The sequence below is a fragment of the Saccoglossus kowalevskii genome, chromosome 13 (assembly GCF_978046115.1).
Source record: "Saccoglossus kowalevskii chromosome 13, keSacKowa6.1, whole genome shotgun sequence".
NCBI classification, from domain to species: Eukaryota; Metazoa; Hemichordata; class Enteropneusta; family Harrimaniidae; genus Saccoglossus; species Saccoglossus kowalevskii.
In genome coordinates this window covers 21,272,516-21,416,694 of record NC_140653.1, presented here as the reverse complement: position 1 = coordinate 21,416,694, position 144,179 = coordinate 21,272,516, and the positions used below count along the sequence as shown (strand labels likewise).

The 144,179-nt window shown below is 39.2% G+C and overlaps 5 protein-coding genes and 1 long non-coding RNA gene across 7 annotated transcripts; 3 read left to right on the top strand and 3 right to left on the bottom strand.

Moving 5' to 3' along the window:
• Window positions 1-36,555: 36,555 nt before the first annotated feature.
• On the bottom strand, window positions 36,556-72,013 carry LOC102804153 (tyrosine-protein kinase CSK-like). The gene is made up of 13 exons (XM_085507063.1): window positions 71,778-72,013; window positions 70,367-70,420; window positions 68,900-69,019; window positions 58,447-58,544; window positions 51,777-51,996; window positions 50,360-50,462; window positions 49,994-50,059; window positions 46,686-46,788; window positions 40,431-40,515; window positions 40,074-40,147; window positions 39,630-39,825; window positions 38,907-38,993; window positions 36,556-37,664 (listed from the first exon to the last, which is right to left on the bottom strand). Exons 2-13 carry the CDS (start codon window positions 70,373-70,375, stop codon window positions 37,488-37,490), a joined length of 1,338 nt encoding a protein of 445 aa, XP_085363189.1. The 5' UTR covers window positions 70,376-70,420; window positions 71,778-72,013; the 3' UTR covers window positions 36,556-37,487.
• Window positions 72,014-77,781: 5,768 nt separating this feature from the next.
• Window positions 77,782-95,524, top strand: LOC144345252 (putative peptidylglycine alpha-hydroxylating monooxygenase 1). Its single transcript, XM_085507059.1, has 11 exons — window positions 77,782-77,958; window positions 79,754-79,808; window positions 82,874-82,961; window positions 83,977-84,101; window positions 88,203-88,341; window positions 88,855-88,922; window positions 89,152-89,232; window positions 90,348-90,439; window positions 90,804-90,854; window positions 91,647-91,696; window positions 92,123-95,524. Exons 1-11 carry the CDS (start codon window positions 77,848-77,850, stop codon window positions 92,304-92,306), a joined length of 1,044 nt encoding a protein of 347 aa, XP_085363185.1. The 5' UTR covers window positions 77,782-77,847; the 3' UTR covers window positions 92,307-95,524.
• Window positions 95,525-95,981: 457 nt separating this feature from the next.
• Window positions 95,982-111,503, bottom strand: LOC100378702 (dynein axonemal assembly factor 4-like). Of its 2 annotated transcripts, none has more exons than XM_085507056.1 (11): window positions 111,281-111,503; window positions 106,193-106,343; window positions 105,191-105,324; window positions 104,900-105,041; window positions 104,325-104,423; window positions 103,686-103,810; window positions 102,765-102,865; window positions 102,163-102,243; window positions 100,200-100,272; window positions 98,332-98,437; window positions 95,982-97,708 (listed from the first exon to the last, which is right to left on the bottom strand). In XM_085507056.1, the coding sequence occupies exons 1-11, from the start codon at window positions 111,401-111,403 to the stop codon at window positions 97,572-97,574; spliced, it is 1,272 nt and encodes a 423-aa protein (XP_085363182.1). In that variant the 5' UTR covers window positions 111,404-111,503; the 3' UTR covers window positions 95,982-97,571. The 2 variants fall into 2 exon arrangements, with proteins under 2 accessions (XP_085363182.1, XP_085363183.1); XM_085507057.1 differs by having other exon boundaries at window positions 104,325-104,420.
• A 69-nt stretch (window positions 111,504-111,572) lies between these two features.
• LOC100377063 (stomatin-like protein stl-1) lies at window positions 111,573-126,850 on the top strand. The gene is made up of 9 exons (XM_085507058.1): window positions 111,573-111,725; window positions 112,485-112,622; window positions 113,530-113,629; window positions 114,988-115,046; window positions 121,296-121,428; window positions 122,089-122,238; window positions 123,266-123,444; window positions 124,634-124,762; window positions 125,043-126,850. Exons 1-9 carry the CDS (start codon window positions 111,690-111,692, stop codon window positions 125,235-125,237), a joined length of 1,119 nt encoding a protein of 372 aa, XP_085363184.1. The 5' UTR covers window positions 111,573-111,689; the 3' UTR covers window positions 125,238-126,850.
• Window positions 126,851-127,297: 447 nt separating this feature from the next.
• On the top strand, window positions 127,298-128,045 carry LOC146735075 (uncharacterized). The gene is made up of 2 exons (XR_014931320.1): window positions 127,298-127,393; window positions 127,878-128,045. It is a non-coding gene; the product is annotated as an uncharacterized LOC146735075 (long non-coding RNA).
• A 4,109-nt stretch (window positions 128,046-132,154) lies between these two features.
• On the bottom strand, window positions 132,155-136,477 carry LOC102803906 (peptidyl-glycine alpha-amidating monooxygenase B-like). The gene is made up of 8 exons (XM_085506756.1): window positions 136,265-136,477; window positions 135,461-135,584; window positions 134,661-134,731; window positions 134,469-134,549; window positions 134,276-134,352; window positions 132,974-133,024; window positions 132,718-132,770; window positions 132,155-132,380 (listed from the first exon to the last, which is right to left on the bottom strand). The coding sequence occupies exons 1-8, from the start codon at window positions 136,407-136,409 to the stop codon at window positions 132,248-132,250; spliced, it is 735 nt and encodes a 244-aa protein (XP_085362882.1). The 5' UTR covers window positions 136,410-136,477; the 3' UTR covers window positions 132,155-132,247.
• Window positions 136,478-144,179: the final 7,702 nt, after the last annotated feature.

The following is a 144,179-nucleotide window of genomic DNA, read 5'->3' as shown; positions in this document are numbered from 1 at the left end:
TCCCTGAGTTACTATCAATTGGAAGCAATGGGCGCCTGAGCTACTATCTATTGTGAACAATGGGTCCCTGAGCTACTATCAATTGGAAGCAATGGACCCCTGAGCTACTATCTATTGCAAGCATTGGGTCCCTGAGCTACTATCAATTGTGAGCAATGGGCACCTGAGCTACTATCAAATGTGAGCAATGGGCGCCTGAGCTACTATCAATTGTGAGAAATGGGTCCCTGATCTACTATCAATTAGGAGTAATAGGCGCCTGAGCTACTATCTATAGTGAGCAATGGGCGCCTGAGCTACTATCAATTGTGAGCAATGTGTCCCTGAGCTACTATCAATTAGGAGCAATGGGCGCCTGAGCTACTATCAATTGTGAGCAATGGGCGCCTGAGCTACTATCTATTGCAAGCAATGGGCCCCTGAACTACTATCAATTGCGAGCAATGGGCGCCTGAGCTACTATCTATTGCAAGCAATGGGCCCCTGAGCTACTATCAATTGCGAGCAATGGGCGCCTGAGCTACTATCTATTGCAAGCAATGGGCCCCTGAGCTACTATCAATTGTGAGCAATGGGCGCCTGAGCTACTATCTATTGCAATCAATGGGCGCCTGAGCTACTATCTATTGCAAGCAATGGGCCCCTGAGCTACTATCTATTGTGAGCAATGGCCCCTGAACTACTATCAATTGTGAGCAATGTGACCCTGAGCTACTATCAATTGGGAGCAATAGGCCCCTGAGCTACTATATTTTGGGAGCAATGGGCCCTGAGCTACTATCAATTAGGAGCAATGGGCCCCTGAGCTACTATCAATTGGAAGCAATGGACTCTGAGCTACTATCTATTGTGAGCAATGGGCCCCTGAGCTACTATCAATTGGAAGCAATGGACTCTGAGCTACTATCTATTGTGAGCAATGGGCCCCTGAGCTACTATCAATTGTGAGCAATGGGTCCCTGAGCTACCATCTATTGTGAGCAATGGGTCACTGAGCTACTATCAATTGGAAGCAATGGGCCCCTGAGCTACTATCTATTGTGAACAATGGGCGCCTGAGCTACTATCTATTGTGAGCAATGGGTCCCTGAGCTACTATCAATTGGAAGCAATGGGTCCCTGAGCTACTATCAATTGGAAGCAATGGGCCCTGAGCTACTATCAATTGGGAGCAATGGGTCCCTGAGCTACTATCTATTGCAAGCAATGGGTCCCTGAGCTACTATCAATTGTGAGCAATGGGTCCCTGAGCTACAATCTATTGTGAGCAATGGGTCCCTGAGCTAATATCAATTGGAAGCAATGGACTCTGAGCTACTATCTATTGTGAGCAATGGGCCCCTGAGCTACTATCAATTGTGAGCAATGGGTCTCTGAGCTACTATCTATTGTGAGCAATGGGTCCCTGAGCTACTATCAATTGGAAGCAATGGGCCCCTGAGCTACTATCTATTGTGAGCAATGGGCGCCTGAGCTACTATCTATTGTGAGCAATGGGTCCCTGAGCTACTATCTATAGTGCGCAATGGGTCCCTGAGCTACTATCAATTGCAAGCAATGGGCGCCTGAGCTACTATCTATTGTGAGCAATGGGTCCCTGAGCTACTATCAATTGGAAGCAATGGGCGCCTGAGCTACTATCCATTGTGGAGCAATGGGTCCCTGAGCTACTATCAATTGGAAGCAATGGGCGCCTGAGCTACTATCTATTGTGAGCAATGGGTCCCTGAGCTACTATCAATTGGAAGCAATGGGCGCCTGAGCTACTATCTATTGTGAGCAATGGGTCCCTGTGCTACTATCAATTGGAAGCAATGGGCGCCTGAGCTAATATCTATTGTGAACAATGGGTCCCTGAGCTACTATCAATTGGAAGCAATGGGCCCCTGAGCTACTATCCATTGCAAGCAATGGGTCCCTGAGCTACTATCAATTAGGAGCAATGGGCGCCTGAGCTACTATCAATTGGAAGCAATGGGTCCCTGAGCTACTATCAATTGGAAGCAATGGGCGCCTGAGCTGCTATCTATTGTGAGCAATGGGTCCCTGAGTTACTATCAATTGGAAGCAATGGGCGCCTGAGCTACTATCTATTGTGAACAATGGGTCCCTGAGCTACTATCAATTGGAAGCAATGGACCCCTGAGCTACTATCTATTGCAAGCAATGGGTCCCTGAGCTACTATCAATTGTGAGCAATGGGCACCTGAGCTACTATCAAATGTGAGCAATGGGCGCCTGAGCTACTATCAATTGTGAGCAATGGGTCCCTGAGCTACTATCAATTAGGAGCAATAGGCGCCTGAGCTACTATCTATAGTCAGCAATGGGCGCCTGAGCTACTATCAATTGTGAGCAATGTGTCCCTGAGCTACTATCAATTAGGAGCAATGGGCGCCTGTGCTACTATCTATTGTGAGCAATGGGTCCCTGAGCTACTATCAATTGGAAGCAATGGGCGCCTGAGCTACTATCTATTGTGAGCAATGGGTCCCTGAGCTACTATCAATTGGAAGCAATGGGCGCCTAAACTACTATCTATTGTGAGCAATGGGTCCCTGAGCTACTATCTATAGTGAGCAATGGGCCCCTGAGCTACTATCTATTGTGAGCAATGGGTCCCTGAGCTACTATCAATTGGAAGCAATGGGCGTCTGAGCTACTATCAATTGGAAGCAATGGGCGCCTGAGCTACTATCTATTGTGAGCAATGGGTCCCTGTGCTACTATCAATTGGAAGCAATGGGCGCCTGAGCTACTATCTATTGTGAACAATGGGTCCCTGAGCTACTATCAATTGGAAGCAATGGGCGCCTGAGCTACTATCTATTGTGAGCAATGGGTGCCTGAGCTACTATCAATTGGAAGCAATGGGCGCCTGAGCTACTATCTATTGTGCGCAATGGGTCCCTGAGCTACTATCAATTGCAAGCAATGGGCGCCTGAGCTACTATCTATTGTGAGCAATGGGTCCCTGAGCTACTATCAATTGGAAGCAATGGGCGCCTGAGCTACTATCCATTGTGGAGCAATGGGTCCCTGAGCTACTATCAATTGGAAGCAATGGGCGCCTGAGCTACTATCTATTGTGAGCAATGGGTCCCTGAGCTACTATCTATAGTGAGCAATGGGCCCCTGAGCTACTATCAATTGGAAGCAATGGGCGCCTGAGCTACTATCTATTGTGAACAATGGGTCCCTGAGCTACTATCAATTGGAAGCAATGGGCCCCTGAGCTACTATCTATAGTGAGCAATGGGCCCTCTGAGCTACTATCTATTGTGAGCAATGGGTCCCTGAGCTACTATCAATTGGAAGCAATGGGCGCCTGAGCTACTATCTATTGTGAGCAATGGGTCCCTGAGCTACTATCAATTGGAAGCAATGGGCGCCTGAGCTACTATCTATTGTGCGCAATGGATCCCTGAGCTACTATCAATTGCAAGCAATGGGCGCCTGAGCTACTATCTATTGTGAGCAATGGGTCCCTGAGCTACTATCAATTGGAAGCAATGGGCGCCTGAGCTACTATCCATTGTGGAGCAATGGTCCCTGAGCTACTATCAATTGGAAGCAATGGGCGCCTGAGCTACTATCTATTGTGAGCAATGGGTCCCTGAGCTACTATCTATAGTGAGCAATGGGCCCCTGAGCTACTATCTATTGTGAGCAATGGGTCCCTGAGCTACTATCAATTGGAAGCAATGGGCGTCTGAGCTACTATCAATTGGAAGCAATGGGCGCCTGAGCTACTATCTATTGTGAGCAATGGGTCCCTGTGCTACTATCAATTGGAAGCAATGGGCGCCTGAGCTACTATCTACTGTGAACAATGGGTCCCTGAGCTACTATCAATTGGAAGCAATGGGCCCCTGAGCTACTATCTATAGTGAGCAATGGGCCCTCTGAGCTACTATCTATTGTGAGCAATGGGTCCCTGAGCTACTATCAATTGGAAGCAATGGGCGCCTGAGCTACTATCTATTGTGAGCAATGGGTCCCTGAGCTACTATCAATTGGAAGCAATGGGCGCCTGAGCTACTAACTTTTGTGCGCAATGGGTCCCTGAGCTACTATCAATTGCAAGCAATGGGCGCCTGAGCTACTATCTATTGTGAGCAATGGGTCCCTGAGCTACTATCAATTGGAAGCAATGGGCGCCTGAGCTACTATCCATTGTGGAGCAATGGGTCCATGAGCTACTATCAATTGGAAGCAATGGGCGCCTGAGCTACTATCTATTGTGAGCAATGGGTCCCGGAGCTACTATCTATAGTGAGCAATGGGCCCCCTGAGCTACTATCTATTGTGATCAATGGGTCCCTGAGCTACTATCAATTGGAAGCAATGGGCGCCTGAGCTACTATCAATTGGAAGCAATGGGCGCCTGAGCTACTATCTATTGTGAGCAATGGGTCCCTGTGCTACTATCAATTGGAAGCAATGGGCGCCTGAGCTACTATCTATTGTGAACAATGGGTCCCTGAGCTACTATCAATTGGAAGCAATGGGCCCCTGAGCTACTATCAATTGGAAGCAATGGGTCCCTGAGCTACTATCAATTGGAAGCAATGGGCGCCTGAGCTGCTATCTATTGCAAGCATTGGGCGCCTGAGCTACTATCAATTGTGAGCAATGTGTCCCTGAGCTACTATCAATTAGGAGCAATAGGCGCCTGAGCTACTATCTATAGTCAGCAATGGGCGCCTGAGCTACTATCAATTGTGAGCAATGTGTCCCTGAGCTACTATCAATTAGGAGCAATGGGCGCCTGTGCTACTATCTATTGTGAGCAATGGGTCCCTGAGCTACTATCAATTGGAAGCAATGGGCGCCTGAGCTACTATCTATTGTGAGCAATGGGTCCCTGAGCTACTATCAATTGGAAGCAATGGGCGCCTAAGCTACTATCTATTGTGAGCAATGGGTCCCTGAGCTACTATCTATAGTGAGCAATGGGCCCCTGAGCTACTATCTATTGTGAGCAATGGGTCCCTGAGCTACTATCAATTGGAAGCAATGGGCGTCTGAGCTACTATCAATTGGAAGCAATGGGCGCCTGAGCTACTATCTATTGTGAGCAATGGGTCCCTGTGCTACTATCAATTGGAAGCAATGGGCGCCTGAGCTACTATCTATTGTGAACAATGGGTCCCTGAGCTACTATCAATTGGAAGCAATGGGCCACTGAGCTACTATCTATAGTGAGCAATGGGCCCTCTGAGCTACTATCTATTGTGAGCAATGGGTCCCTGAGCTACTATCAATTGGAAGCAATGGGCGCCTGAGCTACTATCTATTGTGAGCAATGGGTGCCTGAGCTACTATCAATTGGAAGCAATGGGCGCCTGAGCTACTATCTATTGTGCGCAATGGGTCCCTGAGCTACTATCAATTGGAAGCAATGGGCGCCTGAGCTACTATCTATTGTGAGCAATGGGTCCCTGAGCTACTATCAATTGGAAGCAATGGGCGCCTGAGCTACTATCCATTGTGGAGCAATGGGTCCCTGAGCTACTATCAATTGGAAGCAATGGGCGCCTGAGCTACTATCTATTGTGAGCAATGGGTCCCTGAGCTACTATCTATAGTGAGCAATGGGCCCCTGAGCTACTATCAATTGGAAGCAATGGGCGCCTGAGCTACTATCTATTGTGAACAATGGGTCCCTGAGCTACTATCAATTGGAAGCAATGGGCCCCTGAGCTACTATCTATAGTGAGCAATGGGCCCTCTGAGCTACTATCTATTGTGAGCAATGGGTCCCTGAGCTACTATCAATTGGAAGCAATGGGCGCCTGAGCTACTATCTATTGTGAGCAATGGGTCCCTGAGCTACTATCAATTGGAAGCAATGGGCGCCTGAGCTACTATCTATTGTGCGCAATGGATCCCTGAGCTACTATCAATTGCAAGCAATGGGCGCCTGAGCTACTATCTATTGTGAGCAATGGGTCCCTGAGCTACTATCAATTGGAAGCAATGGGCGCCTGAGCTACTATCCATTGTGGAGCAATGGTCCCTGAGCTACTATCAATTGGAAGCAATGGGCGCCTGAGCTACTATCTATTGTGAGCAATGGGTCCCTGAGCTACTATCTATAGTGAGCAATGGGCCCCTGAGCTACTATCTATTGTGAGCAATGGGTCCCTGAGCTACTATCAATTGGAAGCAATGGGCGTCTGAGCTACTATCAATTGGAAGCAATGGGCGCCTGAGCTACTATCTATTGTGAGCAATGGGTCCCTGTGCTACTATCAATTGGAAGCAATGGGCGCCTGAGCTACTATCTACTGTGAACAATGGGTCCCTGAGCTACTATCAATTGGAAGCAATGGGCCCCTGAGCTACTATCTATAGTGAGCAATGGGCCCTCTGAGCTACTATCTATTGTGAGCAATGGGTCCCTGAGCTACTATCAATTGGAAGCAATGGGCGCCTGAGCTACTATCTATTGTGAGCAATGGGTCCCTGAGCTACTATCAATTGGAAGCAATGGGCGCCTGAGCTACTAACTTTTGTGCGCAATGGGTCCCTGAGCTACTATCAATTGCAAGCAATGGGCGCCTGAGCTACTATCTATTGTGAGCAATGGGTCCCTGAGCTACTATCAATTGGAAGCAATGGGCGCCTGAGCTACTATCCATTGTGGAGCAATGGGTCCCTGAGCTACTATCAATTGGAAGCAATGGGCGCCTGAGCTACTATCTATTGTGAGCAATGGGTCCCGGAGCTACTATCTATAGTGAGCAATGGGCCCCCTGAGCTACTATCTATTGTGATCAATGGGTCCCTGAGCTACTATCAATTGGAAGCAATGGGCGCCTGAGCTACTATCAATTGGAAGCAATGAGCGCCTGAGCTACTATCTATTGTGAGCAATGGGTCCCTGTGCTACTATCAATTGGAAGCAATGGGCGCCTGAGCTACTATCTATTGTGAACAATGGGTCCCTGAGCTACTATCAATTGGAAGCAATGGGCCCCTGAGCTACTATCAATTGGAAGCAATGGGTCCCTGAGCTACTATCAATTGGAAGCAATGGGCGCCTGAGCTGCTATCTATTGTGAGCAATGGGTCCCTGAGTTACTATCAATTGGAAGCAATGGGCGCCTGAGCTACTATCTATTGTGAACAATGGGTCCCTGAGCTACTATCAATTGGAAGCAATGGACCCCTGAGCTACTATCTATTGCAAGCATTGGGTCCCTGAGCTACTATCAATTGTGAGCAATGGGCACCTGAGCTACTATCAAATGTGAGCAATGGGCGCCTGAGCTACTATCAATTGTGAGAAATGGGTCCCTGATCTACTATCAATTAGGAGTAATAGGCGCCTGAGCTACTATCTATAGTGAGCAATGGGCGCCTGAGCTACTATCAATTGTGAGCAATGTGTCCCTGAGCTACTATCAATTAGGAGCAATGGGCGCCTGAGCTACTATCAATTGTGAGCAATGGGCGCCTGAGCTACTATCTATTGCAAGCAATGGGCCCCTGAACTACTATCAATTGCGAGCAATGGGCGCCTGAGCTACTATCTATTGCAAGCAATGGGCCCCTGAGCTACTATCAATTGCGAGCAATGGGCGCCTGAGCTACTATCTATTGCAAGCAATGGGCCCCTGAGCTACTATCAATTGTGAGCAATGGGCGCCTGAGCTACTATCTATTGCAATCAATGGGCGCCTGAGCTACTATCTATTGCAAGCAATGGGCCCCTGAGCTACTATCTATTGTGAGCAATGGCCCCTGAACTACTATCAATTGTGAGCAATGTGACCCTGAGCTACTATCAATTGGGAGCAATAGGCCCCTGAGCTACTATCTATTGGGAGCAATGGGCCCTGAGCTACTATCAATTAGGAGCAATGGGCCCCTGAGCTACTATCAATTGGAAGCAATGGACTCTGAGCTACTATCTATTGTGAGCAATGGGCCCCTGAGCTACTATCAATTGGAAGCAATGGACTCTGAGCTACTATCTATTGTGAGCAATGGGCCCCTGAGCTACTATCAATTGTGAGCAATGGGTCCCTGAGCTACCATCTATTGTGAGCAATGGGTCCCTGAGCTACTATCAATTGGAAACAATGGGCCCCTGAGCTACTATCTATTGTGAACAATGGGCGCCTGAGCTACTATCTATTGTGAGCAATGGGTCCCTGAGCTACTATCAATTGGAAGCAATGGGTCCCTGAGCTACTATCAATTGGAAGCAATGGGCCCTGAGCTACTATCAATTGGGAGCAATGGGTCCCTGAGCTACTATCTATTGCAAGCAATGGGTCCCTGAGCTACTATCAATTGTGAGCAATGGGTCTCTGAGCTACAATCTATTGTGAGCAATGGGTCCCTGAGCTAATATCAATTGGAAGCAATGGACTCTGAGCTACTATCTATTGTGAGCAATGGGCCCCTGAGCTACTATCAATTGTGAGCAATGGGTCTCTGAGCTACTATCTATTGTGAGCAATGGGTCCCTGAGCTACTATCAATTGGAAGCAATGGGCCCCTGAGCTACTATCTATTGTGAGCAATGGGCGCCTGAGCTACTATCTATTGTGAGCAATGGGTCCCTGAGCTACTATCTATAGTGCGCAATGGGTCCCTGAGCTACTATCAATTGCAAGCAATGGGCGCCTGAGCTACTATCTATTGTGAGCAATGGGTCCCTGAGCTACTATCAATTGGAAGCAATGGGCGCCTGAGCTACTATCCATTGTGGAGCAATGGGTCCCTGAGCTACTATCAATTGGAAGCAATGGGCGCCTGAGCTACTATCTATTGTGAGCAATGGGTCCCTGAGCTACTATCAATTGGAAGCAATGGGCGCCTGAGCTACTATCTATTGTGAGCAATGGGTCCCTGTGCTACTATCAATTGGAAGCAATGGGCGCCTGAGCTAATATCTATTGTGAACAATGGGTCCCTGAGCTACTATCAATTGGAAGCAATGGGCCCCTGAGCTACTATCCATTGCAAGCAATGGGTCCCTGAGCTACTATCAATTAGGAGCAATGGGCGCCTGAGCTACTATCAATTGGAAGCAATGGGTCCCTGAGCTACTATCAATTGGAAGCAATGGGCGCCTGAGCTGCTATCTATTGTGAGCAATGGGTCCCTGAGTTACTATCAATTGGAAGCAATGGGCGCCTGAGCTACTATCTATTGTGAACAATGGGTCCCTGAGCTACTATCAATTGGAAGCAATGGACCCCTGAGCTACTATCTATTGCAAGCAATGGGTCCCTGAGCTACTATCAATTGTGAGCAATGGGCACCTGAGCTACTATCAAATGTGAGCAATGGGCGCCTGAGCTACTATCAATTGTGAGCAATGGGTCCCTGAGCTACTATCAATTAGGAGCAATAGGCGCCTGAGCTACTATCTATAGTCAGCAATGGGCGCCTGAGCTACTATCAATTGTGAGCAATGTGTCCCTGAGCTACTATCAATTAGGAGCAATGGGCGCCTGTGCTACTATCTATTGTGAGCAATGGGTCCCTGAGCTACTATCAATTGGAAGCAATGGGCGCCTGAGCTACTATCTATTGTGAGCAATGGGTCCCTGAGCTACTATCAATTGGAAGCAATGGGCGCCTAAGCTACTATCTATTGTGAGCAATGGGTCCCTGAGCTACTATCTATAGTGAGCAATGGGCCCCTGAGCTACTATCTATTGTGAGCAATGGGTCCCTGAGCTACTATCAATTGGAAGCAATGGGCGTCTGAGCTACTATCAATTGGAAGCAATGGGCGCCTGAGCTACTATCTATTGTGAGCAATGGGTCCCTGTGCTACTATCAATTGGAAGCAATGGGCGCCTGAGCTACTATCTATTGTGAACAATGGGTCCCTGAGCTACTATCAATTGGAAGCAATGGGCCACTGAGCTACTATCTATAGTGAGCAATGGGCCCTCTGAGCTACTATCTATTGTGAGCAATGGGTCCCTGAGCTACTATCAATTGGAAGCAATGGGCGCCTGAGCTACTATCTATTGTGAGCAATGGGTCCCTGAGCTACTATCAATTGGAAGCAATGGGCGCCTGAGCTACTATCTATTGTGCGCAATGGGTCCCTGAGCTACTATCAATTGCAAGCAATGGGCGCCTGAGCTACTATCTATTGTGAGCAATGGGTCCCTGAGCTACTATCAATTGGAAGCAATGGGCGCCTGAGCTACTATCCATTGTGGAGCAATGGGTCCCTGAGCTACTATCAATTGGAAGCAATGGGCGCCTGAGCTACTATCTATTGTGAGCAATGGGTCCCTGAGCTACTATCTATAGTGAGCAATGGGCCCCTGAGCTACTATCAATTGGAAGCAATGGGGGCCTGAGCTACTATCTATTGTGAACAATGGGTCCCTGAGCTACTATCAATTGGAAGCAATGGGCCCCTGAGCTACTATCTATAGTGAGCAATGGGCCCTCTGAGCTACTATCTATTGTGAGCAATGGGTCCCTGAGCTACTATCAATTGGAAGCAATGGGCGCCTGAGCTACTATCTATTGTGCGCAATGGGTCCCTGAGCTACTATCAATTGCAAGCAATGGGCGCCTGAGCTACTATCTATTGTGAGCAATGGGTCCCTGAGCTACTATCAATTGGAAGCAATGGGCGCCTGAGCTACTATCCATTGTGGAGCAATGGGTCCCTGAGCTACTATCAATTGGAAGCAATGGGCGCCTGAGCTACTATCTATTGTGAGCAATGGGTCCCTGAGCTACTATCTATAGTGAGCAATGGGCCCCTGAGCTACTATCTATTGTGAGCAATGGGTCCCTGAGCTACTATCAATTGGAAGGAATGGGCGTCTGAGCTACTATCAATTGGAAGCAATGGGCGCCTGAGCTACTATCTATTGTGAGCAATGGGTCCCTGTGCTACTATCAATTGGAAGCAATGGGCGCCTGAGCTACTATCTACTGTGAACAATGGGTCCCTGAGCTACTATCAATTGGAAGCAATGGGCCCCTGAGCTACTATCTATAGTGAGCAATGGGCCCTCTGAGCTACTATCTATTGTGAGCAATGGGTCCCTGAGCTACTATCAATTGGAAGCAATGGGCGCCTGAGCTACTATCTATTGTGAGCAATGGGTCCCTGAGCTACTATCAATTGGAAGCAATGGGCGCCTGAGCTACTATCTTTTGTGCGCAATGGGTCCCTGAGCTACTATCAATTGCAAGCAATGGGCGCCTGAGCTACTATCTATTGTGAGCAATGGGTCCCTGAGCTACTATCAATTGGAAGCAATGGGCGCCTGAGCTACTATCCATTGTGGAGCAATGGGTCCCTGAGCTACTATCAATTGGAAGCAATGGGCGCCTGAGCTACTATCTATTGTGAGCAATGGGTCCCTGAGCTACTATCAATTGGAAGCAATGGGCGCCTGAGCTACTATCTATTGTGAGCAATGGGTCCCTGAGCTACTATCAATTGGAAGCAATGGGCGCCTGAGCTACTATCAATTGTGAGCAATGGGTCCCGGAGCTACTATCTATAGTGAGCAATGGGCCCCCTGAGCTACTATCTATTGTGATCAATGGGTCCCTGAGCTACTATCAATTGGAAGCAATGGGCGCCTGAGCTACTATCAATTGGAAGCAATGGGCGCCTGAGCTACTATCTATTGTGAGCAATGGGTCCCTGTGCTACTATCAATTGGAAGCAATGGGCGCCTGAGCTACTATCTATTGTGAAAAATGGGTCCCTGAGCTACTATCAATTGGAAGCAATGGGCCCCTGAGCTACTATCCATTGCAAGCAATGGGTCCCTGAGCTACTATCAATTAGGAGCAATGGGCGCCTGAGCTACTATCAATTGGAAGCAATGGGTCCCTGAGCTACTATCAATTGGAAGCAATGGGCGCCTGAGCTGCTATCTATTGTGAGCAATGGGTCCCTGAGTTACTATCAATTGGAAGCAATGGGCGCCTGAGCTACTATCTATTGTGAACAATGGGTCCCTGAGCTACTATCAATTGGAAGCAATGGACCCCTGAGCTACTATCTATTGCAAGCATTGGGTCCCTGAGCTACTATCAATTGTGAGCAATGGGCACCTGAGCTACTATCAAATGTGAGCAATGGGCGCCTGAGCTACTATCAATTGTGAGAAATGGGTCCCTGATCTACTATCAATTAGGAGTAATAGGCGCCTGAGCTACTATCTATAGTGAGCAATGGGCGCCTGAGCTACTATCTATTGCAATCAATGGGCGCCTGAGCTACTATCTATTGCAAGCAATGGGCCCCTGAGCTACTATCTATTGGGAGCAATGGCCCCTGAACTACTATCAATTGTGAGCAATGTGACCCTGAGCTACTATCAATTGGGAGCAATGGGCCCCTGAGCTACTATCTATTGGGAGCAATGGGCCCTGAGCTACTATCAGTTAGGAGCAATGGGCCCCTGAGCTACTATCAATTGGAAGCAATGGACTCTGAGCTACTATCTATTGTGAGCAATGGGCCCCTGAGCTACTATCAATTGGAAGCAATGGACTCTGAGCTACTATCTATTGTGAGCAATGGGCCCCTGAGCTACTATCAATTGTGAGCAATGGGTCCCTGAGCTACCATCTATTGTGAGCAATGGGTCCCTGAGCTACTATCAATTGGAAGCAATGGGCCCCTGAGCTACTATCTATTGTGAACAATGGGCGCCTGAGCTACTATCTATTGTGAGCAATGGGTCCCTGAGCTACTATCAATTGGAAGCAATGGGTCCCTGAGCTACTATCAATTGGAAGCAATGGGCCCTGAGCTACTATCAATTGGGAGCAATGGGCCCCTGAGCTACTATCTATTGCAAGCAATGGGTCCCTGAGCTACTATCAATTGTGAGCAATGGGTCCCTGAGCTACAATCTATTGTGAGCAATGGGTCCCTGAGCTAATATCAATTGGAAGCAATGGACTCTGAGCTACTATCTATTGTGAGAAATGGGCCCCTGAGCTACTATCAATTGTGAACAATGGGTCTCTGAGCTACTATCTATTGTGAGCAATGGGTCCCTGAGCTACTATCAATTGGAAGCAATGGGCCCCTGAGCTACTATCTATTGTGAGCAATGGGCGCCTGAGCTACTATCTATTGTGAGCAATGGGTCCCTGAGCTACTATCTATAGTGAGCAATGGGCCCCCTGAGTTACTATCTATTGTGAGCAATGGGTCCCTGAGCTACTATCAATTGCAAGTAATGGGCGCCTGAGCTACTATCTATTGTGAGCAATGGGTCCCTGAGCTACTATCAATTGGAAGCAATGGGCGCCTGAGCTACTATCTATTGTGAACAATGGGTCCCTGAGCTACTATCAATTGGAAGCAATGGACCCCTGAGCTACTATCTATTGCAAGCATTGGGTCCCTGAGCTACTATCAATTGTGAGCAATGGGCACCTGAGCTACTATCAAATGTGAGCAATGGGCGCCTGAGCTACTATCAATTGTGAGAAATGGGTCCCTGATCTACTATCAATTAGGAGTAATAGGCGCCTGAGCTACTATCTATAGTGAGCAATGGGCGCCTGAGCTACTATCTATTGCAATCAATGGGCGCCTGAGCTACTATCTATTGCAAGCAATGGGCCCCTGAGCTACTATCTATTGGGAGCAATGGCCCCTGAACTACTATCAATTGTGAGCAATGTGACCCTGAGCTACTATCAATTGGGAGCAATGGGCCCCTGAGCTACTATCTATTGGGAGCAATGGGCCCTGAGCTACTATCAGTTAGGAGCAATGGGCCCCTGAGCTACTATCAATTGGAAGCAATGGACTCTGAGCTACTATCTATTGTGAGCAATGGGCCCCTGAGCTACTATCAATTGGAAGCAATGGACTCTGAGCTACTATCTATTGTGAGCAATGGGCCCCTGAGCTACTATCAATTGTGAGCAATGGGTCCCTGAGCTACCATCTATTGTGAGCAATGGGTCCCTGAGCTACTATCAATTGGAAGCAATGGGCCCCTGAGCTACTATCTATTGTGAGCAATGGGTCCCTGAGCTACTATCAATTGGAAGCAATGGGTCCCTGAGCTACTATCAATTGGAAGCAATGGGCCCTGAGCTACTATCAATTGGGAGCAATGGGCCCCTGAGCTACTATCTATTGCAAGCAATGGGTCCCTGAGCTACTATCAATTGTGAGCAATGGGTCCCTGAGCTACAATCTATTGTGAGCAATGGGTCCCTGAGCTAATATCAATTGGAAGCAATGGACTCTGAGCTACTATCTATTGTGAGAAATGGGCCCCTGAGCTACTATCAATTGTGAACAATGGGTCTCTGAGCTACTATCTATTGTGAGCAATGGGTCCCTGAGCTACTATCAATTGGAAGCAATGGGCCCCTGAGCTACTATCTATTGTGAGCAATGGGCGCCTGAGCTACTATCTATTGTGAGCAATGGGTCCCTGAGCTACTATCTATAGTGAGCAATGGGCCCCCTGAGTTACTATCTATTGTGAGCAATGGGTCCCTGAGCTACTATCAATTGCAAGTAATGGGCGCCTGAGCTACTATCTATTGTGAGCAATGGGTCCCTGAGCTACTATCAATTGGAAGCAATGGGCGCCTGAGCTACTATCTATTGCAAGCAATGGGCGCCTGAGCTACTATCTATTGCAAGCAATGAGCCCCTGAGCTACTATCAATTGCGAGCAATGGGCCCCTGAGCTACTATCAATTGCGAGCAATGGGCGCCTGAGCTACTATCTATTGTGAGCAATGTGCCCTTGAGCTACTATCTATTGCAAGCAATGGGTCCCTGAGCTACTATCAATTACGGGCAATGGGCCCCTGAGCTACTATCTATTGTGAGCAATGGGTCCCTGAGCTACTATCAATTAGGAGCAATGGGCGCCTGAGCTACTATCAATTGTGAGCAATGGGCGCCTAAGCTACTATCAATTACGAGCAATGGGTCCCTGAGCTACTATCAATTAGGAGCAATGGGCGCCTGAGCTACTATCTATTGCAAGCAATGGGCGCCTGAGCTACTATCTATTGCAAGCAATGGGCCCCTGAGCTGCTATATATTGCAAGCAATGGGCCCCTGAGCTACTATCAATTGTGAGCAATGGGCGCCTGAGCTACTATATATTGCAAGCAATGGGCGCCTGAGCTGCTATCTATTGCAAGCAATGGGCCCCTGAGCTACTATCTATTGCAAGCAATGGGCGCCTGAGCTACTATCTATTGCAAGAAATGGGCCCCTGAGCTACTATCTATTTCAAGCAATGGGCGCCTGAGCTACTATCTATTGCAAGCAATGGGCCCCTGAGCTACTATCTATTGCAAGCAATGGGCCCCTGAGCTACTATCTATTGCAAGCAATGGGCCCCTGAGCTACTATCTATTGCAAGCAATGGGCGCCTGAGCTACTATCTATTGCAAGCAATGGGCCCCTGAGCTACTATCTATTGCAAGCAATGGGCCCCTGAGCTGCTATCTATTGCAAGCAATGGGCGCCTGAGCTACTATCTATTGTGAGCAATGGGTCCCTGAGCTACTATCAATTGGAAGCAATGGGTCCCTGAGCTACTATCAATTGTGAGCAATGGGTCCCTGAGCTACTATCTGTTGTGAGCAATGGGTCCCTGAGCTACTATCAATTGGAAGCAATGGGCCCTGAGCTACTATCAATTGGGAGCAATGGGCCCCTGAGCTACTATCTATTGCAAGCAAAGGGTCCCTGAGCTACTATCAATTGTGAGCAATGGGTCCCTGAGCTACAATCTATTGTGAGCAATGGGTCCCTGAGCTACTATCAATTGGAAGCAATGGACTCTGAGCTAGTATCTATTGTGAGCAATGGGCCCCTGAGCTACTATCAATTGTGAGCAATGGGTCTCTGAGCTACTATCTATTGTGAGCAATGGGTCCCTGAACTACTATCAATTGGAAGCAATGGGCCCCTGAGCTACTATCTATTGTGAGCAATGGGCGCCTGAGCTACTATCTATTGTGAGCAATGGGTCCCTGAGCTACTATCTATAGTGAGCAATGGGCCCCCTGAGTTACTATCTATTGTGAGCAATGGGTCCCTGAGCTACTATTAATTGCAAGCAATGGGCGCCTGAGCTACTATCTATTGTGAGCAATGGGTCCCTGAGCTACTATCAATTGGAAGCAATGGGCGCCTAAGCTACTATCTATTGTGAGCAATGGGTCCCTGAGCTACTATCTATTGCAAGCAATGAGCCCCTGAGCTACTATCAATTGCGAGCAATGGGCCCCTGAGCTACTATCAATTGCGAGCAATGGGCGCCTGAGCTACTATCTATTGTGAGCAATGTGCCCCTGAGCTACTATCTATTGCAAGCAATGGGTCCCTGAGCTACTATCAATTAGGAGCAATGGGCGCCTGAGCTACTATCTATTGCAAGCAATGGGCGCCTGAGCTACTATCTATTGCAAGCAATGGGCCCCTGAGCTGCTATATATTGCAAGCAATGGGCCCCTGAGCTACTATCAATTGTGAGCAATGGGCGCCTGAGCTACTATATATTGCAAGCAATGGGCGCCTGAGCTGCTATCTATTGCAAGCAATGGGCCCCTGAGCTACTATCTATTGCAAGCAATGGGCGCCTGAGCTACTATCTATTGCAAGCAATGGGCCCCTGAGCTACTATCTATTTCAAGCAATGGGCGCCTGAGCTACTATCTATTGCAAGCAATGGGCCCCTGAGCTACTATCTATTGCAAGCAATGGGCCCCTGAGCTACTATCTATTGCAAGCATTGGGCCCCTGAGCTACTATCTATTGCAAGCAATGGGCGCCTGAGCTACTATCTATTGCAAGCAATGGGCCCCTGAGCTACTATCTATTGCAAGCAATGGGCCCCTGAGCTGCTATCTATTGCAAGCAATGGGCGCCTGAGTTGCTATCTATTGTGAGCAATGGGTCCCTGAGCTACTATCTATTGTGAGCAATGGGTCCCTGAGCTACTATCAATTGGAAGCTATGGGCCCCTGAGCTACTATCTATTGTGAGCAATGGGCGCCTGAGCTACTATCTATTGTGAGCAATGGGTCCCTGAGTTACTATCAATTGGAAGCAATGGGCGCCTGAGCTACTATCAATTGTGAGCAATGGGCGCCTGAGCTACTATCAATTGGAAGCAATGGACCCCTGAACTACTATCAATTGCGAGCAATGGGCGCCTGAGCTACTATCTATTGCAAGCAATGGGCCCCTGAGCTACTATCAATTGTGAGCAATGGGCGCCTGAGCTACTATCTATTGCAATCAATGGGCGCCTGAGCTACTATCTATTGGGAGCAATGGCCCCTGAGCTACTATCTATTGGGAGCAATGGCCCCTGAACTACTATCAATTGTGAGCAATGTGACCCTGAGCTACTATCAATTGGGAGCAATGGGCCCCTGAGCTACTATCTATTGGGAGCAATGGGCCCTGAGCTACTATCAATTAGGAGCAATGGGCCCCTGAGCTACTATCAATTGGAAGCAATGGACTCTGAGCTACTATCTATTGTGAGCAATGGGCCCCTGAGCTACTATCAATTGGAAGCAATGGACTCTGAGCTACTATCTATTGTGAGCAATGGGCCCCTGAGCTACTATCAATTGTGAGCAATGGGTCCCTGAGCTACCATCTATTGTGAGCAATGGGTCCCTGAGCTACTATCAATTGGAAGCAATGGGCCCCTGAGCTACTATCTATTGTGAACAATGGGCGCCTGAGCTACTATCTATTGTGAGCAATGGGTCCCTGAGCTACTATCAATTGGAAGCAATGGGTCGCTGAGCTACTATCAATTGGAAGCAATGGGCTCTGAGCTACTATCAATTGGGAGCAATGGGCCCCTGAGCTACTATCTATTGCAAGCAATGGGTCCCTGAGCTACTATCAATTGTGAGCAATGGGTCCCTGAGCTACAATCTATTGTGAGCAATGGGTCCCTGAGCTAATATCAATTGGAAGCAATGGACTCTGAGCTACTATCTATTGTGAGCAATGGGCCCCTGAGCTACTATCAATTGTGAGCAATGGGTCTCTGAGCTACTATCTATTGTGAGCAATGGGTCCCTGAGCTACTATCAATTGGAAGCAATGGGCCCCTGAGCTACTATCTATTGTGAGCAATGGGCGCCTGAGTAACTATCTATTGTGAGCAATGGGTCCCTGAGCTACTATCTATAGTGAGCAATGGGCCCCCTGAGTTACTATCTATTGTGAGCAATGGGTCCCTGAGCTACTATCAATTGCAAGCAATGGGCGCCTGAGCTACTATCTATTGTGAGCAATGGGTCCCTGAGCTACTATCAATTGGAAGCAATGGGCGCCTGAGCTACTATCTATTGCAAGCAATGGGCGCCTGAGCTACTATCTATTGCAAGCAATGAGCCCCTGAGCTACTATCAATTGCGAGCAATGGGCCCCTGAGCTACTATCAATTGCGAGCAATGGGCGCCTGAGCTACTATCTATTGTGAGCAATGTGCCCTTGAGCTACTATCTATTGCAAGCAATGGGTCCCTGAGCTACTATCAATTACGGGCAATGGGCCCCTGAGCTACTATCTATTGTGAGCAATGGGTCCCTGAGCTACTATCAATTAGGAGCAATGGGCGCCTGAGCTACTATCAATTGTGAGCAATGGGCGCCTAAGCTACTATCAATTACGAGCAATGGGTCCCTGAGCTACTATCAATTAGGAGCAATGGGCGCCTGAGCTACTATCTATTGCAAGCAATGGGCGCCTGAGCTACTATCTATTGCAAGCAATGGGCCCCTGAGCTGCTATATATTGCAAGCAATGGGCCCCTGAGCTACTATCAATTGTGAGCAATGGGCGCCTGAGCTACTATATATTGCAAGCAATGGGCGCCTGAGCTGCTATCTATTGCAAGCAATGGGCCCCTGAGCTACTATCTATTGCAAGCAATGGGCGCCTGAGCTACTATCTATTGCAAGAAATGGGCCCCTGAGCTACTATCTATTTCAAGCAATGGGCGCCTGAGCTACTATCTATTGCAAGCAATGGGCCCCTGAGCTACTATCTATTGCAAGCAATGGGCCCCTGAGCTACTATCTATTGCAAGCAATGGGCCCCTGAGCTACTATCTATTGCAAGCAATGGGCGCCTGAGCTACTATCTATTGCAAGCAATGGGCGCCTGAGCTACTATCTATTGCAAGCAATGGGCCCCTGAGCTGCTATCTATTGCAAGCAATGGGCGCCTGAGCTACTATCTATTGTGAGCAATGGGTCCCTGAGCTACTATCAATTGGAAGCAATGGGTCCCTGAGCTACTATCAATTGTGAGCAATGGGTCCCTGAGCTACTATCTGTTGTGAGCAATGGGTCCCTGAGCTACTATCAATTGGAAGCAATGGGCCCTGAGCTACTATCAATTGGGAGCAATGGGCCCCTGAGCTACTATCTATTGCAAGCAAAGGGTCCCTGAGCTACTATCAATTGTGAGCAATGGGTCCCTGAGCTACAATCTATTGTGAGCAATGGGTCCCTGAGCTACTATCAATTGGAAGCAATGGACTCTGAGCTACTATCTATTGTGAGCAATGGGCCCCTGAGCTACTATCAATTGTGAGCAATGGGTCTCTGAGCTACTATCTATTGTGAGCAATGGGTCCCTGAACTACTATCAATTGGAAGCAATGGGCCCCTGAGCTACTATCTATTGTGAGCAATGGGCGCCTAAGCTACTATCTATTGTGAGCAATGGGTCCCTGAGCTACTATCTATAGTGAGCAATGGGCCCCCTGAGTTACTATCTATTGTGAGCAATGGGTCCCTGAGCTACTATCAATTGCAAGCAATGGGCGCCTGAGCTACTATCTATTGTGAGCAATGGGTCCCTGAGCTACTATCAATTGGAAGCAATGGGCGCCTAAGCTACTATCTATTGTGAGCAATGGGTCCCTGAGCTACTATCTATTGCAAGCAATGAGCCCCTGAGCTACTATCAATTGCGAGCAATGGGCCCCTGAGCTACTATCAATTGCGAGCAATGGGCGCCTGAGCTACTATCTATTGTGAGCAATGTGCCCCTGAGCTACTATCTATTGCAAGCAATGGGTCACTGAGCTACTATCAATTAGGAGCAATGGGCGCCTGAGCTACTATCTATTGCAAGCAATGGGCGCCTGAGCTACTATCTATTGCAAGCAATGGGCCCCTGAGCTGCTATATATTGCAAGCAATGGGCCCCTGAGCTACTATCAATTGTGAGCAATGGGCGCCTGAGCTACTATATATTGCAAGCAATGGGCGCCTGAGCTACTATCTATTGCAAGCAATGGGCCCCTGAGCTACTATCTATTGCAAGCAATGGGCGCCTGAGCTACTATCTATTGCAAGCAATGGGCCCCTGAGCTACTATCTATTTCAAGCAATGGGCGCCTGAGCTACTATCTATTGCAAGCAATGGGCCCCTGAGCTACTATCTATTGCAAGCAATGGGCCCCTGAGCTACTATCTATTGCAAGCAATGGGCCCCTGAGCTACTATCTATTGCAAGCAATGGGCGCCTGAGCTACTATCTATTGCAAGCAATGGGCCCCTGAGCTACTATCTATTGCAAGCAATGGGCCCCTGAGCTGCTATCTATTGCAAGCAATGGGCGCCTGAGCTGCTATCTATTGTGAGCAATGGGTCCCTGAGCTACTATCTATTGTGAGCAATGGGTCCCTGAGCTACTATCAATTGGAAGCAATGGGCCCCTGAGCTACTATCTATTGTGAGCAATGGGCGCCTGAGCTACTATCTATTGTGAGCAATGGGTTCCTGAGCTACTATCTATAGTGAGCAATGGGCCCCCTGAGTTACTATCTATTGTGAGCAATGGGTCCCTGAGCTACTATCAATTGCAAGAAATGGGCGCCTGAGCTACTATCTTTTGTGAGCAATGGGTCCCTGAGCTACTATCAATTGGAAGCAATGGGCGCCTGAGCTACTATCTATTGCAAGCAATGGGCGCCTGAGCTACTATCTATTGCAAGCAATGAGCCCCTGAGCTACTATCAATTGCGAGCAATGGGCCCCTGAGCTACTATCAATTGCGAGCAATGGGCGCCTGAGCTACTATCTATTGTGAGCAATGTGCCCCTGAGCTACTATCTATTGCAAGCAATGGGTCACTGAGCTACTATCAATTACGGGCAATGGGCCCCTGAGCTACTATCTATTGTGAGCAATTGGTCCCTGAGCTACTATCAATTAGGAGCAATGGGCGCCTGAGCTACTATCAATTGTGAGCAATGGGCGCCTAAGCTACTATCAATTACGAGCAATGGGTCCCTGAGCTACTATCAATTAGGAGCAATGGGCGCCTGAGCTACTATCTATTGCAAGCAATGGGCGCCTGAGCTACTATCTATTGCAAGCAATGGGCCCCTGAGCTGCTATATATTGCAAGCAATGGGCCCCTGAGCTACTATCAATTGTGAGCAATGGGCGCCTGAGCTACTATATATTGCAAGCAATGGGCGCCTGAGCTGCTATCTATTGCAAGCAATGGGCCCCTGAGCTACTATCTATTGCAAGCAATGGGCGCCTGAGCTACTATCTATTGCAAGCAATGGGTCCCTGAGCTACTATCAATTACGGGCAATGGGCCCCTGAGCTACTATCTATTGTGAGCAATGTGCCCTTGAGCTACTATCTATTGCAAGCAATGGGTCCCTGAGCTACTATCAATTACGGGCAATGGGCCCCTGAGCTACTATCTATTGTGAGCAATGGGTCCCTGAGCTACTATCAATTAGGAGCAATGGGCGCCTGAGCTACTATCTATTGCAAGCAATGGGCGCCTGAGCTACTATCTATTGCAAGCAATGGGCCCCTGAGCTGCTATATATTGCAAGCAATGGGCCCCTGAGCTACTATCAATTGTGATCAATGGGCGCCTGAGCTACTATATATTGCAAGCAATGGGCGCCTGAGCTGCTATCTATTGCAAGCAATGGGCCCCTGAGCTACTATCTATTGCAAGCAATGGGCGCCTGAGCTACTATCTATTGCAAGAAATGGGCCCCTGAGCTACTATCTATTTCAAGCAATGGGCGCCTGAGCTACTATCTATTGCAAGCAATAGGCCCCTGAGCTACTATCTATTGCAAGCAATGGGCCCCTGAGCTACTATCTATTGCAAGCAATGGGCCCCTGAGCTACTATCTATTGCAAGCAATGGGCGCCTGAGCTACTATCTATTGCAAGCAATGGGCCCCTGAGCTACTATCTATTGCAAGCAATGGGCCCCTGAGCTGCTATCTATTGCAAGCAATGGGCGCCTGAGCTACTATCTATTGTGAGCAATGGGTCCCTGAGCTACTATCAATTGGAAGCAATGGGTCCCTGAGCTACTATCAATTGTGAGCAATGGGTCCCTGAGCTACTATCTGTTGTGAGCAATGGGTCCCTGAGCTACTATCAATTGGAAGCAATGGGCCCTGAGCTACTATCAATTGGGAGCAATGGGCCCCTGAGCTACTATCTATTGCAAGCAAAGGGTCCCTGAGCTACTATCAATTGTGAGCAATGGGTCCCTGAGCTACAATCTATTGTGAGCAATGGGTCCCTGAGCTACTATCAATTGGAAGCAATGGACTCTGAGCTACTATCTATTGTGAGCAATGGGCCCCTGAGCTACTATCAATTGTGAGCAATGGGTCTCTGAGCTACTATCTATTGTGAGCAATGGGTCCCTGAACTACTATCAATTGGAAGCAATGGGCCCCTGAGCTACTATCTATTGTGAGCAATGGGCGCCTGAGCTACTATCTATTGTGAGCAATGGGTCCCTGAGCTACTATCTATAGTGAGCAATGGGCCCCCTGAGTTACTATCTATTGTGAGCAATGGGTCCCTGAGCTACTATCAATTGCAAGCAATGGGCGCCTGAGCTACTATCTATTGTGAGCAATGGGTCCCTGAACTACTATCAATTGGAAGCAATGGGCGCCTAAGCTACTATCTATTGTGAGCAATGGGTCCCTGAGCTACTATCTATTGCAAGCAATGAGCCCCTGAGCTACTATCAATTGCGAGCAATGTGCCCCTGAGCTACTATCAATTGCGAGCAATGGGCGCCTGAGCTATTATCTATTGTGAGCAATGTGCCCCTGAGCTACTATCTATTGCAAGCAATGGGTCCCTGAGCTACTATCAATTAGGAGCAATGGGCGCCTGAGCTACTATCTATTGCAAGCAATGGGCGCCTGAGCTACTATCTATTGCAAGCAATGGGCCCCTGAGCTGCTATATATTGCAAGCAATGGGCCCCTGAGCTACTATCAATTGTGAGCAATGGGCGCCTGAGCTACTATATATTGCAAGCAATGGGCGCCTGAGCTGCTATCTATTGCAAGCAATGGGCCCCTGAGCTACTATCTATTGCAAGCAATGGGCGCCTGAGCTACTATCTATTGCAAGCAATGGGCCCCTGAGCTACTATCTATTTCAAGCAATGGGCGCCTGAGCTACTATCTATTGCAAGCAATGGGCCCCTGAGCTACTATCTATTGCAAGCAATGGGCCCCTGAGCTACTATCTATTGCAAGCAATGGGCCCCTGAGCTACTATCTATTGCAAGCAATGGGCGCCTGAGCTACTATCTATTGCAAGCAATGGGCCCCTGAGCTACTATCTATTGCAAGCAATGGGCCCCTGAGCTGCTATCTATTGCAAGCAATGGGCGCCTGAGCTGCTATCTATTGTGAGCAATGGGTCCCTGAGCTACTATCTATTGTGAGCAATGGGTCCCTGAGCTACTATCAATTGGAAGCAATGGGCCCCTGAGCTACTATCTATTGTGAGCAATGGGCGACTGAGCTACTATCTATTGTGAGCAATGGGTTCCTGAGCTACTATCTATAGTGAGCAATGGGCCCCCTGAGTTACTATCTATTGTGAGCAATGGGTCCCTGAGCTACTATCAATTGCAAGAAATGGGCGCCTGAGCTACTATCTTTTGTGAGCAATGGGTCCCTGAGCTACTATCAATTGGAAGCAATGGGCGCCTGAGCTACTATCTATTGCAAGCAATGGGCGCCTGAGCTACTATCTATTGCAAGCAATGAGCCCCTGAGCTACTATCAATTGCGAGCATTGGGCCCCTGAGCTACTATCAATTGCGAGCAATGGGCGCCTGAGCTACTATCTATTGTGAGCAATGTGCCCCTGAGCTACTATCTATTGCAAGCAATGGGTCACTGAGCTACTATCAATTACGGGCAATGGGCCCCTGAGCTACTATCTATTGTGAGCAATTGGTCCCTGAGCTACTATCAATTAGGAGCAATGGGCGCCTGAGCTACTATCAATTGTGAGCAATGGGCGCCTAAGCTACTATCAATTACGAGCAATGGGTCCCTGAGCTACTATCAATTAGGAGCAATGGGCGCCTGAGCTACTATCTATTGCAAGCAATGGGCGCCTGAGCTACTATCTATTGCAAGCAATGGGCCCCTGAGCTGCTATATATTGCAAGCAATGGGCCCCTGAGCTACTATCAATTGTGAGCAATGGGCGCCTGAGCTACTATATATTGCAAGCAATGGGCGCCTGAGCTGCTATCTATTGCAAGCAATGGGCCCCTGAGCTACTATCTATTGCAAGCAATGGGCGCCTGAGCTACTATCTATTGCAAGCAATGGGCCCCTGAGCTACTATCTATTTCAAGCAATGGGCGCCTGAGCTACTATCTATTGCAAGCAATGGGCCCCTGAGCTACTATCTATTGCAAGCAATGGGCCCCTGAGCTACTATCTATTGCAAGCAATGGGCCCCTGAGCTGCTATCTATTGCAAGCAATGGGCCCCTGAGCTACTATCTATTGCAAGCAATGGGCCCCTGAGCTACTATCTATTGCAAGCAATGGGCCCCTGAGCTACTATCTATTGCAAGCAATGGGCCCCTGAGCTACTATCTATTGCAAGCAATGGGCCCCTGAGCTACTATCTATTGCAAGCAATGGGCCCCTGATCTGCTATCTATTGCAAGCAATGGGCCCTGAGCTACTATCTATTGCAAGCAATGGGCCCCTGAGCTACTATCTATTGCAAGCAATGGGCCCCTGAGCTACTATCTATTGCAAGCAATGGGCCCCTGAGCTGCTATCTATTGCAAGCAATGGGCGCCTGAGCTGCTATCTATTGCAAGCAATGGGCGCCTGAGCTACTATCTATTGCAAGTAATGGGCCCCTGAGCTGCTATATATTGCAAGCAATGGGCCCCTGAGCTACTATATATTGCAAGCAATGGGCGCCTGAGCTACTATCTATTGCAAGCAATGGGCCCCTGAGCTGCTATCTATTGTAAGCAATGGGCCCCTGAGCTAGTATCTATTGTGAGCAATGGGTCCCTGAGCTACTATCAATTGGAAGCAATGGTCCCTGAGCTACTATCAATAGCGAGCAATGGGCCCCTGAGCTGCTATCTATTGCAAGCAATGGGCACCTGGGCTACTATATATTGCAAGCAATGGGCCCCTGAGCTGCTATCTATTGCAAGCAATGGGCCCCTGAGCTACTATCTATTGCAAGCAATGGGCCCCTGAGCTACTATCTATTGCAAGCAATGGGCCCCTGAGCTACTATCTATTGCAAGCAATGGGCCCCTGAGCTGCTATCTATTGCAAGCATTGGGCGCCTGAGCTGCTATCTATTGCAAGCAATGGGCGCCTGAGCTACTATCTATTGCAAGCAATGGGCCCCTGAGCTGCTATATATTGCAAGCAATGGGCCCCTGAGCTACTATATATTGCAAGCAATGGGCGCCTGAGCTACTATCTATTGCAAGCAATGGGCCCCTGAGCTGCTATCTATTGTAAGCAATGGGCCCCTGAGCTAGTATCTATTGTTAGCAATGGGTCCCTGAGCTACTATCAATTGGAAGCAATGGTCCCTGAGCTACTATCAATAGCGAGCAATGGGCCCATGAGCTGCTATCTATTGCAAGCAATGGGCACCTGAGCTACTATCTATTGCGAGCAATGGGTCCCTGAGCTACTATCAATTGGAAGCAATGGTCCCTGAGCTACTATCAATAGCGAGCAATGGGCCCCTGAGCTACTATCAATTGCGAGCAATGGGTCCCTGAGCTACTATCAATTGCGAGCAATGGGCGCCTGAGCTACTATCTATTGTAAGCAATGGGCTCCTGAGCTGCTATATATTGCAAGCAATGGGCGCCTGAGCTACTATCTATTGCGAGCAATGGGCGCCTGAGCTACTATCTATTGTGAGCAATGGACCCCCTGAGCTACTATAATTGCGAGCAATGGACCCCTGAGCTACTATCAATTGCGAGCAATGGGCGCCTGAGCTACTATCTATTGCAAGCAATGGGCCCTGAGCTACTATCTATTGCAAGCAATGGGCCCCTGAGCTACTATCTATTGCAAGCAATGGGCCCCTGAGCTACTATCTATTGCAAGCAATGGGCCCCTGAGCTACTATCTATTGCAAGCAATGGGCCCCTGAGCTACTATCTATTGCAAGCAATGGGCCCCTGAGCTACTATCTATTGCAAGCAATGGGCCCCTGAGCTACTATCTATTGCAAGCAATGGGCCCCTGCGCTGCTATCTATTGCAAGCAATGGGCCCCTGAGCTACTATCTATTGCAAGTAATGGGCGCCTGAGCTGCTATCTATTGCAAGCAATGGGCGCCTGAGCTACTATCTATTGCAAGCAATGGGCCCCTGAGCTGCTATATATTGCAAGCAATGGGCCCCTGAGCTACTATATATTGCAAGCAATGGGCGCCTGAGCTACTATCTATTGCAAGCAATGGGTGCCTGAGCTACTATCTATTGCAAGCAATGGGCCCCTGAGCTGCTATCTATTGCAAGCAATGGGCCCCTGAGCTAATATCTATTGCAAGCAATGGGCACCTGAGCTACTATCTATTGCGAGCAATGGGTCCCTGAGCTACTATCAATTGGAAGCAATGGTCCCTGAGCTACTATCAATAGCGAGCAATGGGCCCCTGAGCTACTGTCAATTGCGAGCAATGGGTCCCTGAGCTACTATCAATTGCGAGCAATGGGTGCCTGAGCTACTATCTATTGCCAGCAATGGGTCCCTGAGCTACTATCAATTGCGAGCAATGGGTGCCTGAGCTACTATCTATTGCGAGCAATGGGCGCCTGAGCTACTATCTATTGTGAGCAATGGACCCCCTGAGCTACTATAATTGCGAGCAATGGACCCCCTGAGCTACTATCTATTGCGAGCAATGGACCCCCTGAGCTACTATCTATTGCGAGCAATGGACCCCCTGAGCTACCCAATCCCAAATATTATATACAACTTTTTTAAATAAAACATGAATAAATCACTCCTCCCATAAAGTTATTTTCAAATATACATGAACAGAGACATGTTCATATCACATTGAACAAGCCATGCATGGCACAGTCCCCGTTAGTTATCAAATTTAAGACATAAAGTTTTGTTTATAGTAATATAGCTGGAATATAAACATGTCTGGAATATGATGATTGTTTAACATTTAAATGATTGACATTTGTATCTGATCGTCAAACAAGTATTGAGAGATATTGCTCTGGAACAGCATTAATTAAAACAAAATCAGCCATTATATATATGAATATATGAAATTTGAACATAGTCAGTCAAAGCATGTCAGAGATATGGCTCTAAAAGCCCATTCATTAAAACAAAATGGCCACGAGTCAGCCATTCAGAATCCGATCTAAAAACAAAAGTTTTTTAGCACAAAAATAGCCACCATTAGGCCACTTTGAAAAGGATCGTCAAACCAATATATCCGTATATCTGTGACATGATGTATAATGAATATTAAAAATTTGAACATAATCAGTCAAAACAAGTCAGACATATGGGTCTGAAAACCCATTCATTAAAATAAAATGGCCATTTTGAGTCTGATCTGAAAAATAAATTGACGTGCATCAGGAACCCGTAATGTCTAATGTATGTACCAAGTTTGAACGAAATCCATCCAGAAATGCTTGATATTTGATGATTTTTTAGCACAAAAATGACAACCATTCGGCCATTTTGAATAGGATCGTCAAACCAATATATCTGTCTATCTATGACATGATGTATAATGAATATTTAAAATTTGAACATAATCAGTCAAAACAAGTTGGAAATATGGGTCTAGAAGCCCATTCATTAAACAAAATGGCCGCCAGTCGGCCATTTTGAATGTTATCTGAAAAACAAAATTATTTGCATCAAGGTCGCATAATGTCTAATGTATATATAAGTTTGAACAAAATCCATCTGTAAACAGCTGGGAAATGCTTGATTTTGATGATTTTTAGTATAAAAATGGCCGCCATTCGGACATCTTGAATCAGATCGTGAAACAAATTGATGTGCATATGTATGATATCATGTATGATGTATGTGTGAAGTTTGATTGTGATTGGTCCAGGCATTTCTAAGATACAGGTCCGGACGAATGCACAGACGCACGCATGCACGCACACACACAAGTCCCCGTTTTCGGACTTCGTATGAACGGGGACTAATAAAGTATAAATTGAAATGTTGAGAATGGTAATATAATAAATGGAATACAATAAATCAATTATAGGGGGAGGGGGGAGGGGATGAAATCAATAGAAATCTTTATGTTAACAATTCAAGATGGCTACCCCCACTAATATACCGACAATTTCATGTATCTTACTACCATTTGTAAACCTGCTGACTGTGACAGAGTTAGCCAATGATGAACGGAAAACTCCCAGTTCAAAAATCAGTTGAGTGGTCGGTCGACTGTCTATTCATCAGACAATCGCCAAGTTTTAAATTCTGGTTATAGAAGACGTTACTACTAAAGAAAATCTACCGGTGAATATAGACTCAAATGACAGTAGGTGAATAAACATCCCTTCATGTGAGAAAATAAATATGCAAATTCCAAAGATTTTTGTTTTATTCAGAAACGTTTATTTTGAACCACACAGTTTTTAAATTTATAGCTGTTCTCAAAATTTGACACAAATGTCAGAATTTGACATTACTTAATGTTTTTGATGATAAAAGTTGAAAAATGTTAGTATATGTATTTGTAGATATTGATAATATTGACAAAAGTATAATTACAACTATAACCGCTCAGATGCATAGATTGTCGCTTAATTTCAAAAATCAACGATGACAAAAAAAAAACTAAAAAAACAAACAGTTATTGGTCATTTTTAATAGCAACACAACTAATCACAACAAGGTAAAACTAATTAACCTTTCTTTTGACTACTAGAAATCTATATACCAAATTTGTTCTATTAGAAGTGCATTTACGTAAACATGTGTGTTACCAATAGAACAAACATGGTACTTAGAATTGAACATCATACTCACAGACAGCTGGTGTACCTGTGATAATAAATGTGACCAATTTACCAATATTTACTATATGGGGCAGCCATCTTGAATACGACTAGAAAGTCTTTTTTTTTTAGTTTTAAGAAATATTTAAGATGACTGCACCATATAAGTAAATATCACCAGCTGACTGTGATCTTACTATCTAAAATCATATATAGCACCCTCAAACAGATTGCTTATTGAATTTCCCCTCTTTGTTTTTAATACATGAATAATTTGATAGCAGTATCACATAATCTGAGCTACTTTCGAGGGTTAACAAATAAATAATGGCTGAGAAAATGAAGATAACAAATCGTTGTAAAATGACATGACTTATAAACGTCAACAATGAGATATAATCAACATCATTCAGAGATAATCGCATGACGAAGAATCGCAAACTGATTAGTTCACACACAGTAATGAATGAATTGACACTAGAGCAGGAATAACAAAAAAAAAAAAAAAAATATTGTGAAAAAAAAACTACCCCAGTATGCTAAACACGCAAACGAAAAGAGAAATCTCAGAAATGTGTAGGAGATGCAAACTCAACAAAAGATTTATTCAAATGAATATATATATATATATACCAAAAGATAACAATTTAAACATATATGGGTCTATTAAATCAAAAGTTTGAAAAATATAAAGTAATATACGATGTTTATAAAGGATTCACATACTATTAGTTAGATCCAGCTAACGGTTCTGTAGGCATGTGTCAAAATCTAAGCTAAAATAATAACACATTATACACTGGTTATCAAGAATGTATTGTTACACAACAATCTCAGAAAAAAAAAAGTGTATAAAACTGATATCATTCCGGTAATAAGTCAATTCTTGACTGAAATGGCTTCCCCATTCCACAAAAAACTACTGCAATTCAAATCGTTTCATTTGAAAGAAGATACCAAGATAGGATTATCAATCCTAGCAACGTAAGTATACACGAAAAAAAAAATCCTGAACAAACAGTCTCGATCTCCATACATCATAATCTGTCTCAATCTTTTCTATGCAAGTTCCATGCAAATGAGCAGAAAGATGTAATCCTATTGGCTGTGACACATGCTTTATTTGCATAACAATGATATAGACCTGTATAAGTTTTATAGGTATTGTATAGAAAGTTGAATAAATGTAATCTGTTGCTATGCCAACCACACGACACATTTATTTTTATATTTGCATATTTTTATATTTGAATCTAAAAAGGAAGCAACAATCAAAAAGCCAATTCAAAGCGACTTAAAGATTGTACCTGATTGGCTACCCTAACACCTAACAGCCGGACCAATCAGAAAGCAGCTTGTCTTGTATATATACAGTACACATTTCGCCCAACCTCCCGCCCGCTTCCGGATTTCGATCGCTTTTTTTTTTCGCTCGCTTTGTTCAATTCGACCGCGCAATTTCCGCTTTTTTTTCGACCGCGCAAATCCGGAAGTATCCGCTCGCGCAATCGCTCGCTCGCTCGCTCGCCTGACAGCGCAACCGCCCGCATTTACAGTTCATTACCTACTGTTTCATGTACAAGTGTGTCATTTTTGTTTTTATGATGTTAATCAAAAATTTATAGAACGACCGTTGAAAAAATACGGTGGATCACACGGCCATATAAAATTGGTAATAATACATAAGCGTAGTAATAATGTCCACCATAAACAAGATCGAACCAAAGATGTGAAATCAAATACGACACTGACACAGACACAACTAATATGAAATAAAACCATTCAATTTTTGGTGGAGAGCGAAAATTGTCTACTGTAGAGTACGGTATTCATTGAGTAACCGTGTGTAGGGTGACGGTTGTCATGCACGCATGGTTTGGGTTTAACACGGGTCAAGTTGTAGTTATGTAAATCTATGGCACCTATAACAATTGAAGAATATCTGCAGGAATAGTAAGACTGTGAAAAAAACGACCAATCGATTGTTATAGAATGACAGTAGTGTACAATTTGTCAAACAAATACAATACTTGCAAATGTAATGTCGGCCAGCGCCCACCTTACTTGTCCGAAGTTGTCGAAGCCGACATCAATGGAGATCGCGTTTTTTAACTAGGCGGCTGGCAAGCGGACTAACACGTTACATAAACTTGTTGAATTACAATTATGGTTTTTATTTTTGCGCCCAATGTCTCGTTATAAAATAAAAGATTCAAATTTTGCAGGGTATTCCGTTTTTTGCGAACTCTGGGCGAAATACTTTCATGAGCTGTACGTAGTTCACTTACAGCCAAAACAAAGTCAGCTTGGACATTAAGTTGTGAGACGCGACAAAACAAACGCTGCCAGTGATAGATTACGTGAATAAAAAAACAAAATAAACGCAATCAAAGGCGCCGACCACACGCTTTGGAAATAAATAGAACGCGTTGCTAAGAGGAATCGCACCTGCGTCTCGACGACGTCTCCGGTCATGAGCAGGGTTTGCCGCGACTTAGAACAATTGAAAGTTAAAAAGGAATCAGTGTCGGGGAACCATTCATAATGTTTGCATGAAAAATCCCACGCGAAAGCGTTTTTTTTTCTGTTACAAACACTATGGTACCTGAATCCCGATTAATTCATAAATATGAATCGGTAAGGGTCAATTTCCTGCAATCCTTCAAGATTAAATTTGCCTCCGAAAATCTTTCTAACGATGACCTGGAAGATTGCCATGATTGAGTGCCACCAATTCTGTTCTAAGATTTATTCAGTATAATAATACAAATGTTCACCCCAACAGAGGTGGACAAACAGTTTTAGCAACCCGAAGAGCTCATTGTCAACCGAGGCGAAGCACTACGATAAAGACTTTCCGTTCCCAATAAATAATAAAAAAAACTTCTCGGTCCCGACATTATGAAATTCTTTCGTTTTGGGGGAAAAACCCTGGAAAAAAAACTGATTTTGACAAGATAATTTAGAAATTGATATTAGGAATATTTCATAACGAAATGTATTCCATATGTACCCATAATTTTTTTTCATAATTACTGATTACACACGAATATTACAAAAACAAAAGAATTTCACAATGTCTTTATTTATTATTAATTCGATCAAGCTGCCTCACCGACAAACCTAGATCGGTATCTTATCCAATTGCAACAATGCTCACTAGCTACATAGAGCACTTTAAATGCTGTTGAAATAGATACAAATTAACAACAGAATTAGTTGCTCTACAATGGAGTCTGCGGCTTGACAAACCCGATGAAAATTTCTTGAAAAATAAATAAAAATTGCCTTAACGAGGGGATGAACGCGAAAGTCATGTGACCGCGAAATCCCAATTGAATATTTAAAAACTATATTTAATATAAACAAATCTCGATCAGTAATACACCGTCAATGTAATATAAAGAATAACTCACTATTATCTATAGATAAACGTTCGCAACTAGTTTAAACGAAGTTTAGACTTTAGTTTACTATTGTTCAGTGGATGGCACTGGTGGCAACTGGGGTGCAACACTCGGGGCAATTGGTTTGGTCACCGGCTGGATTTCAGTTGCAAGTTATGGTGATGGAGATGTGTGGGCAACATTGGGCATTGGTGAACCCATCGGGTATGATGTGCCAGGCAACAATGGAAACGGCACTTGTGGATAAGTGAATTGTGATGCGTCAAAAATATTTCCGTATCCTGGTGAATATTGAAACTAGTCAGTGCCAGGTTGATAATAAGGAGCAGTGAGATAGCTGTATGGAGTGTTTATATGTGAAGGCGTAATGTCAGTCGTACATGTGTTTGGGGAGTTACGGCTCCAAGATACCACAGGTATTGGTAATGTACTGCATTCACCGGTGGTCACTGTGGCGGTTGGATGTCGAGTAGCTTTTATCGCTGGCGTCACATTGACATGTTCGAGTGGACGAGCGTCTCGGTGTGCGGTTTCAGGAAATACCACATTACGTTGTTTTACCGTCTCTCCGACTGGGTTGGAAACTTTTGCACCAGAACGGTATTTGTCAGCTCTGTTTTGTTTACGATTGAAATTGTCTATAATATTCACAAATGCCTTGCTCATGACATGACACTCTATTATTTTATCGCTCGTATTAAGTATTTACTCCGGTTTGCATTCACCAGCAAAGCGCAGCGTTTCTGTGTATCTTTCGCCATGATCGCAAGCTGATTGTTGAGAACGGAAAAGTCTTTTCGCGATGCTATCATTTCGTTGTTTGATGGCACTATGATCATCACTAGCGGATGGACGACTTGGCGACTGCGTTGATAACCATTCGTCTGTGCACTGAGCTTGTTCTGGTTTCAAATTTGTCGAAATCGCGTAGTTTGAAGAATTTGAGTGATGTCTCTCATGTAAAATCAAGCCTTTTAAATTCCGCATAATATTTCATGAGAGATGCATCTATAGATCTCAAAAAACATTCCAATGACTTTCATTGAGGTGTCCCAATAACGTCGATTTTGATTGAACTGGGGAAACACGCGGGGAAACGCCGAGGGGTCACCAAACGTGTGCGTCACGTCACGCATTGGCGGACGTTCACATAATTTACAACGCACCTTGGAGACCGACCTCATATGGGTACATGTAGGTTTGAGCAGTCTCGAATAAAAACAATGGTTATATTCTGCTGCAATGCATTATAATCGTTCTGAACAATGACATTTCTGGGAAAAGACAAAAACAAAAATGCACGAATGCGTTTCACATGATAGGATTCGTCGTTTTGAAATCAGTTGGACACGGAGCTAAATGTGTGAATGTGGGATAATATCGTGTGTTCTCTATACATTATTGTATCGACTTCGATGGCCACTAAGCTTTAATGTAACTAAATTAAGGTTGTTACAATTTAATAACGTAATGTCGCAGCTACTTGGGTGAGGCAGCTTGATCGAATTCTGTTGTATCATAGCGTTGTTGGTAATAGTTGAAAATGATACATCAACGTGAACCTGCTTATATGAGATCGAAGGAGTCTCTGTTTTCAACAGCCGTATACATCTAAAACTGCGTCATCGCTAAGTTTCCTTGGTGGACCACGAGATCTGTTCCTTGTTTGCACGTTATCATGTTCACACAATCGCAGACATTATTTGTAAGGGTGCCCTTTGAAATGGCACATTTTCTCGATGTTTTAGCGAGTACTCCGCGGGTATATGGCTTGTTCTCACATCAGCATAATTTTCCTCGAGTTCACTCATCGCTTTCCCACATGCACTTCTCGTTCTTTGCTGCTAACTTTTTTTGCACTCTAATATGTTGGTGTTTTTGTCTTTCTAAACATCGAGTTTATTTTTGACATTCAACGAGATCGCTTGAATTTTGAATTTGATGACGGTTCGAATTTATCCACTTTTACAGTGATCAACATTGCGTTCGAGTAGAGTTACTAGTAATTACAAGCCTGATTTACATTTATCTTGCGGTGTCGTCAATGTATTAAATATAAGTGCTTTGGGAAATAACATAATTATATTGCGCGAGTGAAAGAGTTTGGTGAGACTGTCACAACACGTTTTATTTATTTCCAACGCGCGTGGTCGGCGCCTCTGATTGCGTTTATTTTGTATTTTTTTGTTTTCAAAATGTATCACTGGCTGCGCTTGTTTTGTTTTCCTCAACAAATTAACTGTTCCGAGATCTTTTTCATTTTTCGTCCGGCTGCTGCCAATCCAATAATTCGTCGCCGCATGTACTCAGACAGGCGATTAATCGTCACAGTCATTATACTAGTAGTTTAAGTTCAATTGATTTGTAGAATTCAGCTATGCGATAATTATATGTGCAGTTTTGTTTTGCGCACCCAGACACGAACAAAAGTTAACCAATAGTTTTTCTGAACTACAGCATTCGTATTACTTATGCAAATTGAGTAAGCGTCATAGTGTGAGTTGCGTTCGCAAATAAAGTGTCAAATTATTTTGAGCGCCGCTCGGAATAAATTTAGTCATAATCACACACAGAAACATACACACAACACACAAATACTAGTACTCAATACATATCGCGATTGACCAGTTATATAGCTGCTTGAACTACACACACTAGGACGTAAATATGTAAATACAGGTCACAGTTCGACTTGCGTAGCAAACGTTACAATGTGTCAAGTGATTTGAAGGCGTCTTTGTTCCAAAACAGAGAAGCAATAGGCGTTGTGTTTTGAATCGTCATTAAAACCTAAATTTATTACGAATAAAAACTTAAGTTTATACATACAATGTACGATCATTGTTACTCCAGCGGTCGGTTGGCAAGCGGACGATGTTTCTGAAGCCAGCCATAGCAGGAGCGAGCGAGCGAGCGAACAAAAGCAAGCGAGCGAGCGAACAAAAGCGAACGCGAGCGAGCGGAAAAAAAGCGGTCGGTTACCGGTCGGAAAGCAGCGAGCGGTCGGAAATTAAGCGATAAGCGGTCGGAAAAAAAGCGATAAAAGCGGGAGGTTGGGCGGAATGAGTACTGTATACTTCAACTCAACATATTAGAATAAAAGATGGTCATGGGGACAATTGACTGATTTATGTTATCTTTTCTCTAATAGTCATCTCAATCCTAACTATGCTTGCTGTGTTCAACTGATTTAAAGCATGGTGGTCGTCGCGCAGCGCGTGTTCGAATTTCATGTAAATAAACAATGTATTTTACACGAGTTGTATACGTCGCTATGAGTCCATATCGAACAGGACGCGGCCGACGACTGTCGACCTTTAAACAGTAATACTGACATGAATTAGAATGTTAAAAACAAAACAAAAACAATTCTGATAGAAAAATATTCATCTGTTTTATATTGAATAAATGTGGTTACCATGGAAACATTCATTCAATGGTAAAAGTTAAAAAAGCCGACTAGAGACTACAAATTAGATTACTGTTATTTTGAGAAACAAGAGAAAACACATCTTAAGCTAATAATAAGACAAGGTGACATCTTCCTAGCAGCTGAGGTCTAACTGATTAGATTTATTTTCACTATTCCATTACTCCTAGTATCTTAAAATGTCAAAATTAATTTGACCTCAATGATCATAAGATGACATTTCAAAATGAATTTGATGCTAATTTCAATGTCAATCTTGGGCAAAACTGCTTTAGTATATTGGTGGCCATGGCAACACAGCAGCCCCCAAATCGCGTTCAAAATACAACAGAAATTCGTAGCCACGGCCAATGATTTGCTAACATCGTGCTAAAATTTGCGAGGAAAACCAGTATATATTAATTTTATTGTGAAATAGTGGCAAGAAAATGACAAAGGTGAAAAACACGTTGGAAAAGTGAATGCAAGGGTGCTATACACGTATACACACTGATGTGAGTTACTCGTAAAACATAGTGAAATATACTGTAGAATACTTTATTTTCGCTTGGAATTTATTTTCGCTATTTTCGCTGAAAGGATGATTCCGTGAAAATAAAATCCGGTGAATATACATTTTTTCCTATATTTTACATTAATCGCATCAAAAATCAGTGAAAATAAATTCCAGCAAAACGCCCAAAAAGCATTTTCAGCGAAAATAAATTCCAGCGAAAATAAAGTATTCCACAGTATGTAGCAAATTTAACTCAATGCAAGAATTGACCGAATCTTAATTTAGCTAAAGTGCCAACAATCACATTGTGTGAGTATACTTTAAATTAGTGACATCTTGTATTAGCGAAATTACAGATTAGCTAGATTTGCTAAAAAGACGTTTTACAGTATGTGCCTTACTTGTTTACACAGCTGCAATATTTGAAACTAATCGTGCGTACTGTCTTTTGAGTGTCCCTTCCCCTTATGTATTATACCGATGCAGAGTTCATTGTCATGACTATTCCAAATCATTTTTCTCTTTTTTTTCCATTTTTTTTATAACAAATGAAATGCAACACTCCCTTTTTTTCCACAGTCTACTCAAAAAAAATCTTTTTATACCATGTTCTGATCTAAAACACACTAATACAAAAAAGGATTTTATTGGATTTTGATTATTAGTACTGCGGCAGCCATCTTGGACTCAAAGGCAAGCTTTGAGTGATTTTTTTCATGATGTCGAGAATACTTTTCAAGCAAAAGTTCATTCCATCAACTACACATTTTTAACTGTAAATTTCATGAATATATCGTGACATAATTTTATCTTAAACTGTAACGGCACTGGAATTATCCAACATCCTTGATATCTCACTAAATGATGGCCTCTGCTTTGGATCTAAGTCCCAGCATTTCATCATGATTCTATAAATTTGGTCCGGACAGCCTTCCGGTGCCTCCATCCGGTAACCTCTTTCGACATGAGCCACTACATCCGTTAACGGCTGAAAGGAAGATGAAGTTTCTTAAAAAATTTATTATGCATGGCACAGTCCCAGTTAGTTATCAAATTTAAGATATATAGTTTTGTTTATAGTAATATAGATGGAATATAAACATGTCAGGAATATGATTATGATGATTGTTTAACATTTAAATGATTGTCATTTGTATCTGATCGTCAAACGAGTATTTAGAGATATTGCTCTGAAACAGCATTAATTATAAAAACAAAATCAGCCATTTTGAATACATGTATAATGAATATATAAAATTTGAACATAGTCAGTCAAAGCATGTCAGAAATATGGCTCTAGAAGCCCATTCTTAAAAACAAAATGGCCACTAGTCAGCCATTCTGAATCCGATCTGAAAAAAAATAATAATGTGCATCAGGAATCCGTAATGTCTAATGTATGTACCAAGTTTGAACAAGATCCATCCATAAATGCTTAATATTCGATGACTTTTTAGCACAAAAATGGCCACTATTCGGCCATTTTTAATAGGATCGTCAAACCAATATATCTGTATATCTATGACATGATGTATAATGAATATTTAAAATTTGAACATAATTAATCAAAGCAAGCCAGAGATATGGCACTTGGACCACATTCATTAAAACAAAATGGCCGCCAGTCAGCCATTTTGAATCTTATCTGAAAAACAAAATGATGTGCTTCAAGGTCCTACAATGTCCACATATATACCAAGTTTGAACAAAATCCATCTGTAAACAGCAGAGAAATGCTTGATTTTGATGATTTTTAGAACAAAAATGGCCGCAATTTGGCCATCTTGAATCAGATCGTGTAACAAATTAATGTGCATATGTATAATATCATGTATGATGTATGTGTGAAGTTTGATTGTGATTGGTCCAGGCATTTCTAAGATACAGGTCTGGACCCACGCACAGAAGCACAAACACGCAGGTCAAAACATAAGTCCCCGTTTTTGGACTGCGTCCGAACGAGGACTAAAAAAAACAAAACTAAAAATATGAGAGACATGATTATCCAAGTTGTGATGCAGGATTGAAACTTGTACTGCAAGAACACTTGGCATCCTGTGCATCCCCCAGACTAACTCGCAACCCATCAAAACATCAAAGTAAAAGCCTGCATCTATAATCTAGATAATTTACAACTTGTAATCCCCAGTGACTGGCAATATGAATTTGAATCAACAGGAAATAATGATGTCACATGACATGAAGTGACATCAGTGAGGGGAAAACTCACCACTCTGGGATATGGCACTCTTCCAAATGAATACAGCTCCCATAAAAGTATGCCATAACTCCAAACGTCAGATTTTGTTGAAAAATGCTAGAAATAACAAAGGAAGAAGAAAATAAAACAATTTGTAACAGAGATTAAATGTTAAAGGTCACTCTCAGAAGTGACTCCATGATTATCATCAGTCATACTAATTATACAGGAGCATGTCTGCATTCAACAGAATATCGCTAACATTAAAGAGCAATCGTCATACATTGAATATTTGCACATAAGTGGCTCAAATAATTTATAGGGTTCATAGTTTCAGCAATGAATGAATGGCTCAATAAAGTAATATTTCAATCAAGTAAAGATGCAATGAACAAATGAATCAATGAGTGACTTAATGAATGACAATGAATCACAAATTCGATGAATTACTCGGTGATGCGGTTGATTCAATGAATGGCGAAACAATGAAGATTCTTCAATTGAATCAATGAAGATTCTTCAATTGAATCAATGAAGATTCTTCAATTGAACCAATGAAGATTCTTCAATTGGATCAATGAAGATTCTTCAATTGGATCAATGAGTTAGCAGACCAGTGAGAGGGTGGATTAATGAAGGAACAATCAAATGAATGAATGATTCAATAGTAGAGCATCTCAATGAAGAAGGGTTTATGGAAGTTGTTACTGGTTGATAGCAAACACAAATGAATAATGTTAGGACATGACTTACTCCTTTTCTGAGTGCCTCAGGAGCAGTCCATTTGATTGGTACTTTGCCGCCATCCACAATATAAGACTCTTCATGGGCGAGGCCAAAATCAGAAACTTTAGCTAAACCAGCATCTGAGATTAGAACATTCCTTGCTGCCAAGTCACGATGGACCAATGACCTGCTTTCTAGAAATCCCATTCCATCACACACATTACTGAAATAGAAATACAATGAGTGACTATGAACTTCACACTAATAGCCTACTTAGGATGCACACATTGTTAATTACAATGAAATGAACCTAGAACAAGGTGGTCATTGCATCACAGCCAGCATCTTTGAACACAAAAACAGAAAACCTGCATAATTTACTTTTAGGATCTTAAAAACCCAGCCATTTTTTCTTGCAATTTACTATGAATATGAAACATCTCATCCAAAAATAGAAAAAAAAATACGTACCTGGAAAAGCGAAGTAATTCCTTAGTTTGTATAACAGCCCTACCTCTGGAACGTAAATAATCTACAAGACACCCCTGAATGAGAAAGACAAAATCCAAAGATTACTATCAACATGATGCATCGATTTATCGCAATGAAAATTCACAAATGACATCACCTTCACAACTAAAAGATGTGAAAACTCAACAGATGATGTCATTTATATAATGTACTTTGCCACGGTTCACGAGATAAGCATGATGACTCATACAACCTTTGAATGTTATTGAAAATACGCAGCACAACAAAATATTAGAATGCTGCTTGTATAGAAATATAGAAGTATCTCTAGTTTCTATTTTTTTCGGACATGATTACCTTTCCCATATATTCTAAGACAATATAAACTGGATCGCCTAGTGCTACTCCAAACAGCTGAACTAAGTGAGGATGTCTTAACGACCTACAAATTGAACAAATATAAGTATTATCAAGAGAGTCTGCAACAATTATACTATATTGGACAGATAAGCAACCTGTTGAGTGAGATATTCCCACTGTTGGCCATACAGGTATTGACAGCATGGCATAATTTAAATAATATTTGTTGTGTACCAGTCACCTGAACCCCCTAAGCCCAGGACTTTTCTGTACCCGTTATGTGATAAAGGCAATGTAAAAGTACATGGGACTGAAGATTACGATTAATCTACCAGGATAAGGATGCAATCAGAAATGTTTCTAGTACTGTCATAGATGGAACAATACAGTTTTCTACACTTCTGCAAAATGCAAAACAAATTAAGATCGAGTCTGTTCTTGGAAAAATTCCTAAAAACTTCAGGGCCAATGAAACATCTATGTAGTTGTTTTTTTCAGTCAGGGACAGGGAGCGGGGATTGTATGGGGAGCAGGGATTGTATGGGAAGCAGGGGCTGTATGGGGAACAGGGACTGTATGGGGAGTAGGGACTGTATGGGGAACAGGGACTGTATGGGAAGCAGGGACTGTACGGGGAGCAGGGACTGTACGGGGAGCAGGGACTGTACGGGGAGCAGGGACTGTACGGGGAGCAGGGACTGTACGGGGAGCAGGGACTGTACGGGGAGCAGGGACTGTACGGGGAGCAGGGGCTGTACGGGGAGCAGGGGCTGTATGGGGAGCAGGGGCTGTACCGGGAGCAGGGACTGTACGGGGAGCAGGGACTGTACGGGGAGCAGGGACTGTACGGGGAGCAGGGACTGTATGGGGAGCAGGGACTGTATGGGGAGCAGGGACTGTATGGGGAGCAGGGACTGTATGGGAAGCAGGGACTGTATGGGAAGCAGGGACTGTATGGGAAGCAGGGACTGTATGGGAAGCAGGGGCTGTATGGGGAGCAGGGGCTGTATGGGGAGCAGGGACTGTATGGGGAGCAGGGACTGTATGGGGAGCAGGGACTGCGTGGGGAGCAGGGACTGCGTGGGGAGCAGGGACTGCGTGGGGAGCAGGGACTGCATGGGGAGCAGGGACTGTATGGGGAGCAGGGGCTGTAATGGGAAGCAGGGACTGTATGGGAAGCAGGGACTGTATGGGGAGCAGGGACTGTATGGGGAGCAGGGGCTGTATGGGGAGCAGGGGCTGCGTGGGGAGCAGGGACTGCGTGGGGAGCAGGGACTGCGTGGGGAGCAGGGGCTGTACGGGGAGCAGGGGCTGTACGGGGAGCAGGGGCTGTATGGGGAGCAGGAACTGTATGGGGAGCAGGGGGCTGTATGGGGAGAGCAGGGACTGTACGGGGAGAGCAGGGACTGTACGGGGAGAGCAGGGACTGTACGGGGAGAGCAGGGACTGTACGGGGAGAGCAGGGACTGTACGGGGAGAGCAGGGACTGTACGGGGAGAGCAGGGACTGTACGGGGGGAGCAGGGACAGTATGGGGAGCAGGGACTGTATGGGGAGCAGGGACTGTATGGGGAGCAGGGACTGTATGGGGAGCAGGGCCAGTACGGGGAGCAGGGACTGTACGGGGAGCAGGGACTGTATGGGGAGCAGGGGCTGTACGGGGAGCAGGGGCTGTACGGGGAGTAGGGACTGTATGGGGAGCAGGGACTGTATGGGGAGCAGGGACTGTATGGGGAGCAGGGACTGTATGGGGAGCAGGGACTGTATGGGGAGCAGGGACTGTATGGGGAGCAGGGACTGTATGGGAAGCAGGGACTGTACGGGGAGCAGGGACTGTACGGGGAGCAGGGACTGTACGGGGAGCAGGGACTGTACGGGGAGCAGGGACTGTATGGGGAGCAGGGACTGTACGGGGAGCAGGGACTGTACGGGGAGCAGGGACTGTACGGGGAGCAGGGACTGTATGGGGAGCAGGGACTGTATGGGGAGCAGGGACTGTATGGGAAGCAGGGACTGTATGGGGAGCAGGGGCTGTGTGGGGAGCAGGGACTGCGTGGGGAGCAGGGACTGTATGGGGAGCAGGGACTGTGTGGGGAGCAGGGACTGCGTGGGGAGCAGGGACTGTATGGGGAGCAGGGACTGTATGGGGAGCAGGGACTGTAATGGGAAGCAGGGACTGTATGGGAAGCAGGGACTGTATGGGGAGCAGGGGCTGTATGGGGAGCAGGGGCTGTATGGGGAGCAGGGGCTGCGTGGGGAGCAGGGACTGTATGGGGAGCAGGGACTGTACGGGGAGCAGGGGCTGTATGGGGAGCAGGAACTGTACGGGGAGCAGGGACTGTACGGGGAGCAGGGGCTGTATGGGGAGCAGGAACTGTATGGGGAGCAGGGGGCTGTATGGGGAGCAGGGACTGTATGGGGAGCAGGGGACTGTATGGGGAGCAGGGACTGTATGGGGAGCAGGGGGCTGTAGGGGGTGCAGGGACTGTATGGGGGCAGGGGCTGCGTGGGGGAGCAGGGACTGTATGGGGGCAGGGGCTGCGTGGGGGGCAGGGGCTGCGTGGGGGAGCAGGGACTGTATGGGGCAGGGGCTGCGTGGGGGAGCAGGGACTGTACGGGGGCAGGGACTGTACGGGGACATGGACTGTACGGGGGCAGGGACTGTATGGGGGGGCAGGGACTGTATGGGGAGCAGGGACTGTACGGGGGCAGGGACTGTATGGGGAGCAGGGACTGTATGGGGGCAGGGGCTGTATGGGGGCAGGGGCTGTATGGGGAGCAGGAACTGTATGGGGAGCAGGGGGCTGTATGGGGGGAGCAGGGGGCTGTATGGGGGGAGCAGGGGGCTGTATGGGGAGAGCAGGGACTGTACGGGGACAGCAGGGACTGTACGGGGAGAGCAGGGACTGTACGGGGAGAGCAGGGACTGTACGGGGAGAGCAGGGACTGTACGGGGAGAGCAGGGACTGTACGGGGAGAGCAGGGACTGTACGGGGGGAGCAGGGACTGTATGGGGAGCAGGGACTGTATGGGGAGCAGGGACTGTATGGGGAGCAGGGACTGTATGGGGAGCAGGGCCAGTACGGGGAGCAGGGCCAGTACGGGGAGCAGGGACTGTACGGGGAGCAGGGATTGTACGGGGAGCAGGGGCTGTACGGGGAGTAGGGGCTGTACGGGGAGTAGGGACTGTATGGGGAGCAGGGACTGTATGGGGAGCAGGGACTGTATGGGGAGCAGGGACTGTATGGGGAGCAGGGACTGTATGGGGAGCAGGGACTGTATGGGGAGCAGGGACTGTACGGGGAGCAGGGACTTACGGGGAGCAGGGACTGTATGGGGAGCAGGGACTGTACGGGGAGCAGGGGCTGTACGGGGAGCAGGGACTGTATGGGGAGCAGGGACTGTATGGGGAGCAGGGACTGTACGGGGAGCAGGGACTGTACGGGGAGCAGGGACTTACGGGGAGCAGGGACTGTATGGGGAGCAGGGACTGTACGGGGAGCAGGGGCTGTACGGGGAGCAGGGACTGTATGGGGAGCAGGGACTGTATGGGGAGCAGGGACTGTATGGGGAGCAGGTACTGTATGGGGAGCAGGTACTGTATGGGAAGCAGGGACTGTATGGGAAGCAGGGACTGTATGGGGAGCAGGGACTGTATGGGGAGCAGGGGCTGTATGGGGAGCAGGGACTGCGTGGGGAGCAGGGACTGTATGGGGAGCAGGGACTGTATGGGGAGCAGGGACTGCATGGGGAGCAGGGACTGTATGGGGAGCAGGGACTGTATGGGGAGCAGGGACTGCATGGGGAGCAGGGACTGTATGGGGAGCAGGGACTGTATGGGGAGCAGGGACTGTATGGGGAGCAGGGACTGTAATGGGAAGCAGGGACTGTATGGGAAGCAGGGACTGTATGGGGAGCAGGGGCTGTATGGGGAGCAGGGGCTGCGTGGGGAGCAGGGACTGCATGGGGAGCAGGGGCTGTATGGGGAGCAGGGGCTGTACGGGGAGCAGGGACTGTACGGGGAGCAGGGGCTGTACGGGGAGCAGGAACTGTATGGGGAGCAGGGGGCTGTATGGGGAGCAGGAACTGTATGGGGAGCAGGGGGCTGTATGGGGAGCAGGGACTGTATGGGGAGCAGGGGACTGTATGGGGAGCAGGGACTGTATGGGGAGCAGGGGGCTGTAGGGGGTGCAGGGACTGTATGGGGGCAGGGGCTGCGTGGGGGAGCAGGGGGCTGCGTGGGGGAGCAGGGGGCTGTATGGGGAGCAGGGACTGTATGGGGGCAGGGGCTGCGTGGGGGAGCAGGGACTGTATGGGGGCAGGGGCTGCGTGGGGGGCAGGGGCTGCATGGGGGAGCAGGGACTGTATGGGGGCAGGGGCTGCGTGGGGGAGCAGGGACTGTACGGGGGCAGGGACTGTACGGGGACATGGACTGTACGGGGGCAGGGACTGTATGGGGGCAGGGACTGTATGGGGGCAGGGACTGTATGGGGAGCAGGGACTGTACGGGGGCAGGGACTGTATGGGGAGCAGGGACTGTATGGGGGCAGGGGCTGTGTGGGGGAGCAGGGGACTGTATGGAGAGCAGGGGACTGTACGGGGAGAGCAGGGACTGTACGGGGAGAGCAGGGACTGTACGGGGAGAGCAGGGACTGTACGGGGAGAGCAGGGACTGTACGGGGAGAGCAGGGACTGTACGGGGAGAGCAGGGACTGTACGGGGGGAGCAGGGACAGTATGGGGAGCAGGGACTGTATGGGGAGCAGGGACTGTATGGGGAGCAGGGACTGTATGGGGAGCAGGGACTGTATGGGGAGCAGGGACTGTATGGGGAGCAGGGCCAGTACGGGGAGCAGGGCCAGTACGGGGAGCAGGGACTGTACGGGGAGCAGGGACTGTACGGGGAGCAGGGACTGTACGGGGAGCAGGGGCTGTACGGGGAGCAGGGGCTGTACGGGGAGCAGGGACTGTACGGGGAGCAGGGACTGTATGGGGAGCAGGGACTGTATGGGGAGCAGGGACTGTATGGGAAGCAGGGGCTGTATGGGAAGCAGGGGCTGTACGGGGAGCAGGGGCTGTACGGGGAGCAGGGGCTGTACGGGGAGCAGGGACTGTACGGGGAGCAGGGACTGTACGGGGAGCAGGGACTGTACGGGGAGCAGGGACTGTACGGGGAGCAGGGACTGTATGGGGAGCAGGGACTGTATGGGGAGCAGGGACTGTATGGGGAGCAGGGGCTGTACGGGGAGCAGGGGCTGTACGGGGAGCAGGGACTGTACGGGGAGCAGGGACTGCATGGGGAGCAGGGACTGCATGGGGAGCAGGGACTGTATGGGGAGCAGGGACTGTATGGGGAAGCAGGGACTGTATGGGGAAGCAGGGACTGTACGGGGAGCAGGGACTGTATGGGGAGCAGGGACTGTATGGGGAGCAGGGACTGTATGGGGAGCAGGGACTGTACGGGGAGCAGGGACTGTACGGGGAGCAGGGACTGTATGGGGAGCAGGGACTGTATGGGGAGCAGGGACTGTATGGGGAGCAGGGACTGTATGGGGAGCAGGGACTGTATGGGGAGCAGGGACTGTACGGGGAGCAGGGACTGTACGGGGAGCAGGGACTGTATGGAGACTGTGCATTAGTTTTGTGTACTATACTACCAAGTCTCAGGGTAATGCAAATGATTGGTGCGTATGCTTATTTGCATAATATTGGGAAAACAACACATATTGATTTACCATGCATTGGTTTGAAAGGGCTGGTTTGAAAGGGCTGGTTTGAAAGGGCTGGTTTGAAAGGGCCGGTTTGAAAGGGCTGGTTTGAAAGGGCTGGTTTGAAAGGGCCGGTTTGAAAGGGCTGGTTTGAAAGGGTCGGTATGAAAGGGCCTGTTTAGAGGGTCAGTTTGAAAGGGCTGTTGGCAAACAATAGAAATTTATGTCAATGTATTACATATGATCCACACCCAATACTATTTTATAAACACAGATTTATGCCTCAAAAATCAACACGAGAACCAACCTTTTAAGAAGTTAAATTTCATTTTGATAATTTTATGCAAATTACCAATTTAATATGCATAGTTTTGTAAACATGATGTGCTCAGTAGATAGAACGTATAAGCCGATTGATCAATCAAGACTGAAGCAAACTAGAAAGTATCAGGCTTCTCTAAAAAAACAGAAACACTGAAAATCAAGAAGATATGAAACAAATAACTTCGATCGAAACAAAATGACAATAACTAGAATGCAACTTACGTCATAACTGAGGCTTCTGTTAAGAATTTATGCGTTGTGTTCGTGTTGTCTTTCAAGGATTTAACTGCTACTTTTTGACCTCGATAGTCACCTTCCAATACATCTGTAACAAATATTTCAAGATTATGTATCAAAGAGAAACACTCAATAAGTTTATTAAGAGAAACATATAACTATTACAACATTCATTATAAATCTAGATTAAACAAGTAATTGTTAATGTCATAGTCCCCGTTAGAATTAGGGGAAAAGTTATTCATTCAAAAAAAGAAAGAAATATGCATTAAAAGCATAGTTAGTAATTGAGAGTGAATAATTGGCTTGTCTAGTATCAACAGAAATTAGATCTATTAAATGATGCTTCCAGAAATGTAATATATGGTCAGAAATTAAACAGGATATGCTATTCATGCATTTTTCGTATCCGAACTGAATTATGTATGATGTAAGTACCAAATTTGAACAAAAACTGACAAAGCATACATAAGATACAACATTTTCAAAAAACAAAATGACTGCCAGTCAGCCATCTTTGATCCAGTCACAAAACGAATCATCATAGAATGTATCCAAACATGTATGATGTATGTACCATATTTGAACATAAACTGACGAGGCATGCATAAGTTACCACATTTTCAAACCAGCTGTTAGCAATGCAATGCACATTTCAATTAAAGAACAGAAGATATCATTAGAAAATGAACACTATGTATAGTATCAAAGCAATGGGACTTGCTGTTTTCAATAAGAATTCAAAAATATCATTTTTCACCAAAAATGACAAAAACAATCACCAAAAGTAGATAATTCAAAATATCACCACGAAATTAACAAATCTGAAAGAGATCCACATGTAGTACCTGTATATGTAATATAAAAACAATGGGACTCGCGATTTTCAACAAGAAGTCGAAAATATCACTTTTTACCAAAAATGACAAAAATATTCACCAAAATTAGAGAATTGAAGATATCATCATGAAATGAACAAATCTGAGAGAGGTCCACATGTAACCCTATATATGTAATATCAAAGCAATTGGACTTGTAGTTTTTAACAAGAAGTCGAAAATATCACTTTATACCAAAAATGACAAAAATATTCACCAAAATTAGAGAATTAAAGATACCATTACAAAATGAACAAATCTGAGAGAGGTCCACATGTAGTACAGTAGAACGTCGATTATCCGTACTGTTAGGGGGACATGCTTTTTGTTCGGTTATGCAAACAGTTCGGATATGCGATCTTGTGTAGGCGTGCTCAAATTTACAGGCTCACGTACACACAAATTCTAACGCACATAACTGTAATGAAATCAAACAATAGTACATGTAGAGTACGTCATTATAACATTTTTATTTAATCAGTAATACATTGTAATAAAAATGTTGCACGCTGGAATGTTAAAAAATGTTTCAAAATGTCCGTAAAATGTAGCGATAATAAAGTTCCTTTGCTTCTTTCTTGGGAAAATCAAGTCCCGGAACAAAGTGAAGACGGATTTCTCTAAACGATCGTCATTGGCTGTTTTCATTATCTTTCGTTTCAGTCCTGCACTTGAATCCATTTTACTAGAAAAATCCAGCAGCTTTTGTTTTGCCTTGATATCGAATATCGTCGATTTAGCAACACATTACTCGGTAGATAGATTGCTTGCGGTTTCGCCACGTTCTAGTCGATTTATAATTGACACCTTCGCGTCCAAATCAAGCACACAGCGTTTGCGTTTCACTGGGGTAGCCATGCCAACGCTAGATAAAAGACGCTGATAAAGTAAACAGATGAAAGGTCGCTTCGTATTCGCTGTGTATAGATCGGCTCGATGTTACCAGATGGCTCATGGATTTTCGAATGGTAAACTGCTACAAGATGTCCCGATTTTATTGGATTCAGCAAAGTTTTTAACACCTAGAACGATTGACATAATAAATTGTTGTAAAAATCCAGGTTGGCTACTGTGATCACCAGACGTAAACACTTCGACGCTGAGAACCATCAAATGGCCCGCCAACTGTGGTCATTGGTTGCTGTTGTCTGCTGATAAACCATCAAAGAGGCACACCAAGGTTTTGTCGTTTTGTCACTCTTTTTCACTGCACTATTAAACTGGCGTCGCTTCTGTGGCAAGACATCCCAGAAGTTATTTTCTTTCTTTTTTTATTCCGAAAAGGATGTTACGTCTGATACTAGACATTAAAATTAAAAATCGGAAAAAACATGGGATCGGCTTATGGCCGCGTTACTTTGACGGCAGTGGAACCCCGTACAATTTTGCGGTGACTTACAACTTGGTAAAGTTAAGGATCTGACTGTAAACAGTGGAGAAGACATTTGATGAAGTTTGTGTTTTTAGGAAATTGTTTATTTTACAGGGGAACACTGGTGTTGCATAATAGGTAATTCGTGTCATTGTTTGCGCAGACACTGTAAACAATGAACGTACACGTGAAAGACGTCGGATTACATGTTGACAATAGCTTTATTGAAAGTGTTGCACCAGGAAATCACACAAGACGACTGTAGTATTTATTGTTCACAGTTGACTTTTGTATTATACGGAACACAGCCAGACCTGCATACAAACTTTGGGGGACACACAGTAGGTTCGGATAACCGAACATTTCGAATAATCGATGTCCGGATAATCGACGTTCTACTGTACATATATATGTAATATTGAAGCAATTGGACTTTTTAACAATAAGTCGAAAATATCACTTTTTACCAAAAATGACAAAAATATTCACCAAAATTAGGAAATTGAAAATATCATCATGAAATGAACAAACCTAAGAAAGGTCCACCCAAGGTACATATACATCAAGTATCAAAGCATTCAGGGTTGTAGTTTTCAAGAAAAAGTCGAAAAAGTAAAACATTGACATGGACGACGGACAATCACTAATATAATAAGCTCCGCTCGACAAAGTCAACAGCGGAGCTAAAAAACAAAATGGCTGCCATTCAGCTATCTTGGATTGAATCAGTAAACCACTGCATGTGCATATGTCCCAGATAAAGTACTAGACACATGCAAAGAATGAACAGATTTGGTCCACATGGTTCTAAAACCTGACTCCGAACGGACGGTTGGAAACCGAATCATAAGTTTCTTTTTCAAACTTCGTTTGATCGGAGACTAATAAGTAATGGATGGATGGATACAAACTAATGAGGCACAATCTTGAAAAATTTACATAATTATTTTTATATCCAAGAAATATTTTCCTTTTTCCAATATATGGGGTATAACTACATAAATCAAGTATGCAAAACGATAGAAAACTAAACACTGTCTTACCTCCAAAATTTCCTTTTCCTATTTTTCTGCCAAGTTTTAATTCTGTTTTAGAAATAGCCCATCCGGCTAAAAAAAAAAAGAGACAAAAAATATTATGAGGATACCACAAAGTATGTACAAGGGCAGTACAGTGATTGTATCAGCGAACACGTGGCTGAGATTGATACATTCCTGTACTTCCTGAGTGCATACTTGTAATAATGTTTTGAATAAAATGTATTAAAGGTTGATTTTTTAGCAACAAAACATTTCTGCATCCTACCATATGTGGTGCACTAGTACACAAAACAAACATGTACGATGACAAAAAGCAAAAGCTACTTTTTTTTTTTTGCCTAAGTTTATTAAAATACAGTATTGCCATACCATCTTCAAAAGCCTTGGAATCCACAGAAAACTCCATTCCTCCTTGTTTTGGAAGAGGCTTGATTAAAGATGTCACTAAACCATCAGCATCACCTTCATAATGCTGCCAAAAAGAAAACAAAAATTGGGTTCTAAAACAGTGAAATATGAAGTGGAATCCAAAATGCAGCAATCCTACCAAAAGTAGCAAGTTGAGAATACCGATCTGAATGTGAATCCGATCTGAATGTGAATCCGATCTGATTGTGAATCCGATCTGATTGTGAATACTGATCTGATTGTGAATACTGATCTGAATGTAAATCCAATCTGATTGTGAATACTGATCTGAATGTAAATCCAATCTGATTGTGAATACTGATCTGATTATGAGTACTGATCTGATTGTGAGTACTGATCTGATTGTGAGTACTGATCTGATTGTGAATACTGATCTGATTGTGAATACTGATCTGATTGTGAATACTGATCTGATTGTGAATACTGATCTGAATGTGAATACTGATCTAATTGTGAATACTGATCTGAATGTAAATCCAATCTGATTGTGAATACCTATCTGATTGTGAATACTGATCTGATTGTGAATACTGATCTGATTGTGAATACTGATCTGATTGTGAATACCTATCTGATTGTGAATACCTATCTGATTGTGAATACTGATCTGATTGTGAATACTGATCTGAATGTGAATACTGATCTGAATGTGAATACTGATCTGAATGTGAATACTGATCTGATTGTGAATACTGATCTGAATGTAAATCCAATCTGATTGTGAATACCTATCTGATTGTGAATACTGATCTGATTGTGAATACTGATCTGATTGTGAATACTGATCTGATTGTGAATACTGATCTGATTGTGAATACTGATCTGAATGTAAATCCAATCTGATTGTGAATACTGATCTGATTGTGAATACTGATCTGAATATGAATCCGATTTGATTGTGAATACTGATCTGAGTGTGAATACTGATCTGATTGTGAATACTGATCTGAATGTGAATCCGATCTGATTGTGAATACTGATCTGATTGTGAATACTGATCTGAATGTAAATCCAATCTGATTGTGAATACTGATCTGATTGTAAATACTGATCTGAATGTGAATACTGATCTGAATGTGAATACTGATCTGAATGTGAATCTGATCTGATCGTGAATACCAATCTGATTATGAATACCAATCTGATTTTGAATCCCAATCTGATTTTGAATCCCAATCTGATTTTGAATCCCAATCTGATTTTGAATCTGATTTGATTTTGAATCTGATTTGATTGTGAATATCAATCTGATTGTGAATACAGACCTGATTGTGAATACAGATCTGATTGTTAATTCGATCTGATTTTAAATACCAATTTAATTTTAACTTCAGGTTGGTCACAAATACATACATACCTCAACAAGTTTTGTTAAAGTTTCAAAAAATACAGTTTCGTCAATTGTCATCTTGTTCTTTCTGTATATAATTCTGTAGTGTTCCACTTTATTTTCGAAACACACACACAGTGTATAATCCCCTTTGTAATTTGTACTCTCTCGCACCAAAAACAAACCATCACTTCTTGGATGCAGTAACTTTTCAGCTTGTTCTCTCGTTATGTTGCCGTGAAACCACCTGTAATATACAACATTTTGGAATGATAAACTGATGAAACTGAATGGTAAGAGAGTGGAGAACGTTGTTCCACTGCTACATGAGTGTTTGGGTCATGGAGGTACTTGGTTTAGACAGGTTGCTGGATTACACAGAGTTTGGTTTAGACAGGTTGCTGGATTACACAGAGGTTGGTTTAGACAGGTTGTTAGATTACACAGAGTTTAGTTTAGACAAGTTGCTGGATTACACAAAGGTTGGTTTAGACAGGTTGCTGGATTACACAGAGGTTGGTTTAGACAGGTTGCTAGATTACACAGAGTTTGGTTTAGACAGGTTGTTGGATTACACAGAGGTTGGTTTAGACAGAGTTTGGTTTAGACAGGTTGCTGGATTACACAAAGGTTGGTTTAGACAGGTTGCTGGATTACACAAAGGTTGGTTTAGACAGGTTGCTGGATTACACAAAGCAGGGTTCTCCACGGTTTGAAAATTAAACAGGGCACGCCAATGTGAAGTGGGCGTGGCACATTTGAAACATGCATCATTGGCAAGGATGTTCAAAAATGGAAACCAAAAAATCTATTAATCTACATATTATTACATATGCATAATATATATTTATTATTACAAAATGAATAGGGATTTTGAAGAGCTATTATTAAGTAAACGTCAGCACGTACAATCAGCTGATTTTAGCTGCACGATTCCTCAAGCGGCGACATCAGTTGTTTACAAGTAATGATCGCGTTCAGAAAAAGACGTAACAAGTTTGTTAATTTATTTTCCCAAATAGATCCATACATGCTTTATTTAATTTTTAGCAAAAATTTATATTTATGATTTATATTAATTTGGACGAAGCAAAATAAAATGTATGTCGCACAAACAGAATACACAATAGAAGATTTTCGATCTGCAGTTAACAGTTACTATCAAAAATAATAGAATTAGGTATAAAAAAACAAAATACATACTTAAAAGAATAATTTTCATTCGAATCGAAAGTTTGTTGATGTCTGCTTCGTTGAAAACAGCTATGATCCGGAAACAGTTCATTTTACTGTGTGCACCTGATACTATGTAACGATGCTTTTGATTGGCCAAAGCCACGCATTGACGCGAAAAACAACCAATCAGAATATTTGTTCCAAAAGAACACAAGTAAATTTATTTCCTCCACTTATGATGTGAGTTGAAGGCATAGCCGTTTTACCGGGCTTTTTAAATCGTGATTTATAGAAAATTCAACTTTAAATAGTGACATTTAAATATAAACATTTACATGTTCAAGCAAGCATTCATGCGGACTTCTTGGTGATCAGCAATGTCTGTGATGGTACGTCGGCTGCGCTGGTCGTTTACCGACCATGCAAGTGCATAGCTGCCCGGTTGCTGCCTTTGTTCCACTCGGCGGTGACGATGTTGCCGCTACCTAGTCACGGCGTGAACTTGGTTTTAACCATAGACCTTATGTTTAACGAATGGTTTTACCGATAACGATTTTATATATTTGACGTCACCCTGGCAGTAAAAATATGGGTACGGTAATGCACTTTTCTAGGCCACATGTTCATTTTTAATCGTGTTGAATAAACTTTTTGTTTGGTGGTGTTATTACCTCACGGTGACCTGCTACGATAACAAACCGGAATTTTCACAGTTGCACCTTAAAACAATAAACCAGTTACCCTGAGCACAATGAATCATCTTCGGAAGACAATGAGTGTTGGCCTGTTTTGTAATGTCTGTGATGGTACCTCGGCTGCGCTGGTCGTTTACCGACCATGCAAGTGCATAGCTGCCCGGTTGCTGCCTTTGTTCCACTCGGCGGTGACGATGTTGCCGCTACCTAGTCACGGCGTGAACTTGGTTTTAACCATAGACATTATGTTTAACCATGGAGGTAGAAAAGAGAAGGAGTGAGGACGCTATTTAAGCCCATGTTAATCTTATAAACATCCTTTGTCTTCGCTCTGGTTAAGCCACTTATTGTTTTTGTTTAGAAGTCGTTTTATCTACATGATGATAGCCGCTTATTTACACAAGAAAACGAGAGTAGAACTGAAAAAAAAAATTCCGTTTAAACATCGTCTATAAAATTGAATGCGCAAACCATAAATAAAAGAATTGTGCATGCGCAATAACCTTTATCGGATCACAAAGGTCATTTCACACTTGTAGGTACCGGAAATTCTGCATACGGACGCCACCAAGATGTGTGATTACTTCTTTTCTGATATTTTTCATCGCAATAGTCGTCCAACTTTGGACATTGATTAAAAAAATCCCGCAAATTTCCGCAGTGAAATTTAAATATACATGATAAGATTATAACAGGATGTTTTGACTCGTCATTTTTCATTGGTGTGCAGAACTGTGCAGATGTTTAAAATTGCGCATTTTGTTGTAATAGATTTCGGGCGTTGAGTACACTCAGCGTACGTCTTTCACTGCATTCTGTATTATTGTTATCTGTTTGGGCATGCGCAGTGCGTTGAGAATCTTCGTGAAGCTTCCGAATACAGCCGAAACACGTAAGCCGATTAACTGTGACATTGTACAGCGTGTTTGCAAACTAATTACATTGTGTATGTGAGTAAACAAATCCAAAGCATCATGAAACCAGCGGAAACAATAGCGTCATCACTCCTTCTCTTTTCTACCTCCATGGTTTAACGAATGGTTTTACCGATAACGATTTTATATATTTGACGTCACCCTGGCAGTAAAAATATGGGTACGGTAATGCACTTTTCTAGGCCACATGTTCATTTTTAATCGTGTTGAATAAACTTTTTGTTTTTTGGTGTTATTACTTCATGGTGACCTGCTGCGATAACAAACCGGAATTTTCACAGTTGCACCTTAAAACAATAAACCAGTTACCCTGAGCACAATGAATCATCTTCGGAAGACAATGAGTGTTGGCCTGTTTTGTAATGTCTGTGATGGTACCTCGGCTGCGCTGGTCGTTTACCGACCATGCAAGTGCATAGCTGCCCGGTTGCTGCCTTTGTTCCACTCGGCGGTGACGATGTTGCCGCTACCTAGTCATGGCGTGAACTTTGTTTTAACCATAGACATTATGTTTAACGAATGGTTTTACCGATAACGATTTTATATATTTGACGTCACCCTGGAAGTAAAAATATGGGTACGGTAATGCACTTTTCTAGGCCACATGTTCATTTTTAATCGTGTTGAATAAACTTTTTGTTTGGTGGTGTTATTACCTCATGGTGACCTGCTGCGATAACAAACCGGAATTTTCACAGTTGCACCTTAAAACAATAAACCAGTTACCCTGAGCACAATGAATCATCTTCGGAAGACAGTGAGTGTTGGCCTGTTTTGTAAACAATTCTTTGTCTGGGACCATGCAGGGCGCACAGGAAATATAACAGGGCGCTGACAATTTACACCCCTTTCACCCCTTAATTACACGAAGAACTGCAGTCAGATGTTGATAAGTCGTTACAATTGGTCAGGCAGTTTGTTTTGAAATTTACTTCATCTGTTCAAAATGTTGGCAACAACCCGGTAATTATCAAAGGCTTGATTGACAGGTCAACAACAACAAAATTAAAATGTAGCAAGGCTTGTTCATTTCGATAGACACCATGGCGACGCTACTAAAATTTAAAAGTTCCGTCAGTTGAGTTTCATGTCAGTATCCAGGCAACTATTATAGGTCGTTGCAATGGATAAGCAAGGTGTGGAAAAACCTGCTGTAATAAGAGAGAGGGTAGTTCAGCTTTATTTGGGAGCAATGTCTTATTCAATATTTAAAAAAAACTGTTTTAATACAAGACAGCAGCACCTACATAAACTAAGCCAGTAACACATTCCTTGTATACAAATTTTTATCTTTTTTTAATGCTTTTTTGTTCCCTTACTTTTTGTGTAGTTGTTTTTCTTTTACTAATATCTGATTTGTAACCCTTTTCATCCCCTCCGGGGGATGTTGTGTGTTAATAAATAAATAAAATTCCGAGATCGGTCGACAGAGCGGTGTTTCGAAAAAAACAGATCACACTATTGTGAAGCGATACATCGCAACTGGTAGCATTCTTCCTGGGAAACGTGGTGCTTGTCAAGTCGTCCACAATACATGTAGCCTGGACAAGCTTCATATACACACACTGCTTTTTTCGATTTCCTGCTTCCTTGTGTCCTCTATGGCAATGTGCACACGTTGCTTCGACAACGTTTAATCTCGGTAAAGCTAACAGGGGTAGCGGCAGGGGTGGCGACTTTAAGTCAGTCAATTCGCGTTCAACCGAGATCTTTACTTGTGAAAGTGTGTCCAACTTGTCAGTTAATTCATTCTCCCGATCCTGTAACGATGGGGCTTTGTACGTCGGAATTGTTGCGGGTGTTACCCTGTTGAAATTATCGGTGACAAAGTCAAGTCTACGCTTTCGCGACATCGAAGTGTCGTTGTCGGTGTCTACGTATTCTTTGGTCTCAGAGGACTTTATCGCTGGGCATTTCCCGTCCACCGCGTGTATTTGTAATTTCAGTGTCCCACTTTTTGAGCGCACTATGTTGTCAGTGAGTAGAAGTTTAAATCGGTCATTCCGTGGTAAATCCAGCTTTTGGGTTTCATCATCGAGTACTTAAATGCGTGTTGCTCCCATCCGACCGAGGTATTTGATTTCTCTGGTGATTAGCCCAACAAAATCTTCGAAAGACATCTGGTGTAACCGAGTTTCAGTGATGTAAATTGGGGTGATTCGTACACTTCCATAGTACATATAATGTACTTTGATTAACATCTCCGGCTCGCGAATTTCCATCATCTTGAATTTGTCTGGCACAACTGGCAACCTACATGTACCTTCCGCATGTGTGGGAACGATCTGGGAATATTTGTTCTGTTATGCAAATTAGCAATAATTGGCTAATCAGTTTATTTGTACTGAGCCGCCGTGGTGTCTATCGAAATGAACAACTTTTGCTACATTTTAATTTTGTTGTTGTTGACCTGTCAATCACGCCTTTGATAATTACCGGGTTGTTGCCAACATTTTGAACAGATGAAGTAAATTTCAAAACAAACTGCCTGACCAATTGTAGCGACTTATCAACATCTGACTGCAGTTCTTCGTGTAATCAAGGGGTGAAAGGGGTGTAAAGAGGACGCCAATTTCAGATAACAGGGCGCCCTGTAAAAAACCCTCGTGGAGAACCCTGCAAAGGTTGGTTTAGACAGGTTGCTGGATTACACAAAGGTTGGTTTAGACAGGTTGCTAGATTACACAGAGTTTGGTTTAGACAGGTTGCTAGATTACACAGAGTTTGGTTTAGACAGGTTGCTGGATTACAGAGGTTGGTTTAGACAGGTTGCTGGATTACACAGAGGTTGGTTTAGACAGGTTGCTGGATTACACAAAGGTTGGTTTAGACAGGTTGCTGGATTACACAAAGGTTGGTTTAGACAGGTTGCTGGATTACACAAAGGTTGGTTTACACAGGTTGCTGGATTACACAAAGGTTGGTTTAGACAGGTTGCTGGATTACACAAAGGTTGGTTTAGACAGGTTGCTGGATTACACAAAGGTTGGTTTAGACAGGTTGCTAGATTACACAGAGTTTGGTTTAGACAGGTTGCTAGATTACACAGAGTTTGGTTTAGACAGGTTGCTAGATTACACAGAGTTTGGTTTAGACAGGTTGCTGGATTACACAAAGGTTGGTTTAGACAGGTTGCTGGATTACACAAAGGTTGGTTTAGACAGGTTGCTAGATTACACAGAGTTTGGTTTAGACAGGTTGCTGGATCACACAGAGTTTGGTTTAGACAGGTTGCTGGATTACACAGAGGTTGGTTTAGACAGGTTGCTGGATTACACAGAGGTTGGTTTAGACAGGTTGCTGGATTACACAAAGGTTGGTTTAGACAGGTTGCTGGATTACACAAAGGTTGGTTTACACAGGTTGCTGGATTACACAAAGGTTGGTTTAGACAGGTTGCTGGATTACACAAAGGTTGGTTTAGACAGGTTGCTAGATTACACAAAGGTTGGTTTAGACAGGTTGCTAGATTACACAGAGTTTGGTTTAGACAGGTTGCTAGATTACACAGAGTTTGGTTTAGACAGGTTGCTGGATTACACAGAGGTTGGTTTAGACAGGTTGCTGGATTACACAGAGGTTGGTTTAGACAGGTTGCTAGATTACACAGAGTTTGGTTTAGACAGGTTGCTGGATTACACAGAGGTTGGTTTAGACAGGTTGCTGGATTACACAGAGGTTGGTTTAGACAGGTTGCTGGATTACACAAAGGTTGGTTTAGACAGGTTGCTGGATTACACAAAGGTTGGTTTACACAGGTTGCTGGATTACACAAAGGTTGGTTTAGACAGGTTGCTGGATTACACAAAGGTTGGTTTAGACAGGTTGCTGGATCACACAGAGAGGGAATATTTACAAAATTAACACCTTACAAATAAAAATCATACTTACGGCATAGCGCTAATTTTGACATTTTCCCTTTTTTGTACATAATTTTTGGGAATTAATCCTTCCCTGCCACCTTTCCTTGCTTTGTACCAATTTGGATCCTAAAAGAACAAAAAAATACGAAATATTGACAAGACACTAATAATACATTGAAACACCTGGATTGTTACTTTGATGCAGACTAATTTTATGACTCCACATGACACAAGTGATTTGTATCGCAAAAGTCTCTGTAAACATGTCACCATCAACGGCTGTACATTGTATGTACAATCAATCTCTATCCGATAGTTGAAAAAAATGCATCCTTAACAATTTCAGTAAGTTTAATATTTAATTCATATGGGCCAATAATATTAACGCATTAATTTGGCTAAAAAAACAAACAGAATTCGGTCAAATTATCGGCCAATATCAAAAATACTGATAAACAACTTTTTTCAAATTTGTCAGAATACTGTTAATATAATATTTCTATAAGGTCAATTAAATTGCAGTTCTTACATCTGAACTTGTTTCCATGGAAACAATGACTTTCCTCACAGCATTAAACTGTGGTGGCTTTTGTTGTGAAATTATGGTACGTAAATGTTGAACAACAACACTATTAAACCTAGGTTGCCTGTATCTCTATATTTGGTTAACTGTTAATTAAAGTTTGAAGTACTGTACTAAAATTGGACGGTAAACAAAAATAAAACATGTTGAAGGAATTTGGGTGTGGTCATTTTTGTGACTCGATGACATCATCGTACTACAATTTTTTTCTTCTTTTGCTAATCACAAAAAAAGAATGTCTGTCCCATGTTACTATCCATGACCATCAAGAAGCATTCAGTTTTCAAAATAGAACTACCTTAAAAATAGTTTATTTGCATATCACATAGTTAGATACATGTATATATATATGAGCAGGAACTGAGAGGACTGAAATTCACTAAGAATGGGTGTTGTGTCATTGCATTGATAGATGGAAAGAGGAAGAGATTTTATAACAAGATGACCTTATTTGAACTTTTAATTTACAATAAGATATGCGTGACTAATAAGATTCGATCTATGTATACACAGTGTATCATTTCAACAAGACATCAGTTTTCCTGATAACACCCAAATAACACGAACATGTGTTCAAATGGATAACGGAACTGAAAGTGGCAGGCCTATTTTTTTAAGCCATCCATATTTATGACTTTCAAGTTTATTAGTTATGAATTATTCATTATTTTTTTTTCATACAGACTGTCAACATTTCTCAGCAAGGTTCAGAAATTTAGAATAACATAGTTGAACTCTGGTGACCTTGCCCTTTGTTATATAATATAATTCCCTTTATCATAGTTTGTTTCAATATAAATATGCATTGTCATTATTAATTTTGAATACAAACAAGTTTTGAGGTTGAACCAACAGTGGGGAATCAGTCTACCGAATGTCCTTTAAAGATGTAAATATCTTACAAAAACATTGGTGCCTTATTTGTTTAATTATTTTAAGGGACATAATTTCTAGCTTTATTCAAAGTAATTCAGATGCCTCATCGCAAAAAAAAAAAGTGCTGCATTTAGACGTGAATAGATTCATAAAACATGCAAGATAACAGAAAATCTTAGCTGGCTTTTGTCCAAGTATTTTGTACAGGTGTCTGTCAAAAATTAATGATTCACTGAGACAAATATGAACTGCCTTATTGTGTGACTACTGTATTATATGAAAAGTAAAAAAAAAAAAAAAACCTTTATGAATAGCTATCATATTCCAAGCTCTGCTTTGTATGCAAATCAACTTAAATAGTTAGTTGGTGTCCAGTGGAGGGAGAAGTCAACAGTACTGTTGCCTCCTGAGAATCTACATCTTCAAACTCTGCAATCTTTGAAGTGCGTTTTTAAACCAGTATTATAAAAACTCTATCATTCTGTTTTAATAGCTGAAACATATTCCTGTGAGTTTTCATTTGTCGAATGAACTGTTTGTCAAGTACAGAATACATATATTTTAGAACAATTTTCTTTTTAAAATGTGGATGAAATGTTTTGCTTTTTTATGTATTTTTTATGTATTGTTTTTGATTTGATAACTTTCAACTAAACAGATTTTCTATTAGCTTCAGATCTTGATCAAAGTTTGGCACTGAGTTCATAGGAGTGCTTATATTTATTTTCTTGTTTTCTGTAAAGATTTTATTGGAAGGTTTGCAAATGTGTATCAGACTGTGCAATCTCTCCATGAGTTGGTTTTGAAACCGAGTATGGGATTCTGAGATACATTACCAAGGATATTATTACAAGATAAATTATTTGCTTCATTGAACACATACAACAATGCATATTTCCACTGAGATCAGTGACCTTTGATGTGTATCACCAGTGATCAGTCAAGTAGAAACAGTCAAAATATTTTATCAGATTTTCTCAATTTTTGCATAATATTTTCACACAGGACGTCTGTTGTTCAAACTCACGGAAGACTTTATACTGATGAATAAGGTGACCAAGTTTGATAAAGTTTGGAATAGAATTAGTAAAGTTATTATGCACACAATAACAATTATTAACGACGACGACGACAACAACAACGACAGACAAAATTTTTCCCTTAATATACCTTTCCCTTCCATCTTTGATGGTACGGGCAAGGTAAAAACTGCCAAAAATACAACAACACATAATACTCATACAAGATTTGCATATCAGCTGATTGTCAACTGCAAGGAGGAAATGACCTGTTTGTGTTGCGCTCAACAGCATTTTGCAAACCCAAACATGCATTATGAAAACACATTACGTACGGTTTCAACCATCATTTATTCAACTTTCATTTCAAGGCGCTTGAATGGCAAGCAATACGATGCACTGTCAATGTGTACTATAAAGCAACGCAGGATTTACTAAAACATATGCTAAAAAGTTAAAATTAACTTTGGAGGAAGGAAACAAAGAGTTAGAACATTTTTGTATTCCGGAAGTGATTTTTTGCATGAATAGAGATGATAATACTAAGCTACTGAAAAAATGTAGGGGCAACTATGTTTTTATTGGGGGGGGGGTGTGTCCATCTCGAATTAACAAATAATTACTGAGCATAACTACCAAGTTGTTGTACATATAACAGAAGATATAAGATCATAAAACACACGCACACACCATCCTCACTCCTCATTCCGAAGATGGTTTCTTCATAGAAGCCACAAATTAAACCAGGTTGGGTAATCAGTTGTCATGACAACAGGATTTAAACGCGACATGAATGAAATCTTTTCTGGGTGATGCATACCCGTATGAATAACTTTACATATAAATTAAAGTTAAGTGTAGGTAACATTTAGTGATTAGCCCAACAACAATGCAGCATGGGGTCAAAGGTCAGATTTACAGCAGCGCATGTCAAACAGCATACATATAGATGCCAATGTTAGGACAGAATCCAGTAATTTGTGTCTATGTGCCGAGTATAAACAATGTGAAACGAACATCACAAGAACAACTAATTATAAATAATACAAAATAATTAATGGACTGATTAAATTTTTTAATTCAACGCTGCAACACAATTCTTTGTGTCAGTGTCAGTGCCAGTGATTGATGCATCTCAAAAATATATTTAAAAAAAAATACCAAATACTGTAGAATACTTTATTTTCGCTTGGAATTTATTTTCGCTTAAGAGAGGATTCCGTGAAAATAAAATCCAACGAATATACTTTTTTCCCTATATTTCACATCAAACTCATGAAAAATCAGTGAAAATAAATTCCAAGCAAAACGCCCAAAAAGCCTTTTCAGCGAAAATTAATTCCAGCGAAAATAAAGTATTCCACAGTATAGATAATTTTTCACTACAGCCCCTACTTTGTACATTCCACAAATTTCTTTCATTTTTCCAGTAACAAAGTTACATAGATTCATATTTCTTGCTCAGAAAAGATGAAGAACAGCTTTTAATGTAATTTAAGTGAAGATAATTGGATGTAATACACATTGGTAGCATCAATATCCCTCTTTTAAAAAATTATTTAACTTTTCAAATTAATATAATTGGGCCGGAGACATACTGTTCTGAATACACAAATTTTGATCTTGCACATTTTTTTTGACATTTACTAGGTTATGATGATACTCCCATGATGCAGTACACTTATTAGAAGCACAACAAATTACTTCATTTTGGTGAAAGAAACATAAATTCTCACTATTATGTTAATTTGTATTTCAAAGGAAGAAAATTTTATACCTATTGTTGAAATCAGAGAGATGCACCCTGGGAGTGCTACAATGCACACTTCCTAGTTCCTGGCCTAAAAAGATGCCCCTTTTCCATTGAGTAGGTTTTCCCCAGAGGTTCCCCTTCATCAAATGAGTCATCCAAGTTTCAATTACATGTATGTGAACCCATATCCATATTTCTGTTAATTAAGTTAATTGCTGTGATTTATAGTAAACAATTCAATTTTCACTGCTGGAAATGACTATGATTTGATGATTTTATAGTATTTGTGAGAACTAAGTTTTGTGAAAGTTGTGAAAACTTTAGAAATTTTACAGCTACGTGTGAAAGTCACAAAAAAAATTGTCTTTTGCGAAATTAACGTTGTGGTCTACAGTAACTACACAAGTTCATATTTGAAATATCAATCACGATAACATACACTAGGAGGAACTAACTGTCATAGAAGTCAGCCTGATCTCATTAACACCAACGGACAAAGTACAAAGGTTCAGTATAGATACTTTAGATGACAACTGACAATTGTCATATTTTTTTAATTTTAAGTACTTAATTGCTCATAAAGCAAAACAATTATATTAAACTACAAAATAAACCAAAAGAATATTAAAAAAAAATACAAAGTCCTAAAAAATGCAAATGCAAAACAAACATTTTTTTTGACATTTACTAGGTTATGATGATACTCCCATGATGCAGTACACTTATTAGAAGCACAACAAATTACTTCATTTTGGTGAAAGAAACATAAATTCTCACTATTATGTTAATTTGTATTTCAAAGGAAGAAAATTTTATACCTATTGTTGAAATCAGAGAGATGCACCCTGGGAGTGCTACAATGCACACTTCCTAGTTCCTGGCCTAAAAAGATGCCCCTTTTCCATTGAGTAGGTTTTCCCCAGAGGTTCCCCTTCATCAAATGAGTCATCCAAGTTTCAATTACATGTATGTGAACCCATATCCATATTTCTGTTAATTAAGTTAATTGCTGTGATTTATAGTAAACAATTCAATTTTCACTGCTGGAAATGACTATGATTTGATGATTTTATAGTATTTGTGAGAACTAAGTTTTGTGAAAGTTGTGAAAACTTTAGAAATTTTACAGCTACGTGTGAAAGTCACAAAAAAAATTGTCTTTTGCGAAATTAACGTTGTGGTCTACAGTAACTACACAAGTTCATATTTGAAATATCAATCACGATAACATACACTAGGAGGAACTAACTGTCATAGAAGTCAGCCTGATCTCATTAACACCAACGGACAAAGTACAAAGGTTCAGTATAGATACTTTAGATGACAACTGACAATTGTCATATTTTTTTAATTTTAAGTACTTAATTGCTCATAAAGCAAAACAATTATATTAAACTACAAAATAAACCAAAAGAATATTAAAAAAAAATACAAAGTCCTAAAAAATGCAAATGCAAAACAAAAGGGACAAGTCATTGTTAATTACATCGGCCCCATTGGAATTAGATTATTCATGCCAAAGACAAAATAATATGGACCAAAAGCATAGTTAGTAATTGAGAGTGAATAATTAATGAATAATTGGCTGGTTTACTATCAACAGAAATTAGATTTATTAAATTACTCTTCCAAAATCAAAATATATGGTCAGAAATTAAACAGGATATACTATTCATGCATTTTTTGTATCAAAACTGGATTTCATTTCAAAAGCAAGATTGCAGGCAGTCAACTATTTTTGATCCGATTGTAAAACTAATTGTTATGGACATGTATCTTAATGTATAATTTAAAAAGAAAAAAACATGTCAGCGATACATTTTGAAAAAACAAGATGGCTGCCAGTTGGTAATTTTGAATTTGATTTGAACACGAAATGAATCACCATGGACATGAATCTCAACACGTATAATGTTTTTATCAAAATGAATGATAACACCAAAAAACAAGATGGATACAAGTCGGCCATATTTAATCTGATTATAAAAAACAAACTGATATGAACATGTATTCCAATATGTATGATGTACATGTATGTGTCAAATATGAATGAAAATGGTCCATAAACCTTGGAGATATACAGTTATCACGTAAGCTTTGGCCTCACTTCAGTGTCAGCTTCGCTTCAGCATTGCATCATTATGGCTTCAGCTCATCAATGTCAACTCATGAAAAATCAGTGAAAATAAATTCCATACAAAACATACAAAAATGTTTTTCAGCCAAAATTAATTCCAGCTAAAATAAAGTATTTTACAGTATCACAGCATTTATTAGTGATAAAGCAGTTAGAGACATAAAAAATACATTAATCCCATGTAATGTTCATTTCCAATTTTTTTATGAATCTGTTATGTTAATAATGCTGTTGAGAAATGTATATATCAACAAATTTCAAATAATAAAATAGATTGCAATCAAGACATGTTTCAATGAGTCATCACATTATCTATGCCATCTATAAACTCCGTGAGTTGAAAGAGTTGAAAATCCAAACATACAAAAATCTGAGCCAAATTAAATTTGTTACACTATGTGTACTGCAATGCATCATGGGAGACAAGGTTCAATTAATATAATGAAAAAGTATTATTAGACTTGAAACTCACTAAATTAAATGTAAATTTTTGATAAATATTCAAAAAATATTCAGATTTATATCAACAACAAATGACTTTTTCATTTTTATGTCACTTAGAAAAATTTGAGATCTGAAGAAATACTTTTGCAATTTTTGACGTTTTCCATGACATTTCAGATTCAATTTTTATTTAATTTCTTGCATCTTAATGACACTAACTCATAGTAATGAAAGTATGGACAAGTTAAATATAATCTTTAATACAGACCAAATTTTTGTCTGTCAGGCATTGATCTATTGGCATAGGGTCATGAACGTACTATTTGGTTTAGTTTTACTTGGGTGAGTTCCCGGGTCAAGGTCAGTGTTGACAACCCTACACTATTGGCTAATGATAGACAAATGAAAATTAGGAAACATAATCCTTGTGAAAAAAAACTTAAATATGAACCCTGCCTCACCCCTGTTAATTATTAATTTTGTAGCGTTGTAATCGGTCACTTAATGAATTCCTTGATATGACAGCCATAATGTGTCGTAAATATCCACGGCTGACAACACAATGACTACTGTACTACATGTAGATTTGTTACTCTATTTCTAATATTCATGATATGGTGATTTAATTAGCATTGTGGTAAAACGATGCCAAATTATTAAACATAGTTGAACTCTGGTGACCTTGCCCTTTGTTATATAATATAATTCCCTTTATCATAGTTTGTTTCAATATAAATGTGCATTGTCATAATTAATTTTGAATACAAACAAGTTTTGGGGTTGAACCAACAGTGGGGAATCAGTCTACCGAATGTCCTTAAAAGATGTAAATATCTTACAAAAACATTGGTGCCTTATTTGTTTAATTATTTTAAGGGACATAATTCCCAGCTTTATTCAAAGTAATTCAGATATTTTAGTATCAAAACAAATGTCTCATTGCAAAAAAAAAGTGCTGCATTTAGACGTGAATAGATTCATAAAACATGCAAGATAACAGAAAATCTTAGCTGGCTTTTGTCCAAGTATTTTGTACAGGTGTCTGACAAAAATTAATGATTCACTGAGACAAATATGAACTGCCTCATTGTGTGACTACTGTATTATATGAAAAGTAAAAAAAAAACACCCTTTATGAATAGCTATCATGTTGAAAGCTCTGCTTTGTATGCAAATCAACTTAAATAGTTAGTTGGTGTCCAGTGGAGGGAGAAGTCAACAGTACTGTTGCCTCCTGAGAATCTACATCTTCAAACACTGCAATCTTTGAAGTGCGTTTTTAAACTAGTATTATAAAAACTCTATCATTCTGTTCTAATAACTGAAACATATTCCTGTGAGTTTTCATTTGTCGAATGAACTGTTTGTCAAATACAGAATACATATATTTTAGAATAATTTTCTTTTTAAAATGTGGATGAAATGTTTTGCTTTTAATGTATTTTTTATGTATTGTTTTTGATTTGATAACTTTGAACTAAACAGATTTTCTATGAGCTTCAGATCTTGATCAAAGTTAGGCACCCAGTTCATAGGAGTGCTTATATTGATTTTCTGACACCTTGTTTTCTGTAAAGATTGTATTGGTAGGTTTGCAAATGTGTATCAGACTGTGCAATCTCTCCATGAGTTGGTTTTGAAACCCAGTATGGGATTCTGAGATACATTATCAAGGATATTATTACAAGATAAATCATTTGCTTCATTGAACACATACAACAATGCATATTTCCACTGAGATCAGTGACCTTTGATGTGTATCACCAGTGATCAGTCAAGTAGAAACAGTCAAAATATTTTATCAGATTTTCTCAATTTTTGCATGATATTTTCATACAGGACTGTTGTTCAAACTCAGTGAAGACTTTATACTGGTGAATAAGGTGACCAAGTTTGATAAAGTTTGGAATAGAATTAGTAAAGTTATTATGCACACAATAACAATTATTAACGACGACGACGACAACGACAACAACAACGACAATGCCGGACAAAATTTTTCCCTCAATATACCTTTCCCTTCCATGTTTGATGGTACGGGCAAGGTAAAAATAATTATTTTATAGAACTATTTGGTTGGACTTCCAGATTTTGTGTTGTCAGAGTGATTTTAACTAAACATACACCACTACATGTTCGGACAGGAGATACTATTGTAAAAGTACCAGGAGTATGCGATTAAGGGCAGTGGTCATCACGCACGAATTTTATGTAAATACACAATGTATTTTACACACATTGTATACGTCGCTATGAGTCCCATATCGAACAGGACGTGGCGCGGCGACCACCGCCCCTTAATATGAATAAAAATAAACTTTTTCAAAAACATAACGAGGTTTCCAGAAAACCACCGACTGATTCCCACGGTTTCGCTGAAGCCAACCATCCATGGCTGTTCTCATCAACCAGTGCATGAATACAATTTTGATCTCATGTAAACCAATAGATGTCACTTTATATACATGTCATAGCCTTACTGATAACAAACATGATTTCAAGTTGAATTTACCATTGAAACATATCATATAACACTCGACTTTGACCATGGAAATACATACATTGTTGCAAAGATGCATTAAAACTTGTTGTTAAAAACTTTTTGAACCACAGAATTAAATCAATGCAGTAATTTATAAGTAAGTCATATGGTTTAAATAACTGGTATAATATAATATAAAACAACAGAATGCAGCATATATAAGTCATGTATTGATCAGAACCCTTGTTTTATAATACAAGTAAAGCTGATTGACAATTGCACAGTGCTAGTGTTCAGTTTTGAAACCAGAAACTTTTGCTTGTGTTAGTTAACATTTGAGATGAACAACTGGTACATCCATTTCATGTGCATGAATGTGTCCAAACATATATCATCAATTCAGTACATCAATATAATTCTGCGTGCATTTTAGGACAAAAATACATTTTTTTTTTCTGTATTATTCCAATACCGTATTTGCTCTATTAGTATGTGTATGGGGAAAATAAGTAAGATTTTTAACAATCCAGTATATAATACATACAACAGTACATTTACATTTTCTTCTTTTGGAGATGCACTTTCAATAGAGCAAGTACGGTAACTGTTATGTTCTGGATGCATATTTTTCTTTCAAGGTTGATCAATACAATTCCCTGAAAGTGGATGGGTTCAAAGTAGACGCAAGGGAGTTTTCACTTGAGAACCCAAATAGTTCCTGTATACGCACCCCCAATTTATCTTTTTTTTCACATATGAACTTGTATAGCAATAAATAATCTTTTTGCAAAATTTAAAAAAAACAAAACAAAAAAAACACCTTAATATCACCTTTGGTGAACAATCGAGGCTACTACAATTAATTTAAATACTCATAATTCAGCGTTATTTATGAGTACTCAAATGTATAAATAAATTCACAGCTGGTTAAAGAGATCATCCGTATAAACCTTGATAAATGGGAAAAAAAACATTGTAAACCATTCAATTTTAGCTTCCGAAAATTTCTCTATTTGAGAACGCTTATGAGGACTAAATTAACAAAACTTACTGTGAATCCGTGTCCTTTATGGACATTTTGTTAAGTGCAAAATGAAAATTTAATGTGAATAATTTAGTTGACCCAAAAAGTGGGAGTGACTACATGAGAGGATGACAGTCATTAAAAGTGAAAAACAATATTTTACCTTAGTTGATCTGACTACAGTAATTACGTCTCCTTTCTTGAAGGGTAAATCATCAGGTGTACTAGCTTTGAACTCGTACCTGGCAATACACTCGGTGCCTTCGGGCCAGACTTCGTTATTCTGAAATGAGGGAATAACATTTTGAAATATTATTACCAAATTTATGAGAATTATTTGTTTGGTGATTGGTGTCCACAACTGGTTTTAACTGGACAATTTGTAATAACAGTCTAGCACAATACTCTATGAACTTGCGCGTAACTTTGTGATATTATGGTAACACTGGAGGAGGAGGATTAGAATGATTAATTATGGCATACTCCTTGTTACTAGTGGTGATGAAGCCAGATGTGGTTTCACATCAGGTTTCGCATGGCACCACAAAAAAACTCTGACCTGCTATGTACTACAATCAGTTCTTAGAATGCTTTACAAATAATTAATAGTTGTACAGCACAGTTAATATGCATGGTAGCTACCAAAAATAGAGGTCTTATTAAAGTTATGATGTCTTCATTTCAAAGGCACCACTTTAAATAGGAGGAATGTTTGTGTTTCCAGTCTTTTTGTAAGGGAGTACTGTAAAATACTTTGTTTTCGCTATTTTCGCTGAAGGAATGATTCAGTGAAAATAAAATCCAGCGAATATATGTTTTTTCCTATATTTTACATTCAATTCATCAAAAATCAGCGAAAATAAATTCCATACAAAATGCCCAAAAAATCTTTTCAGCGAAAAATAATTCCAGCTAAAATAAATTATTTTACAGTATTCCCATTATGCCGAATCGCAGTTCCTAGATGGCCAGCCAGTGGAGGAGAGAAACAACTTCACAAACTCCATTCTCACTGTACACAAGGATAGACTATCAAGAAGGTAATTTGTATCCATGGTGACAAGCCATGAGGAAGTGTTGGACGAGTCACGATCAAAGGGTAGTAGAGTAAGTTGGGGGTCAGAGGTGAATATGGGGCACAGAACATAGCATTTTATAAAAAACAGTTCCAGAAATTTGAAATTACTGAATATATCAAATAATCTTGATTATTAGGTTTAAACGGTGTAATAAATCTAGGTGTACATTATATATGCATGGCATTAAATAGACTTGAACTGCAGTATAACCTGTGTTAATGACCTCTTCTATATAAAGACCACCTGTGATTTATGTATAAAATGGCCTATATATAAAAGCCACTGAATAATAAGACCAGTGTTTGTCCTTCAGGCACCAGTAAACTCAAACTATCCTTTATAAAAAGGCTAACATTTTGTAAGTTAGTGTTCTACTCAAGTAACATTTATTTTACTTTATTTATGTACTTCTATTGACAAACTGCCTCTTGAACTATTTAATTTTTATTTACAAAATGATTAATAAAACTGCATATAACGGCTAATTTCCAGAAGTACCTTGGGTGGTCAGCACTTCATACAAAAATATAGACTAGAAGGAATTTACTTACTGTCGACATCTCGACTATATAATAATATCAACACCTCAGGTTCACGTATTATATCTGTAAAAATAAAGTTGTTCAAAATCAATAATTGTCAGAGTACATAGTTACACGAGTGCCATAGTAAATTATTCACTATAGCAGTGTGTCCAATACCTCACAGCTGTCAGTCACATGACCTAAATTAGACTTGCATACAGTCTCTTGTTTGTTTGTTGGTGTATTTTTCAATCAAACAAAACATTAATTTTATAATATTACACTAATCTGCAGTAAGGTGAAAATTAAAGTTAAATTTTCATAAACAAACATTCGTTGTTTATTAGAAACCTTGCTGTAGTTGATATTTTGCACGCTTGCATTTTACAATATTTTTTTGAGATTTGTTTATTATGGCATTGCAAGGCAGTGTTGAAGGTGCACTAAAGATACCATGCCAATACCTATGTATCACTTTGAGAATACAGTGTACCAATGGGAGGTCATCAATGCCTACACTTCTGCTTGCGATGTTTTTGCGAGTGTGTCCGTTTTGCGGTAATGCAACAGAAAATGATTTATGGCCCAGGTTCAATATTGTAAATATATCTGTGTACGTTAAAGTGGGGGAGTCGTCACCTACGCATGCGTCAGATGGCCATAGCGTGTCATTGTTTACAAACAAGCGTCTACCCATGAGCCTTTGCATTTTTAGGGTGTGTTGTTATCGTCGATTGGGACTCAGTTCCCGCATGTGTGTAGGTGACAACCCTCTTGCTTGAACATAGTTTTGCTTTAAAATTATAAAACAACACAATGTAGGTACACAATTTCCCTCATAATAAATAAATAATATTCATATTTTGCTTATGGATGAGGTAATCAAATCTCTTCAAAAGCATTGTCAATTTCCTGTTACATCTATAATCATCACCTATACAAAATATATTTTTTCAAATCTCTTCAAAATCACAACCAAAATCGGGAAGAGTTTCACTATAATGAACTCCCGGAAGTAGCCGCAAAATTAACGTCTCGAGAAACTTCCTCATAGAAATATAAGTCAAGGAGAGCAACATCTTTGTGATGATGACACAAATTCAAAGATAGGAAAGAAAAAAATAATTGTTACTAGTAGACATTGTGAGTTTTAAGAATCCATACGTCAGTCAATATTTATATGACCGTGCAGGCGACGACGCCTATGGTAAATTCTCCTCCGGATATCGTCACCGACCCAGCACGGAAGTCACTCATGGGTGTACTCTATTCTGGTACGTGCGTTTCCAGTTTCCTGTTACATCTATAGCAATCACCTATACGGTATATATTTTGAGTTGGTTCTTACTTGCCGTTTGTGAAATATAACATAACAAAAGTCTAGAGTCAACTTAGCGGCAGCAACGACGTTCAGGACTAACTCACTAAGTAAACTCACCTGTCCGCGGTCTCCAACCAGGAAGTAACTGTTTAAAATTGTCTTACTCGCACAGTTGCCACGCGTAAATGTGTTTTTTGCTCCAAGACACGCTAAATGAAATCGTTGTAAGCAGATATGTTTCGTATTAGGAGATAGGGCTTGAATTTACACAGGTACCAGTCAATCAACACCAACCGCGAAAGCACATCACACTCAATCTGCGAAGGTCGGCCATCTTTAACGAAGGGGTGCCGCATTTTTGTAAATATAGTGACCCCTCTAAGGGTAATTGACAAGAGCAAAAACAAAAGTTTATGTGGCGTCTGCCAGGTGATGGCGCGATAACTGTTTGATTAAAAACACCCATTCCTTCACGTGCATTCCTTGAAGTGGGAAGTGTCTGTCACCGACTTCAGTTTGTAACAGTACTAAAACATTGTAATAATTTTATTGACAAAATGTACGAAATAGGATAAAAAAGTACTGAATGACAAACATTCCGTCATTTGATGCCGAAAAACGTGCAAAATATTTTGAAAAAAAACACACATCTTAACACGTCAAAAGCGGGTATGGGAGTGTGTCGCGAGTATTTTTCAGTTTTGGTAAGGCTGTCATCGCTGATTTGGCGTTAATATGAAATGGTTACGAGTTATTAACACTCAAGATGCCGCTCGTATTAAGTCTATATGAGTAACCAAGCTCCATGATGTATGTCAGTACAATAACAAATGACCAAAGGAAAGTCAATTTGGAGAGACTGGCATATCGAGAGCGGCTAAAGCTATGGGTTTACCGAAACAAAATATTGGATGAACTAGTAAAAAATGTGGAAATCTATAACACCACTATAAATTGTTGACACTTTGTTGAGTGATATGTTCAATAAAAGAAATTACATAAATAAAATCGTGGGTAACCGAACTTGTTTCCATGAAAACAATGATTCAAGGTAGCGAGACTATTATTTGTGTTGAAAATAACGATTTTCACATTTATGTATTAATTGCTGAAATGCACTATAACCTTTCATATGATAAAGTCAACATAACATAGAATGTCCTGTAAGTTGGTTAAAATGTAATTTTTCACCTTTGATTGAGTAACGCGTCGTAGAATGCAGATACGGGCCTGCAAAATACACTTTTGAAAAACTTTCTAAGAATATATACTTTCCTGGTCTATTTGTAGTCATTTAGTCACAATTAGAAAATGAAAACAAGTATACCGCTACCGCTACCGATTTCCTGACATAGTGCTAAGTCGCACTCGTTGGTAAGTGACTCTCGGCCAGTGGATTTAGCCACTGAGACTGTGACACAATCAGCAGGCAGGTCTACCAATCATATGCTACCGATCATAGTGACTGTTTGATACATGGTCTACATTTGGAAACGAACCGAAGCTAATTAGGAATATACAAGTATTACGAACGTCCATTTCTTTAAAGCGGGGGAGTCGTCACCTGCGTATGCATCCGGGTATGCATCAGATGGTCGTAACGTGTCATTGTTTACAAACAAGCGTCTACCCATGAGCCTTTGCGTTTTTAGCGTGTGTTGTTGTCGCTTGGGACTCAATTCCCGCGCGTGCGTAGGTGACGACCCTTCCGCTTTAATGTTGTTGTTCAACGCGCCATGTGGTAGACTAAATCGGGCTATAATTCATCATAATCTATCGGTAAAATGTTCAGTTTGCAGGAAACACAGCATTATTCGTTACATGAAAAATCAAAACCAGTATTACGCATGTGCAGTGATTGTTATTGTACGTACCAAAACAAACAGTGCGCATGTACATGAGAGAATTTCAGTGTTTTATCGAGCGATTACTGAGATGTGTACCAGTGCTTTCACTTCATGATAAATCACTGTGCATTGACAAATACAAAGTATCAAACAACAATGTTAACAATCACATGTTCTCGTCCATATTGTCCCGGACCTTCAATATGAAATTAAGATAAGGTGAATTAAATGAAAGCGGGAGGGTCGTCACCTGCGCACGCGCGGGAATTAAGTTCCAAGGGACGATAACAACACACGCTAAAAATGCAAAGGCTCATGGGTAGACGCCATCTGGCGCATGCGCAGGTGAATACTCCCCCGCTTTAATTGACACAATTGTTGATAAAATAATTTGTTTCTGAAACACGAATTTGCAAGTTTCACATTACATTACCCTCTATAAAACAGATTTAAACATTCAAATATGGTAATAAATAAACAAGCTCTAGATTTGTGAGGGAAAGCGAAAACCAACCAGTTTTGAAATGACGGTTTGGGATGCTTAATTTGGTATACTGCCCTCAACGGTCTATATCGCAATATAAGTAACACATAACAAACGAAACACACTAAAGCTAAGATTGCCCTCTTCTCTTTTCATGGCTATTTAATAACTGCGTATATTTTCGAAAAAAACTCGGGACGACAATTATCTACATTTAGGCTTCCAAGAATATTCAAAATTTGACATTTATTGAAGAAATGTTAAATACTCGTACGATACTAACGTATTAGTTTTGCGATTAAAACTTCTACGTAGATTTATAGAGCTTCGCCTGGCGTATGAAAAAAAAATGATTTTTGATCAAATTGTGACAATTGTTGTGGTATATTTATCATAGTATATCCCGTAAACATAACATTATGCCCAAATTTGACCTTCTCACGCTAGGGACGTTGTTTTCCAAGTAATTGTATTCAACACCATACTATTATATTCTCGGATTTTTAAAAGACAAATAGTTAGCTCCACCCGAAAAATAATTTAACAATCTTCGTCATATAAAGTTTAATTATCCGTTTGCAGATTAAAAAAAGTTATTCTGAATTCATTTTTTTTTGAAAAACAAACAAACAAACAAACAAGTAAAACACGAATGGGCAAATATTCTCATTGCTGACGGAGTGCAGACGACAAATTCAAACTCCTTCAAACTGCGACAGCGCCGACGAAACTCATATTAAAACAAAATAGTATTCTGTTGTTTATGTTTATTACGGTTCTAATTTAACTTAATACACATTTTAGTTTAGCTTATTTAGTGGCGGTCACGGTATTGTGCAGAGTGCAGGTTAGTGTATGACAACGACCGTCTCAACACCAGCTTAATGAGTGTGTATTTAAAGCGGGAGGGTCGTCATCTGCGCACGCGTGGGAATTGAGTTCTAAGCGATGATAACTACGCACGCCAAAACGCAAAGGCTCATGGCTTGTTTGTAAACAATGACACGCTTTGGCCACCTGACGCATGCGCAGGTGACGACCCCCCCCCCCCCCCCGTTGTGTCGTCACCGGAAGCGCTGTCCCAGCACAAACCTGTGTCATATGACGCCTTCGCTGGTTCCCGGCGTCCTTTGCGAATGGCAGGTAGGACGCAGGTCGTTGTGTCGTCACCGGAAGCGCTGTCCCAGCACAAACCTGTGTCATATGACGCCTTACTAGCCGATTTTGGCTAAAATTCCGCTTGAGCGCAATAAAATCACGCGTAGAACTCCATCCGAACCAGACTCTAGCAGCGTAAACGTATTGCAATTTGCGCGATTTGGGCCCAGTTTGTTCTTACAAGTTTTCTAAGTTTCATTTATCATTATTTAGTAAACAGGTCTCTGAAACGATTTAATATATCCGTAAAATACGTGTCAATCGACGATTGACTTCGAAACGTTCGAAATTTCGAACAAACTCCCGGCACACCTAGCGCGATATGCGTCAGATCGGTGTAGAAGACGCCGAACTGCAGCGTCAATGGGACGCAGGTAACTAGTAATCTCCATATTGTTAACAGTGTTTATATGCAGAACTTGATATTGCATTTTACAATTTGGGTTGCCTTTCAATCACATATTTTAGTGAAATATTGTTTATTGAGTGAAATATTATTGTCATACATAATTAAATTTTTGAAACAACAGAAACTAACACATAATAACGATATTCAAATTTGTGTTTGAAGTTCGAAAGTAGTTGCGTTATTTCCGGTTTCAACTAGTTCGAAAATAGAACGTCCTTGAGCGCAATAAAATCACACGAACGCCTTCCGAACCAGACAAAAAATCGAACGATTTGATTTTTAACTCGAATTTCTTTATTTCGTAACTCACATCGACCGGCCGATTTTCGAAAGAGGAATATTGCTTCCGAATACCCTCACTTAATCGAAATTGCCTATCATCAAATGTGGACAGCACATTATTAAGCATGGAAATGTCCTCCAAAATACTTTCGCGTTTGCCTGGGAGATTGCCCAATCTCCTTCCCAGAGGCGTTTGCGCTCTACGCAATAGTGTCTCTGCCACAGGCAGCCTTCAATTTTGTGGTCAATCACCTCACTACGGCGCACGGCCATTTTTTCGCGGTTGTTTCATTTGAAACCGAACTACAAAAAGTGGGGAAAAAACGTATGTGACATCCGAACTATTCATTAATGTCAGACTTCAGTAAAAACGTAAATACGAACCATTTTATCGCGAACTATATTTTGCAAGGTAATGTTATAGTAATGAAACGGCGCACGTGATACACTAAAACTCCATGGCTAAATTCACTCTTACGAAACCCAGGCTGGGCTGTTTCCAATTTTATTGCCATTCATTTAGTCAATCACCAGGCAACGACGATCACGTACCGGATCCGCCGCAGGGGGCTATCTTGTCCTGTCTTGTCTTGGTCTTCTATGACTACACTCCCTCCTCGGTAGTAGATTGTTTTAATGGAATTGCAAACCACAGAGACATTATTTTGTTTTCAAAGAGCGATTGAAAAATGCAGATTCATTATATGCATGGCCATTTGAATTAGCCAAATCTCTGATTACCCGAAGGTGAATAAAACAACACCATAACCAGAAGAAAGTTGCGTGATTGCTGTGAAGATCATTCACACTTTACGACAGCTCGGCTTAATTATTCACGACATAGCCACCTAGCTTTGTGATGAAAGCAAGCCTATACCTAATTAACTTACAATAATTACACCAATTAATAACGAACAATAAATTAACTTGTCTTGTATAAAACGTATTGTAGACAAAACGTTTACGAGTTTGTGTTGGTGATTGTTACCCTTTATTGCGAAGTTACGACAGAATACCACATTTTTATATACAAAAAATCGATATGTAATGATAATTTTTTGTTAATAATTTGTTTAATTAATTCCACACGGACTTGCAAATATGTAAATTGTATAAGTTGAGACACGAATGATCATCCGGTTATTAATAAAAAAAAAATACGCATGCGCAAGAAATGATACACTTACTGGACATCATAGATATTACCAGCACGTACTCAATATACTATTTAAATGATGGATTTTCACAATCATCAATTAACCAAACCCATTAATAAATCCTTAAAACGGCGAAATAAATCGGGGGAGTTATACATTAATATCGCATCTAGTTTTCTCATAATGGCGAGGAAACTTCGATTTGCCCTATCCATTTTATAGTGATTGCCTGTACACAGTGACGTCAGCAATAATGTATTAATAATATGTCTATTTTTCCTGGGGTGTTTTCAATTTTATCGCTATGAATTCAGTAACTCGATAATATTATTTTGCAATAACCGCCCGGTGTATTGTTTTATGATATTTAAACGCATTTTCTATGTATTACCGGTGTGATATTTGCCAGCCTTACAGACAAATTATCGCAGTTAACGTTCGTGTATATATTTTCGTTTTACCCTTCCAGGAATGGTATCGTCTCCGATAATTAAATCTTCGCGCGTGTCAGAAAGCTGAAGGAGTTAAACAAGTCAAACCAGCTTGTTTTCGCGAAGCAAAGCAAATATTGCAATTGTATAATAAACGAAACTAACATAACGTACTGTGTAAGATCGGAAAGTTCAGTTAATTCTGTCTACACGTCGGGCTTATCCCGTCGATCAGAGCAGAATCTTGGCAACACCGAACGCAAACGTCGCACAAAGCTTCTTTAGATACAATATCGTTTTGATAAATTTGAGTGCGCTAGGGGGCTCCGAAGCGTCACAGATTCGAGATATATAAATAGTAAACCACCGCCTTTTACCGTAACTATATACTCTTTCGTGCGTGCACCGAAGAAATCAACATGGCTGTCGGATTTTACCTTTCTCTACTTATGTTACTCGTCTTATCTGCGGCAGCGAAGAAGAATGATGTAAGCACGGACTTACTAATGCCCGACGTGTCGCCGCAAGTTGTAAGTATGCTTACGATGATTACAATACCGCGTCTCCGAACGTTCTATTTCAAAGCTGCCTGTAACTAGACGCACAGGAGAACTTTAAAAATATACAGTTCATTTAAATAACTGTATAACAACTCCAGTGACTCGCAACAACGGTTCCTCTTATCCCTCGTTAGACGCTGAGATAACGCAATAACTGTCATGGTACGAATAAGGCTTAAAATAACGCACATGACTTACTCCTTTTACTTTGTATATCACACGGCATTATGAAATCCGATGATATTGTCAAATGTCGAACGGTAATTTCAGAAATCATTCGCGACAACAACCCGTTGTTTCAATATTCGACATGCCAAGCTACGTATTATATCTCCCCACCGTCTCTGTAATGATCATTATAATACTGATTTCATTTCCAATCAAAATAACGAATTTCACAGGATGTTTAATTTCCGTACTTGGAAAAAAAAATGTAATTTATTATTGTATGAAAATCAGTCGTAATGTTCTAAGTACATGTCACTATTAATTTATGAATATTTTGAATGTGTGACTAGATATGTAAACATCTTTTTCTCGTGACGTCATGCTGATGTTTTAGAGCGTAACTTTGTCGCCATGTTGGGATGTCTTACATTGGTCAATTGAATAACTAAATAAAACTGTTGTGACGTCTCATGAATAAAATATCGTAATTACTGTACGTGAGTAATTGCAGATGATATTTGCCATCGCAGATGCATCTGGCTATTAGTGGATCGATATTATCCGTTGCCTTGGTTACTTAGAGGGATTTAGGGTAAATGTGTAACGATTACTGGTACATTGGTTAGGATTCAACTGAGGCGCAAAAAATCGTTGAACTGTTGCACCGATATGTTGTAAGATATAAATTCATTTAATGAATATTTATGACACGGTTGATTTCAGCACAATCCTGGTGAGATTCGAAAATTCGAAAACGTCACGGGCTAATTGTGTATGATTGACCTCAATTAATTAATCTCCGTTTTTTATAATAAGTCGGATTACAATACTATATTTAATATCAAAATAAAATACTCTGTAAATCATTAAGAATGCCATAACTCGTCAAAATGAATATACGATTTAGAGAGACAAACAGAACTACATATAATTTAATTAATAATAAAAACAACAACATCTGAAATGTGTTATTATCCAGTTTTGGAATAATTATTATCGCTGACAAGAAGAGTCTGGTACAGTATTGCAGTATTTATGTTGCAATATTGAACTATCACGATGAGTCGAAGGGAAGCTGTGTTTGTATATAATGATGCGTCATATACTTTATTTTTTTACGTTTTTGTCGTTTAAAATAGTGAGTCAACTGTCGTACTAAATATGTAAACACGAGGTAAAATGTTTGGACGTTCATAATATGTATACGAAATATCACCCTCAGCGATGACAATTATTTATATCTGTTATTATTCTACATATAGCTCCATGCTACATGACACAGTAAAACGTGTTAAAAAATTTACACATCTGGTCGCACAAAAGGTAATTTTGACTAGTATTACTTGAAAAAAAAGATTAAGAAATAAGAAATTTTGAAACAAATGCGACCCATTCCCTTCCGTCCATAAGACGCATGACGATCGACGTGATGAAATGACATATCATTTCGCCAAAGGCATATGTATCATCCAATTCATCATATTCAACTTGATCAATTAACCCGTGACCTTGGCACAAGACATTTAAATTTAGACATTCATTGACGGGCAGACAAACTGAAGCGTTCTGACCTAATATATTTTGTTACTTTTCACAGCACGACACGTATTATTGCCACCCATTAAAAATGCCAGAAGAACCAATGTACATAAGTAAGTATACGTCACTTTTACAAAAAAAAAATAACAATCGATGATAATGATGGAAACATTTGTTATCACCACACGTGTTATTATTTCTTTTAGTTATTGATAATATAAAACAAACAAACATTTACATTTTAACTTCATCTACTGATGAAAAACCGCAGCGCGTTAGATAAATTTTAAAATAACATTATTTACACGAAGACTCTAATCGATCGCTTTCAAATAATAAAAAAATATGTATATACTAAATATATATGTGCATACGCCAATTGATTTTTTTTGTTACTCTGTTTGTATCAATGAAATTGACAATAATTTAATTGAATTGAACAATTTTGATTGGAAACCTATCATCTTAGATTCGAATTAAAATTCCTTCCTTCCAATGTATGTACATTTCTTGATTGAGGTCGCGCGCCCGAGATGGATTCATTTGAATAGAATATTGTGCGTTGCCATGGGGACGAGAGAAAAAAACGATGACGTCGTAAGTACTGCAGAAGATTACAGTAAGGAGAAATGTTGCGAATCTCTCGTTGACTATTAAACGGCCTTCGGCGTATCATCGGATTACCGTAAATACAAATGAATCATGAATAACAATGACCGACCTCTATTCAATTCTCAGTAGTAACGAGACTCCGCCCTAAGCTGATATATTTTTGAAATGAAAATTCATTTTCTTAACGCAACGGGAAAATAACTAGAACCGCAATACATTCAATGACTCACATGCGCCGACACAACGGTTATTACTTGTGTATTTGCGTACGATTTTCTCCAGTGAGACGTGCAAAATTATCGACAATATACAAATACTAATTCTACTCATTCTCGGCGATATAGTAATATTGTAGTTGAGATGGTAATAAAGATTATTATTACTACGTGCAAAGTCATATATCGAATTTGTATTCTCATCCGATTTTTACTTCATCCAGGACTGGCCTCGTAAAAGTCTCCATAGTATCAACCGCTTCAATAATATTATAGTAGGTGATGTTGACCCCGGCAAGGACCATGTTGTATGCGGCAATAAAATGCCCATTGCGTTACAAAGACGACATCAATTATCCTGCTCGTTACGCCACCGCAAATATTTGTAGCGCACACACTGTGTGTCACGTAGACACTATTTAATATACGTAAAGGCCGAAAAATACTGTCAGTCATGTCACGAAGAAAATGAATCACGGCCGTTTCATTGTTTTTAACGTAGACTCAACGATTACGCTGACATTGGATCTATCAAACACAAACGAACGAACGTACAAATTATCACATTCTTTTGTTTCAATAGTGTAATATAATTGTTGGTTTATACACAAGTCATCAACGTTTGGTTGTTGTTTTTTACCCAGTAATTGTTTTGGAAAACATGTAAAAATGGATAATAAGTTTTAATCGTAGTTTACCACCTTAAATATGACGTATATAATAGGCGTCTGAAAACAAACAAAATGTGGGTCTCTCGTCAATGTTTTAGTTAGATCTTCACAAATGTTTAAAACATGTTGTCAGCGCTATATTGCGATAAAAATACAATACAGTGTCCCCTCGCTAAGTCGCGCCTCGGTAAGTCGCGATTCGGCTAAGTCGCGGGTACTTGGATGGCTCCCAAAATTTCTATTGTGTTTTGACAGCAGTTTTGAAGTACAAAGACTAATGTTTCGTTGCATAGTGTTTTTAACTAACCGTTAAAAAGACAACTTAACACCTACTGTCCGTCAATTGCTGAGATGCAATGGGTGACGGCGGCCTTACTCAAGGTGTCAACAGGGGTGTCGAGAAGTGACCGTACGTACTTCTTGGCCGGTCCCATTTTGGTATACCTCTACAAAAACTCGCTACAATGAGTTGAATTCATAGAATTCTGATCTCTATTTCTCAATTGAGCAGCATATCAAAGCGAAAGCTATACAGCCTGTTCGTACGCCATAAACTCACGGCGATCGACCGTGTCAAACCAAGTTAAGGGTTGCACGTGGTTGAGCCCACTATTCGTGGGTGGGTAAAAAATGAAAAGTAAATTTGTTTTCAAAGTTGACCAAGAGGCGGGACTGAACAGAAAAAACAAGCGAAAATGTCCGACAATGATGACACCGATAAAGCTGTTTACGTTTCTTTAAGAACGGTCTGCCGGAACTCCACTATCTGGTCCCATCACCCAATGCAAAGCATACAACTCAGATATGACGACTTTGAATTTAAGGCCAGTTCAGGGTGGTTCTTGCGATGGCAAAGAAGACACGCTATCGACACACGCAGTCTCAATCCAATGCCAAGCTCGATCTGGGAACATTGACGCTGTCGGAACTTTTCCCGAAAAACTGAGCGAAATTATCTATGAAGGTGGTTATTTTGACGAACATGTTTATAATTGCGATGAAACTGGTTTATTTTGGAAGCTGTTACCGTCGAAGTCGCAAGCAACAGCAAGCGGCCCACATAAAATCAGACACAAACAAAATAATCAACGCAATGTTTACAGCAAACATAATCATGATTTTATTCGAATACTTCCTGACACATGTGATGATACATCAATTAACTAAACCGAGGGTTTATATGTGCTTTTTATATGTTTTTCAATGCACGACCTCCCTCTTTCACGACGTCCCTCGGTAAGTCGCGGCCCTCGATAAGTCGCGGTTTTTGCTTGGATCCCAACACCCGCGACTTAGCGAGGGGCCACTGTATTTTTAATTTCCGCCATAGAACCTAAATTCGGCTTGTTTGCCGATTTTCGACCATCCTTATGACTCTAATACGTTAATCAGAAAATTCACTTTCAAGATAATTTTTCATAAGCTACGATAATGTGAAAGTCGTTAACAGTAAAATCCAATACGCAGTCGTGCTTACCATGCAATATGAAGCATATGCACATGTGTAGAAGAGCTTAAACAAATAATTCACATATATATGTAAGTTTTAAATAAACCATTTACCATAATACTTGAAGAAGATAAAACCCAAATTCCAATGTCAAATACTACTGTAATATACTATAGTATCTCATTTTACATTCTAATCGAATCTATGTATGTATGCATTTATTTAAATAGCTGGGTTCGAACCACATGCCAAGAAAGAAACGGCACATCATATGTTACTTTTTGGATGTAAGACACCGGGCATGCGCAGAAACGTGTGGTAAGTCAATCCAAATGCGCATGTTTTCACATTTATTCAATGTACATGTATATACCCGGTACATTTATGGGACGTCGTACGTGTAATTCGTGTAGCATTCATCATATGTACGCCGTATTAGTGCTTATTTCATAGGCCCCTGAGTGTAATGCATAATTTGCATAATGGTTGGTGTGTTTGCCAAGCAATAGAAAGATTGCGTGTCCGCCTCCGTATTTGGCTGTCTACTCAGCAGTTAGAAGTAGTAAATTCTGTCTATTTGTCAGCCCGTGTGCACTTCTATTTCTTAGTGTATGAAAAACATCACGGTATCAAATAGTATTTGATTTAACGGGTTTAAATGGGGCGTCGGTTTTGTATAATAACAAAACAAATTTGTGCCTTATAACGATATTTTAGGATAATCACTGTTACAATTGTCTACACTACTTCTGAATATTTACTTCGTCTTTGCTAGTTTATTGTAATGTGGTTAATTTAATTAGGACTGTCCAATTATTTAAGAAACTACATATTTGATTGAATACACTCCTTCCCCCCTATTCAATTGATTGACGATAACACATTAAACAAATATCGGACACCACAAACATCAAATACAACTAATCACATATCGTATACGACAGGTTTTAAATATACCGTACACCACGTTGAAATAGCTGCATGCAATTTTTAGCGGATTTGACTTGGCATGAATCAACAAAATCTTAATTTAGCTAAAGTGTCAACTATTTCCCTGTGGGAATATAGTTTCTGTTAAATTAGCTAAAATTACAGATTAGCTAAATTAGCTAAAAATACATGTTTTACAATATGTAATGTATTCAACTGCTAATGATTTCATCTCATCAAACAATTCCTCGTATGCCTGGTTGTATGGTGAGCATGATTAACAATGAAATGTCCTATAATGTACTGTTTTTGTTATGCTATATATAATACAACTTGCTGTATGATTACACAAATTTATTTTAAAAATGTGTGCAAGATATTAACAACTATTTTCTTCTCAAAGGAATTGTGGCGAGATGGCAGCTACAGACGATGATGCTCCAGATGATCTTGGACCAGTATGTGAAAGCGGACAAACGATACTCTATGCTTGGGCTATGGATGCTCCTAAACTTGCGCTCCCAAAAGGTAAAACTGTACATCCAATATCTTTACCACTTACAGTAAAACGTCTAGGTCGTCATATGCATATCCAAGCTCCTGAAATTTTGTCTAATTGTAAGGCAGCCGCATTCTGGGGATACAAATTGAATATATTCAAAATTAGAATTTATTTACCATGTTGGAGAATTTTTATGATAAAATATACCACGACTATTAGCTACGAACTAGGATGAACAAAATGGGGGATTTGATGACGTGCTCGGACAAAATACCACTTGACACTGAAACCCGGAAATAGTCTATTGTAGGTGCGATTCAGAAGTGTTTTAAAAATACATTCTAGTAGTCATGGCAACTTATTAATTACAGCGTATTTGAATCTATAAAACGCGACCAGACGTTGATCATGACACCAGTTTTCCCATCTATGAAGAAGGCGAACAAACGAATCCATCAACCTACCGCCCTATCACAGAGCTGCCATATTCATGAAAGTTTTTGAAAAATGTATTCATAAGCAGCTAGTTAGAATAGTCATTCTGATGTTTAGCAATCTGGTTTCAGCCCTCATCATTCTACGAGCACTGCATTATGGGAAGTGCCTTAGTATGTTTTACATAATATAATTGACTTTTAAAAGGTGTTTGCCTTAGACCGAAAGCAGGTGTATGATACCATTGAAATTTTACTGTACAGGCTTAGTGGAATAGAGATTAAAGTGCAAACGCACGGATTAGCGATTACCCCCACTATTCGCCAACACTCAGTTTCTATTTAAGACATAGTAAGTGACACAATGCTTGAAGTCTTTGATGTGCCCCAATGATCTATACTAAGTCTATTGTTATTTATCATATATATTAATAATCTTCCTACTGCTCTTTATGCTTCTAAAACACCCGCGCGATTCCGATCTGAAACATGTTCAGGATTGGCTGGATCTGCATAAGCTAACTCCAGATTTAAAAAAAACTAAATGTGTGTTTTTAACACATTCAAATTCTTTTCAAACAGCTGTAGTTTAAATCAATCAATTGAAGAGACTTTTTCGCTTACATAGCCTAGTGTCTGGTTTGACCCAAATCTAAATTGGAATTTTCATATAAATGAAATGTGTAATATAATATCTCAAAGATTAAGTGTTCTGAAAAAGGTCAGACAGTTTCTCACAATTGAAACTACTAATATGCTTTATAATGCGAAGGTGTTACTACTCTATGCTGATGTGGTCTGGTCTAACTGTGGGTCAACACTTTTTGATCGTTGTATCTTTTACAAAATAGTTCTATCAGGATTATCCTCCAGTGTGATCGTAGATCACACTCAAACGATATACATGAAGTTTTTGAAAAGGTTAAAAATGAGAGAGCGAGCCAATTTCCACAAGAATTTCAAAATAATGCATGAGCATTTGCTGTCATATTTTACTACTATTGTCGAGCCATATCTACCACACACGTCAGAGGTCAAATAAGTGTTTCTATTCTCATCTGCGACAAGTAATTCAAGTAAGCGATTGGTTTGCTTCTCTGCATCTGTTATTTAGAACAGTCTATCCACTTAATTATTGTGAAAACAAGCTCAAATTTGGACGAATTTAAGCGTCTGAGTATAAGCAACCTTAGATGCTTAGTGTTTTTGTTTTATTAAACTATTCTCTTCTAATTACTAGTCAATTACTTCTAATTACTAGTCAGCTACTAGTACTTGTAGGCTCGTTCGCAATTAATTTTTGAAGCGCACAGTTCCCGTCTTGTGCATGGACCATATGAGCCAAATGAACGTTTTTAAAGGATTTTGCTGTGTTTCCAATTTAAATATTTACCTTCCATGGGATGAAGTGACAGATATATATTTGTGGACAACGTTATTGATTATATAATGAGTGACTACAAACGAGTCAGTAGGATGTATGAATTGCTCGGAAAAAATACCACGTGGTACTGAAATGGAATCCGTCTATTGCTAAATCAATTCAGACAAAACACGCCTGCTACAGGAAGGTATTATATGGAAAAAATACTTATTTTTAAATCGCAAGATTTTTGAAAACGTATAGTCTATATTAGGTTTCACCAAACTAATAAGCATTATGTTAATTTAATACCGAGTAAATAGCACCAATTACTAATAAATAAGTGCATATTGTCATTTCAAAATAAAATAGTAGACCACGAAATGAACAATATTGATGCCGTTCTGGCGCCAGAGGAAATCATAAGTCGGAAGATTTCTCTTTGTTCAATTATTGTGCGTCACTCTATCAGCGGTCTAGAATGGTTTCTTGTCTGTTCAAGTTGTCATAGAAGCCAGATCAATTAACGTCGTGTATCACCGTGGCAACGTGAAATAGAGTGTCGTGCAGAAGGATATCTCATATATTCAGCTGTCAACAGCCACAGTGAACTCATGTTCTCCTCGAAAAAATGTATTATTTCATCAAGATACAGACCCAGAGATTAAAAAACCAAATTATTTTCTCATTTTCAAAATTATATTTTAATGCAAATATTATGTGTTCTCCATACCATTTTTCAATAAATGTCTGTGTATTTCGAAAATGGCAGCCATATGTGACATTTTGTTAATTTACCACTAAAATGTCTTGGCTAAAAAAATTTAAGTTTTTTTTTTAGCATAATGCCAGTTATATTTGATTAGTACTTATATGGACAGCCATACACCGTTTGGACATTAGATATCGTCATGCAATTTTTCACAAAACATTTGAATTTGAACTGTAATATCTCGAATTTAAATAACTAAGTTAACCTGTATCTATGGGTGTAAATAATATTACTCGAAAATCTATTTAGCATTTGATTTATACATTTTACATCGCTCTCATGTGACAGTTATTTTAATTTCATAGTATATTAACGCGTATGATCACCGCGCATCTTGTGGGATTGTTACAATCATATAGTCCAAAAGCAGTGATGTAATGAATGCATTACGTTCAGCGAAATGATTGAAATGTACGTTACTTTATTTAATTTGCTGTCGTCGTCAATTCTGACATGTGCGAACATGATGTTAACAAATTAGGTCTTGCTGGCAATCACAAAGATCGCTAGGTGAAAAGAAAACGTGCGAAACCACGTACTATATTCGTCAAATCTATGGATGCATTAACAGGTCATTTACCTGTGCATTGTGAAACCCTACTGCGAGTATCCATCAAAAGCATTGTCACTGGTCGACTTGATCATTAATCATATCAACGATGCTCTATTATATAGTCGTATACACCGAGTAATTGACATGTGCAACATATTTTTATTTTGTAAATGGTAGTATTTAAAAAACTCACGCGCGCACATTGTGCCCTAAGGGAGAGAAATACTTAAAAATATTAAAAGGTTTCGTATTTCATCTAATATCTTTACGTCAGAAAGATGTCTCGTAAAAGTGGAGAATATTTGTAGTAAGATGTAACGATATCTAGGTGAACAATTAATGTGGGCGAATTCTAAGCAAATGTAATTCTTGATGGGCCGAATCTGTTTTATCTGTCCTCGGCGGGAAAGACATCCGGAAGTGACGTGCCGCAGAATATGTGCGTGTTTACACATGGATGATTTATTGTTTTTATAATGAAAAACCAGTCAACGATAAGTATTTAGTTTAAAAGGAAAATATTTGCGGGAAATCCGGATTATGTTTTAATCATATTATCGTTTATTACGCAGAGGTAGACCATATCTAGAACAATATACCAATAGTCATATTCATAAATGAATAATAAATTTATTATAATATATTCTTATCCTATTTCATAACGCTCTTAGGGATGTTACAATATCGGGAATTCCCTGACTTGTCCGCCTAAATCTATTTCAAAGATTTTTTTTTATGTTTGATTATTATTTTTTTTATATTTAAGTTAATCTTATTTCAAAGATAATAAGTAACGATTATGTATATCTACGGATAAATACTCTACGGATAAGTAGCGCCCCCCCCATCCACGCTATCAACATCTGTCATTGAAATGCGGTTTTACTGAATACAATCAATTCCAACGCCATTTTGACGTGACAGAAACGTGTCATTGGTAGAGGGCGCTGCATATAGTGTATCACGCACATGTATCATATGACTTTATTTTGTCTGTTGTTTCAGATGTTGGATTTAAAGTTGGCGGCGATACTGGGGTAGACTATCTTGTTCTACAAGTACATTATGGAATTGTCGACAAGTTTGTTAAAGACAAATCATTAACGGACGCATCGGGAATGACCTTAAATATGACACCGGACAAGTAAGTGTATATTTCATTCATAAATTATAGATTTTTTAACCAAAAAAAAATCATTTTATAAGCTAATTTGTGCCATCGATGTGCAGAATCAGTGGGGTTCGTGATTTACAAATTTATAACAGATTATGAATTATGTTATATCCCCCAAAAAACACTAATTATATTCTGTTAACTATTATTGCATTTAAAAATAAAACAGTTCTTTATTATATTTCATGTATTAAGATGGCAAAATGTTCTAATACAGATCGATAGAATTACAAAGTGCTTCAGTAGTAGTCTCCTGAGTCGGGAAAAATATATATTTATTGAAATAAAAACTTCAGACTAAGCTAACAAAATATGCGCAACACACTGGTGTCCCACAATGCAATGGTGCAGTAATGTGCAAATCTTTATGTATTCTTTGTTAATGGCGAGCCAATAAGACATAATTTCTCATTACCTATGCATGGACAAAATTACGCGGGCTTTTTTGTAGCCAAATTGTAATTTGTATTGTCATTCTTTCAGGCAGCCCAAACTAGCCGGAGTCTACCTTATGGCTGCGTATGGCACGATTCCGAACACAGGAAAAGAAGGTAAACATGAATTTAAAACATTAATTTGAATAAATTAAACTTAAAATTAGTTTCGACCACTCTCCTGGCAGGTTATATCTTTAAAAAACACATATGATCTAATATGGCCGTCTGGCGGTCATCGTTGTCATACATATGCTTCCTTGCTAATATATCAATACTTTATATGTATAATGTCTCAATTGTAACAATACATTTACACGCTTTATATAATTAATGTCTTCAACAGTTTATCAAGAGGTCGCATGTCTTTATGAAGACAAACCTACGATGCATCCATTTGCTTTCCGCACCCATACACATTCACTTGGTGAGTATGATTTGTTGTTTATGTTTACCATCAAATTTATGAAGATTTCATGCAATTAATCGTTTTTCACCAGTCTTGTATAAGCGCACCTATTTTCGGTCAGGAACTGAGGTCACGCTTCTCAACGTCGCAGTTGACGAATATAGGGCGTTCGCGCGCATTGGAAGCGCGGTGAAACCGGCGGGTGAATGACGGGTATAACGTAGCTAATATAATTTATTGTGCGATGAGCCGCTCATTCAAATGCTAGAATATGGCCACATATATTTGTTTACATTGTTTATCATTTGAATGTTGTGCTCCGAAAAAAAATGATTTGAGCGAATATCATCACTAATTTTTCGTTTAGTTGTTCGTTTTATTATACCTAGATGCCGGGTATAGAAAATGTCTTTTTGGACAAGAAAAAAAACAACAAAATAAAACAAAACACACACACACAAATTTCCTCAAAAACTGGAAAAAGGGTAGACAAGTGTGATCAGGGAATGATGGAATCACCATTTATGGAACACTATATTCCTGTCGGTAACTTTCACTACGATATTAAAGAGTATATGTGATCAAGCGTAGAATTACATATTGCATCTAATCTATAAAATAAAAAAGATATCCAATGTCAGATTATAATTGATTTCACCCTTCAGCAGTGATAAACTGACAACAATTTTTGCTTGTCAGAACAATGTTTTGATTCAGAATTATATTTCAATTAATCGTTAATGTTGTCGTACCTGGAAAAGCAATTAGTGATTGTGGCACTACTGATACGAACTAAGTCATGCAAAACTGGATTTACGCAGTGAAGTGGCAAGAACCGCTCGTCATATGGATTCACATAGATCATAAAAAACATGCAACTTGAGACCATTTGGCCTATAGAAGGGGTGGATAAATAATAATGCATTTCTTTTGTTTCTTCGTAATGTTGCTTGTAATCCCATTTGATAATTCATTGCTAACTTACTAAAACGAAAATGTTACTCAAGTCAACCAAATTATGGCCCACTAAGGCAACACTGTCGTATTTCAGGAAAGGGGTATAAAATATTGAAGACACAACATCTTTAAAATAAACACTACTTACATATTAGTTTAATTCGTTGGTAATCTAGGCACAGTTGTAGCTGGGTATCGCGTAACAGATATCGACGGACCAAATACTGAATGGACGGAAATAGGACGTAGGAACCCACAATTACCTCAGGTATTATTTACAACCAATATGACACCATTTAATTTGCCGTCTTTTACAATTACTTCGTGTTCCCAGCGCTTTTAGGCTGAATATACAAAATGATTTTGATATTTTTTTCTACCCGCGATTGTTAACACGTCATTTGAATAAAGTGCTCATTAAAGGGCAAATAATTTACATAGCTAAACTTAAGATTAACAATACAAGATGTTAAGATAATATATACATATACCTATCAGTGTGGAAAAATAATCAACGCCACTGCATACACATCAATGTCAATTCGAGTTAGAATCATTAGGTTATACTGGGATTTATTCACGTATTTATTCACAAATTAACGCAAATCGTATGTTCTCCCTTTTTTTCGTAGATGTTTTATCCAATAAGAAAAAATATACCCATTTCGCAAGGTGATGTACTGGTGAGTGACTGTGTTTTCATTCTCAATTTGTCCAAATGGAGAGTTGTATATAATATAACACCATGCAAACCGATCCCGAGAAAACCATTTGATATTCGGAACAAGTTGTATATAATATTTGTTTATAACTATGCATTGGTAATTGGTACATGCGTTAATTTGGTGAACATAAACTTTGCTCAAACTTGTAGCTGAACAAATTGTCAAATTGTTTTGTTAAAAATGTTTACTCAAATTTACGTAAAATTATTCCAGCAGCGAATTGGGGGAATATTCCCCCTACCCATAAAACTTATGTGTGCGCACTTCTATGTTTCAATGAGTATTTAATGTGTTTTTTTCCGAATAAGAAACAGATTTGCGAAAATGATTTAGACGCAGTTATATAATTGAACGTTTGGCAGTGGTTTACTACTTGCGAAATTACAAGAATGTTGCTCCTATCCCAGGGAAGTGTCCAAACCGACGACTGAATCACGAGCCCGGGAATATGTAGTAGAGGCTGAGACGAAAAATCCGAAATAGAACATTTAGCTTATACACCAATTTGTTAATTGAGTCACAGATCCCTTCATTGCTAATATTAGAGTACATTGTTATTATTAAGTATTTTATTAGGACGATTTGGCTCAAATGGTCGCACTAAAATTAACTCAATTGACAACGCGTTTTCTTAAAATCAACGCACTTATGTATGTAAATTATAATACTGAGATATAAACATTACAAACTCTGAACATAAATCTGTAATTTGTTAATCAAAAATTATGTGTTCTTTATTTGATACTACAGGCAGCAAGATGTACAATGGTTAATAACTTGGATCACGTGGTCTCGACAGGGTAAGTCCCTCTCTATGGCATCACAACGCCCATACCATCACTCATTTATCACACCCCATATATAATTCCATATTTACGCTAAAATATAACTACTAGTAAGCAAGAATCTGTAAACACACCAAACCCTTTTTATTTTTTCACTATTCTGTTACATGATATCAATCACTAACATTGGTGTAATATTGAACAATTGCAATAAGGACCAGGTGCAAAAAAGCTAAACAAAATTCAATTTGCTCACAGGCAGACAATTGACTTTAGGAACAAAGCAAAGAGACATCTGTCTTTTGTCGTCGTCATTATCATTGTTAACATTGTTATTGTCGTAAGGACATATAATAAGTCACTTTAATCATAGATATACTATTCATAGGTGAGATACAGAGAGATGTGTAAATGACGCTTGTTTTGATTTGTTTCCTACAGTGCCACCATGAAGGATGAAATGTGCAACTTTTACATGATGTATTTCGTTGAAAATGTCGACCGTGTCGATTTCAACCAGTGTGGAAACGACATAGACTGGAATGAGATTAACGTCCCACCCGAAATCAGTAAGCAAGCCAGCACTGTGCCAGAAGACCCGGATGAGGAAGTCATGGATATGTAAATGTGACTTGAACGACCAAGAACTGTGACTACACCTAACATCACATTTTTCATTTGAAATACTGTTTTTGAAAACCATTACACGGATAATTTATGATGAATTCCAGTGAAATGGTCGCTGATATTATTTTCTCCGACTCGTGAACTGAAAATGACATCAAAATTCCTGTATAGTTTTCTTGTATCAACTTTATTCGTAGGTAATATAGTTACTACCATGACAACAAGGGACCACCATATATATAATTAATTGTGCCAACAATAGTAGGACACGAAAACAAATTTCAAATTTGAAATGTGATGTAGATGTGATAATACATGTATAGAGATGTTTTGCAGGTGATTTTCAGCAGCAGAGCTAATTTGACTCTGAATAATCTGCATACGTAGTACGAATATTTACTCAACGCCTGCTAGGGTAATGATCGTATTAAACAGTCCTTTGAATCTAGTTACTTGGAAGGAGTAGACCATCATTAATATGGGGGGGGGGCTTTAATTAGAAAAAAAATGCACGATTACACATAATGTGCACAATCAGAATTGATTAACTATAAAATATTTAATAATAAAATTCGACATTCATGCATTCAAGTTAAATATTCAACTGGAACCTTCCGCGATGAAGGTGAGATAAAATGAAGTCTCTCTCGCATAAAAAAAACATTCGTAATTTTGTGATGCCGACATATTACATGTAAACTGAGACTAGCAGTCCCATAGGCACATGTACGGTGCATTGGAATGACGTTATAGTAAGGAGCGTCCAGGGGTACAGCGTCGACCCAACTGCTGGGCTACCACTAAAATTGATAGTCTGGGCGCCTTTTTTTTGAATATTAGCCCTTATTTTATTTTATACCTGTAGAGAGCGGAACGGTCACTACCCTCAGTTAAGCATCGTCGTTTGCTTTTTCAGTGGGGTCTACTCCGCATTCTCTCAAGTCGGCGTTGTGCCAAAATCATATTATCTGGCGTTGACTAAACCAATATTTATTCAAATTTATCGAGCACGCTAGGAATTGTGTAAACATAATAGAAGAAATATTTGTTGCAATTAAAAGAACTGTGAAATTTTACATTCTGATTTATTCGGGTCAGATTTACATTTGGTAATTATAACTCATATCCGCATATTAACATATCAAGATATATTACGCAATTTATCATTAAAATTTTATTTTCTCCGTCACTGCAGCTATGTTGACTAAATCAAAAGGGGAGAAATAAGCCCTCCTTAAATAATTATTAGGTTTAGGAGATTGTAATTTTTATAGAGAGCACGTAAGCTGATGTAAATTGAGACTATTTGAAGACTCCTTCAATGATGTATCACATATGAACATACTGACAGAGTAAAATCTTGCAAACCTGGTGGAAATGTGAGCTTTGGTTCACTGAAAGCTAATTCATTATTTAAATACAATGGACCCCCTAGGGGTGTTATATTGTGTTGGGGAATCAGAACAGCTAGCACAGAATTTTCTTTAAATCCATTAGAGCACTGCTGGGATTCATTATTATTATTTACAATACGCCGTCAGTATGTTTATGATGTGCTAATATTAATTGAACTCGTTTCAAATGATGCGTGACAAGATAATTAGTCAGCCCTGGAACATGTATACGTATATGTACCCGGATGTATATGACAGACAGCCATGTATTATGATTATCTATCTGCTTTTATTAGCTTCAGAATTTTTTTTTTACTTTTCGATCAATCAGCGAAAGGTGCATCTATTACTTAACTTGTTACCTTATCAATATATTACATAGTAATGTTATAAGAAATACCATTATTACAGAACTTCCCAACTTTAGCGGCACGTTTTATTGAAACCATAATTCAGTACCAGCAATCAGTGATATATAATAATCTTGATGCATACATGCTAATGTATTTGTCAATCTCCGGGCAATTATATGTCGCTGCTAAAAGGTGGGAAATTTTCCATTAGTTAGATTAGATATTATCTAAAAATAGAATCTTTATTTCTGCGGTTGAAGATTGCCTATTTGCTTTTACTGCCGGTATTTGTAGGGTTGTAAAGGTATAAAAATTAAAAAAACAAAAAAAATAATAACACTACATTTACCATATTCTATTCTATTCTATTATATTTAGTTAGGAAATAATCTAATAGCCGAAGATGTAAATGAATCTACATTTCTCGACAGTTTCATGTTAAAGTGAATATAAAGCTTGTGTAAAATCTACCTCCAAATTCCTCTTCTTAAAATATGGGGTCGGGTAATTACATTATGCCAAAGAAAAACATAGCTAGGTTTGCGACCGTATATTTCAGATAAACCACTTTATTTCAACGTACTCAGCCAGCTGTTGATTTGGTAATTTTTCGTACTGGACTAAGTGTTGTGTTAAGTTATGACAAATGTTTAGCAAGTACGTACACCAGTTCGAGTTTACACGGTTCAGCTGTCTGAATGTGTTAGATATCGATCATTGATGCGGCCAGTTCTTACAAATAAAGCTGGGTGAGATATTTATGTATAGTGTAAAATTTATTCAAAACGAAAATTCATTTACAAATCTCAAGTAATTGTATTCTTCTTTATACATTATTATTGCAAAAGAAAACATCATTAACATGTCCCACTAGCTACACGAAAGCTTATAGTCATGATGACTATTTTTAAACCGCCACAAGGTGTTTTCCTAAGATGACTAAAACAACTGCCCAAATGCCCGGAGTTTTGTAAACAGTATATTTATAGTTATATATGTATTTAATCTTTAATTAAAAATACGTCTGTATTACCAGTAAACAGCGCATCATTTGAACTTTTAGAAAACAATAATGGCCAACAAAAATGACTGCCAGTTTGATCATTTGTTTTGCATATTTCCCGTAATTTGTCTTTGATTCTATTTTGGATTACTAGTATATGAACATTATTGCAAGTCAAAGGTAAACAAAAAGGAAAGCCATTTTTGATATTGGCCGGAAAGAGAATTTAACTCTTTGAATAAGTGAAAATTATTGCATAAGTGAATGTTATAAATGGCAGCAGATAAATGGGGTCAGGCAGTTAAGTTTCATTTGTCTCAATTGTTGTGGCTTTCATTTTGAGTGTTTGAAAAACCATTATACATGTATTCAAGATTTATATATTTGAAAGAAATATATATTTTTGTTTTCTGTGTTCAATATTAGTAGTGTTTATGTAATAAAGATTACTCTGCAAACCGGTGAATTCAGTATCATCGTCGGATTCTTTCATTCACTCAGGTTGATTGTTGAAAAACTCCTTTCCCTTCAAAACTGACCACAGACTGTTGTTACAATTTAGGATTATTTGTGTGCATTACACGACACTTTTGACAGGCTTGTGACCAACTTCAACAGATCATGACAGATCCCAAGTTCAATGAGGCCCAGTCAAACACAAATATCTTATAAAACTGCATCTATGAATTTCTGCCAATAGCTTCAACCCCCGCATTTGAATTCTGCTGCACACTCTCCCATGTGAACCCTTTTTTTTTTGGTGTTTCAACTCAAAGCAGGATTTTAATTTTAGAACCATCCATTTAGGAGTGCACCATGTTTTCCTAGTAACTATGCTGCAATTATAATGTAATCTTTTTCATCTAAAACACATATTTTTAAATGACTGCACCAAAAGATAAAAAGTAATGGGTCAAAAGTAATTCACTTTTAGGACAAATATGACACTTTATTAAAAAAATATTATACACACAATTTCAGCATACAAATACAAAAAAATATACATTCCATCAAATATTTTAAAAATTATTTTAAAAAAATCAACAAAATCACAATTATCATAATTTAGCAAGAATAAATAAAAAAAACATAAAACTTTTGATTTGTGAATAATACAGCTAATGACATCACCCATCAAAAGGTGATATTGATAACCTTGAAATACCTTAACATGCACACAACCTATAAATAAAAAAATAAATTAGTCCCATTAAATGAGCATTCAATTCCATTTTTTTGTATCTCACTCTTGGTATCATCAATAATATATATATAAAAAAAAGGTCCTTGGTATTAAATTAATCAATACAACCAGACAAAACACAATTATGATTATATTTAATAGTTACCAAGAACTACCAACTACCATTATTTATACATTATATTCAACAGTACACGCAGCTTTCTTGTGTTTTTTACTGTACCATCAATTATCAGTACCCTGTCGACATATGACCAGAATAGTATTTTGCCAAACCTTCTTTACTATTATATATAGCATCCAAAAGAAATAAAAAATCGCATTATATTTGATGTATATGATTTATGAAGTGTGATTTTAATACTTCATATAAGCTATATGAATACCTGTATGCTAATTTGTTATGCAAATCAGATTTTCCTTGTCATTTCTGATTGGAGGAGAAAATAAAGGAATTTAAAAACATGCAAATGAGATGTGACATTTCATTCTGATTGGAGTACAACAGGTGATCAAAAAATATGCAAATCAAATTGGCAGTTTTCTCATTCATAGTACACTCGTCTATTGGCTGGATCAAAATTCCCCCAAAATAAATGTCATGATTTTTCATATTTTGGACAATACAGACAAAGTGAATGTGCAGAATAAGTCAACGCGTGGGAGTTGTCATCGGTGCACACAGCAGATGGGCATAGCATGTCTTTGTTTAAAAAACAAGCATCTACTCATGAGCATTTGCATTTTTAGTGTGTGTTTTTATTTTCACACAGGACTCAATTCCTGTGTATGCGTGCAGATGACAACACCACAGTGACTGCTTTAGCATAAAGTTAATTAATTAATAACATGCAAGTAATACTGTATTCGAGTATGGTACCACTGTAAGCCATTTCATTTTCGATACTAGCAAATGTTCATGATTTAGTGATATTCAAGCGTTCTTGAGAACATTTCACAAAAGCCGCTATAGTCTATAGTATCCAAACTTTTCCAATTGTCACTATTTTGCAAAATTGAAGTGGTTTACAGTAATTTCCGTAATGGAAATAAAACTTGTCTTCAATACATCTTCACATATATGTAAAGATTTGCGACATTGCCACTCATCACAACATTGGCAACATGCACAGTTAGCGGCAAGTAGGCACCTCAACAGTAACTGATATGATCAGTTTATATCTATACACATTGACTGGCATTGCTGGATGGATACTTTCACATTCAATTGATGACATTTGAGTACACGATTATCATTGGACAGACAAACGATGAAATTGGTACAAAATTAACTATATTGAAATTCACGATGTCAACTTGACTCATCAACATCATCTTCATAACCTGCTTCATTAGAACTCTGGATAATTGTTCTCATTTTGTTGGCATCGGCAATCAGCTTTGGATTGTCAGGACTAATTTTCAGCGCAGCATCGTAGTCCATCAGACCTGAAACAAGAGAATAATAACAACATGTGATATGATAGATTTACACTCATTTTTTTTTTTGGCCACCAAACTTTTTTTATTACTTTGTTGATAATTTTAGACTAAACTTACATAATTGTGAAATATGAAAAAAGGTGTTATTAAATAATATTTATTATCATTTCAGTCTTGGCTACATTACAGTTATTATTAACAACAGTGCTAGTGTATGTACAACAATAGCTCTGAATATTATTAAGGTTGTTTCGCTACAATGAAGGTTTTGATACATTCGCAGCACACTAAGACTTCAAATTGCCGACATCAGACCATGCATTGACTGGCATTCATAGTCATTATTATGTAGCAAAGTAAACAAGGGTTGCCACCACGTCTGTGATACGCAAGAAAAAAAGTTGAATGATTTTTGGAGAGTATGTCTTGAGCTGACTTAGCGAAAATGATTGAACAACATCCACCACACAACATTTACAATTTAATATTTGAGGAAAACTTGCGGAGATATGATGAAGTGTGGCTCATCTGTGTGAACCCGAGTTTTATCTATGTCACATGACAAAGTTATGTATTCTCCCATCTTAGTAAAAATCAAAGAAAATAAAGGATTTGTAAAGCGTGTTTACCTTCCACATAAAGTTCAAGCCTACAGAATGCTGTGCCTCTTCTTATATGCGCTTTCAGACGGGAGTTTGCATTAGCTTCTACAGGGGGCGTCAACAATTCAATTGCCTAATATGGAAAGAAACATTAAAGTCAATAATTATTTACAAGTAAAATAGGAATGTCTAGTTAATGTAATACAGGTCTTTTTCGCGTGCATGTCTTTTTCGCGAATTTAGCGAGAGAACTGATTCGCTAATTCAAGATGTCGCTTATGACCTTATTATCAATTCAAAATGGCCGCCAAACAAAGAAATCAACAATGACAAGAGAGATTCGTTAAATCAACATTTCGCTATTACGTCATTTTACCAAAATGGTTTATAGTATTGACACAACACCATTCTGAATAATTCAAATTTCAAACCATTCTAAAACTTGACCTTTGCACTATAGAGACAACTAACCCTCCTCAGTTTATCATTCATGATTGCAATTAAATTAGTTACTGTGTCACAACAACAATTTATTCCACATTTATTTATGACCACAAACATGTACCATATTTGCTTTATTAGTTGTGCATGTGCTTACGTGAATGGCCGAGGTGTATATCTATAGTCAAAATATACACTGTCATGCCTAAAATGCCTACTTTTAAGCCACATTTTTATTATAAGCCAATCCCACGATTATGAGGTTGTTTATATCATAAAATACATGAAAACTAAATGTAAAATCCTTGTACACTCCAGAATTTTACCATGAATAAACCATAGTAACCATGTGTAAACTATGTTTCCACAATGACCTGTTAACAACCGCAAAAGGCAGTAAATACTTTCTTCTATATTCAGTTTAACTTAAAAATTGCTAATTACCATTTTTTTGAAAAAAATCATGTCGTTGTTTTGCTGAAATCAATTCCAACAGATCTTAATTACTTAAACATCAATAATTTAGAATGCCTTCAAGAATTCTCTAGAATTGCGTGGTACAACACTGCATTCTGAATACATGTACCGGTAGTTATCAAAGGATGTTGTTGCAGGACAAATCGTGCAAGAAAACATCATGGTGAAAATTGCTTTGCATCAAGAGTTTGTTTGATCAAACACATTCAACAATGAAGATTTTGATTTTGTGTTCCCCTAAAAACGTTAACATTATTCTGGTGGTTTGTTATATTGCAATAAAGTGTACGCATTTTTTGTGACCATTTCTGTTTATTCATTGTAAAATTATTGTGGAAATCAATGATGACGCAACTAATTTCGCAATTCTATTTTCCTCAAAGAGATGTTATATTCTCTTCAATCTGGCACATGGTGACTTAAAATTGTCATTTGCATGATTTTTCAAGGGAGTTCTTGACTAAGTGCAATTTCATGATCTTAATTTTGACAACATTTATTTCCTATTGTAATAGCGCTTTGTTGCGTGATTAAATTATTTTTAATTAATTTCATATGGGCGGTAACACCTGACATCTAATTTACATATATTGTACACACTTGCCAAATTTATACAGAAACACATAAGATGAGAAGGTATAAATAATTCACACGATACAAGCTACACCCGCAGCTCTTGGCATTGCGTGACTACATCACTACTAAATTTATGAGATAACCTCCCGCGCGAGGAAAGACTATTTGAAAATAACAATACTGAGTTACATCCCCCTGAGCAAAATGCTCAGTCACCATGTCTAATTTGCATATAAACTGATGCTCATTTATTTATTTGTTTTCACGAAATCCCAGATGAGTGTTCACTATTGTTACTGCATGAATATCAAAATATACTGTGAAAAAGGCTGAAATAAAACTGTAATAAAAGAAATCATAATGTGTTTATATGTATGCAAAGTAAAAAAAACAAAACTTACCTTTGAACAATCTTCTATACATTTCATTAAATTTCCAATCTGAAGATGACAGGCAGCTCTATTGGAAAATATTCTGTTTTTATCAAATTAAGGACATAAACAAGAAGCAAGTAGTAATCAAAGAAAGCTTGAAAAAAACTCCTGTGTGCTAAGAGTATTGAAGACACATTAAAAATTAATTCAAAATTACTTGTACATGAGATATTGATGGAAAAGCTGAAAACTAATTATGTAAATCAGGTAACTAATATGAACAGAACAGAACAAAAAAAATATGAATTATTATGCTAATTAGAGAATTAATATGAACAAATTTTAATCCAAAATTAATCAGGCCTGTCTATTGCTCTAGAGCATTTATGTACCAAATTTTATTCAAATGTGATGATCAGTAATTGATTATCAGTGTTAATTAATTATGTTAATTAGGTGATTAATAAGCATAAATATTTACCAAAAACTAATTGGGTCTCTGCATAGTTCTCTTTAAAAGTTTTATTAAAATCCAATTCGTGGTTCTTTATATATCAGTGGAACATTTAGGTAATTAATATCCAATTAAAACTAATCAGGTCTCTGCATAGTCCTAGAAGATCTACGTAGCAAGTATCACTGAAATATGATGATTAGTACTTAGATTAGATATCAGGCAAAAAGCTGAAAATTAACTATTTATGCTAATAAGGTAATTAATATGCACAAATATTTACCCAAAAACTAATCAGGGGTTTGCAAAGTCCTTAAGTAACTATGTACCAAGTGTCATTGAAATGTGATAATTATTACTTGAAATATCAAAAGCTGAAAATTAATTAATTATGCAAACTAGGTAATTAATATGTACTGATATTACCCTAAAATCTATCAGGTCTGTGCAGTGTCCTATGACATCTATGTACCAAATTTCATTGAAATGTGATGATTACTACTTGAAATATCAAAAGCTGAAAATTAATTAATTATGCAAATTAGGTAATTAATATGTACTGATATTACCAAAAAAACTATCAGGTTTGTGCAGTGTCCTATGACATCTATGTACCAAGTTTTATTGAAATGTGATGATTAGTACTTATCAGTAGATATCAGTGGAAAAGCCGACAATTGATTAATCATTATGCAAATTAGGTAATTAATATTGTACAGATTTTTACCCCAAACTAATCAAATCTGTGCATTAGTTTGGAGCATCTATGTGCCAAGTTTCATCAAAATCCAATACGTGGTTCTTTAGATATCAGTGGAACAGTCATGGAACAGCTAAAAATCAGCTAATTATCATGCAAATTAGGTAATTAATTTGCATGGATTTTTACCAAAACCTAATCAAATCTGCACATTGGCCCAGAGCAACTATGCACCAAGTTTCATAAAAAATCATTGTATGTTTCTTGAGATATCAGTGGAACAGGTACACACACACACACACACACACACACACACACACACACACACACACACAGACAGACTGACACACTAACTGCAAAGACTCCCTTTTCGTGCTTCGTGCATTATGTTCCAATGTATATTGTAGATGAATTTACAAACAGAATTATTGCACTAAAGAATACACTGAGTGGGAGCAACTCAAAGCATGTCAAAAAGTTGTGTTTTTCAGCCTTGCTGGTAGGTTTTCACAGCTACATTGAAATTCATGTTATTATCATGGCTTACTTCCATAATAATTATTACAGGTACTAGATGTTGGGTCTAACACAAACAGCCAAATGACTGAACAACACAGCACACTAGAATAACATAGATCTACCTTAAAGGCCCTAGAGATAACACTGGGTGTTATAATTTACATTATGTCTTTAAAAATCAAATAAATTATGAATGAAACTAATCTCTGTAAGATTAAACATTTCCAACTATTAACAAATCTTTTTGTAGATCACAAAGAAATATCAAGTTAGTGAACAGGATAAGAACGGCAGGTGATATTCATTGAAAAGGATACGCATGTAGTTTTCCATTCAGCTTTAGAGCCTGGTTGTATGCATTTACCGCTGCTAAATAATTGCCATTCTGGTAAAATTTACTGTGGGGAAAATAATAATAAAAAAAAATATTAGGTATTATAATTATATTTCTTTTACTCATCAATCATGATGTAAACAATAACCAGAGTTTTATTTGCATTAATAATTCTCTGTCCTCAATACAGTGACAAGGGACAGTCAATAACAAAATGAATTATGGGTAATTTATAGATGAGTGAAAGGAGCATTAAGTTTCACGTCTCGTGTACAGAAATGACTCAAGGGGAACACTGCAGCTTATCTCCAGTCTACACCTGCTCTTTAACCGCAGTGTTTATTGTTTGTGGGAGAAATAAAAGCAAACATTAAAGCAAAATCTTACTCCCGTGTAACCATGGTAACTGAATTATAGTGCTAAAGCCTCTTTCAGGGCAAAATAAGTTGTTGTTTTCATTGAGCTAAATATAACATCACATGGTTAGATGTAAAAACTCATTTATGCCAAATGCGATATGATTTTTTTTTCTTTCCTTAAGTAAGTAACAGTAGATATAACATCACATTTCATTGGTATACTTACTCTCCTTTATCTTTCAAAAAATCTGGATTTTTTTCTTCTTCAGTCAGATCAGGATCCTCAACTCCAATGACACGCCTTGCTTCAGCCTGCTTCTTTAACCACTAATTAACGAACGAGAAATTGACACTTTTAAAACTTTTAGACTGATTGAATGCAGAAATGTCACTACACTGATGTCTGCTTTTTGTCTAAATGCTGGTGTACTGATCCAAAAGCCAACCAGTCAAAATAAGGTTTTGTTTCCAATTTTGTCAGTCAATATAAATTGTAAACATGTATTATATTGTATTATTGTATTATATTTATTGAAGTTCTACATTATTTTGTAAATTTAACTTGGAGTGAATGTGTACAAAAACATGTCACAGCCCCTTTTTTCACTTACCGGTATTACAATAGAACAGAGCAGATAGATAGAACAAAATTCAGAAATTATATACAAAAACATTAGAGATGACAACCATTCTGACAACTATTCGAACAGTCAGTTAGTAATATGACTTTGGTTTTTATCCAATGTAGACTTGACGGTGTCATCACATTGACAAACGCACAGTTTGGATCATTCCATTTTCAGACTAGATGAGGGTGAAGTGAAGTTTTACAAAATGAAGCGTGTTCATTAGAATATATGAAGGGGTTATTTTGAAGTGTTTTAATGTTTCTTGACTTACATACAATGTAAATAAACAAGAAATAAAGAATGGTTATTGAATAAAGACACCAAGTTTGCAAATCATAAATTTGATCACCCTATGGGAGAATGAATCACACACACAGCACACCATCTGTCAAGCAGAGCCACTAAGTCTAGAACTAAGCAACAGCCAAAGTGCTTTGCAAAGTTACGAAACATCTTGCAGACTGACTATGCAAATAATTCTCAGAACTGCCGTAAACATTAGTATCAGTATCACTAACCGTATCTTCATCTGCTTTTCGTGATTCACGTTGTGGAGTTGGGAATACACGAGGTGTAAATTTGATTTCAATCGATCCTTTTGTTCTTGGTGCCGGGGTAGGTGCCTTACCGGTCTTTTCAGAACCTGAAAAGAAACAGAACTCTACCTTTATCTCTCCATGTTCATTCATTTTCAAATATTCATTCAGCTATTTTAATATTTCAGGAAGAGAGAGAAAAGATAATCAGTGCTTTGAATACAATTAATATTATTATGATTGTTGAGAAAATTTGAATATTTACTATTTTAGCTTATTAATTTTATTCCTTCAACATTCCAGGGCAAATAACTAATTTACGTTTATCAACTATTTTTTTTTGAAGATCTTGGTCATTCAGCATTTGCTTACATGTTGTGTAAAAAAAGAATAAATTTTACCCAGGTTATAGCAAGTAACAACGATAACAGTCTACTGATATAAATTGTATATGTAAGAATGTATCAACTACGAGTTCACTTCATATATGTGCACAGCCAAGTCACAGCCATTAGATTATTCTGCAAAGGCCATAGAAACCACAAAGTACAACTAACACTTATGCATAAATATTAACTTTTATTGTATAATATTTTCTCTCATCTGAATGTTTATACATACCTGGTATGCATCTGGGTGCAACTGATGGGGGCTCCCTTGAAATGTCCGTCTCATTTGCTACTATGCCAGCTTCATTAAAAATGTTTTTATCACTGTCTTCTGGAATTAATTTAAAAGAAACATGTTACATATAGACGTATACTGATTCAAGATCTCTGAGAACCAACAATTAAATTACATTGCTACTTGAGCTGTCTACTACTTTCTAAAATTGACAATTTGTATGTAAGTGCTCCATGCATTTAAATAAACCATATTTTGGTCATAACATTCCTGGAGCATATCTCCATCTCTGAAAAGCATAGCACATGGTATTTGTTACAGTCCCCAGTGAATGTTGCCATATTTTTCAACATTAAGTTAAGGGAACGCAATGTTTAACTGCGGAGAGACGAATCTATATTAGAATTAAAGGGTGGTGATTGTGTGATCGAATTCCATGTAATCAAACATTTATTTTAATTACAGTATTTTACATTACATTAGTATTTTACACGGCTTGTATTTTTTTCCACAAGTCCCATATCGAACAAGACGCAGCGCTACAATCACAGCCATTCAAAATTAATTCATACCATTATCATCATCACTGACTTCAACTTCATTTGCAAGTTCTTCAGATTGTTGTTTTTCCTTCCATTCTTCCAACTCAGCCATGGCCTTTGTTCTTTCCATATCAATCGCTTCATCCAACTTTTGTTTTTCTTGTGCTTCAAGCTATTTAATACATTGTAGAATAAAAAATTTGAATAACAATAAAGATACTCAGAAATTTACAACAACGTCTAAAGAAAAAAATCAGAAAGACTTTTATATAACCACCATAGAGGGCGCACCAACATAAGAGAATGGTATTTTTTTTGTACCTCCATCTGTTGCTTAACAGAGTATCTTTCAGCTTCACGTTTCTTAACAGCTTTGTCATTTTTTTCCTGCTCAGCCCTGGCATGCGCAGCTTCTACAGCAGCCTGTCTTTTACTTTTCATGACATCTTTGTCACCTATAATGCAAAATACAAAGGAGCTCTCCTTATTTGATAAAATAATATGAGTGGATTACCTTGTCAGTTTATTTTTTCTGAGGTTGGGAAACACTAATTGGAATTTCTAGAAAAATACACAGATACTCTTTACACAGTTTATACATATACTAATCTGGGTACTATGAGGTTATTACGAGAATACCGAAAAGTATGCCTGAAGGCAGTATGGGGGATCGTATTGACATATACATGTATATAGCATAAATTGATGTGCTCCTGTTATGCCCGAGTGCATACTTTGTCATATTCTTGTTATAACCTTATTAATATACATTGTTATTCTGCTTGTAGAAATAATTTATTGAGAGATAACAGTACAAAATGGCAACGAAAGACGTATTGCACAGTACGTACATAAGCGATCAGTGACAGGGAATGTATTTTTACTGTATGCTGTGTCTGATGTGAACAAAAGAAAGTGTTCAAATGTGATGTAAACTTAGCAAACAATTTCCAAATAAATAAGATAAAACGCATTTGTAACACTTTTGAATGTTTTGCAAAAAGATGAATTCTTAGTCTATTGTTGTGAGATTTATAATAATGTAAAATATTTTATTTTCACTGAATCAGTGAAAATAAAATCCAGCAAAACTACTTTTCCCCTATATTTTACATTGAACTGATCAAAAATCAGCAGAAATAAACTTTACACAAAACAGCCAAAATGTTTTTTTCAGCGAAAATAAAGTACTTCACTATAGTAATTTATTCGCATTGCTGGCCATATTACAGGTTTGATGTACAGGAATTAAAGACACCACAGTATCAACTCATAAATGAGTAAACAAACTTTAAACTCGGTTAGAAATATATAATTACTTACCTGATTGTACTGATGTAAGTCGTGTCCATATTCTTGGTTCCTGTTTGACTAAATCAAATTTGATGGCACCGTTACCAACTTGAGCTGAGCCTTTCCCATCATCAACTGGCTCAAAGAGAGCAACTTCAAATATATAAGGAGGGAAACTAACCTGGAAAAGAAGAGTATGAATAATGTTTTAAAATGTATTGGAGAACATTTTACCAAAACCATTTCATGTTCGCACATGTGAGATTAATTCCACACTGGTGATTCCACCACACTCCCAGTGACTTGGAGTGTGAGGAATTCCATACTATTGCAAATTCCACACTCCAAGTGACTAGAGATGTGAGAAATTCCATACTATCGCAAAGTACAATTCCACACTCCCAGTGACTAGGAATGTGGGAAATTCCATACTGGTACTATCACAAAGTACATTTCCACACTCCCAGTGACTAGGAATGTGGGAAATTCCATACTATCACAAAGTACAATTCCACACTCCCAGTGACTAGGAATGTGGGAAATTCCATACTATCACAAAGTACAATTCCACACTCCCAGTGACTAGGAATGTGGGAAATTCCATACTATCACAAAGTACAATTCCACACTCCCAGTGACTAGGAATGTGGGAAATTCCATACTATCACAAAGTACAATTCCACACTCCCAGTGACTAGGAATGTGGAAAATTCCATACTATCACAAAGTACAATTCCACACTCCCAGTGACTAGGAATGTGGGAAATTCCATACTATCACAAAGTACAATTCCACACTCCCAGTGACTAGGAATGTGGGAAATTCCATACTATCACAAAGTACAATTCCACACTCCCAGTGACTAAGAATGTGAGAAATTCCATACTATCACAAAGTACAATTCCACACTCCCAGTGACTAAGAATGTGAGAAATTCCATACTATCAGGATAGCGCATTAAACAGCCGTCATGTGTGTAGTCCCAAAACATGAATATTGCTTCTGTGGCAAAAATGCACTATATGTATATGTCAGCACTTGCAACTTGCACATATAAAAAAAGTCAGGAGAGACAACAGTGACATTCAATGTCCAGAACTGTTGCCAGGCGCAAAAAAACATTTAAAAAAAAAGTTCCCTTTCCATGATATTTTGTTGCATACTAAGCTGCTAGTGTGTATCGTTAAATTTTCATTGTACATTTAGATGGTAATTATTTTAATATCACTGATTGGGTGATTCCATCTAATGGGAGATGATATTGAAACCATAGAGCAGCAGTACAAGACAACAATGTATAATAATGTTTATTAACTCATAATATCTCCTAAGGAAGACAAAAATGATCAAAGATAACAAAAAAAACAAAAGCAAAGAAAAGACAAACAATGTTCCAAACGCATTCAAAACACAGTTACTGTATGGTAATAAAACTGGCATACATTTGTTGCTTATAATGGAAATAAATTTATCATTCTCACTACTGGTTCCAAAATAATTATTATGGGAATTTCTGCTTTATTAAATGCAGTTTATTTGCCCTGTATGCTGGACAATTCATAACAAAGGTGTTTTTCATCCTTAACTCCGTTTTGTGTACATGTGGTCACATGTTCAAGAATTAACTGTAATCTGTATATGTCTGCCATTTCCAATTTTAAGACAATGATTATTAACTCTAAATTTAGTTAAGGTGATACATTGCTGAACATTATGATTAGTGATATCAAGAAAGTGAATTTCTGCGTTAAATTTGTTAACCATTCTGTATATCCTTGACTTATTGGAGGAACCAACTTGCTTTCTATTGTCATTATGGATATCATTCTTCCACTGTTTTTTCAAATAATATATGTATATTTAATTTCTTGTGAACTTTAGTCATGCATTATGTTGAAAGACTCTCACTGGAGGATATGATTTGGTCATATTGCTCTTGTTGTTTTTATTAACAGTGTAGGCATCCTTCGGTAATGTAGTTTAAGGAATATGTCCAGTGAGTACCTCCCCACTTAACCATAGATTTCCATTTTGACGAGTATAAAATAACACAGTTATATTGACTTGTTTGTTGTGGGAACCTTATTATTGTGTAAATTAAATGCATTGTTATGCATTTTTTTTATATAGTCTACAAGTCCCAAAACTAACTTGTCACATATCTTATGAAGAATGTTAAAAAACTTGTTGATCATCTTTCACAAAAAACTGTAAAAACATTGTTGGTTACAGAAACCTTCCCCATCTGGAATGACAACCCAGTTTTGATTTAGCTGGATATGAAAACTTGCATACATGTACATGTAGGCTTTTTCCTCAGCTCCTGAGAGCGAGGTTATTTGTAGATATGTTGGCGATCGCCACTGTGTCTGCGAAAGTACTATGGGAGATTGCATGATGGGAGTGAAAAGTCTTTTGATCAGTAAAATAATTTTAGAAAAGTGAAAAATAAAGTGACTGTGAAATAAAGGTTGGTTTTAAATATCATGACATTTGGATGCAATAATGAAAGGAAATTGAATTGGTATGAAAGGGCAGTACATGTAGCCGGAACGCAAGGTCAGAATCCGGAGTCAAAATACGTCACAATACATACATCCATCAAGGCGGTTGCTAAGTGTCAACAACTATGGATGAGGTAAAAGACGTCGTTTGCAGTTTGCGTGAATGGCCGGAGAGAAAAAAAATCATGCAAATTCTGTACTTCAGTAACAGTATTTGCTACTTTTTTTGTGCAATGGAAATTAATACAAGAAATGCTGCCACGAAAATCCCTTGTGGCAGTCGTTGTGAAACAATAGACATGCTTCGCCAGGGTATCAAGGTTATTTTGACTATTTGAAGATGAAAACTGCTGCTTTATGGAAGAGCAAAGTTCAATGTCATTGGCACAGTAATGACGATTTTAGAGGGGTGACTCACTAGAAGTATTCGCCGTGACTCCAGACTTTTCATTCGGGTTTATACAACACTTACTTGTTACTATCAAGAAAGTTAAATGTCTTGTTTGTATTTTCACAATCTCAATGAGGGGTTTATCGTCAAAATATATACAGGTGCTTGTACATGTATGCCTGGTGAAACTATACAAAATTCGACCAATGCACATCCGTTTTATGTGTTAAAAAAACATTGCGATGTTCTCAAGAAATTGTTAAATCTTGGTATCATTCCCAACTGTCACCAAACTGTATGTTTTGACGACTCATAGGCACTTCTGGGACTTGTAATAATTTTCTGGAAACTGTACAGCAAATCACATATTTTCCTTATTAACTGTTCATAGTTTTTCTGAATTTCAGTTTTTATTGTTCATAATTATTTACAGTAATAACAATAACATATTTTTCTGATTGTGTGCACGACAGCTTTGCCCACACACGATAAGACAGGATGATATGTACGGATATGTGCGAGTATGTTGGAAATATCACTTGCTGTTTATCATCCATATTTTGATATCCCACAATGTGTCGATTGCGTATCTGCAAATTCTGACTACTATTTCGCGAAATTTGACCAGCCTTGCTTCTACCAGTCATTTAAGTCAACTCCCATATTGTCCTTCACAGAGGTAACACTACAATACATTTCCCTTCACATTCCCCGGTATAAGAATATTTGAGCTGAGGCAGTTATGGTTCTACAACCATCACCAGTTCTCTTGTTTTGTTTTGCAATTACAATGTACTCAACAATGGGTGAAATAACCCTACATGGATGTGAAGTATGGGCTGAAGAAAGTTCATTCAACTCTACTATAGAAGATGTACACCTCAGCTTTTATCGCTTCATCCTCGGCGTTTCAAAAAACACTCCGAAATTGAGAATTTATAGTGAGTTGGGTAGATATCCTATCGATTTATTCATTAAAAAACAGTTAATAAAATATACAAACCACCTAAACAAAATTCAAAACCCCATTATTAAGGAAGCCTTCCTACTTAACAAGACTATAAAAAGTAAGTGGTACAATGAACTTAACTCAGTACTGAAATCTACAAATACAACACTATCAGATATTGACAATAATGAGCTATAATCGTCACAAATGTCACGGATATATGATAAAATAAAAAATGTATTTATAAAGCATTGGATTAATTCAATTACTGATGATAACAGACAAAACACTAATACAAAAAACAAACTGAGGACTTACAAAAAATTTAAAACAAACTTCATTTTGGAAAACTACTTAATTAAGCTAAAAAATAAAGAACTGAAAAGTACCCTAACTAAATTCAGACTGAGCAATCACAGTTTATAAATTGAAAAAGGAAGACAACAGAATCAAAAGTAGCGACAGAATCTGCAAATTGTGTAATAAAAATGATATTGAAGATGAACATCACTTATTCATAATATGCCCAGTATATAGTAAAGAGAGGGGCATTTTATACAATGAAGCTGAAAAGATTATTCCTGACTTTACTAATCTCACACCTGAAAATAAATTCATAAAAATAATGTCAAATAATAACTTAGCAATTCCTCTGGCACAATATCTGAAATACAGCTTTGCTATTAGACAGCAGCACCTACTTAGTCATTAACTTTTTTTTTTTTTTTTTTTTTTTACACCTATTCATTTCTGTTTTTGGTTGTCTTTAAACTATTAGCCATTGTAATTTGATTAATTTTTTTCTGTAATTTTTGTTGTTGTTGTAACCTTTAACCTCCTTCAGTCGGTTGTTATGAGTTAATAAAATTGTCGTTATGTAGTAAACTACAGTAAAAACCAAGAGCAACAGTTCTGAAGAATACACATACCGCATAAGGTTGAAAGTTACATGTCCTTCATATCTTTTATTATTTACCCTTGTAATATTACTCTGTAAAATCAAGCGCAAACATTCGAGTTACGGTTACTAAAAAGGAACCTGATCTTGAAATCACCATGACAACATGAGAACTGTGATCACTTTCTTCAATAAATCGCTACACGGTTGCTGCAAAGACAATGATCGCCAAATACAACATGTACTTAGATCTGTGTAAACAGACCTCGTTCACTCATGTACACTGAGATTTTTTTTTTTACTTTTAAACACAGACTCGGTTGAATGGGAAGTTTAACGGACCCGTAACTGTAATGCATACCGGAAACGTACTGACCTTGATATACTCGTCTGTGGAAAAAATGTCAACTTTGTTGGCCTTGACGCCTTTTAATGGCACTACTATGTGAACAGTAGTTTCTGTTTCGTCCCATGTATAATCCTTTACCGCCAGTGGCATGATGTAAAAAGGAAATTTCTTACTCGACTGTGAAACAAACGCAGCAGGTTACATCACCGAAGTATGTTGTCTTGATGATGCTGACTAATGAATTAAATATGGCGCCGAGTCACATGATATTTCAAGCCAATGGTAGAAAACATTGTAAAGCAGCGACCAATCATAAACCCCGTTGCTAACAGCCACATGTCCTCTGCAGCGAGCAATCGCACACTTGTCTGTCTCAGCTGATCTTGGAGTCACGGAGAAACAATTTGTCTGATAGCCGTGTTTAAAGCATACACAAATGTTTCAATCTGTCAGAAGTGTCAGAACAGTTCAGGTTAGTTGTTGAATTGGACCGGTCCCATCCGCATCTTTCGAACCGCTGCCCCCAATTACACATGAACCAGGAAAAGTGGTGCCTAAGTCGAGGGGTGGGGGGTCGCGATTTTTATACTGTTGCTTTATTAAAATACCATCTGAATAGATGTTCTGTTCATTATATATGTTCTGGAGCCATGGAATGTTGTCATGGTACGGGCAAGCGGAGTACCCAATAAATATTGTGATAACTGTTTGAACAGATAAATACGAGATGTTCTGAAAAAAGGATATGGTCAAAAATGTCAATGTTACTGGATATTCATGTCCAAGAAAAAAAAAAAAATCGATAAGACTTTTTTAGGTTCCCCTCACCCATAACTCTAAATCCTGACCCTGCCCCTCCAGTGCCCCTCCCCCATTTCAATTGTACATGTATATACCTCTCTTTTCGTCACTTGTAGTTATTTGATGGTGCTTATTGAATATACATTGGGGGCTGGAGTGTTGAGGTTAGGGGTGTGAAGGAACTTAAGGAACTCTTTCCAAAAAGGATATATATATTTCAGAAAATGTTCAAATACTGGGATGTTATCACAAATATGAACATTATGTGATCTAGCATCGTAAAAACTGTGTTGAAACCTTTCAAATACCAAAATGGAAATACTGGATAAATTGGTTTTGCTCAAATTTATTCTGGATTTGATTGAAAACCTGCTGTGGCAATCTTACTGAAACTGATTTTTTCAATTTCTCATCTTTCTTTCTCTTTCAGAGACTGTTGCCACAGTTACAGTTAAAGCATGTCCGAGCAGCATCAGGGCGACCTATGAATACAGTGATTAAGTTTGTACCCCAGCAAGAAGCATGGATCGTAGAACGAATGGGGAAATTTCACAGGAAGTTAGAGCCAGTAGGTGTTTAAATCCTTATAATCCGTCGCACTTGTCTACGTCTTGTCTGTATGCGCAGTGGATGGTTGACAAAAAACGGTATTTTACATCCAGTGATATTAAAATTACACTTGCGAAAAACGTTGTTAAACATATGATGTCACAGTGTGATATGAAAACTGAGTAAATAATAATATTTATTTTCTGTCATAGTCGAATTGTTTGAACAGTAACATAGCTAAGTTGTTGCCTGGTTTGCTATGTGTCTCAATATCACTATTGATTTGACATCCCATGTAGATGTTGGTTTAAGCCAACCTGTTCTAATTGCATAACGATTTCAAGCGACGCATAGCAAATCAGTCAGCAACAATGCTTCTGTGTTGGTGTTTGGAACAATATGGTGGTAACAGTAACATTTATTGCCTAATTTGATTTTGTTTGAACAACAATTAAAAGTTGTCTATAAAGAGCTATTTTTTCCTCAAAATGACACAAAATTAACTGTCCTTTGCTTTCAAATTTTCTAAAAAAATGTTTAAAATATTTAAGATGGTTACAAGTAGTTTGCTGTGTACACTTTGATACAAATTCCCTCTTATTACACAGTTGCCATTACTATCTATTTGTGTTCAAGTCTTGATTTCATTTTGATGGAGTGTATCAGCTGCAAAATATACATATTGTATTTTTGCAGGGGACCTGAATGCAAGGTTTGGAACAGCATGATAAAAGCAAATGATGCACGGTTAAAAAATTGTATGGATTGTATATGTGATCCATGTTTAATAATTAGTGTTTATTTTTCTTGCTTGCTAAAAATGATTGAACACACGTTTTACATGTCGCACATGGGACGTATATTAAACATGAAGGAGTATGACTGCTGTGACACTTTTATAAATGCCATATAATTTTTTTTTACAGGGTGTGAATATACTGTTGCCATTTCTTGACAAGATTAAATATGTGCAGAGTTTGAAAGAAATTGCTATTGATATTCCATCCCAAACTGCTATTAGCAAAGGTAAGTATCAACATCATGATGGATATTAAGTTGTATACATACATATATATATATATATATAAGTAAAGTTGTCATTCCGACAACTGAATAGTAACGCAATGTACATTTCATTCAAGCAACTTTAAAAGTGACATTACATTGTTACATTGAGTCACATTAGTTCATTATTATTTTTATCAGCTCTATTTTTATTATGCAAATAATTATTAGGCTTATAGTCTTCTTGCATGCATGTATACGTCTGTGTGTGTATGAACAATTTTCTTCAACTTTTAAGCTTACCTGATACCTTGTCTGATGCAAATATATATGCAATGATTTTGTGATTGGGCCAAAAAAAGTATTCTAACATGTTTTTCAGATTTGGTGGAAGAACTAACCAATACGGGTAGTTGATGCGAATCATTTTGAATTTCTAAATTTGGCCCAAGATGGTCGACTGGTGGCCATTTTGTTTTTGTCACAATCTATTCCAGAATGCTTTGAGCTATTCACTTTAAGTTTATACATAGACTGTACATCTTGGCATACATATGCACATACAATAATTTTCTGATCAAAGATGGTCACCTTAGGTTTATATTGTCTGATCTTTCCTCAAACTAGGCGGAGGGAGTAACATTGGAGAGGTTGATGCACATCACTTTGATTTGTAAAGTTTACTCAAGATGGCTAACTAGACCCAATTATGCAAGAAATGTTTACTATGCACAGGACTAGGAGCTAGATTATCTGACAAATGTATATTGTTTTGTGATAGCTCACAAATAAAATTCATGCTTTTGTCATTTTATGAGTCGTGATGATTATGAATAGGAACTTTTATTCTACATGTATTATAATGCACTGTGCCAAATTTGGTAAGCTCAAAATTTGAATTTTTATGGCAAAGTAATTTATTATTTAGTTAAAAACACTGAAAACTGTTTTTTGTTACTCACTTTATAACAAAAAACAGAATTCTGTAATATGCTTATTGTCTTTAACCTTTTCACCACCAGTTCTCTCTTTTCATCACAAATTCACAAAATTTATAGTTTATAGTCTGCACTTTCCTTCAGAAGATTGGGACAAGAATAGTCAAATTTTTTGAGTAAAAACTAAAAATTGACTAAGATTTTGTCTGTTGAATCCAAAATTACGGTTCAATTCCAGAAATATTGAAGAAAATAAGAAAAAAGTGCAGACAAATTAGGACGAGAAAGTGTGGTGGTGAAAAGGTTAACATTAAATACACAACAGGGACTGTGCTTTGCAGAATGCTTGTTTTATTTATTGTACTGCACTTATCTATTCACAAATAAGCATCTTAACTGAAGTATACAACACAATAAGATATATTGCCTCTATTTTGATAGACAATGTAACTCTTGGCATCGATGGAGTACTGTATCTGAGAGTGGTAGATCCGTTCAAGGTAAGTGCATTTTATAATTATTTATATTTGTAATTCAATAACTATTACAATGCAGAAGGGCTTTATTGTATTTCATAATATCTATCAGGTTAAAAAAGTATCACAAAATTGAAATTACATAAAAATAAACAAAAATGATTGACCATTTTGGCAGGAAAAACTTGGTGTACAAAAATTCACTACGTTCAATTACCCACCATAGACTCCGGTCAGTCAAAATGACTATTTTGAACTGTAGGCATTAATCAGTGATTCTGCCGGTGACTGAGAGATAGAATCCAGGTTAGGGGAAGCCCCATGACCTCAAGATTCTTTTACCCCTTACGTCATGAACCCACGTGACCGAGGCCACCTGGCAACGCCACAGGTAGCCGTCCATCACTCTTAATTTCTCTCCGCCTCGAGTGGAGATGAAATTTAGCGAGCTCTGCTGGATCGCCTGCTTTTTTTTCCTGTCCGGATTTATAGCTTGGGTTGTTGCCGCTGCTCGGCATCCGACATGGTAGCTGGTAGGATAAGTTTTCCTTGTCTTTTTTTACCCTCGTGTCGTTTTCCCCTTTGTGTGTAGTATTTTTCACAGCAAAGAAATCAAAATCCGGCGCCACTACGTAGTCACATGTTGATTTCATGGCGGCACCTTTTACAACTGTAATTCGTTTCCCTCATGCATGTCGTCTTTTATTTTTAATGTATTTAGCAATATATAGGTGTAATGACAGCACCAGGGCTCGCTGCCGTTTTTCTTTCCAGTCTCCTCGTGTTTAGAGTCGACCGTGCAGTGGTTATATTCAGAATTTACCAGCATAGAAACCGCATCCGAGATACTTTGTTGTAGCTACGTGCGGGTTTCGGGGTTTTTGTGTGAAAGCGTGTTTTTTTCACTGGAGTTCTGAGGCCTGAGATTTTCTTTCAGAGCCATCAAGATCGCTGAGACTGCATGACCGCGTCACAGCAAGGTCGCGCGTCCAGTAAACAAATCGGTTAAAGTGAGTTGCGTGTTTTGCATGAGTGGAAAGTCCTCACGCTCGGCTACCGGTACTTCATGTACCGGGACGTCGAGTAAGAGGCCCGACGGTGGAGGTACCGATATTTTTCTCGGTCTCCTCCGCTGATCGGAGGGCATCCTCACAGTCTGTTTTTTTTCAGGCGGTAGTTTACCCGATTTTACCGGCTGCAGCGAGGCTGTGCCCCTGGAGGCTTTCCTCCTATGGGGCCCGTTGCGGGTCTCTTTGTGGACCCTTCCTCGCACGGCACCGGGTTTGCCTCCGAGTTGAGGGCTTTGGTCGAAGGACTGTCGGGGCAATTGCGTCCCTGGCAGGCCGGGTAGATCAGACGCAGTCGGAGCGAGCTGTCTCCACTGTGTCCCCTCGGTGGGCAAGCAGGAAGAGACACGAAAGCATGTTTGCATTCAAACACGTCTCTTCCGGGGAACCCCCGTTCCCAGTCACGGCTCTCCCACTATTTTGGGGGGTGGCCGAGGCTCAGGCTAATTGCACCGGTCCTTCTCTGGATCCGCGGGCACTGAATGCCAACAGGGTGCTGGCAGCCAAGTCCCCGATCTCGGGGCAGGGCTTTCAGGGCAGGGCACGCGTTGACCCCCCCACTTTCAGCCAGCTAGGGTTCGTCACGCGGTAACGGTACAACGGTAACGAATTTATCCTTGTGTCCGGTCTCCGCTGTGGGTTTTGACTCCTTTCTTATCGGCCCACGGGCGTCCCCAGAGGGAACCGACCCTGTCATGAGACGCACAGTCGAACACGCTCCCTCTCGCATATTTTAAGTTAGAGGAGACGCAGTTCACTCGCGTTGGATACAGCCGGTACTCCGGGCGGTCCCTCAGAGTCTTCCATCTATATGACTCGGTGAGCCACGCTTTTGGGGTGAGGCGGAGTATCATCGATCCCAGTGATACGATGTATATACCCCCACCCTTGATCCTAAAGCGACCACCTAAGGTTGCTTCAACGCTTATGGGATCACGGGTGTCGGGATCCAAAGCAACCCCGTCGGCACATCTCTCCCCTGTTCGTCTGAGTGCGGAGTGGGGCGCAGAGCACGCAAACGGTGTTGATGGGCAGCGTTGGTCAGCCGCGGAGGATGTAATGCTTAAGGCCCCCGGGTGGGGATAACGTTAGGCAACATTTCCCACTGGACCAAACGCTACCCGGTCGGTGTATTTCGGGATCAGACCCCATAGCGTGGGATGAAACCAAAACACCCCCAACCGGATTCCAAGGCTCCTTCCCCAGACCCAGGTACCATGAATTTGGCAAACCGGGCAAAGAGGGATAGCCGCGTTCCATGGGTGTCTTTGCCAATTGAGGACGACCCATCTAGCCCTGAGGGCAGAGTTGCTTGAGCGCATTATTATGCGTGCCCAGCATTCTGGTGACCTTGGAGGCAGAACGCACCAGCCTCCTAGACCAGGCGACATTTTTACTGGTGGGCCACCGCACATCTACGTGCGACACCCCCTAGTGTTGCCTGGCTCGCTTGGCCAGGGCCACTACTGTGCTACGAGACGCGGCCTTAGACGCATGTGTTTTCGCCGACAAGCTGAGCCGGGGTACGTCCCCACCTCAGTGACGCAGACTGGATACCCTCCACCCTCTTTGTTCAGGGAATGGTGGGTACAGTCTCGGAGCTTCGGAGTGCAATGAATCAGAGGGTTCAGATTGAATCCGCTAGCCAGTTGGTCCTGCCATGGGTAAGCGGAGGGCACCCCAAGCACAGAAAACACAACGCCCTAGGGCGTTGCCCGCTAGACAGTCAGCCAGGAGGCAAGCGCTTATACCCTTCCATGGGAGGGAAGGGTAGTGGCGTGCCCCCGGGGAGGTAAGAGCCAGGTGGTGGCTCCTCACCCTCTCTGGGCGGATGTCTACCCGGCAGCAGGGGAAGCATGTTTGACGCTCACCTCTGCAACCGGGGGAGACAGGCACGTGTTCGGTGAGTGGCCAGGTCACAACTTAGTGACTACTTCAGGCCTTGGGGAACTCGCCTCATGGGGGAAGGGAGCACCCTCCCCCCTTGCAACTGCCGAACACATGGCCACACATCCCTGTCGTACACAGATTGCGCCGGTGTAGTCCGGTTTGGAGACGGCGGGTGAACGACCCCTGGACCTTCCCAGGTGGTGACATCCATTTACGGCATACCGCTGAAATCTCCACTTCCCCCCGTCAGTGTCTCCCCTGTTGGGCACTGCCAGGGGACTCCCGCAAGGCAGAAGCAATCAGACAGGAAGTAGCAGTTTGCTGGGGAAAGACGCCATACACAGGGTACATCAGCCGGAACTAAGTCCAGGCTTCTACCCAAATGTGTTCGTAGTACCAAACCTACAAGTGGCAGGCGTCCAGTTTTGGACCTAGACAGACTGAATCAGTACGTGCCCCTCGATCGGTTCCACATGGACACACCATTCAGGGTTCTTCTCTCCATCCACCGTTTTGACTGGCTAGCCCCGCTAGATTTAAGCGGGGCCTACCTACACGTACCGATGCACCTAGCGAGTTGCCATCTCCTTCGAATCGCCCAGCTGGGCCAAGTATTCGAACTTCGGTGCCCCCCTCCGTTCGGGTTAGGCACAGTGCCCTACGTGTTCACCAGAGGGATGAAACAGGTAGTGCTGCTGCTTCACCAGATGTCGGTACACCTCAATCCGTACCCAGACTACTGGTTACCAACAACCCGGGCAAGGGGTAATAGCCAAACGCATCAGGCTAACACAGGATTTACTTCACCAGCTGGGCTCGTTAGTAAATCGACAAGTCCCACCTCGAGCCAACGCGCAGTTGGTGTCCCTGGGCATGGAGTTTTGACACAGAGGTAAGCTTGGCTTAGCTATTTCAAGCATATTGCTTAGCGCTAAGCAGCCTAGCCGAATGCCTAGTCAGCGTTCCCTCGGTGTCCCTCCGTGAACTAATGCGGATCATCGGAATGATGACCTCGGTTCGAAGGGTCGTTCCCCAGGCCGCACTACGCAGCCGCCCGGTATAACACTTGTTATAACGCCGAGCTCTTCTATGGGAACTAGTTAGGCGGGTTTCGATCTCGGACCAAGTGAAGGAAGCTCTGCCCTGGTGGTCGTCACTGACCAACCTCGGGCAGAGGGGCCCCCTTGGACCCGCTCGCCGCAGGCATGACTCTGGTAACAAATGCCCCCCCCCCAGGGTTGGGGAGCGCATCTATTGGACGAACAAGCCCAAAGATATGGCTCCCGCATAGTTTTGGGACCACCATATCATCCGGCTCGAACTGTGAGCAGTGTACAATTAGCATTACCATGCTTTCTACCCGTAGTTCGAGACCACAGAGTCCTGCTCTGCACAGACAACGCAGCGGTGGTCTCCTTCAAGAAGGAGGGGGGACGCATTCCCCATCGTTGTCAGTCCTAGCGGAGCAAAATCCTCCTTTGGTGCCTGGAATACAATGGGGAGCTAACCGCACACCACCTTCCAGGGGTGAGGAACAGTCTGGCGACGCCTTTTCAGGGCGACTCCGTCTCCAGAACACGGAGTGGCTGATACCCCAGTGGGTAGCCTCCAGGCTGTTTCGGCTGTGGACGGTCCAAGGTTAGACCGTTTGCCGCACCCCGGAACACCAAGCTCCCAATGTACGTAACACTCCTGCTGACTCCAGGAGCCTGGGCCAGGGTCGCTTTGCTACCCCCCCCCCGGATCCACTTAGTTGTGTACGCTTTTCCTCCCTTCCCGCTAGTCCACCGGGCACCGGAGAAGACTTCGACAGGTGCACACCTGCATATTATCATTGGTTGCACCCAATTGGCCGAACAGGGCCTAGTTTCCACTTCTGTCGGAAACGATAGTCGAAACACCAGCAGTGCTTCCGGACTTACAGGACATGCCGTCCCCACCAGACGGCGCACTACCACGAGCCCAGCGGGTATCACTTACCCGCATAGAGGCTCTCATTAGACCCGCCCATACGAAAGCTTTATCTGAGCGGGCTGCCAACGTCCTGGCCAGGGCGAACTGGGATTCCACCAATGCAGCCTACATTTCTAGGCTGCGAGCATACACTGGTTAGTGTAGCGGAAGGGAGATTGATCCACCTGTTTGACGAAGTGGGTTTGTCCTACGCAGCGATTGTTGGCTACAGGTCGGCCTTGTGCCCCACCATTCAAACGTACGGGAACAAGACTAACCGATTGTCCTACTATTAGGAGACTATTTACTGCTTTCCAGATGCTGAAACCCCATGCAAGGGAACTGCCCAACTGGGACTTGTCGGCTGTGTTGTCCGCTCTAAGCAGACCGCCTTTTGAGCCTCTCCAATCAACACCACTCAATTTTTTGAGGTGGAAAATAGTCTTCCTACTGGCCCTCGCCTCAGGTAGGCGCCGGTCAAAGCTAGGCGCGCACTATCCTTTGCGGACGGTTGTGCCGCTTTTATGGGCGATCAAGTTGTACTAAGACACGAATCGGGTTCTCGCCAAGAACCAAATCCCAGGACACGATCCTCAACCGATCGTCATCCCCCGGCTGGCAAATATTGTCAGTCCGGAAGATCAGGAGGAGTTGCTTCTCTGCCCGGTCCGAGCGCTGAGTTGCTACGAGAACCGTACCAGGTTTTCTAGACGGGGAACCAAACACATGTTTTTGTGTTACGGCCCTGACAAGCGGGATAAGCCGGTTTCCCCGACTTCCATCCCCAGGTGGATTACTGCGACTGTACTGGAGGTCTATAATACACTATCCTCCTCAACACAGACCTTGCAGAGACACCAAGTACAAGAACATGAGGTCTGTGCAATTGCTAACTCACTAGCGCTAGCGTCAGGTGCCCCCCTCAAACACATTCTGAGGGCAGGCTTCTGGAGAACGCAGAACGTCTTCATCAACTACTACCTAGGAGACACCCAATCTATTGAGCAGGGTCTCTTCAGGTTAGGCCCCATCGTAGCGGGTCAGGCCTTGTTTGCTGACCCAGCCCGAACGACTGCAGGGGCCTCTGCGCATAGGCGATAAGTCAGTCTCTGCATTTTTGCGGGCAGATTGTCTGTTCCACTAGCACTTCCTGGAAGCTCTTCGCATGGTAACTCATTTGCAAAATAATTTGCATTTTCATTTGCATCACCATGTATGTCTTCCTAAATTCTTTTTTTTTGTATTCATGATAACTACCTAGTCACTGGTGTATTCTTATTCCAGTGTTTTCAAATATTACATATTGTCAAATTTTTTAACTTTTATATAGTCAGTAATCATGACTCTTATCTGTTTTTAATAGGCAAGTTATGGCGTGGAAGACCCAGAGTTTGCGGTAACACAGATAGCACAGACCACCATGAGATCTGAGATTGGTAAAATCCAATTAGATCACGTATTCAAAGAAAGAGAATCACTTAATCAGCATATCGTGGGTGTGTATACATAGAATTTACATAAACTTGCATAAAATTATTATGAGTCAATATTACATAAAACATTGCAACATATAGAAAGCACATAATTTATAATGTTCTTTATTTGGCAACCTGAAAAAAAATTTTACTCTGAGAAGGTATAATTTGCATTAATTTTGTGAAAGTCAAAATTTTGCAGATCAGTGAAAATCATGAAATTTTGTAGCAGTTTAAAAATGTATCTGCATTCTACGTCACGATATTGTAACGACTTTCATGAAGTTTTGTGTGCTGTAAAATACTTTTTAATTTAACTGGAATTAATTTTTTCTGAAAAGACTTTTTGGGTGTTTTGTATGGAATTTATTTTCACTGATTTTTGACAAGTTGAATGTAAAATATCGGAAAAGAGGTATATTCGCTAGATTTTATTTACACTGAATCATTCCTTCAGCAAAAATTAATTACAAGCGAATATAAAGTTTTTTACAGTACATGAGTGCCACAAAATCATAAAAATCTGACTGTAGCTAATTCATTTTAATTACAAAATGTTGGAGAGTTGAACTGTGTTTTGCCATGTTCAGTTATCCATTCACCGGTTAATACACTTTGCTTGTGCTTGTCTTCAATATGAAATTCAATTGAAAATCTAACCCATTTAGAATTTTTTTACAGAGGCTATTAACAATGCGGCAGAAGCCTGGGGCATCAGATGTCTTCGATATGAAATCAAAGACATTACTCTTCCAACCAGAGTTAAAGAAGCCATGCAAAAGCAAGTTGAAGCAGAGAGACAAAAAAGAGCTAATATTTTAGAATCTGAAGGTAATGACTGCAGAAATATTTGTAATATTTGATCATAGCTATGATGGTGTGAGAAAAACTCCCCCAACTAATGTTAAGGCTTAGGTTTGTGTTCATTTTGGTGATAATATAATACATGTACATTGTATATGACCTAGTAACAGGAACTTGATGCAAAGATTTACTGTATGAATTATAATTAGTAACAAATTAAATGTGTTGGTGTCAAATACAAAAAATCTACTCTGATTAATCAAATAACTTCAATAATGACCTTTGAATTACAATGTTTAACCCGTATCCTGCCTGACTTAACACTGACTTTGCATGATTAGATAAGGGTTAAATATACCCTATGCTAGAAACATTAGTTTCTAAGATTCCATATAACAAGACTAACTATAGGTTGCTTATATTCAAATACGAGCATTCAAGTCAAAATAATAATGAATGAGTAACTTCAATTGCTTATGCAAGTTGTCTAAAAGTGTACAAGTCAATATAATAATTTGAGGAGGCGATAACTTTATTAGTATTCACTCAGTGGTTACCTTGAAATAGGAAATACTATTATACATTTGTCACCGTAACGCCATAAGTTACATCGTGCTGTAATTTTGCGGTATTTTACGTAGTATTTTCATCTTACCATATTAGGAAATGCGAATTCCAAATATGGAATGATTACGTGCATAAGCGTCTTCTAATAATAAAAACAAATATGGCTGCCACCAGAGTTTGACTGGACTCCACACAAAGAAGTTTGCTGATTCTGTTCTAAAGTTTTCTGGATTTCGTGATGAATCGCAGTGTAGGTCTGGCAATTAAAAATATTACTGTTTGCTTTCATGGCTCAGCATTACAGTAGTAATACTTGAGTATAATTCTTGGATAGAATATTTCATTATCACTGCCATGTTTATCACGTTATCATTCCCAATTAGTTTGTTTGAATCAAATGTCTTTATTAATAACTTGTTCGCAACTAATGCATGTTAGAAAAGTTGTTGGCAGTCTCTACAAAGAAATCATGTCTTTCTTTTCAAAGGTGTCAGAGAGTCTCAAATAAACCGCGCAGAAGGTCAAAAAAGATCTACCATATTAGCGTCAGAGGCTATAAAATTAGAATCCATCAACAGAGCTGCTGGAGAAGCGGCTGCTGTCATAGCCAAAGCTGAGGCCAGGGCAAAAGGATTGCAGCTTGTTGCTGATGCATTGTCAAGACAGGTATTCTATATTCTCACTATCTAAGCATTCAACACTAGTTCTAATAATCTAGAACTATATTCAGGCTTCTTAGCTTTGCTGTTGGCAAAGTAAACTGAGTGTAGATGTTCATATTACTGATTGTCTGTCGTCATTAACTTTATATTTTTGACTTCTTTTTGAAAACAGCCAGCCTGATTGCTTCACAATATTGTATTTGTTCATTTTGTGACAAATATCTTCACCTCTCTAATTTTAGTGCACATTTTTGTCATTTTTGGTAAAAATATACTATTTTGGCTTATTATTTAAAATGGCTTGCCCAATTGCTTTGATATTTTATATGAAGTACCTCAAGTAGACTTTAGTCGGATTTATTAATTTTGTGACAATACCTTAATTTTTAATAAAACATGTTTTACCAACTTCTTCTTTAAAATGGCAAGCCCAATTGCTTTGATATTTTATATGTCAACACATTTGGAAGACCTCTGACAGATTTGTGATTTTTATGATAATAAGATTTATTTCCTAATTTTTGTGAATATTTTAGTCATTTTTGGTAAAGAAATTCTATTTTCAACTGTCTAATTCTATAGCATAGTTATATCAGCTATATTTTAGTAAGATATTTGATGTTCACAATGATTTAATAATAGAAAAACCAAAACATATACTTGGTTTCAATAATAGATTTCAATCCTGATAACAAATCTAAAGCTATCTAATGCAATAACATTAGGTAGTATGGTGTGTATATGCAAAATAGCTGAAAATGTGATGTTTTCTGTGTGTAGCATGAAATCTATACGATTTCACCATGAAATGATTCCACAAAGGTAATTTACATACCTGGTAGTTTATAACAAAATTGACATAAACTCTTTAATTTGTAAACCAACCATTATTTGATTTGAACAAGGAATGTCTTCTTCTGTCAGTTTGTATGCACTGTTTACGAGAGCAAGCCATATGCACAACAGTACAGAACAATATTATTACCGGTAATTTCACTAATTTGTATAACAATATATGGTAAGTGAAGTGTTATGATATAAGTATGGTATTAATAATTATTATTTATTTTTTTGATACAGTACATTCCGCACCTAAAACTGTATTTCATATTTGGAACACCATAATCATTAATGTTGCATTTCTTGGTTAATACATTTTTTGTAGGACATTTTTTGTATTTTTTGATTACTAGTTTGGTGGCAATGCAGCTTCTCTGAATGTAGCTGAACAGTATGTACAGGCTTTTGGTAATCTAGCCAAGACAGGAAACACAGTGTTACTACCCACAAACACTGGTGATGTTAGCAGTATGGTTACACAGGTATATCTTTTTATTATGCATTAATAATTGTATGAGCCAAGACTCTTCACAGTTGGCATGTCCCCAACTGTGAAGTATATTGTTGTAATGTATAGTATTTGTTGTCTAATATGTAAGCAGGTTCACATTACTTTTTAATCATATTTTTTTTTTTGTATGTCTTTGTTGCCAATGGTGTCTTTTAATAGACTTTTTACAAAGAATGTTTTTCAGCATCATAATTGAGGTAAAATAAGTGTTTACAATAAGTTATTGTTTTGCTTTCTATTCCCTTTGACAGGCCATGGCAATATACCAAAACCTTAGTAGCACACAGCAACAGAACCAAACTCCGATTCCAAATCAGAACATGGACAAAGAAACAGATTTGGTAAAGCCTGACATTGTGGATATTGAAGCTATCCGTCGTGAAATTGTCAATGAGGTTGACAAAGTAGTTAAAAACATTGAAAACGATCTAGATAAACGAAAATAAAATACAAATTTGATATCATGTGATATATAAATAAAGTATTGTATTTGCCTTTTAATTTTTGTTTTAAGGAAAAATGCCATCCAGTTGCTTGAAAGATTGTTGGTTTTGCATATTCTGCTTGAAATCATGTTGAGTCAATGAGATCACAATCTTAGAATGATGTCTTTCAGAGCCCTGAAAGCAACTCTCATTGTCACTTGGTCGTTCATCTGGCTGAGGAAATGCAATGTGATATTTCGGAGTACTAAAAGAGAATAATTTTTCAGATGATTGTCAGTACATTTTTTGATATTTTATGCTAAACTTGATATTTGGTTCAATGAACATGTTGGATGAACATACTCTTATGTATCTAATTTAACAACTTCCCTTAGTGTATAATAATGTAAACAGTCACAGGAACAAAGCATGCAAATTCGAACATTAACATAAAATGAAAACCTATTCCAAGCATGCATTTGAATGTCAAAATGAAAATATACTGTGATACATTTACCAGATTTGACAAGATTACAAATTGCTCAAACAGAATAATATCGAGTACCTCTATAGTCCTGGAGCAGATTCCTGACAGTGCTGAAGTAAACAAGTTTGTGCAAGCAGCACCGCATCTAAGGTTAGACCAAATAACATTGAAAAGAAGTACGTTGTTCAAATCAGATTTTTCTAGAAGTAACTTGAAATAGGGTGTGGCATGTCATAGCAACTATAGAAATTTGGAATAAGATTAGTTCGAATAATCTTGTCCAGCTCTCACATTACTGGTGTTTTTGGAGTTGTCTCAGTATGGTCAACCAAATTTCATCAGAATGGTCAAAATTATGCTTCTTGATGTTCTGACACTCCAAAAAAGAATCCACTCTTATCTAGGTGCGTAATTTAGACCATGAACTACACAGGTTTAATTTTTACTATGTGTTCATCTTATCACAGGAACGTGCATAGTTGTATGCTGTTTATAATGGGAAAAACAATGCTTACATTTAATAAGTTGGGATGGTTAATGACTAATTTATTTATTTAGATTTAAAAACTACGTAATCATCTCAATTACAAGATATTCACATGTAGATTTTTCCACATATTCAAAAAAAAATGTGATACATCAAATGAAACAGATTTTAATGTAGAATTTATTCTGTAATACAATAGTAGAAGTTTAATTTGTGAGGGTGATATTTTACTTTTATGAATTACTACCATTGTTTCAAATTGATAACGATCTCCAGAAATTAACACAGGCGGTTCCTTAGTAAGTTTGCCGACGATGTTTGTAATTAGGTGTTTCTTTCATTCACACGTCCACAGTAAAACAATTATTTGATTTATTTTCACTATATTGATCTCGTGATAAATTTACGTGACCTGTGTTTGATATTAGAAATTGTTTTCATAGAATTATGCCTATTAAAGCAGAAGGGTCGTCACCTGCGCGTACGCAGGAATTGAGTTCCAAGCATCGATAACAACACACGCTAAAAGCGCAAAGGCTCGTGGGTAGACGCTTATCTGACGCATGCACAGGTGATGACTCCCGCGCTTTAACATTCGTACACAATGTACAGTGCACTTGCATATTGGTGCCTGGATGCAAATAAATGCCAATATTATCATTTCCTTGTATTTGTTAATGTTACCTATGTTGTTGCGTTATCGAGACCTATAGTTAAAAACTCGGAAAAGTGAATAAATATCTCGTGAAAGGCCGTTTGAATATCATACTTGCCCCCGAAAGATGTAGAATTTTGAAACATTTACAAACATTAAATGGTCGCCAATTTGAATTAATTTCAAATGACTCTCATAGCTGAGCAATCTGAATAAAATCTGATGTAGTGTACGGGCTTTAATTATTTTGGCTATAAACTTATTTTAATTTTATTTTTTATTACTTCTGTTATTAATGCCTTTTTATTTTATTATTTTACTTTGATTTTGATTTTGTGATTTTTTTAAATTCCGCCCTACATAAATCTGACCCGATGCCTATGTAACGAGATTTCAACGAGACCCACTATCGGCAATTTTAGTCAACGAATCACAGACCTACTTCTATAGCGCACATGATGACGTCACCGGGCAGAGTTAGGTGGCAAACACTCAAATAAAATGGCGAATTATACCGACGTTAGCGACCGAGAAAACACGGCTTTTCGGTAAGTTTATCATTGTCAAATGCAACGAGTCATTTTTTATGTTTATATTGTGGCTCGAATGGTTCGAGTTTAGATCGTAATTTTGCGTAGTTATTATGGGAGTGACGATTTTGTTTCCACCGGTTCTACCGAACACCGGTGTCTTTTTCCAGTCGCTTGCCCTGGAGACGGGTGATGTTTTGTTGATGATCGGGCCAAAATCGTCTACGGTATTGAAGCCGTAGCTGTAAATATTCATCAAAATGTATCAACATTTTGTACATTATACAATGTCTTTTTATTAAAGTAACTGTGGACTGGAATAAAATATTTTTATTTTGAACACATCGCAATTGATCAGGAAATATTTTTTTTCTCCAATTTTCTGCGTCGATGCCGTGGCCGGTGACCGTTATACAATTTAAAATCAGTTTGCATTTTTTACTATAGCTGTTTACAGTGTTCTAATCATTACGATTTACTTATTGTTTTGCTTCCATTCTAGATAATTATGCTTAGTGTTTGATGTAAAATTGAAGCGATGACTGAATAAACGAACCTTGGCTGGCGAAGATGTAACAGGAAATGTACACATTTGTTGGAAGTGAAAAAAATTGTTAAATGCTCTGGAATTTCTTTTGAAAATAAAAATATACTAGCAATTTTCTATTAATGGTTTATTCAAGTGGGCAAAATGTAATGTACAGAAAGATTGCTCGTAGAGTATCGCTACACTGAAAAGTAAGCAACCGACAGCCTGTATAAAAGAGGGGCTGTGATTGGCTGTTACTTACGCGAGATTTGAACGGGACTTGCATAGGCGTCGGATCAGATGTATGTAGGGCGGAATTAAAAAAAAATCAAAGTAAAATAATAAAATAAAAAGGCATTAATAACAAAAGTAATAAAAAATTAAAATAAGTTTATAGCCAAAATAATTAAAGCTCGTACACTACATCAGATTTTAATCAGATTGATAGCTGAGTGACCAGGTGATCTACTAGCCACAAAAGTAAAGCTCAATTTTTAGTCCAATGGACCAAGTGCCGGGCCATTTATCGAGATGTGACCCACCCGCCGTGTCAGTTTCAACACTTGTGTCAGTTATAGAGACCATGAATGTCCATGTGACATTCAAATATCAATTATGCAGTGTAACACTGTCTACTTGCGATATTTTAATGTAAAATCAAAGCCCGAAACACGTTTACTTGTGCATGTATAAGACATGATAAACATGATTGGCGAGTATAATCACCAGAGACATAGTTGACGTAATGTTAGATAATGCACATGTATCGTGTAATTCACATATATTCACTCCATTCAATACATTATCTTTTACTTCATTCGTTCGTTTATTACGATATTGTTAAAATATAAACAAAAAATATTTTACAGAACTGTACACAGACATTAGATCATATATTGGTCAAAGAGTAAATGCAATAAAACACAAATGACTCGGAGTATACATTTACAATAAAACGTTGATGCTAGAGGGCTTATGGTATAAATTGACAGCATGGACACATTCTCTTGTGCATTGACTTGACGTATCGAGTACGCCATCAACGGCAATGGTGTGATTACTTTGAAATGCATTGATGGTCATTGATGGCCTTCGTACAATATTCATTCATTTTATTTTTATTTTTTTAATTATTGTACCTTCGGCAAAAGGACGAGGAGAAGGTCGTAAAGGTAACAAGCACGACGCCTTCTAGGTGAATCATTGATTTGTTTCGTAAATATGTCAAGCTGTTTATACATACTATAGTTTTAATGGCGCGTAAAGGTGTATATAATGTATAGATATATCCGATTTATGGGAACACGTCTGGCCTTAGAACACCGTGTTTGTTACGCGTAAACATACATATAGGTATAGATACATACCACTTGTAGTGACACATTAGGAATGCGAATAACCACCACGCTTTTTACAACTTACGACTGCGTCATCAGTATCACGGACACCCGCAATGTTGATGCTGCTATATTTATAATGAATACAGAGCATTAAATCAGGAATAGGACGAAGTCAAAGTTGGCGGGCTATTTTGGTGTCATATACTTCTTTGTAAAATATGTGCTTTCTTTTGGTCTGTGCAATGCCATGCGAACATATATATTAGTGAACTATATGTTAAATTCACAGTTATAATACAATTATTTATCAGCCTTTGACAGTATATGCGAACAAACATTCAGTGAGAGAAAAACATAAATGTGTAATGTAACACACAGTATTATTGTACACATAGTTATTAATTGATTTAATTGATTTATTTCTACGATTTCATCTACGCCTACCATGCTGTAACTGATCTACTTCTGTAGTCAACTTTGACATGTTGTGATGTTGGTTGTCTGAATCTAATCCAACATTGAAATTGTATTTTCTACCATAAACTATCCCGGAGTTTAAAACGTGTTTCCCTTTCGCATGTTTACTGGGTTCGCAAAAGCAAAATCACTTATCAATGAAGTTTCCCATGGTAGATTCAAATGATATGTTATCATTATTACAGTGGATTGATTAGCTGGACACACTACAATGTACTCTCAACTTTCAAGCAAATGACCACATAATTAACTTTTTCAGTGCCCCAGCCACAGTTTCTCCCAGGTGATGAAAGTGTTTCGGACCTTTTGAACCACTTAATTATAATTTTTAAAACGTCTATCTAGACAAGCGAAATTAAGAAAAAAATACCACCCTTTGTTGCCATTAAAGCTGAAATTAGTTAGATAAGAAAGATAGAAAATATGATTTCTATAAGAAGAAATACCACATGCACGTTACTGTTTCCAGAAAAATGAGCCATTTTTGCACCATAAGACAACGTTACTTCTATATTTTGATGGTGAACCCGTTAGTATATACGGCCCTTTTCTTTGCAAGCGTTTGAGATATTAATGTACAGAAAGTGTTATCTATTATGTCAATTGTTTCACGCAAATTTTATGATAAATAAATTATCAAATTTCTTTTTCTTTTCTACAGCAAAACCTATAATGTATATGATTGTCTATATTTGAATACAAATAGGGCAGTTTATTACACACTTATTGGCTTTTTCTAGTTTCTTTATTTTTCGTTTCTGTGTATTTGTAATTTTGAAATGAAATAAAATTACTTGAAATATAAAAAAAATACTAAATTGCAAACAAATCACTCAGCATACATTAAATTTGATGTGTTTAGTTAGCGTATCCGTAAAAGCATAATTTTCATCATTGGAGACAATCACGGTATCTCCAATGACGGTAATCATGGAACGGGAAAAACAGAATATTTAAACTAGACTTTGCAACCACTGACTATAGCTTCCAATTTCATTCATAGTGCCCTGATTCCAATATAACTGTATAGTGACTAAAATCAATAATGGGATTCCTACACCGTATATTATAGTTCATTTAACATCGTGGAAAAAACAAGAATTACGATTCTATGTACTGGTATATTCAGCGTTATTGTCCTTGCATATACTATTATTATTCATGTACTGTGAAATTGACGAGTTGGTGAATTACAGTAGTTGCAGGGAAACCACGTTCAGATAATGACAATACTTTTGAATATACGTATGACGGCATTGACCGTAATGCCTATTTCGAATTGGTCAACCTCGATTGAAAATTGTTTATCTTACTACCAAATGTTTTCATTTATCAGCTACTTTCAAGGCAGCCAATATGTATATCAATCTGTATATGTTGTTTAAGACGTATTTACAGGAGATACCTGACAGGCTGACGTGTCTAGTGCATGCAGAACAGACAGATCGAATTTGATGAAAGGTAGGTATTTAGTAGTACTGGTGTCTGAATCCCACGAAACAATGTTCACAATTCCAGTTTTCGAAATGATAATTGTTTTGAAACACTACATCCAATCTATAAGCATGCATCGTGTGTCAACGCAATGAAACGTGTGGATGCATTTAAAGCAAGGGATGTCGCGGCAATTTCTCACTATATTGTTTGTTATATAAATTCCACGGTACAGAAAATTACAGATCATTACTGGGGTTTCAATACATGTGTAACAATTTTATGTGCTTTTATTAATACATACGAACTTTTATATCACGTAATATTTAATAATCGGCAACCTCTAACTTGACCTTCACCCTGTGACTTGCGTGTTGATGCTGTTTTTAAAATCGTCAAATAACTATGTACACCTACATTACTACGTGCAGCTGTATACATTTGTGTAAATTCGAACATCTTACACATAAATGTTCAGCAACGGTATTCGATTATATGATTATGCACCATTTGAGTTGTGACATGATATCCAATAGAAAATACTGAAAATCATAAAATGATTGGTACAATGAACCATGCATGATTTTAAGAAGAAAAAAACAATCACACAGCAACACGCACACACTATCGGACACATTTTAAATGAGTAATATCAGCATACTATTTACTACCGGTGACGCCAGAGCGGATTGAAACTACTATCAACGTAGTCGCCAATGATGGTTACAGTGAGTGTTAAGTAATAATAATAATAATAATAATAATAATAATAATAATAATAATATTATTATGATTCTCCAGTAAGCATTGCGTGATGTTCACAATAGTGCAATAATGTTTTTGTTCATATAAAAAACTAGTGGTCGAACTGAACAGTCATTGGCAGCTAACATAGTAACCCAATCATGGAAATAATCGTGATTCGGGTGTTAACGGTAGTAAATTAATGTAAATATACAATGAATTTAATTACACATTTAGAAAGAAAATAACAAAGTATTAACTCTTCTATGTGATTTATTTTATTATGCTATTTCTAAACATTTTACTAAACACAGATTCTATCAATTTCATTTGCATGTAACTAATATTTCACTCATCAACGGAGATGTTTAATGAGTCGGAAGCCACGTTCATACATTCCATATCCCCTCTCACTTCAGTTTGGTCATTGGTATAAAAAAACATCATGTAATAATTACACATCTCGTCTTCCGTTGTGGCACTGTGAATACAAACCGATTCATTAATATGTAACAATTAGGACAAACTTGCTATTACGTTGCGGATATACATACAAAGTAGATACCCTTTTGCAAAGAGGAAAACCCAACACTTGTCATTTGTTATGTAATATAGAAACCATTTTCTTCATCGAAACAACTTGTTACAAACATTTTTGATGATTTTCCATCATACATGTTGATTCGTCATACCAGAAGAAAGCTTTCTGCTTACAAGATTTGATTTCACTGAATATTGTAGCAGAATGCACGGCAAATATACTTACATAGATAACGGCACCCATTACCTTGGACAATATATTTAACTGGTGTTCTTACCCTATATAAGTTACAGTTTTCTTCTTCGTGGTACTATATACACACTGCAGTTCCTGAAAATACATTGTACATGGTTAGACAGTTCACCTCAAATGGCATAACCAGTGGATGACCAAATTAGCGATTGAAACTTGCGCCATTGTGGAGGTAAATCACGCGTGAGCCATCTTATATTTGAGACATTCGCATCAGAAGAGGTCTGAATACTGGAATAAACATCTAGCATCAACAGTGACAAAAAAAGAACTATACTCACCAACATATCACCTTGACGTATATCTACGTTATTAACTACAGGATAGAACGCCTGCAACATTGTATATATAATATCAATACAAATACAGCATTCAAACCAAACGTTGAGTATAGGACGATTGGCCTTAGCATTTGAAAGAATTTTTTTTCAGATACAATGAGCTTGTAATTAAAAACTGTTCAGAAGATGATTTCAGACTAGATTCCAGACATAATCATCTGATTATAACTCGGAATTATATATATGAACACATATCTCGTAAATTTATGTTTAGATTTAATAATTTAGATAAACGTATATCGAGCTAAATCCACGACTTCAGGCGTATTATTGTTGATGCCTTTGCTATATTTAGTACTATTATTATTATATCATAACTATATCCCACACTTTACTACATTCTTATACTATACAGTCTTGTGAAGTACTGCACCCCCTCTAGAAGGAAGATCATTCGCATTTAAAAGGATCTTCTCCATGCTGTCTCTACAGTATGTTTAGTAAATTATGGTTACATAATTGTTTGGATAAGAACATTATTATTTAAAAAATAGACTTATATTATTGATGAAAAGCGATTTTTCTGTTTATACAAGATATTAAAATTAACTCTATATTTTAAATTTCCCTGCCTTTTTAAAATTATTGCAGTGTATCGGTTGACATTCTAATCTGCTTAATAGTTGTATCTTGAAGGTGGATGTTAAAATAGAAGCCTCTACACTCGTGGTTTTGAAAAGTGGAGGATCACAATATTGGTATTCCAATCGTTATTTATTTCAATGTATTAAACATTATAACTGGTTCTATCGTAATTTGCCAATTCTTTATGCGAGTCCTAGTAATGTGAATCTGACAAAACTGCTGTTATTTGTCACAAACGTACCTTAATTCTAACGATCCTCAGTTGGGAATGTAATCTCGTGAGAGTCCGTAAACGAGACGTTATATCTCGCTGACTCTACTATAAGTATGGGCTCTTTGTCAACAATGAGTAAATACCGCAAGTCGGAATAGTTTATTAGTCAAACATCGATAATTAACCTGTGAGTTTATACTACCAAAGTGACCCACACTAAGAAGGTTGCAAACATAAGATATAATACGGAATCGTAGTTGAGCTATGTGTAACTCATCGCTCGGTGTGAATTGAAAACCACACCATATTGATAGAACTAAAACAATATGCACAACTAATATCACATTTGCTCAGATGATAATATGGAATGTATTTGTGTTGTTAAATTCACAGTTCTTGTGAATTTGTGAGCGCACACTTTGAATTTAGATTGTATTAACTACCTGAGGTCTCTGTGGGTTTTTTTCTCCAATTAAAGTGTATTCACCATTTCGCACACGGTATCCAGTGACAACCATACCTGAAATAATATAGAAACTGCATAAACAAACATGTCAAATTTTTTAATATGATAATACCAGGCATGTAATTGACAATCATTTTGCAGGTACACATACGTTACATAACATGACTTACCCAGATTGTTTGTATGCACACTAAATGCAAAGGGATGCAAAACAGCTTGTCCATTGTATAAACAGTCTGCATCTATATGCCCTGTGAAGTAAATGATACTGGCATTTTGAAAATGTAATTTAATTGACAATAAACGAAACCTACATATAAATATAGTATATTTTAAATAAACAAAATAAAATAAATGCCTACATTTCCTCATGCGTGGAGGAATTGCAGAACTCCCACCGGACAATAAAGCCATGCCCGCCAAATACGCCGGCCTTTAAAACAAGAACCAGGTAGAAGAAACGAATCAAAACACGTTTATCATGACTTCCAGAGCAATATTACTTTCACTGATCGCCATGATCGTGTAGTCAAAGATTACATTTGAAATAGTATTTTACACGAGTAGATACTATGTAGTGTTATATAATCAATTTCATTAAATTTCATCATCCAATATCCTATTACTATCTATTAAGTGTCAACATCAGCTATTAATTATAACGTTGTTATGTCTCTACTTCATACATAACCCAGTCAAAATGATTCTCAGTACTTATTCACTGTTACAAATGCTGTACCATTACTTTCACCATCCTACTACAGCCAGATCTGAAGGCCTTTGCCGCATTCTGGCCACGCTATGTGGCGCGGATCGCGTGGACGGGTTTCATGTTCTCTGCACGTAATAAGCTCGGTTATTAAGCATCCTTTTTTTGGGGATGCCCGGTGGCCGAGGGGAAGACGTGTAGTGGCGTGAAGCTAGGCGATTAGGTGCCGTACGCGAGCGCCGGTTCGAGTCACGCACGCAGTACGTGTTTACTATAATTAGACATAGTCTTTACCTTGCCGTTTATTCGGTGTTATTTGCTTACTCAAAATGATTGACCTGGTGTAAAACAAATCTATATATATGACTATATTCTAAAAAACTAGATACCTTGACATCCGATCCAAACATGTTATATAGTAAGATAAAATAAAAATTAGATACAAAAAAATACTTTTTATCTGTCATCTTTAATGTTAACCCTGATTCGTCTTTTATTCTTTCATCCACTAGACCGTAATGTACTTGAAGTACTAGATATTTGATTCCAGAATTACCACCAACTTTGAAAGCTGTATCTGGAAGAGTTAATATACATTAATATACGTGCGTGTAATTATATGTTTAATAATCATAAATAAAAAGACAAATGGTGTATCTGGTAGTTCTTAAAAGTATGCGGTGAACGCAAACCTGGTGATTAGATATGTATAAACACCATATGTCAAAATATTCACAAGATTCTAGCAAATCTACTAATATATGGAATATATGGTTAAATGACAATGTTGGCAATCTTCATTTATTGAAAGACATTCAGACGTAATTAATTGATGAAACCATAAGAAATGATATGTTTGATATATATAAAGAACTTCCGATTATAGTGGTAGTGATGCTGGGGTTTGGTTATTTCACTCATAGAAATAATTCGACCGCGACAACACCGAGAAAGAAAGTTAGTAAGGTAGTTTTATCGTCACAGACAAGCAGCAAGACATGTGTAATTTGAAACAAATCCGTAGACGATGTAAACATCATAATTATAATTATTCATAGCATATCATTTCTGCTATGACTAATTATCCGATCGCCGTTGTTCCACTTCTATGAACTATCAGTCATTGGGGGCATGATTTTACAGCTGTAACCTATCCGACCAATATGTTTAATGTTATTCCACCTTTTATAATATGTATTCAATGACAATATAGCCCCAAATATTATTATGGTGTTTGTTGCTTTCACAATGACTTACTTTTTGGTAGATACAATTGCGGGGCATTTCTACCCCATGCATACATTATACGCTCTGGTGAGCCTTGTCCGCACACACCAATACCCATGTCCCCACAATTCCTAGAAATAAAGTTCAAGTGACAATTCAAACTACTTCCGTTCATATTATTCTCCAGTTCCCTGCAATCAATCACAGTTCCTCTATCCCCTGTCTGGAAACGGTCATTGTATAAGGTGTAAATTGACCTCTTTCCCTTGCTAAGGCGCGTTGCGAGTATATGCAAAGCATTGTCTGTTGATCAGTACACAGCCGGTCACTATTTTTGACATCGTCAGTGCTGTGTGTCTTGCATGAAGGTGACTTTGCCGATTTTAATGATATTCTGACGGTATTGTAACCTGTCTGACATGTGGTGATCTAATCTCTCATTTCCGGGGGTTCGATTAGAGGAATAATAACAATGTTCGTTAAAACTATGCAAATAAACTACTAGATACAAACCAAATGAATCGTATTATACAAACGATGCCGTCAAATATGCCTCCGCCGTCGTTTATATTTCAAACTGATCTTATAGATATTTTTCAACAAGGTACAAGAAAGGTTTTCTATTCACCGTTTTAATAATGCGCTGTGCAGCTTTTTGTCCTTTTCTATGGTTATCCCCAACAATTATTCAGCCAAAGTCGCAAGTAATTTTCTAACACTAGCATGTATACCAAACTTTTAGTTTAACGTGAATTCTCTACAACGTAACAGTTAGTATGTGCAATTAATGTCAACAAGTCACTCATTCATGTAGTCTATTCAGATCATTGACTTCTACTCGTTGTCAGTGCAGCTAAAGTAGGGATAATTCGTTACTGTCACCCAGTACTCCACGCCCCCTAAACGTAACTCCCATTTCAACTACTCAAAGCACACTAATCTGTCTGTCTGTCTGTCTGTCTGTCTGTCTGTCTGTCTGTCTGTCTGTCTGTCTGTCTGTCTGTCTGTCTGTCGTTTTTGGTATCTTGGCATGCTATTTCATTAATAAAAAATGTCCCACACTTTGTCTATGGAGGTACGCAAGGATGTGGTGGGGGACATCTATCAACTGAACGCGCCCCGTTCACACAGCACTGTACGCAGGGCTACAGTAGTGACAGACTCTCTCCGTATTTGAATATTGTTCAATTTCTACACCAAGAACGGATTATAGGAGAAGGCAATTTTATGTTTTCTTGTTAAACTTGCACAAACGCTTCCTCCTGATGTTTACATCGTCTACGGATTTGTTTCAAATTACACATGTCTTGCTGCTTGTCTGTGGCGACAAAACTACCTTGCTAACTTTCTATCTCGGTGTTGTCGCGGTCAAATCCGTTGTCATTTTTATGAGTGAAATAACTAAACCCTAGCACCACCACCACTATAATTCTAATCTACACTACACTACATTACAACATTTTATCTATCCTGCGTCAGCTACATTTTCAGTTCTGTCTGTCTGTCTGTCTGTCTGTCTGTCTGTCTGTCTGTCTGTCTGTCCGTCCGTCCGTCCGTCCGTCCGTCCGTCCGTCTGTCTGTCTGTCTGTCTGTCTGTCTGTCTGTCTGTCTGTCTGTCTGTCTGTCTGTTTGTCGTTTTTGGTATCTTGGCATGCTATTTCATTAAAAAAAAATGTCCCACACTTTGTCTATGGAGGTACGCAAGGATGTGGTGGGGGACATCTATCAACTGAACGCGCCCCGTTCACACAGCACTGTACGCAGGGCTACAGTAGTGACAGACTCTCTCCGTATTTGAATATTGTTCAATTTCTACACCAAGAACGGATTATAGGAGAAGGCAATTTTATGTTTTCTTGTTAAACTTGCACAAACGCTTCCTCCTGATGTTTACATCGTCTACGGATTTGTTTCAAATTACACATGTCTTGCTGCTTGTCTGTGGCGACAAAACTACCTTGCTAACTTTCTATCTCGGTGTTGTCGTGGTCAAATCCGTTGTCATTTTTATGAGTGAAATAACTAAACCTTAGCACCACCACCACTATAATTCTAATCTACACTACACTACATTACAACATTTTATCTATCCTGCGTCAGCTACATTTTCAGTTCTAAACTACAAGATACGACTAGCATTAGACGTGTTTCCGTGGAATCATCCGCCATTTCCAATATGACACAATGTGACCCAACCTTTCGCCCGCCCTCTCATGAATAATCAATGACATCATGAATAATTAACAGCAGTCAATTGCCTGCAAATGCGCCCAGTCACGGTCAAGCTAGTTTTCACGATCACGCTAAAATGGCGAAATTGAAAATTAATTATATTTTTATTTTGTAAAACAAAAAAGAAGTCCCGACTTTGCCAATCTAACGATAGTGATACGACTAGACATGTTATTGGATAACGAGTGGAGTCAATGTCAGTGGCTGTATATAATGCAGTTTCGCACAGTGTCTTGAGTCCGTCTGGTGATATGTTTCATTAAAGAACGTAATGCTTTCGTTTTGATATGTCCGCCCGCCCGTCATAGTGTTTGTCGCACCTCGGTTGCTATGCTTATGCAATTGTTAATGTATACCCTTTCTCTATATCGTATATTTGTACGCTTGGAGTAGTGACTATTTGGCGAAGTAGTGTGTTCACAGATACATCAGGCGCAGTTCTAAAACATATATTTTTTACGGTACACCAAATTACTGTCTCCTTGACCCTTACCGGCTGTAATCTACAAATATCGTCCGCGTTATTACGACTTGTTGAATGAATTCTGACAATAGAGTAATACACCCAATTGTTTATAACACTCCAAACAAGGCAATTGCTTGGGTTAGACAAACAGTTCCTCTAATCTGAACAGCTTTACTATATTTGTTCAATATATAACAGATTTACTTATTGGTGATAACAATACTCCCGCTCAATTGGTTAAAGCAATAAAATGAAAATTATGGGCTCGACATCACACAGTGGATTTCACTCAAACCTGATTTTGATACAATGTTGTGTATCAATATATACCTTAAGTGGTGAAACATTAGGCATGCGAATATCCAATTCGATTCCTTCACAGTACGACTGCATCATCAGTAGCACGAATATCCAAACAGTGAAAACAACCGCCATGTTGACGCTGGTATATTTAAAGAATACAAAGGATTAAATCGATATCGGCGGGTTTTAGTGACGTCACATACCCCCTATGCTGAAAACAACATTATAAGATCATAGCAGTGTGCAAACAGCCATTCAGTGGTAGAAAAAACATGAATGTGAAATTTATTTCACAGTATTTTTCCTTACATAGTTGTTGTTTTTTTTATTTCCACGAATTGATACTTTGCGTTTTAGTCTGAAATACAAGTTATTTACATAATGCACAATTAGCTTTACATGAAATTACATCAAATATACATTCCTATTTTGTTTTCCCAATACAATACTGATATATTATCGTCTATTTAAATATTCCAATATTCATGGCATATATAATCTGTTGGTTCTATATATAAGATATTAACTGTATAATCATGACAATATATGCAAAATTATTTCTATCCTCTACCGATCAATTTATTTGTTTACAGATCTGTGTAAATACATAGAATATACACTACAAGAGGACAGATATGTGGATGTGGGTGAATAGTTATATATACAATTTGGATTAAAAATAAATTACAATTAGTCTTAAAAAAGGACATGCACCATGTAACAGTTGAGAGATTGCTACGATAAACTGTTTCTTGTTTTTAATACGTGTTTACCCCTCACCAGAGAAGCAAGAACAGTCAGAATATGAATGAACTACTTTGTAAAAAAAATCCCCTATCAGAGAAACTTCTCCCGGTAAATGAAAATGAAATGTTACAAATTTGCAGTAGATGGATGCACTAAAATGTACTTTCAAATTCAATATAATAATCATAGACAGTGCCATCAACACAATATAAATTATATGATCATTGTAATCATTGTATTGTTTGTGGTTAAAAAGATGCCATTTTCAAACCAGCAACCTGCTGTAAAATTGCTAGATATGCTACTTTATTCACCAGGCTAGCAAGCATTTTGATTAATATAAATATTAGAGCTATTCAAAAACGTACAGTAAATGCGACATGTGATAACAATCCATGGCTTTCAGTTGATTTAAAGGCAGCATAACTGAAATGAGGGAACTGACAGAGACGTAATAAGTTATGAAATATTATAAAAAATAAACATGATTTATTAACATGGGCAGAATTCTTAGAGGTCAACATTAGCATGTGATGCATCATTAATATGTGAAATACTCACATGATTAAAAAGGTGTTTATGCATCTGCTGTGAATATTCATCTTGGTGTTGAGCTCGTTAAAGTGACATACTTCAACAATACTTAATTTAACACAAATTTGACTGATGAGTTTATTGGCAAGCGACTATTGATTGATCATGTTATAGTTTGAAGTAACATGACCATTTAACCAAGTTCCAGATCATACAATAGAGAAGAGGGAATACAGGGACAGGCAACTGCAAAAGAATACAATGAGGCTCTTTTGCAATATATTTACGACAGACTAGTGTGAGAATCGACGAATGAAAAAATCATATTAGTGTTTATTTGCATCTATGAGTCACAAGGTAATTATCCTGCTGACTGTTAACTCCCACCCATTTCATAATCTGTTTTCAAAAATATGATGTATCAATTACATTCAATAATCATGACAGGTGAAATCCGTCCATCGAAAAGCATAATTAGAATTTTCGTGGATTTTATAGATGTGTCAATATATTTATCATTTTTGTTTCACTGGACAGCGCAGAATGGGCAACATTTAGCAGAACCTGGACAGGAAGAGTCATCTGGAGAAATTGGACAGAAGGACACAAAAGAAACTGAAAAAAGGATTGAAGTGTTTTGAATGTGCAATTATGGTAGTTGAGAACAAAACATCATACCAATGCCAGATAGATTTGTAAGATCACATGGGGTAACACCAACAAAGTACTTTCATCAATGGAGATTGACCAGGGGTAGCGGTAATCTGATTAACTAGTGGTAAGCATTTGGAGACTAATCCCAATAAATACATACAATGTGGTGTGGATGAAATGAGTCTCAGGAATTAATAACCTATTCCTAAATACGAGAATTCGAGATATTGAGGTGAGGCTTTTGATATTTGTGTTATGGAGTAGATTATATAGTGTACATTTAAAAATGTATGTGAAGCCACAGATTCATGTTGAAAAATGAATTGTGTGTTAAATTCAGAAATCTTCCAGTTAGCAGTGCGACATTGTATTAATGCTGAGTATTTCATTTGCTTTAATACTGCAGGATTGAAATGACTGATTGACGCCTTGATAATCAGTCAATAATCTAATTGGAGCAAATTCGGCGATCGCAATACAACCAGATATTGATTGACAGTGTGGTACATGTACAAGTTATGAGTGTCGTGACGTTTTGAGACAATGGGAGTTCAGTAATAGAGTGTATACATAAGATTGTCAAGGGAGGGTGGAAGTCCTCCCCCCCCAAAAAAAACCCCACTAAACTTGACATCACAATCGCGTAAACCGACGTAAAGAGCGCATTATCAGTGTAAAATGAGTGCGGAAACAATTTGCCTTTCAGGGCTTAGTGTTTTTTTTTAGCTGGTTATCACTGGTTTTGGAAATGACTACCTTAAATGTTAACATTAATTCCAGGCGCCCTACTAAGCAGATTAGAATTTGTACTATTTGTATTTGCATGGTTTATTATCGGTCAATCCTAAGAAACAGCAATCTTAGGGATCGAAATTACATGCACAAATGTACGTCGCCAATGTTGCTTGTGTTGTGTCAATGTCCTTGCGACTTTTATTATTTACTAAATGCCCGTCAAATAGGTAGTGAAGCTGTGAGTACTAGTAATAAGTTGTGTAGTTTTCCTTGCACATGTGCAATGCTTAAAACACAATATCAAATGAAAATCAAACTAAATTGTTACAAGTGGCTACAGAGATCACCAGAAATACGTTATTTGATTGAATATTAGTAATATATGTAATGATCTATAGTTAACACTACAAATTCGGTACGCAACATCCAGAAGTCTAGAAAAGCTTTTAAAAAACATCAAACTCCAAATTCTAAAGTGATATTCGTCGCTTGAATTATGTGTGCACTGTAAATATGCCATCATTAGTTGGTCTCTGAGAATGTGTAAAGGGTTGCTTGAAGTGTGAGCCATTGTATTTTCAAATAATAGTCGTAATGAGTAACACCATTTTACACTAATCCATGATTGAAATGGTACTAAATACTAAATTGCAAACAAATAACTCAGCATACATATTAAATTTGATGTATTTAGTTAGCCTATCCGTAAAAGCATAATTTTCATCATTGGAGACAATCACGGAATGCCTATTGACGGCAATCATAGAACGGGAAATACGGGAATATTTAAACTAGACTTTGCAACCACTGACTATTCCATTTATTGTACATTGATTCCAATATAGCTGCTTTGTATAGTGACTATCAAGTTCATTTAACATCGTGGGCAGAACAAGAATTACGATTCTATGTACTGGTAAATTTAGCGTTATTGTCCTTGCATATTCTATTTATTCAGTTTATTTTGTGCCTCGCAATAACGATGAAACTATCATTTATTGCTACTAATGTACTGTGAAATTGATGAGTTGGTGAATTACAGTAGTTGTAGTGAAACCACGTTCAAGTAATGACAATACAATCTATGTATGACGGCATTGACCGTAATGCCTATTTCAAATTGGTCAACCTGGATTGAAAATTGTTTATCAATTGTAACCAAATATGTTTATATTTATCAGCTAATTTCATGACAACCGATCTGTATATCAATCTGTATATCTTTTTTAGATGTATTCACAGGAACATACCTGATATGATGACGTGTCTAGCGCATGGCAGAACACACTGCTCGAATTTGATGAAAGTCTATACTGGGGAGCCATGACACAATGTGTCGTGACCTGCTGTTGATCATATTATTCATCCGGGCGGAATAATATCGCCATTTAACATATTGAAAAAAAGGTGAATAAAACAAAACCTGCGGCAAAGGGTACGTAGTTCCAGTCGGTCGCCCATATAAGTACTAACCATGCTCGATGTAGCTTAACTGATCAGATTGGTGTATATTTAAGTAACACTTGTTTTGGTTTTGGCGTGTGGGTGATTGTAAAATGAACTTTGCTATTTTGTAAGCTAGGTATTTAATAGTACTGGTGTGTCAATCCCACAGAACAAATTCTCACAGTTTCAGTTTTCAAAATGTGGTGTGGTTGCATCGCAAGCTGACGGAAGACGCCGCAATTTCTCACTATACTGTTTGCTATATAACTGCCACGGTACACAACATTACTGGTAAAAGTCCATTACTTGGGTTCTAGTACACGTGTAACACTTTTATGTGGTTTTATTAATACATACGAACTTTTATATTGCGTAATATTTAAACATCGTCAACCTATAACATTCACCTTGTGACTTGCGTGTTGATGCTGCTTTTAACATTGTCAAATAACTATGTACACCCACATTACTACGTGCAGCTGAATACATTTGTATAATGCGAACATCTTACACATACATGTTCAGCAACGTAATGCAATTAGATGATTATGCACCATTTGAGTTATTGTGACATTATATCGAATAGAAAGTACTGAAAATCATAAAATGATTGGAACAGCGAATCGTGCATGGTTTTAAGGAAAAAAGGAGTCGCACAGCAATACGCACACACTATCGGATACATTTCAAATATGCAATATCAGCAAACTATTTACTACCGGTGACATCAGAGCGGATTGAAACTACTACTCGACGTAGTCACCAATGATGGTAACAGTGAATGTGAAGTAGTAATAATAATATTATTATGATTCTCCGATAAGCATT

Excerpts from the sequence above, each read along its gene's own strand:
- LOC100378702 (XM_085507056.1), bottom strand. The coding sequence starts at position 111,403 with ATGCCACTGGCGGTAAAGGATTATACATGGGACGAAACAGAAACTACT. Across the intron at positions 106,344-111,280 it reads CCACAGACGAGTATATCAAG|GTTAGTTTCCCTCCTTATAT; the intron begins GTCAGTACGTTT and ends CTTCTTTTCCAG. Across the intron at positions 102,866-103,685 it reads GAAAAGCAGATGAAGATACG|TGGTTAAAGAAGCAGGCTGA; the intron begins GTTAGTGATACT and ends TTCGTTAATTAG.
- LOC102804153 (XM_085507063.1), bottom strand. Across the intron at positions 51,997-58,446 it reads GTCAAAATTAGCGCTATGCC|GTGGTTTCACGGCAACATAA; the intron begins GTAAGTATGATT and ends TGTATATTACAG. Across the intron at positions 50,463-51,776 it reads CTTTAACAAAACTTGTTGAG|CATTATGAAGGTGATGCTGA; the intron begins GTATGTATGTAT and ends TCTTTTTGGCAG.
- LOC102803906 (XM_085506756.1), bottom strand. The coding sequence starts at position 136,409 with ATGAACGGAAGTAGTTTGAATTGTCACTTGAACTTTATTTCTAGGAAT. Across the intron at positions 134,550-134,660 it reads TCCTCCACGCATGAGGAAAT|GGCATATAGATGCAGACTGT; the intron begins GTAGGCATTTAT and ends TTTACTTCACAG. Across the intron at positions 132,381-132,717 it reads AAAACTGTAACTTATATAGG|TGCCACAACGGAAGACGAGA; the intron begins GTAAGAACACCA and ends TTGTATTCACAG.
- LOC144345252 (XM_085507059.1), top strand. The coding sequence starts at position 77,848 with ATGGCTGTCGGATTTTACCTTTCTCTACTTATGTTACTCGTCTTATCT. Across the intron at positions 89,233-90,347 it reads CACCCATACACATTCACTTG|GCACAGTTGTAGCTGGGTAT; the intron begins GTGAGTATGATT and ends TTGGTAATCTAG. Across the intron at positions 90,855-91,646 it reads TTTCGCAAGGTGATGTACTG|GCAGCAAGATGTACAATGGT; the intron begins GTGAGTGACTGT and ends TTGATACTACAG.
- LOC100377063 (XM_085507058.1), top strand. The coding sequence starts at position 111,690 with ATGTTTCAATCTGTCAGAAGTGTCAGAACAGTTCAG. Across the intron at positions 123,445-124,633 it reads CTGATGCATTGTCAAGACAG|TTTGGTGGCAATGCAGCTTC; the intron begins GTATTCTATATT and ends TTTGATTACTAG. Across the intron at positions 124,763-125,042 it reads TTAGCAGTATGGTTACACAG|GCCATGGCAATATACCAAAA; the intron begins GTATATCTTTTT and ends TCCCTTTGACAG.